Genomic DNA, 129,859 nt, shown 5'->3' on the forward strand with positions numbered 1-129,859 from the left:
TGAAGAACGGTTGCAGGAACTGGGTATGTTTAGTTTAATGAAAAGAAGGACTTGGGGAGACAGGATAGCAGTGTTCCAATATCTCAAGGGCTGCCACAAAGAAGAGGGAGTCAAACTATTCTCCAAAGCACCTGAGGGTAGGACAAGAAGCAATGGGTGGAAACTAATCAAGGAGCAAAGCAACTTAGAACTAAGGAGAAATTTCCCAACAGTTAGAACCAGTGGTGGGATTCTGCCAGTTCTAGGCGGTTCAGCTGAACCGTTTGTTAAATTGCTGGCTCGCCCATCCCTTGCCCCACCCCTCCGCACCACTGGGCGAGGGGTGGGCGAGCCAGCAATTTAACAAACAGTTCGGTGTTTTTTTATAATTTGATTGGCCTCACAGCTGCTGCGGGGCTTCAAAGAGCCTCCCTACAGCTGATCAGTGTTAAAAGAAAAGAAATGAGTAGACCGACGCCTGCAAAAATAAATGGGTAGACCCAGTGGTGGGATTCTACTTCGGTAGAACCGGTTGTTAAGTAGTTAAGCCAGTGGTTGCCAAAGTGGGCGGTACCGCCCCCTGGGGGGGTGGTAGAATGCCTTAGGGGGCTGTAAGAGGCAAGGGGGGGCGGCAGGAGGGGCTAAATGGCAAGGAGGGTGCCCCCCCGTGCCTCGCAGCACTTACCTCCTTGCAAGCAAACAGCAAGAAAAAACAGCCCCTTCAGCTTCAGCATTTGTTAATTAGCACAAGTTGATTAGATCGGCCTCCCGCCTCTCAGCTGATTTGCTCTCAGCTGTTTTGCCAGGGCTCTATTGCTCTCTGCAAAGAGTGCTCGGGCAGATTTTTTTTCCCCTAGCCTAGCTATGCTGAAAAAGCGAAACCGAAAATAAAGCAGGGTCTTTGCTGCAACGTGACAAAATGAGGCAGAGAGAGATTTCTTTTTCTTTCTCCTCACCAAAAAAGGTAGGGGCAAACAATGGGAAATTTAGGGCAAAAGAGGAGAGTTCAAGATTTTAAAACACAAAAGAAAAAAAGCTCTATTTAACTAGGGAATTGTAATAATTGAGATACTATTAATTGTATATTGTGTTGAAAGCAGAAATGGTTAAGTTGTGGTTTGTAGGAATATATGGGGGAAATTATTTGGTTTATTATTATTGGTAAATATAATTAATTGATTTGTAAGAAATTAGATTGCATGAAAATAATTGGAATATTCATGTTCATATTGATTAATATACAAAAAAGGTAGTTATATAACTAATTGATTTATATTAAAATGTTGAATTTATATTAAACAACTGTAATATTACATAATTAACCAATGTGAGGATGGATATAAAAATAGATGACAATGGGAAGGGGTATAATATAGAATAGAAGGGAAAAATTGAATTTGATTAAGATTAGAGATAAGGATGAACGGTAATATTAGTTTTTTTAAAAAATAGATGAGGAATAAATATGGCAAAAAGGAAATATAGAAATTGTAAATTTAATTGAAATGACTAAACACTGTTTAAATTTGTGAACCGGCCAAATACTCTATTCAAAGAAAATATATTGTATGTTTGTATGTGTGTTTCTAATTATTGCTATTTATTCATATTTGTTCTCTTTTATTCTTTAAAGTTTAACAATTCATTCTTTATTTTAATATCTTTATATTTGTTTGGGGTTGGCTTTCTTCCCTTTCATCTTTTTTATTGTACAGCAATCTTTCTCCTCAAACCTACCACCCCTCTCTTTTCTTTCCTTCTTACTTTCTCTTCCTCCCCATCTTCTTCTCCTCCCTACTTCCTCTTCCTTTCTCCTTCTCCTCCTCTCTTCCTCCCTCTCTTACCCTCACTCCTACTCTAATTTCCCTTCCCTTCCTCCATCCCTCTCTATTGCTGTATCCTTTTATGCATATGGACTACTCAGAGCGCTGAAAAAGTTATTTTTGACTGGTCCTCGCACTTTTGACCAGTCCTTGAACTTACGACTGTCCTTACATTTTATGTTTTTGCCCTATCTTGTCACCATGGTGAAGAGAAGCAGTTGTGAAATGAGCGACATGGTTGTTAAGAATGCTACAATGGGCATAAATGATGACCAGTCATAAGTGCGAAGACCGGTCAAAAGTGCGAGGACCTGTCAGAAATCACTTTTTTCAGCCCTCTGGGTAGTCCTTTTGTGCATATGGACTACTCAGAGGGCTGAAAAAGTTATTTTTGATTGGTCCTCGCACTTTTGACCAGTCCTCGAACTTAGGACTGCCGTCACATTTTACGTTTTTGCTCTATCTTGTCACTATGATGAAGAGAAGCAGTTGTGAAATGAGTGACACGGTTGTTAAGAATGCCGCAACGGGCATAAATGTGAGGATGGTCATAAGTTGGAGGACCGGTCAAAAGTGTGAGGACCAGTCAGAAATGACTTTTTTTAGCCCTGAGTAGTCCCTATGCAGATAGCCACGCCCACCCCGGTCACATGACCAGCTAGCCACGCCCACCCGGTCACATGACCAGCTAGACATGCCCACCTGGTCACATGACCACCAAGCCACACCCCCAACTAAGCCACGCCCACAGAACCGGTTGTTAAAAAAATTGAATCCCACCACTGGTTAGAACTATTAATCAGTGAAACAACTTGCCTCTAGAAATTGTGAATGCTCCAACACTGGAAGTTTTTAAGAAGATGTTGGAGAACCATTTGTCTGAAGTGGTGTAGGTTTCCTACCTAAGCAGGGGGTTGGACTAGAAAACCTCCAAGGTCCCTTCCAACTATGTTATTCTATTCTATTCTATTCTATTCTATTCTATTCTATTCTATTCTATTCTATTCTATTCTATTCTAATCTATTCTATTCTATTCTATTCTATTCTACTCTACTCTACTCTACTCTACTCTACTCTACTCTACTCTATTCTATTCTATTCTATTCTACTCTACTCTACTCTACTCTACTCTACTCTACTCTACTCTTTTTTTTTTTAAAAAAATATTTTTTTAAAACACACACAATACATCTTTTCGGAAGAGAGCATTGATCTGGTCATAAATTTGTTTAACTTTTTGTTCATCTTTAACAAAATTTTATATATTCTATTTTTGCCATAATACTTATCACATATCTCAAATATTACCATCTTATAAAAAGCTAACTCATATTAACTTGATCAAAGCAATTACCCTTCTATTAATCCTCCTTAAATCTTGATTCAATTAATACCTCATAATTATTTCACAATAATTACCCTAAATACTCACTATTAACAATACAATTCAAACATGTTTATCTTTCTAAATCTTATTTCCCTTTCTAAAACTTCCTTACATTTTATTATTACTTCATATAATATTCATTAAATCCTTATTTAATTCTTACTTCATCAAATTTAAATCTTATCTTTAATCTTGAAAATATACCAATTTAACATTTAAACAGAGTTCTTAGTTCAAATAACACAACATAATATTCACAATTATTTCCCTAAATTCTATCTATTTAACAGTACCATTTATATAAAGGCCAGTTAAATGAGTCTTATTTAGCAAATCATAATCCTATATCATTTCAATTTTCTTTTCTTTTGGCTTAAATTAATGTATTATTGAAAATATTCAAATTATTACAATTGTTATAGGTATTTAAACAATATCCCAATTATTATAGCCATCAATTTTCTCAAATAATATCATCCAACATCTCAATAAAAATTAATTCATTATGTTCATTGATATATTTTCTTTACATAATCTAATTTTCATATATTTTAGCTTCAAACTATATTTCAATTTTAGGTATCTATAACATATTCTTCTCTCATTTCTATCTTCCTTTCTCTCTCCCCTATTTTGCCCTATCTATCCTGTTGTTTCCCCTCTCTTTTCTCTTTCTCTTATTTCACCATTGTTAATATCAATATAATCATTAGGTCAAGGTCCTGGACTCTTCTATTTTGCTTTATATTCTCTAGTATTTTCCAACCTTTTTCTTTTATCATTCCACTGTTAATCCCAGTGTAATCATCTTTATTTTTTTTCACTGTTAATCCCAGTGTAATCTCTAAAAACTCCTTTCATTCCACTGTTAATCCCAGCATAATCATCTTTATTTTTTCATTGTTAATCCCAATGTGATCTCTAAAAACTTCCTTTTTATTATTACTATCCACAAGTTCAGTCACTTCTTCATATTTAATCATATTGTCTTTTTCTTCTTTATTTTCAGTCTCTATGCTCCATCTTCATTTTCTTGTCTGCTTGCATATGCTCCATTTCAGCTTTTGTGTCCTCAAATTTTAGTCCTCAGTGTAATATTATAATTATTTCTCTTATTTCCATTTTCCGTGGCAAGTACATCAATTTAATCATTTCTCTAATTTCCTGCACCATTTTATTCTTTTTGAGTTAACATTATTCCCATTATAAAAGTTCCATAGTATTCCCCTTTCCCCCCCAAAAAAGTTGAGCCGCTTGCAGACAAAGAAATCGTCCCCCAAAAGTTCTCACAGCTTTTATCTGTAAAGTTCACAATTTTCCAAAACAAAGAGCAAGTTGCAATTATTCCTTTTTACTCATGAAGGTGTCTCTCTGCAATCCACAATTACCAATTGTCAAACAAGTATCCATTTTGTTTCAATCTACATCAACAATCTTATTTAGCTTCTCTTTTTCTTTTTTTTCTTTTTTTTTCTTTCTTTTTTTGCCTGTTTCTCTTAGTCTTCTGATGTGCCTCTCCTTCTTCCCCGTCCCTACAGGACGGTTCTGGTCCGAAGACCCATCGGCAGTGGTTCATCAGTCCGGGTTTTCGCAGAGCTCATCAGAGCCTGCTAATTCCCTGACTGTCTCGCCGTGACGCCAAACCGGAAGTTTCTATTCTATTCTATTCTATTCTATTCTATTCTATTCTATTCTATTCATATATTATATGAGGAAAAAATTATGCTGAATGAAATAAATCAGAACATTCCATCAACTCCTTAATTCCTTTTGTTCCAGGCCTGGAATTGATGTTTGTCATTATTATTTTTGTGGGTTTTGTTACTATATTTTAGTCTGGACTGCCTGTTGATCAACTGGTCCTAACCATTGTTCTGTTGCTTTTCTTTTTTAGTTTATAATATAAAATACAAATGAAAATACAAATGAAAATAATGGGAAAGTAAGGGAGTGGGGAGGAAAGGGAAAAGTGTAGAGCAAAGGAAAAAAGAAAGAAAAGATATTGACTTCTGACTCCCTTTGGTGCAGGAGAACAAGATGATAGCATCAAACCTCAACTTTTTACTTTTAGATAATAATATAAACCAGCCATTTCTACCTATCTACCGGCAATTGGTAAAAATCCAAAATCAAAGTTTCATTTTTTTTCACCTCAAGCACAAGGTCCAGAAGTGGTTTCCAAGCAGAAAGAAAAGTAATTGTGATTTTTTTTGGGGGTGGTGGTGGTAATCAAAGCAGTCAATTTAGCCATCTCTGCTAACTCCATCAACTTTTGCAGCTATTCATCCATTGGGGGAATAAAAGTATCCTTCCATTTTTGTGCATAATTTTGCTGCCATCAATATATATATATATATATATATATATATATATATATATATATATATATATATATATATATATATATATATATAAAACATCAAAGTTGCAAATTTTTTTACAAGTTTTTATCCATTAAACCCAAAGAAAACATTTTTGGTTTATCTTTATGTTCACTTTGAGAATCTCAAAAGATGTGAATCCTATTTCAATGTTTCTTTGTTTTGTCACATGTCCACCATAAGTGATAAAAGGTTCCTTCTTTACATTTGCATTTCCAACATTCATTTGAAATACTGTATTTTTCGGGGTATAAGAAGCACTTTTTCCCCCCTAAAAGGGGGTGAAAATTTGGGTGTGTCTTATACACCGAATGTAGCCCTGCCCACCCACCAGCCCCCACCTTTTGGCCTCTGCCTCCCAGCAGTTTACCTCCTTGCAGCAAGCAGCAAGCAGCAAACAGCCCGTTTCAGCTTTAACACAGTCTGATTAGCACAAGTAGCTGATTGTTGGTTGGATCGGCCTCCCGATCCTCAGCTGTTTCAGGCTGCAGGGATTGCCTATTGCCACGCGGGCCTCTGCTGTTTGCTACAAGAAGGCAAATTGCTGGGAGGCAGATTTTTTTTCTTGTTTTCCTCTCCAAAAAAGGTAGATGCGTCTTATAGTCTGGAGTGTCGTATACTCGGAAAAATACGGTACCTTAATACATTCTTGGCAACTTATCTGGTCTTAAATACCAACAATACAGAACCTTAATACATTCTTGGCAACTTATCTGGTCTTAAATACCAACAATATATCATCTTATAAAAATTTTCTTTTAAATTATAATTTAGTGTAAGTTTTATAATTTTTGTTCCCATGTTCTCCATCATTCAAGCATTACATTACATCCAAAATTCCTTGCCCACTGAACCTTGCAATCCAATATTGCAATGTTGCAACATTCATTCTCCAAATTCAAATTCAATAACACCTTATAGATCTTAGCAATAATATGTTCATCACCACCACACAGTAGGATTTCCAATTCATTTTTCACAAAGTCAAACCTATAACGTTTTTTGTCTGATTTAACTGGTGGACACATCCTTCTGATTCTAACTGCTCTTTAGATTTGAGGATAGGCTCACCAAATTTAAAAGATATTAATTGATCATCAGTCCACCAGTCTGGCTTTGCCATAATTTTTTTCCTAAAAAAAAAAAAAGCTTCTGGGATGGGGGTCAGGGACATCCAAAGAGGCATCTTCACAGAGAACCTTGTTTTATTCCAAACTCTTAGGAAGGCTGTTGATTAACTGGTCCTAACCATTATTCTGCTGCTGTTTGTAAATTCTGTACATTGCCTACAGTCCACTGGAGTTGGGTGGGCAATCAATTCAAATAAATATATATATTTGCCACTCTATCCAATTTGTATAACACTATATAAAAACTTTGTATCCTTTCTTCTAAATCAATACAATGAATAAACATTCTGTCCTTCAATGAAATTGTGAGCTGGTCTTCAATTTAAATATATCCATGTGAAAATTTGTGAGAGGAATTTCTTCTTCAGAATGTATTCCCATGGTGTATTTTAAAAACGTTACAGTTAGATGATATGCCTGAGATAGATATTCACAGAAGGGAAGAAATTCATTTTCCAGCCATTAGTCTGCATGGATATTTTTTTTTAAAAAAAGAATTATGCTATTACCCATCTTTTCCATATCACAATATGAGATTACTATGGCTTCTTATACTGCTGTAATTTAATCTGATGAATTTTACATTGAATTATAACAATTACAATATTGACTAGTCTAATTGTTCAGCAGTTTGAATATTTAATAAATTAATAAAGGGGGGGAGTAAACATAAATTTGACTTGAGTCTAATTCTATCCACATTCATTGACTATATTACAGAAGTGATTTATTAGTGTTTACAGTCTAGCAACAGGTCTGTAACTACCAGGCAGCCTCCCTTTGAAGCATTAAGGCTCACTGTGCTAAAATTCTTACTTAAGTGAGTATTAACCATGTCTTCATTAATGCACAATCTTCCACACAGTAATAATAACATTTTCTTTTGCAGACATGGATGATTGTTTACCATGCCCAGAAGGACAATATCCAAATAGTAACCATAACTCGTGCCTTCCAAAACATATAACTTTCCTGTCTTATGAAGACACATTAGGGACCAGTTTGGCCATTACGGCAATTGTCTTCGCCTGTATTGCCACTGTGGTGCTTGGGATCTTCATCAAATACCAGGACACTCCCATAGTCAAGGCCAACAACCGGAATATCACCTACCTTCTCCTCATCTCCCTTGTGCTCTCATTCCTTTGTAGTTTGTTATTCATTGGACAACCTGAATTGGTGACCTGCCTTTTCCGACAAGCTGCTTTTGGGATTGTCTTCTCAGTAGCCATTTCTTGTATATTGGCCAAAACCATCATTGTGATTTTAGCTTTCATGGCTTCAATGCCAGGATCCAAGATGAGGAGATGGCTGGGCAAAAGATTAGATAATTACATTGTTGTTTCTTGCTCCTTTGTTCAAGTCATTCTTTGCACTGCATGGCTTGTAACCTCAGCCCCACACCCAGAAGCTGATATGAACCTAGTGGCAGATGAAATCATTCTGGGATGTAATGAAGGATCTACTCTCATGTTTTACTGTGTCTTGCTCTACCTGCTTTTCCTTGCCATTGTTGGTTTCAGTGTGGCTTTCCAAGCACGGCATTTACCAGACAGTTTTAATGAGACCAAGTTCATCTCCTTCAGCCTGTTGTGTTTTTGCAGTGTCTGGTTGTCCTTTTTTCCAACTTATCTGAGCACCAAGGGGAAATACATGGTGGCTGTGGAGATCTTTTCCATATTATCCTCCAGTGCAGGGCTACTGGGTTGCATCTTTTTCCCCAAATGCTTTGTTATTCTAGTAAGGCCTGATCTGAATAATAAAAAGCAGTTAATGAGAGGCAAGAGAGAAGGAATATAATTCCATAATATTGTTTCAGTGAAAGATACATATATTGAAGACCAATAAAAAATTAATATACTTAGAAATGTGTTGCTGAGGGTTTGGAAGAAGTATCAATATAAGCTAAATTATAAGATACCCATATGGGCAAATCCTAGACATGCAATAGAAAATATAAGTATAGAACAAAAAACAGAGGTGATTACTTATAAAGAGCTTCTTTTTTTGGAAAGGGGTAAGTTGCAATTGAAATCCTTAGATGTATTAAAAGAAGAAGGGATAATTTATACTTGGTTTCAGTATGGTCAGCTTCAAGCTAGATGGAGGGAAGATCAAAAAATTGGTGTCATGCAAAATGAGGAAAATCTGATGAAACAGATTAGAGATCAAAGTCAGATGCATATTAAAAGGTTGTATAATGCTTTATTGGAAATAGATTCAGAAACAGAATTGGTTAAGGATTGCATGATAAAATGGGCACAAAATTTCCAGGAACCAGTGATGATGGAAACATGGGAAAAGATTTGGGTCAGAAATGTTAAATTTACTCAAGCACAAAATTTGAGAGTGAATTTTTATAAAATGTTTTATAGATGGCACTTAGATCCTAAAAAATTATCATGTATGTACTCAAATTTGCAAGCTAAATGTTGGAGATGTGAATGTGATGATGCAACCTATTATCATATATGGTGGACCTGTAAGAAGGCATTTTGGATAAAAATTTGGTGGGTGATGCAGAATATCCTGAAAAAAAGGTTGAAATTTACTCCTCAATTGTTTCTACTGGGTATAACGACTGATTGCACAGTATTAGAGACTAAATTGATCTTGAACTTAATATCAGCAGCTAGGCTGTTGGTAGCGCAATACCGGAAGAAGGATTCTTTGCTTACTATTGAAGAGTGGATACTGAAAGTAATGAATTTAGCAGAAATGGCGAAAATCTCAGTGTATTTGAAGGACTATAAACAAGAAAGATATGTATCGGAATGGAGAAGATGGATTGATTATATTCAAAATAAGTATCAGACAAGAAAATATCAAATAGCTTATGAATGAAAGTTAAGTATTAGAAGTATTATGTTATCTGTAGTGGAGTTAAGGTTTCAGGGGGGGATTGTTAACTGAAATACCTTGTATTTTGCTCTGGGAAGTCTGGGGGGGGTGGGATGAGGGGAGGGAAAGGGTGGGGGGGATTGGGGGGAAAATCTTTTTTTCTGTAAAACTTTTCAATAAAAAAAAATTTGAACTTTACATATAATAGTGGGCCTACCATTTTTCTGTCATTTCTCATAACTCCATTGGTTTATCCTGTTTTCCGTTTGGCTTCTGGGTGGAATTAAATTTTACTACATTTAAAGGCTTCAAGGACATAAGACCACCCAATTTATATTAATATTCAATTTAAATGAATTACAATATATCTTTTTTTCATATAGAATAAGATATATGTAATTACTTCATGATATTTTTCAACGTGGTAAACTCAGTGTTATAAGTTTATTGTATACTGATTTACTCTATACATTACATTTTGAGGTGCTGCTTTGTGCAATGTTGTTATTTTATTAGTAGAATTTGGAGTTGCTTGTTTAAGAAATTATGTTCATTAGATTAATCTCTTTCTGATTATAGATACTTACAGCAACAGAATAAGAAGCAGTAAACAAAAGAAATTAAAAAGATAAGCAAAAATAAAATTCAATCTAAATGTCTATGGGGATTCTCAATTATCCAGGTCATGGTTGTCCAGAAAGTTCTTTTTCAAAAGGCAACTGGACTTCCTTTGTTTTTCCTTGAAGACATTCTGCTTCTCATCCAAGAAGCTTCTTTAGTTCTGAGTGAATCATGGAGAATGAAAGGATTTATATTCCTTCCTATCATCTGTTTGTTAGGACTCTTTCTGAGAGTTGTTGAGGCCAGTTGGAGGTTTATTTGTGCCCTCAGAGTCACCTGAATAGTGCAAATGGAACTGTTGAAAGGACTGTCTTGTAAACAGAAGATAGATAGTGTCATATCCCTCCCCATTGGTGAAATTCAGCTGGATCTATCCAGATAATATGATCCAGTAGTGCCAGTGGTGGGAGGCTCCGCCCACCCACCAGGATGTCATCACGTCCCGTTTTTGACCTTCTGTGCATGCCCAGAAGGTTCTGTGCATGTGTGGAGGAGGTGCACAGGGGGCTCACATTTGCGAGCCGGTAGGGAAAGGTAAGTAAATTTCACCCCTGTCCCTCCCCCTCTGTTGAAAGGGGAAGTTCAATTTTAGTGTAGATGGCCTCTTTGCCTCCTTTCAAACAAATGACCAGATGACTGCAAGGAATATAAATCCTTCTATTCTCCACCATTCAATCCGAACTAAAGAAGCTTCCTGGATGAGAAGCGAAATATCTTCAAGGAAAAACAAAGGAAGTCCAGTTGCCTCTTTAAAAAGCACCTTTGGGATAATTCAATCTACTTTGCATCAACCCACTTACTGTCCTTCTACCTAACATCTGCTTCTTATAAACCACCCCTGCTTTCACCACAACCATATAGTACCCTGATTATATTATTTCTGATCATTATTCCCAAAATTTCTATGAACTTGAACATAAGATAATTCCCTGTTACCTCCCTCCTACTTCCAATTGCATTTCAGAGTTTAGTCTGGCTGTCAAATCTGCAACTAAGGCTACCCAGGAAAGAACTCAAACTTTTTACCAGTTTAAAACAAAAAGTTATAAAAGGAGATGAAGATAGAAGCTGCAGAACCTGCTACATCAATTTGGGGGTTTTGTTTTGTTTTGTTTTCCTTTTGTCAAACAAATTGAAAAGAGCAAAATTTTTCACATTGCTGCGCTAGGCAAATGCATTTTTCTTTCTCCAACTATATGAAAGGTTTTACGATCTACTAGTTTTTATTGCTTGGTGTCTTCAATGCACGTAGTTGCAAGCCTCACAAGTTTGGCTGTAAGCCCAACCAGGTTTTTGAGAACTCTTACAAAACATCTGCTGCATTCAGCCTGATTTTTTTTTTTTTACAATAGCAGAAACAAAGATAATAGTAGATTTAACAGATACAGCCAGTTTTAGTGTGAATTTTAAATTTACTTAAATTTTAAATTTAAATTACTAACTTGATCACAGAGGGGGAAGGAAATGCAAGGTGCTAGGTGGGATATGTGGGAACGGAACATTTTTCAAGTTGAAGAATTAAACAAGCAAGATCACAAAAGAACTGTCAGGGTGGCAATTAATCCCGTTCCCCCCTGGGGTAATTGCAGTTAATTAGAGATGGACCGTGGCTTTTCCTTGAAGTATACTTTAAGAAAATAAACCCGAGATACATTCTAATAAAACACATTTTATTATAAAGAAGTAAAAAAAAACCAAACTTACTAGCTATTAATTACATCTTGGCAGCGTTTCTGCCTTACCTCTTGGCAAACTTCCCTGCCTTGCTGGTAGAAGTTCTGGCAGACGAACAAAAAAGTTAGAAAAGAAAAGAATGTGGACATGTGCAGTAGCTTAGAGATAAGGTACTCAGCATCTACCGTAACTCTTAGAATTCAAGCACAGCTGGCAAACAAACAAAAAAAAAAACAGTGACAAGAACAGAAGCAGTAAACCAGAGTAGCACTCTAAGGCGGGAATGTCAAACTTGATTTCATTGATTCCAACTCTGTAGACCAGTAGTGTTGACAGTGGGGGGAAGGGAAAGAGGATGGTTTCATGTGTGTGTACGCCACTTGCACTTATGCAACTTTGCATACTCATGTGCTTGCCTGCTGCTTACACAGTCCTGTTCCCAATGGGCCATGGCCTGGCACCAGGCTGTGGACCAGGGGTTGGGGACCCCTAGTTTAAGGGAAGAAGACTTAGGCCACATCCCTACCAACTGTCTAGAGTGTGATACACTTTCCAGTTGATACAAATTGACTCTGTTGATGTGCCCCAAACTTCCCATGACACTCCATCAAAAACCAATCTTTAAAGAAACTAAAAACATGTCTCCCTATGAAATTATATATGGACAACCAATGAAATAATTCCTATCCCAGAAGCTTTTCAACTTGATACTTGATCAGATTACTTATATGCTCTATATTCTTTTCAACCCTAATGTCTATGGTAAAACAACTGATATGTTTCTTTTTACTAAAACAACTAACTGATAACCCGGCATTGCCCTGGTATTTATTTATCACTGGCTTCCCCCTCTCTGTGTGTCTCTCTCTTTTCTCTCTCTCCCCATCTCTCTCCCCCTTTCTCTCTCTCTCTCTCTCTCTCCCTCTCTCTCCCTCCTCTGTATCTCTCTCTGTGTCTCTGTCTCTCTCCCCACTCTCTCTCCCTCCTCTGTATCTCTTTCTGTCTCTCTCTGTCCCTCTCTATCTACCCCCTCTGTATCTCTCTCTCTCTCTCTCTGTTCTCTCCCCCTCTCTCCCCCTCTCTGTATCTCTCTATGTGTGTGTGTCTCTCTCTCTCCCATCTCTCTGTGTGTCTCTCTCTGCCCCCTCTCGTATCTCTCTTTCTCTGTGTCTCTCTCTCTCCCTCTCTCCCCCTCTCTGTATCTCCCCCTCTCCCCCTCTCACTGTATCTCTCTCTCCATTGTATCTCTCTCTCTGTCTGTCCCTCTTTATTGCTCTCCCCCCTCTCTAATTCTAATAGAGGTGTCAGACAGGCCATGAGGACTCTCACAGTGCCTTGCACAACACAGTGAACTTTAGCATACTTCACAATGCAGATGGGGTCCCCTCCTCCTCCTGGAGCCCATTAAGATGTGGTGGCCCTCCTCCTTCCCCATCTCCTCTTGTGACCCCTGGCCAGCTGTGGCAGGGCCAGGAGGGTACGCCATTACCATGGCAACTCCACTGTGCTGTACAGTAGAAGCCATTTTAAGGCAGTCCAGTAGAAGTCTTTTAAGGCACAACAGGCTATATCTTAAGATAACACCACCCGAGGGGTGTAATGGGTACCTTACCTCCACAGTATTTCTTTACAGGGAGTAAGTCATCTGTGTACCAAGTTTGGTTGAAATTGCTCAAGGCGTTCCAGAGTTATGCTTGCTGTATCTTTGCCCGGGTATTTATAGACGTTGAAGCTTTTGTCTGACAGAGAGCCATTGGGAGGGCCTTTCTTCCTCCTACTCCCATGCCCATCATCTCTGCCCTATCCCTTCCCCCTCCATGTGCTCCTCTTTCCTGCCCTGTCTACTATCCTGGCACTTTGCCCCAAATCCTTCAGGCTCTTCCCCATTGGTCCACTGGAGGGTGAATGTCACAGCTGGCTTTTCCAGAGGATGCTAAGAAGGAACTGACATCACAAACAATTGCCACTCTAGGACACCACACTCACTCTCCTTAATTGACCAGGCATTCCAGAGTTATGCTGGAACACACACACACACACACACACACACACACACACACACACACACACCAGGGGTGTCTTAGCCCCCAGTATTTGTTTCTAGAGGTTAAGTCATCTGTATACCAAGTTTGGTTGAAATTGCTGGAGGCATTCCAGAGTTAAGGTGGAACACACACACACACACACACACACACACACACCTAGGGGTGCTAGGGGTGTCTTACCCCCACAGTGTTTGTTCACAGAAAGTAAGTCATCTGTGTACCCAGGTTTGGTCGAAATTGCTCAAGGCGTTCCACAGTTATGCTAGAACATACATACATAGATACAGCCTTTTTTATGAGAGAGAGATTTATCTTTTTTTTTTAGAAACAACTCAAGGCAGTAAACATATCTAATACTATTTCCTCCTTCTATTTTCCATCCCACAACAACAACCCTGTGAGCTGAGTTGGGCTCAGAGAGTTGGCCCAAAGTCATCCTGCTGGCTTTCATGCCTAAGACAGGAATAGAGCTCACAGTCTTCCTGTTTCTAGCCTAGTGCCTTAACCACTAGCTCAAACTGGCTTAACCACTACAATCGTCACTACTGTAGCTAGTGAAAAAAGCCATTTGGTTTCCTGTTTTAATATTCATAAAGAATTCCATCTATGACTGTTCATTGAGAAGCTTCCTTCTTCCTCCATTCTTATCACTATTTTGTCTACTATCAAAACATAGATACATACATATCATGAATGTCACTTGTCATTGCATGAAAAGCATTATAGATCCAGAATCCATTTCTGACATCTCTTTTCCAATGCAGTTTCCTTTCATTTTGACATTGAGATTAAAGAAAGAGCACTGAAATGCCTCTTCCCAAAAATCCCAGGGGGGGTGGGCAACAACTTTTTCTGGTGTAAGGTTTCAGAATTGAAATAATTAATGGACTCCTGCTATTCAATATACTGATGGTCAATATATGGGTATAATTGATCAAGGAAAACCTCTTGGGATCTGGGATTCAGTACCAAAACTGAACCCTATGCAAATTAAAGTAATAAAAAAATGACTTTTTCAGTGGACACATGTTGAAAATATTTCAACAATTTAAGATATGCTTATAAAGAACAGTGTAAACTCCAATTCTGTCCAAAAGGAGGACATCTGATAAATTAGTTTGCACAAAATAGAAATCCAAAATGGAAACACAATCCCATATCCAACCTTTTCAAGAAGTAACTTGTCATCAATTTAAAAAAAAGTCTATATAATATTAGAGTTTATTAAGAATTTTTTTTATTTATTTTTTTTTAAAGGATGGTAATTGAAGCTAAGGAAAATGTTAGGCTTTAAAACAGTAAGCACCTCCAAAAACATTGCGTAGCTTCAGTTAAGATTATTATGAAACCTTGGGTAAAAGCTAGTTTGAAAGAAATCAGGGCCTTTCCTTAGCAAATACAATATTGTATTTAGATAACAGAGTAGGTAAGATTCCTCCTTGTGTCCTGGAAAATTTCAATTGATTGTTCCATACAGCCAGATATTATTCTTTACATTGATTGATTGACTGTCTGTCTGACTGATTGATTGATTGATTGATTGATTGATTGATTGATGGCAAAGGGATATACTTCTTAGTGCTTTTGTATGGCTAAATTTTAAAAAAGGCAATGAAGTTCTAGATATTTTAGGTGTTTCTTTGTCTCAGTTGCTGCTTGCTATTCAGTTCGGGCCTCAGTATGATGATAAAGCATTTAGGGAAGAAGATGCATACAAGAAGCCCTCCACTGGATGTCATGATTGAGAAGATCTCCACAGCCACCATATGTTTGCCTCTTGTGGTCAGATAACTAGGAACAAAGGAAAGCCAAACACTGCAGAAAATCAACATGCTGAAGGTGATAAATTTGGCTTCGTTAAAAGAGTCTGGTAATTTCCTAGCAAAGAAAGCTACAGTAAAGCTGACAAGGGCTAAGAGGAACATGAAGCCCAAGACACAGTAGAACATGACAAAAGAGTTTTCATTACATTCCAGAATAATTTCTTCTGCCTTTGAGTGCATGTTGAAATCAGGGAATGGAGGAAAAGTCAACAGCCATACAGTACAAAGAACTACTTGAATGAAAGAGCAGAAAAATACAATGGAAATGGCCAATCTTTTCCCCACCCATTTCCTCATAGTAGACTTTGGTTGGGTGGCCATGAAAGCTAAAACCACCACAATAGTTTTTGCTAACACGCATGATACAGCTACAGTAAAAATGACACCAAAAGCACTTTGTCGAAGGACACAAGTAATTTTGTGAGGTTTGCCAATAAATAGTAAAGCACAAAGGAACGAAAGCAGGAGAGAAATGAGAAGGATGTAGGTGAGGTTTCGGTTGTTGGCCTTGACGATGGGCGTATCCTGGTACTTAATGAAGATACCCAGAACCAGTAATATGATAATGGATGAAGAAAGAGAACAAATGGCCAAGATGGACCCCAAAGTTTCCTCATATGACAGAAATGTTAGAGTTTTTGGAAGACATGAATTCTTTTCCTTGTTTGGATACTGATCTTCTGGGCATGGAAAACAGTCGTCCATATCTGGGGGGGGGGAGGGAGGAGAATCAGATTGGAAACATAGTTGTTCTGAAATTAAACTGAAAGGATTAGAATGTAACATTACAGGGTCATGAAGTTTTGATAAAAATAGGAAATATTTTCAGGAGCGATTCAGTCAAAATCCTCATAATTTATTAACATTAATAAATGTTAATAGGCAGCATGACTATACACCGAGGTGCACAGGACACTGCTACCTTCCCACTGAAGTGGTAGCTATTTATCTACTCACATTTGCATTCTTTTGAACTACTCCAGAATGTTAAGCAAATAATGTTAATATTAATAAATTACCTATCATTTGTCAATTGTTTTTGTCTTAGTTTTTTTTCCTACTATTCAGTCCTGGTCTACAAACAATAATGTAGCATTTGGGTAAAAAGATGCAGGCCAATAAGCCAGCACTGGAGGCCAAAATGGAAGAAATCTCTACAGCCACCATGTATTTCTAAATTCATACCATTTAGGTTAGAAATTTTCCCTTCTGGGCATGGGTGACAATCGTAACAGCAAAATGGTTTTCCTTCAATTTTGGTCCTACTGTATCCAGAACGACAATTTGCATTGCAAACGGAAAAGGGTCGCCCCTGTACAGAAATAGTATATGAGGTTAGTGTACAATTCAACGTGGTGGTCTGGCAACATACACATTGCAATTTTCTCGAAGGTCTAATTATATTAATGTGCTTATTCAGTAATTTTAATGCCCTCACTGCCAGGGATGGCTTCTAAGAATACATGCATCCCATTTACAATTCTATAGCCACTTCAAATTAGAAAAGATCTCTTGATTTTTTAGAATTTGAAGATCAAAACTAAACACTTTCAAATCTAAAATTCTAACAGACCAGGGAAAGATGTTTATACCCTTTACAAAAATTGTGCACTTTTACAAAGTTTAACTTACTAATTATTCATTAATAAATGTTTAATTATCTGATAAATAATGATTAAAATTATCTGTGGTATAATATTTGTTTTGACTTTATACAAATTTGGGATTATATATTTCCCCAAAATATATCATTATCGGTTGAATTAAATATGTTTAAGTATTTAAATGATTGCAATGGACACAAATTGGTCTATATCTATATGGGTATTCCAATTTAATTCCTATTAGATGTTTTATCAAGCCAGACAAATTATTGAATTTTGGGGGCAAAAATTAATAACAATAGGAATAGCACTTAAACTTATATACCACTCTATAGTGCTTTACCACACTTTCTGAGCAGCTTACAACATCATCATATTGGCCCCAACAATCTGGGTCTTGGTTTTACCAACCTCAGAAAAATGGAAGGCTGAGTCAACTTGAGTCCCAACAGCATTGAACTCCAGGTTGTAGTCAGAGTTAGCCTGTTATACTGCATTCTAACCACTGAGTTACCATGACTCCTCTTTCTGGGCAAAGGGAATTTATGTCTTCAATCTAACAAATTTTACATTTTCAGTTACATTATTTTATAACAAGCTACATTTAAGTAAAAAAGAAATTAATTACTTGATTGGCCCAATGGGACTTTTTAGACAGCTCCATATATAATTTCTTTAAAATCTTGGCAAGTTCTTGGGTTCATTTACTAAAAGCTAAGATGGACTGCAATGAAAGCTGCTAGACATAACTGGGTATTAAGAAGGAAGGACTTTTGATCCACAATCATGTCGAAATTGACATTACAGCATGAACTTTACTCCAAAATGTTTTTTGAAACTCCTGTGCTAGAAAATGGATCAACATTTTTTTTTTTTAATTTGATTTATATGCCGCCTTTCTCCGGAGACTCAGGGCGGCTTACAATGGGCTAAGCAACATTTTCAAACAGTTGATATGTACTGGGGGCTTTTAAGAAGTTTTAGAGGTTGAATTTCAAATATGATACACAAATCATCTGGCAATTTTACATCAATTCAGTTGAGCAGTTGGTATGGCTTAGATCAGAGGTGTCAAACTCAAGGCCCGGGGGCTGGATCCGGCCCATGGGATGCTTAGATCTGGTCCATGAGGCCACCCTGGAAACAACAAAAGACTCTCGCTGCCTCTGCCAGTGAAAACTGAGCTCGGGAGGGCAGCAGAGGGTTGCAGGAGGCCGTCACAGCTGAAAACAGAGCTCAGGAGCCCATTTTCACTGACAGAATGCTCAGGCCACCACAGGTACCCTTGACATAATGTCAAGCTGGCCATGCCCACCCCAGCCTCCCAAGGTCAAACACAACCCTGGTGCGACCCTCAATGAAATCGACTTTGACACCACTGGCTGGTGCTTCAGAGATATCTACAATTCTTGGATATTTAGCAGATAACTATTTTAAAATAGAATCATAAATCCTTTTTATTGAAAACAAAAGCACAAGCTGAATGTAAACACTGATAATATATATGAAATGTGGAAAAAAAACTTTAAAATATCCAGATTTGGGGAAAAAGATGAGTGTGATATTATTATTTTGTTTGTTAAATTTCACCAATGATAATAAATTAATAAAAACTATGAATTTTACATTCGGAAGTGCTTATTCTTAAAGTTCAGTATGGAAAGTTTCTATGAACTGTACCTCAGCAAGGTCTCTTGGCCATTGAATAGTATTCTCAGATATGGTGAATATTTTGCCAGGAAAATGTTGTGATTCCATTCTTCCAACTTTTACTCTAAAAAAGGACTGATTTGGAAATGTGACCCAATTTATAATATCAAATCCAGCTATTAATTTGCCATTTGACTCAAATGAAATTGTTTCACCGACACTGTTATTAAATGAGATACCTCTCAGATAGTGGAGAAGCTAAATTTAAATTAGGAAAAGAAGTAATATCAATAATAATAATCATTTTTATTTAAGATCATATTAATAAATTATATTATGAAAATGGTAATGACTGACTAAATCTTGAATGAATGTGATAATAACGGTTGACTATCTATTAATATATACACAATAGATGGCTGTTTCTTATACATGCAGTAGATATTACAATTATATACCTAATATATATTTTAGACCCACCTTTGTTATTTTTATAAATAACATTAGGTGGTGAGTATATCTAATACTGCTTCCACCTTTTTTCCTCACAACCATAACCCTAAGAAGTGAGTTGAACTAAGAGAGAGTGACTGTCCCAAAGTCACCCAGCTGGCTTTCTAAGATGGGACCACAATTGAGACAGTCTTACTTTCTGGCCTGGAGCCAGGGGTGAAATGCTCCCAGTTTCTACAACCTCTTAAGGTTGTAGAAAAAATGCTTTTAAAAGTAAAAAAAAAAAAAATGTTGGCCACGCCCACCCAGTCACATTACCCCCACCACCAAACCACACCCACAGAACCGGTAGTAACAAATTTTAGCTTTCACCCTGCCTGGAGCCTTTAGTACAATATGTAGTAGGCTTTAGTACAACATGTAATATAATAAATAATTATGTAATATGTAATATACAACACAATGCAATACAATACAGTATAATACAATAGATTATATAATCAATATAATAATATAATAATCAAGATCATATGAAGTACTAGTACCACTTTATAAAGCCTTAGTAGGACCACACCTGGAATACTACATTCATTTTTGATCACCATATTATAAAAAAGTTGTTGAGATACAGTAGTGCAGAGAAGAGCCACAAAGATGATTAGGGGACTGGAGGCTAAAACATGGAAGTATGGTTGCAGGAAGTGAGTATGACTAATCTAGTGAAAAGAAGGACGAGGGGTTGACACGATAACAGTGTTACAATTTTTGCCGCAAAGAAGAGGGGGTCAACCTATTTGCCAAAGCATCAGAAACAATGAATGGATACTAATCAAGGAAAGAAGGAATGGTTGTCCACCAGAAGTTGTGGGTGCTCCATCACTGGAGGCTTTTAAGAAGTGATTAGATAGCTGCTTGTCTGGAAAAGTATACGGTTACCTGCTTGAGCAGGGGGTTGGACTAGAAGACCACCAAGGTCCCTTCCAACTCTGTTATTATGTTAGATTACTATCAGAGCCAGATTAGTATAGTGGTTAAGGTATCAGGATCAGGATAGAAACTGGGAGACAATGAGTTTGTTTGTTTGTTTGTTTGTTTTTGGCTGTCCACTATGTGGCATGATCTCAATAATCCCATAAGGTCAATTGGATTTAAAGGCCTATTACATGATCAGCCAGGACTTCAGCAGTGAGTTTTCTTATGGAACTCCTTGTCTAGACAGAGAAAAATAATGTCGTCATGCAATAATTTTATTCTGCAGTTACCTGCCATGGCTCTCGATAGACCGTCTCATGCCACCCTTTATCCCTTATTGTTCTTTTCATTGACGTAGAGTGCATAGCATGCAAACCCTCTGCTATGGCATGGACAGCATTATAGATGCTGTAGCTATGACCAGTCATGCTCATTTCAAAAACTGACTCAGGAAGTTTCTCCAGACTTTCCTCTCCACTACAGAGTCCACCTGGTTCTGTTTGTGAGGTGGCATTGGAGAAAGAACACTGAAAGGCCACTTCCCAAAAATCCTTGAGAAAGCCATCTTCCTTTTCTGATGTAAGCTTTCGGAACTGAAGGAACGGATGAAATCCTAACACCTCTTCACTGTGAACTGCAAAAGAGAGTGCACCATGGATGAAGTCCATGTTCCAGCTACGTTGAATAGGAAGAGATGTAAAATCCATCTGGGCTGTGAAAATCCATATTTTGGGTTTCATTGGTATTTCCTGAAATCTAGAGAACTCAAGTAGGATCCTTAAAACCATGATTGTTTGAATTTCACCATGTACCATTATTACATTGGCAGTTCCTTGCATAACAATGCTAATTAATTTCAGACTTTGTAATGATACCTTAGTGAGTTCATTTGAAAAATTTATTGTTGGCAATATTTTCACAAAATCAAAGCAGATCCCTGCTTGGGCAAACATAGGCAGCACTTTTTCTACAAATCTCTCCCCACTATGGTCATTAATGAACATCACTCCAATCCATGTCCACTGGAAATGCAGCAATAGCTGGAGAATCCCCTTATATTGTTGGTCAATTTCTGGAAATACGTGACAAACAAAATTGCCTTGGTCTTTGGCACTTACCACTGCAGCTGAACTGTACACAAACTAATGGGGAAAAAGTGAGAGAGGTTTGTAAATACAATATTTGATTTTTTTTAAAAGTAATATTCTTTATTGGTCAAGTGTCATTGGACACACAAGGAATTTGTCTCCAGTGCATATGCTCTCGGTATACATACAAGCAACAAAGTGGTAAATCATAGATCATAAGTCATAAGACACCAATAGGAGAAAGTAATAGGAAAAATGAGATGAGAAAGGTGAGACGATGAGAAGGATAATAGCAATTAAGCTCTTCTACATGGGTAAATATCTTTAGACATAAGACAATGCTGTGGAATTAGGTGTTTAGCAGAGTGATGGCACAATTGTCTTTGTGTCTAGTTGTTTTGGCATTAATAGCTTGCTCCTGTGGAGGAAAGCTATGGCAAATCTAGATAGCTTACTAAAAAGACATCACCCTGCCAACAAAAGTGTGTATAGTCAAGGCTATGGTTTTCCCAGTTGCAATGTATGGCTGTGAAAGTTGGACCATAAGAAAGGTTGAGCACCAAAGAATTGAGGCCTTTGAACTATGGTGCTTGAGAAGAGTCCTGTGAGTCCCTTGGACTGCAAGGTGATCAAATTGGTCAGTCCTAGACAAGATCCTGACAGCTCTTTAGAAGGAGAGATCCTGAAGATGAAACTCAAATACTTTGGCCACCTAATGAGAAGGAAGGACTCACTGGAGAAGAGCCTAATGCTGGGAAAGATTTAGGGCAAAAGAAGAAGGGGACAACAGATAACGAGCTGGCTGGCTGGAGTCACTGAAGCAGTAGGCGTGAGCTTAAATAGATTCCAGAGGACGGTAGAGGACAGGAAGTCCTGGAGGAATGTTGTCCATAGGATCGCAATGGGTCAGACATGACATTGCAACTAACAACAATGTCAGACATAATATAACATTATGTTAACATAATGGAGAGAAGAAACCAGGGGTGAAATGCTCCCAGTTCGGATCGGCTCGGGCGAATAGGTAGCGATGATGGCTGGTGGTTCGGAGAACCGGTAGCAATGGCAACCCAAGGCTCCGCCCACCCACCCAGTTATCGTTACTTCCTGCTTTTACTTCCAGAGAGCCGGTAGTAAAAAAATACTCAGTAAAAATCAGCTGAGCGATGCATGATCATGGGAACTTTTTTTTAAAAAAAACCATTTTTTTCTACCAGTTCTGGAGAAACAAAGCGCTCGGCTGCTCCTTCTTTTCATTCACCCCGAGCTTCCTGCTGTGGATTTTCATGCCTTGCTTCACACACCCGGGATTGTCGCCCTCATCTTCTTCTTCCTCCTCCTCCTCTCCAAGTGGAAAAATGCCAGGAGCGCAAAAAGAAGCGCTTGCTTGCTCCTGACATTTTTGCATTTGTAAGGAAGCTTTCGTGAAGGCAAGTCTGGCTTCCTGTGCTGCTCGCTAAAAACTTCACCAGTGCTGCTATGCACAGCAGCCTGTGCCTTCTGTCCCATCCCCAGCTGGCTGAACCAGAGTTGGGGAATTCACCCCTTCAATCCACCCCCACCTTCATTCCTCTTTTCTTTGGAGGCCAACCTGAAGGAGCCTCAAGTCATTCAAAAGGTCTTTTAAAGCCTCTCTCTCTCTCTGTGTGTGTGTGTGTGTGTGTGTGTGTGTGTGTGTGTGTGCGCGTGCACGCGTGCTGCACTGAATGTTGGTGCGGAGGCAGGGAGGGGGAGGGAAATGACCCCTCCAATCCACGCCTGCCTTCATTCAAAGGTCTTTTAAAGCCTCTCTCTCTCTCTGTGTGTGTGTGTACAGCGGTACTGGTGAGATTTTTAGCGCAGGAAGCCAGGCTTGCCTTCACAAGGTACGAAAGGTTCCTTACAAATGCAAAAACAGCGCTTCTGGCATTTTTCCACTTGGAGAGGAGGAGGAAGAAGAAGACGAGGGTGACAATCCCGGGTGTGTGAAGCAAGACGTGAAAATCCGCAACAGGAAGCTCGGGCTGAGTGAAAAGGGGGAGCAGCCGAGCAGTTTGTTTCTCTCCCCCCCCCCCGTCATCTCCCTGACTGGGTGGCCGAGGTAGAAAGGCTTGCAATCTTTGGGGCTAGGAGGTGTTGGATCAGGCTTGGCGAGGAGGGTCAGGCTGGTCAGGTGCTGATCATCATAAACTTTTTTTTTTACTTTTTAAAGCATTTTTACTAGTTAAAAATGCTTTAAAAAGTGAAAAAAAATGGCCACGCCCACCCAGTCACATGACCACTGCCAGGCCACGCCCCCCCAAGCCACACCCACAGAACTGGTGGCAAAAAAAATAGATTTTACCCCTGGAAGAAACCCCTATGACGTGAGACATTACCTTCCATGGATGAAGTTGGAGAAGTTAAATAACTCCTACTTTACCTACTCTTGCTCTGTTTCTGAAGGTAGTTGAATAAGCAACATGTAATGCTTGTGCCAAAATGTAGACTGCATTGTAGATTGGACATTATGGAGTTGCTCTTCTCACCAACCATAGAGCCTGAGAACACGCATCCAAATGCCTCCTTCCAAAAAACCCTAATAAGGACAGGAGGACAGGAAAGCCTGGAGGAACGCTGTCCATAAGGTCGCGATGGGTCAGACACGACTTCGCAATTAACAACAACAACAACAGTCCTATCAAATTCCTTGACTTGTCCCAATTCATTATTCAATGGACTATGGATATTTATATTTTATTAGACTTGTTGGATGCTGTGAGAGTAGCATAATGAGGAAATACCTTTTCGTATATCTAAGAATCATAAGTCTGATTGACCTAATGGCCTATATCACACTAATGCAACAAATAGAATGTATTAAACATATTAGAATTTGTTTGCAAGAACCAACACAGGTAGTGATTATTAATTCTCTTGCACTTGTCCAGGTATGTCTTTTGTGTGTTTTCCCAGGAATTTCACTTTATAAGAAACCACTTGCAATATTTTAACATTCAGTTATGATAAGAAGATTTGAAGATAAGTCATGATCAGAATACTCATCATCGATTAGGCAAAATTATTGCAAATGAAAAAAACTTCAAATCAATAAGAAACAAATTTGAAGGTGATATCTTTCATAACTCTGAGAAGTAAGATTAAAAGGCTTTTGCATGATCAAGAGATGATCTTCAATAAGATCAAATTACACAACACAATGAAACCAACACTAAAAATTCAGCTATGTTCCTTAGGACAACTCACTTGTGGAAACTTGTAGATGTACATAAAGTTTGCCATGAAGAGAGATACATCAGCATTAGGTCCTCCAATAACAGCTACTGTTGCTTCCATGTCACACTTGTAATTTGGTAAAATCTTGTCCCGTGTGGAAAGAAGTTCCACTGAGGCACGGAAAATCCACCGTGCATGGAAATTGCCATTCAGAACATGGAATCCCAGTGTGATGTTAGGTAAAATCTTTGGATTTTCATTAATCATCTTCACAGCAAATTGCAAAGAGAGGATATGCTGATAGCATTGAGTTATTACACTGCAAAAGAAAAGAAAAATTAATGAATCATTTATCTCCTTCAAGCTATTTTATGCACACCACTTCACGAGATGAATAAATCATATTTACTGCTTTAAGATGGATTGTATTCTCCATAGACGAAGAAAATGAGGAAAAGGTTGAAGAAATTACTGTAGTTTTAATTATTACTTAGTGGTCATTCTGTTTTCAAATAACGTGTGACCATTATTACAGGAACATGATGAATATATCAAGTACTTTTGCTTGTTTTAAAGTTATGTGTAAAGTCTCATTTATTTGGAGAAATATGCCTCCACATATGATGATTTAAACATGATTTAAAATGCAGAATTAGGACGTAAGTGGAGGATTCTTTTGTCAGAGTTTATTCCACGATTTATGGTGATTTACACTACATATTACCAAACTACAGCCCTTTTGCAGTATGGAAAAATCCTACTATTTATGCAGAATTTGAAAATGTATCTTTCATATAGGAATAAGGTTTAACAAATATTTTCTCATAAAATCGTAACGTTCTTTTGATGTACATCACCATCCTGACCTAAGGATATCACTAATGGTTGATACCCTTCAATTCTAATAAGCAATCAGGATTTTTTAAAGTATCTATAAATATAACACTTTGGACATCCTATGAAATGAACTTTTGAAAACACAACCTTCTTCATGTGAAGCAATAAAATAAAAAAGAATACACAGAGATTCACAAACACTATATACAGGGAAATAAATCCTTATTAAAAATTAGCTTAGTGATTAAATGTTGAGACTCTAGAAAGAGTGCAGAGAAGAGCAACAAAGAAGATTAGGGGACTGGAGGCTAAAACATATGAAGAATGGTTGCAGGAACTGGGTATGTCTAGTTTAATGAAAAGAAGGACTAGGGGAGACATGATAGCAGTGTTCCAATATCTCAGGGGTTGCCACAAAGAAGAGGGAGTCAAACTATTCTCCAAAGCATCTGCAGATAGAACAAGAAGCAACTGGTGGAAACTAATCAAGGAGAGAAGCAACTTAGAACTAAGGAGAAATTTCCTAACAGTTAGAACAATTAATCAGTGGAACAACTTGCCTGCAAAAGTTGTGAATGCTCCAATATTGGAATTTTTTAAGAAGATGTTGGATAACCATTTGTCTAATTCCTGCTGGGCAAGGGGTTGGACTAGAAGACCTCCAAGGTCCCTTCCAACTCTGTTATTCTATTCTATTCTATTCTATTCTATTCTATTCTATTCTATTCTATTCTATTCTATTCTATTCTATTCTATTCTATTCTATTCTATTCTATTCTAAATCTGTGTTCAGGAGCAGCACTAAAATATTTTAAATATTTTTTAAAAAAGGCACTGTATGCAATTGTCCCAAATTTAATGAAACTTTATTACAACAATATTCGTTAATGGGGCTTTATGCACCAGCTTTTTTTTTTTTTTCATTTAATGCAACATTCATTTGATGTGATGGTTATATGAAAGAAGATGGTTGAGACCTGAGATCATCCTAGATATCCTAACAGGGAGTAAGGCGTGAATAGCATCTTCATCCACTGATACATATCTTCACTTTGGAAAAGGGGAGTAACTTTGAAGAGAGAGGAGTACCCTTTTCCCCTGAAAATTGATGCTACAATGATAATCTCGTAGAGATTTAAATTAGCTATTAAATTAAGTCTTACCTGGGGATGCAATACAGTTAGAAAGCAAAGTAAAACATAGAACACTTACATAGTAGTATCAAATACATCATGAGAAGGATCTCTTTGAAAAGTGATTTGATTGGATAATACATAGAATTGAGAAAGAATGCCACCAATGATAAAATCTCCGGGATAATAATACTGATGTGGAATTGAAAGAGGGAGACTCACTGGACATTTCAAAGGAAGACAATTACCAATCACCTGAAGCTCTATAATCACTAAAATCAAGGTCGCAAACATTTTGTCTACTATTCTCCCTTCAGGATCAATCTACCTGGGCATTTAAGTCAGACATATTGACAATACCCCAATTTTGGAAGGCTGTGGACCAGTCATTTGAATAGACAGGTGAAAATGTGCTTGACTTTATCCTCTCCCTTCCAAGTGTTTGTCTTGATTCCTTGCTTTGTTACTGCAGATAGTATTCTCTAGTGGGTTGATGATGAAATAGAAGTAACAAGGGTTGATTTGATAATTGCGTAGAATAAATTTTCTTTAGTATAGAATAGGGACACAGTGACTCAGTGTCTAAGATGCTGAGCTTGTCAACCAGAAGTTTGACAGTTCAATGGTTCGAATCCCTAGTGCATCATAATGGAGTGAGCTCCCGTTACTTGTCCCAGCTTCTGTCAACCTAGCAGTTCAAAAGCACATTAAAAAATGCAAGTAGAAAAATAGGGACCATCTTTGGTGGAAGTTAAAAGCATTTTGTGTGCCTTTGGTGTTTAGTCATGCCAGCCACATAACCACAGAGATTTCTTCAGACAGCGCTGGCTCTTTGGTTTTGAAATGGAGATCAGCACTACCCCTTAGAGTTGGGAATGACTAGCACATATCTGCAAGGGGAACTTTTACCTTTACCTTTAATATAAAATATGGGATTTAAAAGAATGCACTGTTTAGTAGATAGTCACAAACTACCCTCACCTCAGTGGGGCAATCTTACTGCTAGGTAGCCATGGGAGTAACAAATAAGAAAAAAGTAGTCTTCCAAATATAAGAGTTAAATTCAGCAACCAGTTTTCAAAAGAAGATCCAGAAGTGCCTTATGTTAGCTAAAATTTTGTTGGAACACAAGCCAAGTCCAGAGAGGGTTGGCTTTATCCTAGAACAGTGTCAGAAATGGGGCTCAATTTGCAGAGAAGGAATGTCTAAGAATAAATAGTGTTCTGGACTCACTAATCTGTAACCCTGTGGCTCTATGGAAAGCCAGTTAACCTTTCTTGCCAGGAGGCAGAATTTCACCATTTGATCTTTATTAAAAGCTGCAAATTCAGGTAAAACTGTAAAAAAATAAGCAATGACATAGGATTAAATATACATGTGTTATGTACATATACATAACAACCAGCAGCAATGTTCTCTAAAAGGTATCATGTCCTCCTAGTTATAACATAGTCTACTTACTCTCTAGGCCAGGGGCGTCAAACTTGATTTCATGGAGGGCCACATCAGAGTTATGCTTGACCTCAGTGGGCTGGGGTGGGCATGGCCAGCTTGACATCACTCGTGTCTTTGGCGTTTGTGGTGGCCCGAACACTCTGCCAGCGAAAACGGGCTCCCAAGTTCCGTTTTCATCTGCAATGGCCTCCTACAGCCCTCTGCCAGCAAAAATGGAGGTTGGGGGGACTGCCTGCATCTCTTTTGGGCTCTGTTTTTGGCTGTAATGGCCTCCTGCCATCCTTTGCCAGCAAAAATGGAGCTCTTTTTTTGCTGACGGAGGGCAACAGGAGGGTGTCATGGCTGAAAACAGAGCCTGGGAGGGCTGTATGCTGCCCTCCCAAGCTCTGTTTTCACTGGTAGAGGCCTCATGGGCTGGTCCTTTGCTGTTTGTGGGGTGGCGTCAAGGCCAGATCTAAGCACGCCATGGGCCGAATCTGGCCATAGGGCCTTGAGTTTGATGCCCCTGGTCTAGGCTAAATATCTCCAGGTGGGTCAAGATTGCAGCTAAAGAACCATGAGTTCTCTAAATGGAAGATGGAGGTTGGGATGGGCTCACTTCCCTTCCCTTCCCCCCCCATCAATGCTTTATAATAGAAAGTGACGAGAGAGGAAAGGGCAAGTATATAATAATCCCTGCACACTGCCTTATGAAGGGAACATGCTGTGCCTATTTTGGCCAATAAGGTCAGTGTTGCTAAACTTTACCTACAAGCTAGCTAAACAGAAAGAAATTAACCCCATCCTGCCAGAGCAGCAAATGTTCTGGGGACAGAACAAATAGTAAACACTGAACTATGTACAAACCAGTTATATACCCCACAACAACAAGGAAAAGAAATGTTTGATCCCACTGTCTAAGGTGAAACAAGTTGAAATAATAATACTTATCTACTAATTGTTGGTTTCTACACATATATTGGACAGTTATAAGTAATGTACAAGCTAACCTAGTTCAACATAATTTGGAGTAATACCATGAATTGAATGGGAAATGAGAACTATGATGCTCCCAGTGGTGGGATTCAAATTTTTTTACTACCGGTTCTATGGGTGTGGCTTGCTGGGCATGGCTTGGTGGGCATGGCAGGGGAAGGATACCATAAAATCTCCATTCCCACCCCACTCCAGGGAAAGATTACTGCAAAATCCCCATTTCCTCCTGATCAGCTGGGACTCGAGAGGCAGATGGGGGTGGGGCCAGTCAGAGGTGGTATTTACCAGTTCTCTGAACTACTCAAAATTTTTGCTACCAGTTCTGCAGAATTGGTCAGAACCTGCTGAAACCCACCTCTGGATGCTCCTATTTCTTGGATGTCCAAAATCCTCCCTTGACATCAATGCTCCCACATGTGCTGATTTTACAATTTTAAACACCCAGTGTTTGAAGAAGCAGGAGTCTCCATGAGTATGAGTTCCTAAAACCATCTTGCTGTCAGGGTTCCAAGTAACACCCCCAATGAAAGAAGACTCAGAGGCTTAAGTTACCTCAAACTTCCATTTTATTAGAGATGTCATATTGGTACATCTGGGAAAACCTGAATCAGAAAGTTTCCAGGTGTTCCCCACCCAAAAGAAAGTTCAAGTCCCTGCCCAACACCAACATATCCATCACATGATCCAATCAGGCACCATCCAAAACTGGAGATGCCTCCCAGTCATTTCATTGCAGTTGCAGGGCAAGGTGGCCTTGACTCTCTGAGAAAAAATGTTATTTTGACTATATATCACCCATACTCTATGCAATCCCCACTCCCCATTTTCCCACAGTAGAAAACTGTGCCACAACATATTTTTCTAGTCCAACTTCATGGGGTTTAGACTCAGACTGTGAGCACTGTCTAAGCATTCATTTATTATTTTTATTTATTCATTAAGATGGTATAGTCACATTGCATGTGGTAAAGAAGACTCGGTGGTGAGGACAGCCTGGACCCTGATGGCTGGCGACCCTGTGGCAGACCCAAGAAATGGTAGATGGATTGCATCAAGGACGACATGAAATGTGTGGGCATCACCCCTGAAGATGCCCTGGACAGAGCCAACTGTAAATGGCTTTGCTGACAAACAGACCCTACCATACCATGGGAATAATGCTAGGAAGAGGAATTTATTTATCAACTATTTATTATTATTTTTAGAAACAACTCAAGGCAGTAAAAGTAATACTATTTTCTACTCCTATTTTCCACCCCACAACAACAACCTTGTGAGCTGAGTAGGGCTCAGACAGTTGGCCCAAAGTCATCCTGCTGGCTTTCATGCCTATGGCAGGAATAGAGCTCACAATCTCCCTGTTTCTAGCCTAGTGCCTTAACCACTAGATCAAACTGGCTCTACTACTACAGTAGTCCAGTGGTGGGTTGCCCCCGCTTTGCACCGGTTCGCAAGAACAGGTAGTAAAACTAAGCGAGCTGCACTGGCTCCCGGTGGTCTTCCAGGTGCGCTTCAAGGTATTGGTCATCACCTTTAAAGCGCTCCATGGCATAGGGCCTAGCTATCTTCAAGACCGCCTGCTGCTACCGACGACCTCCCATCGACCCATGCGCTCCCACAGAGAGGGCCTCCTCAGGGTGCCATCAGCCAAACAATGTAGGCTGGTGACCCCCAGGGGGAGGGCCTTCTCTGTGGGGGCACCTACCCTCTGGAATCAGTTGGCCCCAGAGATAAGGAGAATCCAAGACCTCAGCGCCTTCCGCCGTGCCCTTAAAATCCACTTTTTCAAGCAAGTCGGGCTGGCTTAAGAAGTAATTTTTATAAGTTTTAAATTGGTTTGTGATTTTTAATTTTTGGGCCAAATTTATATAATTAATTGTTTTTTAATATTTGTATTTCATGTTCTTAATTTTGGCTGTACACTGCCCTGAGTCCTCAGGGAGAAGGGCGGTATATAAATTGGAAATAAAAATAAAATAAAATAAAAATAAAAAACTGGCAGGAGGCTCTGCCCACTGACCCGGACATCGTCAGGAAGCTTCTGCGCATGCGTGTGGTCCCATTGCAAACCGGTAGTAAAGGTAAGTAGAACCCACCTCTGCAGTAGTCACTATTGTAGCTAGTGAAAAAGGCCATTTGGTTTCCTGTTTTAATATTCATAAAGAATTGCCATCTATGACTATTGATTGAGAAGTTTCCTTCTTCTTCCATTCTTATCACTCTTTTGTCTACATACGTACGTACATACATACATACATATCATGAAAGTTTTCTGTCACTGCATGAAAAGCATCTTTCCATACCGCCGGATCTTATTCTTTAGATTGATTGATGGCAAAGGGCTATACTTCTTAGTCCTTTTGTATGGCTAAATTTTTAAAAAGGCAATAAGGTTCTAGATATTTTAGGTGTTTCTTTGTCTCAGTTGCTGCTTGCTATTCAGTTCTGGCCTCAGTATGATGATAAAGCATTTAGGGAAGAAGATGCATACAAGAAGCCCTCCACTGGATGTCATGATTGAGAAGATCTCCACAGCCACCATATGTTTGCCTCTTGTGGTCAGATAACTAGGAACAAAGGAGAGCCAAACACTGCAGAAAATCAACATGCTGAAGGTGATAAATTTGGCTTCGTTAAAAGAATCTGGTAATTTCCTGGCAAAGAAAGCTACAGTAAAGCTGACAAGGGCTAGGAGGAACATGAAGCCCAAGACACAGTAGAACATGACAAAAGAGTTTTCATTACATTCCAGAATAATTTCTTCTGCCATTAAGTGCATGTTGAAATCAGGGAATGGAGGAAAAGTCAACAGCCATACAGTACAAAGAACTACTTGAATGAAAGAGCAGAAAAATACAATGGAAATGGCCAATCTTTTCCCCACCCATTTCCTCATTGTAGATTTTGGTTGGGTGGCCATGAAAGCTAAAATCACCACAATAGTTTTTGCTAACACGCATGATACAGCTACAGTAAAAATGACACCAAAAGCACTTTGTCGAAGGACACAAGTCATTTTGTGAGGTTTGCCAATAAATAGTAAAGCACAAAGGAACGAAAGCAGGAGAGAAATGAGAAGGATGTAGGTGAGGTTTCGGTTGTTGGCCTTGACGATGGGCGTATCCTTGTACTTAATGAAGATACCCAGAACCAATAATAAGATAATTGATGAAGAAAGAGAACAAATGGCCAAGATGGACCCCAAAGTTTCTTCATATGACAGAAATGTTAGAGTTTTTGAAAGACATGAATTCTGTTCCTTGTTTGGATACTGATCTTCTGGGCATGGAAAACAGTCATCCATGTCTAGAGGGAAAAAAGAATCAGGTTGGAAACATAGTTGTTCTGAAATTAAACTGAAAGGATTAGATTGTAACATTACAGAGTCATGAAGTTTTGATAAAAATAGGAAATATTTTCAGGAGTGATTCAGTCAAAATCCTCATAATTTATTAACTTTAATATTTTTTTTTATTATTATTATTATTATTTATTATAACATAAAACAACAATACAAGACATATAACATATATATGAATACTCTTTTTACAGCTATTTTGTGATGGTCTTTCTTTGTTATTCACAATTTCCCCTTATTTCTCTTTGTATTATTCCAAATTTACTACTTGTCCCGTTCATTTTATTTACAATATATTTCCCGTCATTCATAACAATTTCTTAATTCTGATGCTTAAACAATTCTTTCTTTAGTTCTTAACGTTTCTATCATTTCCCCCTATTTTTCTTCCTCGTTTTTCCTTTCCTCCAACCATTTGTACCATTTATGCCAAATCATGTAATATTCTGTGTCCTCCTTTTCTTTAAATTCTTTTGTTAATCTATCCATCTCGGGACATTCCAATACTTTTTTTAATTAACTCTTCATCTGTTGGTATTATTTCTTTTTTCCAATTCTGGGCATAAACCATGCGAGCGGCTGTTAAAATATATAGTATCAAAATTTTATATCCTTCATATATTTTTCTGTTAATATCCCTAACAGGAATATCTCTGGTTTTCCCTTCACATGGCCATTAAGTTTTGATAAAAATAGGAAATATTTTCAGGAGCGATTCAGTCAAAATCCTCATAATTTATTAACTTTAATGAATATTAATAGCCAGCATGACTATACACCGAGGTGCACAGGACACTGCTACCTTCCCACTGAAGTGGTAGCTATTTATCTACTCACGTTTGCATTCTTTTGAATTACTCCAGAATGTTAAACAAATAATGATAATATTAATAAATTATCTATCATTTGTCAATTGTTTTTGTCTTAATTTTTTCCCTACTATTCAGTTCAGGCCTACAAACAATAATGTAGCATTTTGGGGGAAAAGATGCAAGCCAATAAGCCATCTTTTTCCAAGATGGAAAAAATCTCTACAGCTACCATGTATTTCTAAATTCATACCATTTAGGTTAGAAATTTTCCCTTCTGGGCATGGATGACAATCGTAACAGCAAAATGGTTTTCCTTCAATTTTGGTCCTACTGTATCCAGAACGACAATTTGCATTGCAAACAGAAAAGGGTCGCCCCTGTACAGAAATAGTATATGAGGTTAGTTTACAATTCAAAATTCAATCTGAAAACGTGTTGGTCTGGCAACATACACATTGCAATTTTCTTGAAGGTCTAATTATATTAATGTGCCTATTTAGAAATTTTAATGCCATCATGCCAAAGATGGCTTCTAAGAATACATGCATCCCATTTACAATTCTATAGCCACTTCAAATTAGAAAAGATCTTTTGATTTTTTAGAATTTGAAGATCAAAACTAAACACTTTCAAATCTAAAATTCTAACAGACCAGGGAAAGATGTTTATACCCTTTACAAAAATTGTGCATTTTTACAAAGTTTAACTTACTAATTATTTATTAATAAATGTTTAATTATCTGATAAATAATGATTAACATTATCTGTGGTATAATATTTGTTTTGATTGTATACAATATTTGGGATTATATATTTCCCCAAAATATATCATTATCTGTTACATTAAATATGTTTAAGTATATAAATGATTGCAATGGACACAAATTGGTCTATATCTATATGAGTATTCCAATTTAATTCCTATTAGACGTTTTATCAAGCCAGACAAATTATGAATTTTTGGAGCAAAAATTAATAACAATAGAAATAGCACTTAGACTTATATACTACTCTATTGTGCTTTACAGCACTTTCTGAGCAGTTTAAAGCATCAGTGTCAACTCGCAAAGCATCCCTGGTCTGCTCTCAAGTTGCCATAAGAAAGGTGGGATGGGAAACTGATGAAACAGCATGGCAGCCAAAGACAGATGCACATTCCAGACTTATCTTTCTCAAGGCTGTATCTCAGGATTACCCACAGTGGCTGGGGGGAGTGGTCTCTACAACCCATGGAATTGCTGTATTAGTGAATGTGATTGATGACACACTCTGGGGGGAGGGGGGAAACAGGGTCATGTTTGGGGAGTAAATTACGTAGGGTCAGAGCTGGCTTCACTTGGGAATGTGTCAACATGAAGCTCCTAATAAATAACTGGATTTCTTTTGAAGCTTGGCTCAAGGCTCATTATTTAATTAGGGCATCCATCTGAACCCTGACAATCCGAATGATTAAAAAAATTCTTAGAAAATTTTATCTACTCTGATCAAAATGGCTTTCTGCCCATATTCTGTTATATAGAAGAAATAACATTAGGGTTATATTAGATATCATAGAATACTATGAGCTTCACAATGAAAAACAGATGGTACTAATATTCGCTGATGCACAGAAAGCATTTGATAACATTAGATAGGAATTCATTTTAAATCAACTAAAGTAAATGGAATTTGGGGAAAATTTATAAGGATGTGCAGAGCAATTTACTCGAAACAAGAAGCAAAAGTGGTAATTAATGGGGAGACAACAAAGAACTTCCAAATTCAGAAAGATACAAGACAGGGCTGTCCACTATCACCACTACTGTTTATTTTATCATTAGAAGCATTGAATAGAGTAATTCGAGAAGATATCCAAATTAAAGGTTTGGAGATCAGAAATGAAATTTTTAAATTACAAGCATTTTCAGACAACCTCGTCTTTATCATTGAAGAGCCAATGCAATCTGGACGAATATGGGGAGGTAGCTGGTTTAAAGATACATAAGGATAAAACAAAAATGTCAGTAAAAAGTGTGATAGAGGAGCAAAAAAGAGCAAAAAAGAGACATATGGGAATGCTATATGATGTGTGATGCTTAAAGAGGAGAATTATGATAGACTAATTGAGCAAATTAAAATTGATTTAGAAAGATGGGGAAGACTGCAACTCTCCTTTATGGGAAGGATCACTACGATTAAGATGAACGTGCTACCTAAAATTTTATATTTATTTCAATGTATACCAATCCGGCTCAAAAAATATTTCTTTATAAATTTGAAAGAATTATAGCAAAATTTATATGGCAGGGCAAAAAGCCAAGAATTAAATTAAAATTATTACAGGATGCAAACGAAAGAGGAGGATTTGGCTTTCCAAATTGGGGAAAATATCGGCAAGCTGCAACTCTGGTTTGGGTAAGTGATTGGCTACAAGTCAAAAATAGAAGACTGTTGACACTAGAAGGACATGACCTTCAAATAGGGTGGCACACTATTATCTGGGAAGAGAAGCATAAGGTCCACCAGTACTTCCAAATGCATTACATTACGAACTTTACTCCAAAATGTTTTTTGAAACTCCCGTGCTAAATGTTTTCAAACAGTTGATATGTACTGGTGGTTTTTAAGAAGTTTTAGTGGTCGAATTTCAAATATGATACACAAATCATCTGGCAACTTTACATCAGTCTGTTCGAGCAGTCGATATAGCTTAGATCAGTGGTTCTCAACCTTCCTAATGCTGCGACCCCTTAATACAGTTCCTCATGTTGTGGTGACCCCCAACCATAAAATTATTCCTAAAACTATTGAAAATATATGTTTTCCGATGGTCTTAGGCGACCCCTGTGAAAGGGTCGTTCGACCCCCAAAGGGGTCCCGACCCACAGGTTGAGAACCACTGGCTTAGATGCTTCAGATTTACCTAAATTTCTTGGCTATTTAGCAGATAACTATATTTAAATATAGAATCATAAATCCTGTTTTATGCAAAACAAAAGCTATTATTATACAGAAATGGACAAAATGAAGATTAAACAGAAAGAAGATACAGAATATTATCAAACATGGAATTTATTCTACCAGTGGTTGGAATAAAGGGATGGAGATTAAGAATATAATCTGTAATGCTAAGGTTATAAAATAACCCAGACAACACGATGTTTATTAAGCACTAACAAAATGTAAACAATAGAAAAATAATAAAAATTTTATCAAAAAAACTATGAATTTTAAATTCTGAAGTGAATGTTCTTAAAGCTCAGTATGGAAAAGGTTTCTATGAACTGTACCTCAGTAAGGTTTCTCGGCCATTGAATAGTATCCTCAGAAATAGTGAATATTTTGCCAGGAAAATGCTGTGATTCCATTCTTCCAACCTTCACTCTAAAAAAGGACTGATTTGGAAATGTGACCCAGTTTATAATATCAAATCCAGCTATTAATTTGCCATTTGACTCAAATGAAATTGTTTCGCCGACATTGTTGTTAAATGAGATACTTCTCAGATAGTGGAGAAGCTAAATTTAAATTAGAAAGAGAAGTAATATCAATAATAATAATATTTTTTATTTAAAGATCATTTTAATAAATTATATTATGAAAATGGTAATGACTGACTAAATCGTGAATGAATGGGATAATGGTTGACTATCTATTAATATATTCACAATAGATGACTGTTTCTTATACATGCACTAGATATTACAAATAGATACTAATATATTTTTTAGACCCACCTTTATTACTTTTATAAATAACATTAGGTGGTGAGTATATCTAATACTGCTTCCACCTCTTTTTTTCCTCACAACAATAACCCTAAGAAGTGAGTTGAACTAAGAGAGAGTGACTGTCCCAAAGTCACCCAGCTGGCTTTCTAAGATGGGACCAGAACTGAGACAGTCTTACTTTCTAGCCTGGAGCCTTTACTACAATATGTATTCTGATTTAGGCTCCCTTAAAAAGCAGTAAGCAGAGTCTTGGTCCCAGCAAAACCTCTTTGATTTACACAACTGTGAATTCCTTTCATTCACAGTCAACAAGGTCTGTCCAAACAGTTTTTCAAAGGAATATTTATCAACACACCTTATCTCTCTTGGCAAGCTGCCAGATAACTAGTTTCCAAATGCAGGGTAAGGCAAAACTTGGCACAGAGTCTCTTAGAATCACGAACAGAACTTTCCACTCTTGAAATGACCGAATGAACGAATTGTTTCCTGCAAAAGCCCACTCCCCGTTTGCTCCTCTTTTGTTTCCTATAGGAGGGGTCAATCATCTCCAAGGTATGGCTTTACTCCCAAGTTGGCCCTGCTTTCTTAGTTGTTCTTGTCTTCAGGCAGTTCTGCGCACACACACACTGGGAACGGGCTCCAGTTGTTCCTCTGCCTCACTGCTGTCTAGCTCCCTCTCTGCCTTTTATGCAGAGCCCTCGTCCAAGCTTTCCCCAGCCCCCAGGACTGGCCCATGTTCTTCCCCAACCTCCTCACTGTCTGACTCTCCTGCCAGCTCCACTGGCCACGGTGGGCCACAACAATATGTAGTAGGCTTTACTACAACATGTAATATAATAAATAATTATATAATATGTAATATACAACAGAATGCAATACAATACAATACCGTATAATATAATAGATTATATAATCAATATAATAATCAAGATCACATGAAGTACTAGTACCACTTTATAAAGCCTTAGTAAGACCACACCTGGAATACTACATCCATTTTTGGTCACCATATTTTAAAAAAGATGTTGGGATAGTTCAGAGAAGAGCCACAAAGATGATTAGGGGACTGGAAGCTAAAACATGGAAGAATGGTTGCAGGAAGTGAGTATGACTAATCTAGTGAAAAGAAGGACTAGGGGTTGACATGATAGCAGTGTTCCAATTTTTGAGGGGCTGCCACAGAGAAGAGGGGGTCAACCTATTTGCCAAAGCACCAGAAGGTGAAACAATGAATGGAAACTAATAAAGGAAAGAAGGAACCTAGAACCAAGGAGATATTTTCTGAATGTGAGACCAATTAATCAATGGAACGGTTGGCCACCAGAGGTTGTGGGTGCTCCATCACTGGAGGCTTTTAAGAAGTGATTAGACAGCCGCTTGTCTGGAAAGGTATAGGGTTTTGGACTAGAAAACCTCCAAGGTCCCTTACAACTCTGTTATTATGTTAGATTACTATCAGAGCCAGATTAGTATAGTGGTTAAGGCATCAGGATCAAGCTAGAAACTGGGAGGCCATGAGTTTTGTTTTATTTTTGGCTGTCCACTATGTGGCATGATCTCAATAGTCCCATAAGGTCAATTGGTTTTAAAAGCCTATTACATGATCAGCCAGGACTTCAGCAGTGAGCTTCCTTATGGAATTCCTTGTTCTAGATGGAGAAAAAGAAAATATACAGTCATGCAATAATTTTATTTTGAAGTTACCTGCCATGGCTCTCGATAGACCGTCTCATGCCACCCTTTATCCCTTATTGTTCTTTTCATTGATGTAGAGTGCATAGCATGCAAACCTTCTGCTATGGCATGGACAGCATTATAGATGCTGTAGCTATGACCAGTCATGCTCATTTCAAAAACTGACTCAGGAAGATTCTCCAGACTTTCCTCTCCACTACAGAGTCCACCTGGTTCTGTTTGTGAGCTGGCATTGGAGAAAGAACACTGAAAGGCCACTTCCCAAAAATCCTTGAGAAAGCCGTCTTCCTTTTCTGATGTAAGCTTTCGGAACTGAAGGAATGGATGAAATCCTAACACCTCCTCAGTGTGAACTGCAAAAGAGAGTGCACCATGGATGAAGTCCATGTTCCAGCTACGTTGAACAGGGAGAGATGTAAAATCCATCTGGGCTGTGAAAATCCATACTTTCGGTTTCATTGGTATTTCATGAAATCTAGATAACTCAAGTAGTATCCTTAAAACCATGATTGTCTGAATTTCACCATGTACAATTATTACATTGGTAGTCCCTCCCATAATAATGCTAATTAAGTTCAGACTTTGTGCTGCTACCTCAGTGAGTTTGTTGGAAACATTTATTGTTGGCAATATTTTCACAAAATCAAAGCAGATCCTTCCTTGGGCAAACATGGGCAGCACTTTTTCTACAAATCTCTCCCCGTTATCATCATTAATGAAAATCACTCCAATCCATGTCCACTGGAAATGCAGCAATAGCTGGAGAATCCCCTTATATTGTTGGTGAATTTCTGGAAATACCTGGGAAATGAAAAAGCCTTGGTATTTGGCACTCACCACTGCAGCTGAAGTGTACACAAACTAATGGGGGGGGGGGGGGAATAAGAGAAATTTGTAAATTCAATGTTTGATTAATAGCAGTCCTATCAAATTCCTTGCCTTGTCCCAATGCATTACTCAATGAACTATGAATATTTATATTTTATTAGAGTTGTTGAATGCTGCAAGAATAGCGTAAGAGAAGAAATACTTGTTGGTGTCTCTAGGAATCATAAGTATGGTTTTCCTAATGACTGAAGTGACACTGATGCAGCAATTGGAATGTATTAACATACTCAAATTTGTTTGCAAGAAACAACATTGGTTGATTAAAATCAAGTGATGAAGCTTCTTAACATTAGATCCCTATAGAGAGAATGTAGGAATTCTCTTACACTTGTCCATGTATGTCTTTTGTATGTTTGCACAGGAATTTCACTTTATATGCAATATTTTGTGGGACGCGGTATATTTTGGTGATCAGAAAGGTCAGCAGTTCAAATCCCTAATGCCGCATAATGGGGTGAGCTCCTGTTACTTGTCCCAGCTTCTGCCAACCTAGCAGTTTGAAAGCATGTAATAATGCAAGTAGAAAAATAGGGACCACCTTGGGTGGGAAGGTAACAGTGTTCTGTGCACCTTTGGTGTTCCATGCACCTTCAGCATTTAGTCATGCCAGCCACATGACCAAGGAGATGTCTTCAGACAGTGCTGGCTCTTTGGCTTAATAATGGAGATGAGCACCGCCCTGTAGAATCAGGAATGACTAACACATATGTGCAAGGGGAAACTTTACCTTTACCTTTATGCAGTATTTTAACATTCATTTATGATCTGAAGACTCAGCATACTCAATAAACATTTGGCAAAATCATTGCCAAAAAAACCCCAAACTACTTCAAATCATTAAGGAAAAAATTTGAAAATGATAAATGATTTCAGTCAGAACTCTGAGAAGTAAGATTAAAAGATTTTTACATGATCATGAGTTGATCTTCAATGAGGTCAAATTACACAACACAATGAAACAAACACTAAAAATTCAACTGTGTTTCTGAGGACAACTCACTTGTGGAAATTTGTAGATGTGCATAAAGGTTGCCATGAAGAGACATACATCAGCATTAGGTCCTCCAATAACAGCTACTGTTGCTTGTGCATCACACTTGTAATTTGGAAAAACCCTGCCCCGTGTGGAGAGAAGTTCCACCGAGGCACACAAAATCCACCTTGGCTGGAAATTGCTGTTCAGAACATGGAACCCTAGTGTGATGTTAGGCAAGATCCTTGGATTTTCATTAATTATCTTTACAGCAAATTGCAAAGCTAGGATATGCTGATAGCTTTGCGTTATTACACTGCGAAAGAAAGAAAGAAAGAAAGAAAGAAAGAAAGAAAGAAAGAAAGAAAGAAAGAAAGAAAGAAAGAAAGAAAGAAAGAAAGAAAAGTTAATGAATCTTTTATCTTTTTTAAAGTATTGTATGCACACCATTTCACAAGATGAATAAAATATATTTACTGCTTTAAAATGGATTGTATTCTCCATAGACCAAGAAAGTGGGGAAAAGGTTTCAAAAATTACTATTATTTTAATTATTACTTAGTGGTCATTCTGTTTTCAAATAATAAGTGATTACAGGAAGGAATACACCAAGCAGTGCGCAACTGTTTATATTTCAATGGTACATCCTTTATAAATATGCCTTTTTCTTGTTTTAAAGTTATGTGTAAAGCCTCATTTATTTAGAGAAACATGCCTCCAAATATGATAATTTAAACATGATTTAAAATGCAGAATTTTGATTTAGGACATAAGTAAAGGATTCTTTGGTCAGGGATCATTCCACATTTCATGGGGATTTACAGTACGTTTTACCAATCTGCAGTCCTTTCCCAGTACGGAAAAATCCTACTACTTATGCAGAATTTGAAAAGGCAGGCATGTGTCTTTTATATCGGTACAAGGTTTAACAAATATTTTCTCATAAAATCATAAAGTTCTTTGGATGTAAATCATCCTGACCTTTAGTGATTAAAATCTGTGCTCAAGAACAGCACTAAAGTATTTAAAATATTCCCAAAACAAGGCACTGAATGCAATTGTCCCAAATTTAATGAAACTTTATCAAAACAACATTCATTAGTGGGGCTTTATGCATCAGGTTTTTTTTTTTCATTTAAGGCAACATTCATTTGATGTGATGGTTATATAAAAGAAAATGGTTGAGACCTGAGATCATCATAGATATCCTAACAGGGAGTAAGGCTCAAATAGCATCTTCATCCACTGATACATAACTTCACTTTGGGAAAAAGGGGTAACTTTGAAGAGAGAGGAGTACCCTTTTCCCCTGAAAATTGATGCTGCAATGATAATCTCGTAGATAATTAAATTAGCTATTAAATTAAGGTGTACCTGGGTATGTGATACAGTTAGAAAGCAAAGTAAAACATACAGTAGAACACTTACACAGTAGTATCAAATACATCATGAGAAGGATCTCTTTGAAAAGTGATTTGATTGGATAATACATAGAATTGAGAAAGAATGCCACCAATGATAAAATCTCCGGGATAATAATACTGATGTGGAATTGAAAGAGGGAGACTCATTGGACATTTCAAAGGAAGACAATTACCAATCACCTGAAGCTCTATCATCACTAAAATCAAGGTCGCCAACATTTTGCCTACTATTCTCCCTTCAGGATCAATCTACCTGGGCATTTAAGTCAGACATATTGACGATAAGCCAATTTTGGAAGGCTGTGGACCAATCATTTGAATAGACAGGTGAAAATGTGCTTGACTTTATCCTTTCAAGTATTTGTCTTGATGCCTTGTTTTGTTATTGCAGATAGTATTCTCTAGGGTGTTGATGATGAAATAGAAGTAACAACGGTTGATTTGATAATTACATAGAATAAATTTTCTGTAATATAGAATAGGGACACAGTGGCTCAGTGTCTAAGATGCTGAGCTTGTCAATCAGAAGGTTGGCAGTTCAGTGGTTCAAATCCCTAGCGCAGCATAATGGAGTGAGCTCCCGTTACTTGTCCCAGCTTCTGTCAACCTAACAGTTTGAAAGCATATTAAAAAATGCAAGTAGAAAACTAGGGACCACCTTTGGTGGGAAGGTAACAGCGTTCTGTGTGTCTTTGGTATTTAGTCATGCCAGTCACATGACCATGGAGACGTCTTCGGATAGCACTGGCTCTTTGGCTTTGAAATGTAGAAGAGCACTGCCTCCTAGAGTCGGGAACGACTAACAAATTAAAAAAAAATAGATCCAGAAGTGCTTTATGTTGACTAAATTTTTGTTGGAACACAAGCCAAGTCTAGAGAGGGTTGGCTTTATCCTAGAACAGTGTCAGAAATGGGGTTCAATTTGGAGAGGAAGAACGTCTAAGAATAAATAGTGTTCTGGACTCACTAATCTGTAACCCTGTGGCTCTATGGAAAGCTATCCAGCCAGTTAGGCTTTCTTGCCAAGAGGCAGAATTTCACCATTTGATCTTTATTAAAAGTTCAGATAAAACTGTAAAAAATAAGCAATGACATATGATTAAATATACATAACAACTAGCAGCAATGTTCTATAAAAGGTACCAGGTCCTCCTTGTCAGGGGTGAAATCTACATACCTTCCTTACTGGTTTGGAAGCGCAGGCACCATGCGTGTGCGCTCGCTTCGCGCTCTCCGAATTTTTTCTTTTAAAAGCCTCTGATGATCCAAGCTGAGTTGCCTGATCGTCAGAGGCATTTAAAAGAAAAAAAGCCTCTGCAGATCAGGCAACTCTGAAGAGGTTGTAGAAAAAATGCTTTTAAAAGCCTTTGACGTTTCCAGCTGAGCTGCACAATCATCAGAGGCTTTTTTTTTTTACTTTTAAAAGCATTTTTTTGGCCAAAGAGGTTGTAGGAAAAATGCTTTTAAAAGTAAAAAAAAAAAAAAAGCCTCTGATGATTGTGCGGCTCAGCTGGGCATGGGGGGGAGGGGGCAGGGATTTTTGCTACCGGTTCTCCGAACCACCCGCCTCCATCGCTACTGGATCCGAACCTCTGATTCTATTCTATTCTATTCTATTCTATTCTATTCTATTCTATTCTATTCTATTCTATTCTATTCTATTCTGATTCTGATTCTGATTCTGATTCTGATTCTGATTCTGATTCTGGTCATGCTTATTTAAAACACAGATCCAGAACCCACTTCTGACATCTCTTTTCCAGTGCAGTTTCCTTTCATTTCTACATTGGGATTAAAGAAAGAGTACTAAAATGCCTCTCCCCAAAAATCCAGGGAGGGGGGGGAGGGAACAGTGGGGGGGGGCGGTGAACAAGATCTTTTTCTGATGTAAGGTTTCTGAATTGAAATATACTGATGGGTACAGTTGATGAAGGAAAATTTCTTGGGATTTGGGATTCAGTACTAAAGCTGAACCATATGCAAATAAACTTAAAAAATGACTTCTGCAATGGACACATGTTGAAAATGTTTCAACAATTTAAGGTATGCTTATAAAGAGCAGTGTAAACCCCAAATCTGCCCAACAGAACCGCATGTGATAAATGAGTTTGCACAAAATAGACCTTCGGGGCACAAGGCCATTTCTAACCTTTTCAAGAAATAACTTGTCACGAATGAAAAAAAGTCTATATAATATTAGAGTTTATTAAGAATTTTTTTAAAAAAAGGTTTTTAAAGGATGGGAATTGAGGCTAAGGAAAATATTAGGCTTTAAAATGGTAGGCGTCTCCAAAAAAAACATTAAGCAGGTTTAGTTAAGATGATTTTGAAGCTTCAGGTAAAAGCTAGTTTAAAAGAAATCAGGGCGTTTCCTTAGCAAATACAATATTGCATTTAGATAACAGAATAGGTAAGTTTTCTCTTTGTGTCCTGGAAGATTTCAATTGATCCTTCCATAGCACCAGATCTTATTCTTTCGATTGATTGATTGATTGATTGATTGATTGATTGATTGATTGATGGCAAAGGGCTATACTTCTTAGTGCTAAATTTTTAAAAAGGCAAAGTTCTAGATATTTTAGGTGTTTCTTTCTCTCAGTTGCGTGCTATTCAGTTCTGGCCTCGGTATGATGATAAAGCATTTAGGGAAAAAGATGCACACCAGGAGCCCCCCACTGGATGTTATGATTGAGAAGACCATATGTTTGCCCCTTGTAGTAAGATATCTAGGAACAAAGGAGAGCCAAACACTGCAGAAAATCAACATGCTGAAGGTGATAAATTTGGCTTCGTTAAAAGAGTCTGGTAATTTCCTGGCAAAGAAAGCTACAGTAAAGCTGACAAGGGCTAAGAGGAACATGAAGCCCAAGACAAAATAGAACATGACAAAGGAGTTTTCATTACATTCCAGAACAATTTCTTCCGCCATTAAGTGCATATTGAAATCAGGGAATGGAGGAAAAGTCAACAGCCAGACAGTACAAAGAACTACTTGAATGAAAGAGCAGAAAAATACAATGGAAATGGCCAATCTTTTCCCCACCCATTTCCTCATAGTAGACTTTGGTTGGGTGGCCATGAAAGCTAAAACCACCACAATAGTTTTTGCTAACACATGATAAATCTACAGTAAAAATAACACCAAAAGCACTTTGTCGAAGGACACAAGTAATTTTGTGAGGTTTGCCAATAAATAGTAAAGAACAAAGGAATGAAAGCAGGAGAGAAAGGAGAAGGATGTAGGTGAGGTTTCAGTTGTTGGCCTTGAAGATGGGCGTATCCTGGTACTTAATGAAGATACCCAGAACTGATAATACAATTGTCAGGGGAAAAATAGAAACAGTATATAAAAAAAGCATGCTAATTTATGCATTGCAACACTGGACCAGCCTTTCTTCTGAGTCTGACATAATGGAAAGAAAAAAGCCATATCACTTGAGACATTACTTTCCATGATGAAGTTTGAGAAGTTCAATAAATCCTACTTTGCCTGTTCTTCTTCTATGATGGAAGGTTGTTGAAAGAGCAACACATAATGCTTGTGCCAAAATATAGATGGCATTGTAGATGGTAGAGCTGTGGCCAGTTATGTCCATTTCAAAAACAGATACGGGGAGGGTCTCTATCTTTTCCTTCCCAGTGCAAATTGGTTGACTGTCTATATTGTTGGTTTTCTCATTAGCCATGGAGCCCGAGAACACACATCCAAATGCCTCCTTCCAAAAAACCCTAATAAAGTCATCTTCTTCATTAAAGTTTGGTTTTCTTGTCTGAAGAAATTCCCGAAACCCTAGGACCTCTCTTCAATGAACTGCAAAGGATAGAGCACCATGGAGAAAATCTGGATCTTCCCATCTCTGAAAGGGAAGAGATGTGAAATCCATCTGCGCTGTCATAATCCAGATTTTACTATTTCCTTGTAATGACATCTCTCCCTATTTTGCTATAGTGGGAAACATTCTCAAAACTACCATTACCTCAATTTCCCCTTGAATTAGCACTGAATTGACAGTGCTATTCATGACAATGCTGTACATTTGCATCCCTTCTTTCACTGTACAAAGAATGTCAGTCAAATAAGAAACAAAAGGGAATCTTTCAACGAAATCAAAGCAGATTCCACTCTGGGAAAACATGGGTATCACATTTTGTACGAATTTCTCCCCATTGTCATTATTTACAGATATGACCCCAATCCATGTCCATTTAAAATGCTGCAATAGTTGGAGAATTCCCTTACCTGTAGATAATGTGCAGGGGTGAAGTCTACTTACTTTCCCTACTGGTTCGGAAGTGCATGCGCCGTACATCACGTGCACGCGCGGACACTCTGTGCATGCACAAACCCTTCTGTGCATGCACAGAGGGTAAAAAAAACAAGTTACTTCCTGGTTAAAACCAGGAAGTAACGACGATCGGGCGGGTGGGCAGAGCCTTGCACTGCCGTCGCTACCAGTTCTCTGAACCACCCGCTGCCATCGCTATCAATTCGGCTGAACCGGTCCAAACCGGTAGCATTTCACCCCTGATAATGTGGTTTTCTAACTGCTTTTAGACTATTGCAAATGTGTCTGACTCTTTGCAACTCCATTGACTATAGCACACCAGGCCCCACTCATCTCCACAGTCTTCCAAAATTTGCCCAAATTCGGGTTCATTAAATCAATGACACTATCTAACTATCTCATCTTCTGCTGCTTCTCTGTTTGCCTTCAATCTTTCCCAATGTCCTTTCAATGTGTCCTCTCTTTTCATTAAGTAGCCAAAGTATTTGATGACATTTACCTATATGCAAGAGTTAATGGAAGATTATGCAAACCTTTCCATTCTAGTTTTAATTTTTATATGGGAAAAATCATGGGATTGTAGTTGGGAAGTACAACACTGGGGCAGGGGGTTCACAAGGGTTCAAGAATTGTACTGTATACATGGGATACATGAATATCTCTAAACTCCATGAAGCATCTTTAATTCTGAAATGTGCCAAAGCCTTAATAATGATTACTCATTTTAGTCTTATATTTAGAGACATAAGCTGGCTTTGTGGATCATACATGGTTCTTTCCCCATTGGGTAACTTGACAAAGTGGCCAACTTGACAAAGTGACAACTATCCTTCACCAAATTGCTTGGAAGTAATCTTCTCAATGGCCATTTCTTATCTTTGTAGTCATACTTTTCATGGCCACCAGCCTATTATCCAAGATGACCAAGAGGAAAAGACTTGACATGACCATGGTATCTTTTCTTGCTGTTGTTAGTTGAGAAGTTGTGTCTGACCCGTGACGACCCCATGGACAGCGTTCCTTCAGGCCTTCCTGTCCTCTACCATCCCCCGGAGACTATTTAAGCTCAGGCTGACTGCTTCAGTGACTTCATCCTGTCACCTTATTCTCTGTCATCCCCTTCTTCTTTTGCCCTCAATCGTTCCCAGCATTAGGCTCTTCTCCAATGATGCCTTCCTTCTCATTAAGTGGTCAAAGTATTTGAATGTTATCTTACTATGTCTTTATTTAGAGTGATATTTGCATTATATGGCTTTTCATCTCCTGTCAGCCCTAGAAACCATCTTTACCATTGGACCTTCAGGGCTGCCACATTTATTGCCTGGGAAAATGAGAGGGGGGATTGCATGGAGTGGTGGAGGATTAGCCATAACAACATTCCTCTCTCTGGGAGTCAAGGGCATTTGGCCTGCACCTGGATGGGAGTGACTGAGGGTTGGGACAGTGAATTGATTGGACCATGTGATGGACTTGTGGGTGCAGGGGATGGATCTTTGACTTTAGAAGTAGTTTGTCATGTACCACTGAATCAAAGGCTTTACAGAAGTCTATGTTAATTGCATCTATTGCTTTGCCCTGATCAAGATTTGTAGTCAATTTCAAACCCTTGGTGGAAAATATGTGGCACACACTATTCTGCAATATCTCCCATCATTCTTCACTATCAGTTGTACCCAGTACATTTTTGTGGATTTCAGCAACATCTCAATAAATCATTTTGTGAAATCATATTTAAGGTGATATTGTAAGAAACTTGTAATGTACTGTCATTCTTTAATAATGCAATAAATAAACAGAAGATATGGATATGGGAGAGGAATCAAAATGGCCCCTGTACACAAGAAGAAGGGCAAAATGGGAAGATGTGGAGAAATCTGTCCCATAGAATAACCAAGACTCAGATACAACTGAATGGATAACAATATCATCATCAAATGGCAAAAGGTTACAGGTCTTCACTTTGGGGTCTTACTGATTTCTCATGGGTAAAATAATAGAAGGTAATACAGTTGTAGATCTCTCAGTTATTTCTCTGTTTTATATACTGCTTGCTATTCAGTTCTGGCCTCAGTATGATGATAAAGCATTTAGGGAAAAAGATGCACACAAGGAGGCCCCCACTGGATGTTATAATGGAGAAGATCTCCACAGCCACCATATGTTTGCCCCCTGTAGTCAGATAACTAGGAACAAAGGAGAGCCAAACACTGCAGAAAATCAACATGCTGAAGGTGATAAATTTGGCTTCGTTAAAAGAGTCTGGTAATTTCCTGGCAAAGAAAGCTACAGTAAAGCTGACAAGGGCTAAGAGGAACATGAAGCCCAAGACACAGTAGAACATGACAAAGGAGTTTTCATTACATTCCAGAACAATTTCTTCCGCCATTAAGTGCATGTTGAAATCAGGGAATGGAGGAAAAGTTAACAGCCAGACAGTACAAAGAACTACTTGAATGAAAGAGCAGAAAAATACAATGGAAATGGCCAATCTTTTCCCCACCCATTTCCTCATAGTAGACTTTGGTTGGGTGGCCATGAAAGCTAAAACCACCACAATAGTTTTTGCTAACACGCAGGATACAGCTACAGTAAAAATGACACCAAAAGCACTTTGCCGAAGGAGACAGGTCACTTTATGAGGTTTGCCAATAAATAGTAAAGCGCAAAGGAATGAAAAGAGGAGAGAAATGAGAAGGATGTAGGTGAGGTTTCGGTTGTTGGCCTTGACGATGGGCGTATCCTGGTACTTAATGAAGATACCCAGAACCAACACTATGATAAAAGAGGAAGAAAGAGAACAAATGGCCAAGATGAACCCCAACGTTTCCTCATATGTCAGAAATGTTACAGTTTTTGGAAGACATGAATTCTGTTCCTTGTTTGGATACTGATCTTCTGGACATGGAAAACAGTCATCCATATCTAGGAAAAAAATCAGGTTAGAAACATAATTGTTCTAAAATTAAACTGAAAGAATATGAATGCATTGCTCAGAGGATAGCATGAAGTTTTTTTATCTCAGTCTGATCTCTTGAACCCTGTAACTGCTGGCACAATAAGCATATGAGCTTTTGTTTTAAGTTAAATTTTATTAGGAATAAAACCGGAAAACAGATTCTAATGATATGACCAGCATTAGAAAACATGATTGAAATATTTTCAAGTATTTGTTTTTAAGCCAGACTTTGAAAATCGATGAAGATACTTGAAAAATTTTTTGCAAATTGTTTAATATGACCATTTTATTAAATCTTAGTGGGATTGACCAGTAAAAGGTCACCAGGATCTGCTAAGACAAGACTGGAACTTAGGTTTGCCACTCCAACTTCCGTAACTTAACCACTATACCAAATTGTTTGTCATTACTGAGGCAACATGAAGTAAAAATGTGGGTGATGAAGAAATAAAGAAATGGATGTAAGAGTTAGAGCACCTTTATTTGTATCATTAAGTGTAAAATAGACAAGTTGTGCAGTTGGAAGTATGGTAAGAAAGTTTGCAGCAGATTGAAAAGCCAGCTGTTCTCTTTCAGGACTCCACCTACATTGTAGGAAGTAGATCCTTTCAATGACATTGCAAATACAAAGGGGAAGGATGCATGAAAAAGGAAGACTTGTTCATGACCCTGTTTTTCCTCACAGAAAAAGTTATCAAAGAACTCTGAGAAATAAGGATTATTTCCCTCCAATTTATTGCCATGTCCTTGTACAAGGAAGTGACATTACTTACTGATTATGTGCAGTCAACCTGGTGTCAACTCTTAGGACACATAAATAGACATTCTCCATGGAACATGTCCTTAATCTGGTCTTTTTGTCTTCCATCGGTGTGCTCATCACCACTCTAAATACAGCTATTCACTTTGCTGCTAGTTCTGCATTTCTCCTCTGTGCTTCTTCCTCTACCCGCATTAGAAGGACTTCCTCTACCCGCATTAGAAGGACTTCCTCTACCCGCATTAGAAGGACTTCCATAAATATTTCTCTCTAATTCCATTGTGCCATTTTTTTACGATCAATCACATTGTTTAATTCAACATAGAAATGCCAAATAAAGCTGTGGAGAGCATAGGATTTTATCTCCAAACATGGCTTCTGGTTTGCAGGAGCACAAAATTATATCCCCTCTACATCATCCAAACAAACATAGCCTTTTCATGGAATGACATGACAGCTTGAACTGTTGAAGATGGTCTTCTGAAGTAGTTAATATGGATTTGATCTCAATCTCTGCACAGCCTGAATATCAACTATCTCAGCATCCCACCACTGCCAATATGTGAGCTGCCCAGAGAAAATAGGGATTTATCTACTGTAGGACAAAATGGTGTTAAGATCTGTATTCATATCATATTATACATTTACACTGCATCTATAATCTTCTCTGCATCTAGAAAGAGTGCAGAAAAGAGCAATAAAGATGATTAGGGGACTGGAGGCTAAAACATATGAAGAACAGTTGCAGGCAGGGCCGGATTTTCCTATAGGCTAACTAGGCTTCAGCCTAGGGCCTCAAGATCAAGAGGGGCCTACACAGTGGGGGATTCTGGGGGTTCTAGGGGGTTCGGCTGAGCCCTTTGTTAAATTGCTGGCTCGCCTGCCCCTCGCCTCCCACCCGCGCGGCGCCAGCCTACCGTAGCCAGGGGTGGGCAATTGTGGCTCTTTTACAACCTGTGGACTTCACCTTCCAGAATTCCTGAGACAGCTTGGCTGTCTGAGGAATTCTGGGAGTTGAAGGCCACAGGTTGTAAAAGAGCCACAATTGCCCACCCCTTCTCTAGCCTGAGTTCCGCTGCCTGGGATCCACGTGGGCTGCCACGTGATTCCCCACCGGCTCCGGACGCAAGAGAGCAGGATGGAGAAAGCCGCTTCCATGCCTTCACTCACCCTCACTCTCTGCTCTGTTGGATCGTCGGCCGTTCGCTTACCCCGCTCACTCCCAATCTATTGCTGCCTCCGATGGCTAGAGGGAAAAAAAACTTCAAATTCTTGCCGTGGGGCTTCAAAGGGCCGCCCTAGAGCCAGTGCTGCAGCCGAACCCTTTGTTAAATTGCTGGCTTGCCCCACCCCTCCGCACCACTATTTATTGCCAATAAATAGTGGTGGGCGAGGGACGGGGGAGCCAGCAATTTAACAAAGGGTTCGGTGTTTTTTTTGTAATTTTATTGGCCTCCGGAGCTTCAGCATAGGCTAATTAGCCCTTGCTTAGATCGGCTCCCGACCCCCAGCTGATTTGCTCTCAGCTGTTTTGCTCACGGATCTGCTCCTTGCTTGCAAAGAGTGCTGATTTTCCCCCCCTAGCTATACTGAAAAACGAAAGAGAAAGTAAAGCAGGCTGTTGGCTTTGCACGTTGGAAAATTAGGCAGGCAGATTTCTTTTTCCTCACCAAAAAAGGTAGGTGCAAACAACAGGAAATTTAGGGAAAAAGAGATTTTAAAACACAAAAGAAAAAAAGCTCTATTTAACTAGGGAATTGTAATAATTGAGATACTATTAATTGTATATTGTGTTGAGAGCAGAAATGGTTAAGTTGTGGTTTGGAGGAATATATGGGGGAAATTATTTGGTTTATTATTATTGGTAAATATAATTAATTGATTTGTAAGAAATTGGATTGCATGGAAATAATTGGAATATTCATGTTCATATTGATTAATATACAGAAAAAGGTAGTTATATAACTAATTGATTTATATTAAAATGTTGAATTCATATTAAACAACTGTAATATTACATAATTAACCAATGTGAGGATGGATATAAAAATAGATGACAATGGGAAGGGGTATAATATAGAATAGAAGGGAAAAATTAAATTTGATTAATATTAGAAATGAGGATGAGGGTAATATTGGTTTTTTACAAAAATAGATGAGGAATAAATATGGCAAAAAGGAAATATAGAAATTGTAAATTTAATTGAAATGACTAAACACTGTTTAAATTTGTGAACCGGCCAAATACTCTGTTCAAAGAAAATACATTGTATGTTTGTATGTGTGTTTCTAATTATTGTTATTTATTCATATTTGTTCTCTTTTATTCTTTAAAGTTTAACAATTCATTCTTTATCTTAATATTTTTATATTTGTTTGGGGTTGGCTTTCTTCCCTTTCATCTTTTTTATTGTACAGCAATCTTTCTCCTCAAACCTACCACCTCTCTTTTCTTTCCTTCTTACTTTCTCTTCCTCCCCCTCTTCTTCTCCTCCCTACTTCCTCTTCCTTTCTCCTTCTCCTCCTCTCTTCCTCCCTCTCTTACCGTCACTCCTACTCTAATTTCCCTTCCCTTCCTTCATCCCTCTCTGTTGCTGTATCCTTTTATGCATATGGACTACTCAGAGGGCTGAAAAAGTTATTTCTGACTGGTCCTCACACTTTTGATCAGTCCTCGAACTTACGACTGTCCTCACATTTTACATTTTTGCCCTATCTTATCACCATGGTGAAGAGAAGCAGTTGTGAAATGAGTGACATGGTTGTTAAGAAAGCTGCACGGGCATAAATGTGAGGATGGTCATAAGTGTGAAGACCGGTTAAAAGTGCGAGGCCCAGTCAGAAATCACTTTTTTCAGCCCTCTGGGTAGTCTTTTTGTGCATATGGACTACTCAGAGGGCTGAAAAAGTTATTTTTGACTGGTCCTCGCACTTTTGACCAGTCCTCGAACTTACGACTGTCCTCACATTTTACGTTTTTGCCCTATCTTGTCACCATGGTGAAGAGAAGCAGTTGTGAAATGAGTGACATGGTTGTTAAGAAAGCTGCACGGGCATAAATGTGAGGATGGTCATAAGTGTGAGGACCGGTCAAAAGTGCGAGGCCCAGTCAGAAATGACTTTTTTCAGCCCTCTGAAAAAAGTCTATGCACATAGCCATGCCCACCCGGTCACATGACGAGCTACCCACGCCTACACAGTCACGTGACCAGCTAGCCACGCCCACCCAGTCACATGATTGCCAAGCCACACCTCCAACTAAGCCACGCCCACAAAACCTGTTGTTAAAAAATTGAATCCCACCACTGGTGAAAGGGCCTCATAAGTGGAATAGCCTAGGACCTCTTTCAATCTAAATCCGGCCCTGGTTGCAGGAACTGGATATGTCTAGTTTAATGAAAAGAAGGACTAGGGGAGACATGATAGCAGTGTTCCAATATCTCAGGGGTTGTCACAAAGAAGAGGGAGTCAAACTATTCTCCAAACCACCTGAGGGTAGAATAAGAAGCAACGGGTGGAAACTAATCAAGGAGAGAAACAACTTAGAACTAAAGAGAAATTACTTGACAGTTAGAACAATTAATCAGTGGAACAACTTGCTAGCAGAAGTTGTGAATGCTCCAAAACTGGAAATTTTTAAGAAGATGATGGATAACCATTTGTCTGAAGCGATGTAGGATTTCCTGCCTGGGCAGGGGATTGGACTAGAAGACCTCCAAAGCCCCTTGCAACTCTATTATTCTGTTCTGTTCTGTTCTGTTCTGTTCTGTTCTGTTCTGTTCTGTTCTGTTCTGTTCTGTTCTGTTCTGTTCTGTTCTGTTCTGTTCTACTCTAGTCGATTCTAGTCGATTCGATTCTAAACTGTGAAAATGTTTCATCTGCACAAAAATGAATATTTACGGTACCTAATATCAATACATCTGTAAAATCTGCATCACTCATTGTTCATCACTCACCTATTCCATTTGAAATCTTTCCTTCTGGACAGTGAAGACAGTCATAACAACAAAATGGCTTCCCTTCTATTTTGTTCTTAGCATAACCCAAAGGGCAATAGTTATTACATAGAGAAAGTGGCCGGACCTGTTCATAAAGGATAGAAGAGAATTGTTTGCATATTGCAAGACTGTTCTGGTCTACAAAGCTACCACTGTGTATCAGGTTTGGTGGAAATCCTTGTGAGTGGTCAGTGAAAAAAAAAAGGGAAGAAAATGCCATGGTATTTACAGAGTTTCCACAAATAGTCTTTGTTGTGGCTCTGTGATTAGAATGTAGTCTTGCAGGCTAACTCTACCCACAGCCTGATGAATTCAAGGTTGACTCAGCCTTCCATCTTTCCATTTCGGTAAAATGAGGACCCAGATTGTTGGGAGCAATAAGCTGAAATTGCACAGAAACTGCTGTAAGGCAATATGAAGCAGTTTATAAGTCTATGTGCTATTGCTATTCCTATTGCTAATATAGTTTACTTTGTCTCCTTTGTATTTTGTCAGCTTCCTACAGCCTTTTCTAGTATTCTGGTAAATTACTACTAAAAGAAATCACATGGTTTAGTTTCTATACCATCAATTCCTGCTGTGATTTAAGATGATATGTTTTGCATAATGATATGGATTACATATGTAGAAAGTTCGCACCCACCCATCTCCTAGAAGAATGAAGTATTTTGAGAAATATTTAAAAAGGCAGGATAAAATATATCTCCCAAGAGAGAAGTAGAAATCTTAAGGGAGACAGAAACTCAGCCCAAACTCCCTCCCCCCAGCAGATATTTTGTGCCCATTAAGAGAGACTGGGCCATCCTATCTACAAAACAAAAGACTTTCAGCTTCAGGGTGAGGGGATTAAGACATGACCCTCCAGGACACAATAAGATTAACCCACTAGCAGCACCACATTGCAGAATCTCCTAAGAACTTTATATCACCCAGAAAACTTCAAGAAAACCTGAGACAACCTACAGAGCTATGTCCCCTACAACAGCCAATAGAATGCATGTTCTTGCACAGGAACAGGAAGTTCAAGTTCAAAGCCCAAGAGAAGGTATAAATACCCCTCACTCTCAACTCCATGTGTTCAGCTGCACCAGAGAACCATGTGCTTGGTAGTTCTGCGTCATCATTAAACCATCTTTCCAATCAGCATCCATGTTTCCAGTGTCTTTCTCTCAGCTTGGAACAGAAACAAATGGATATTTCTTCCAACACATAATGAAGAGGTTCTTATAGAATAAATATTTCTCCTAATTTTTAGGGGATTTATTTTGGTTACATTTAAAATATTCACCTTTTCTGCTCTGTCTAAATGTGTAAAAGCTTTGTTCACCTGGTTATTACATCACTTCTAAAGTCATTTTTTCTTCTTCTAACTTGCAGGAGTACTGTATGGCAATTAAACCTCCCTTCCTATAACATCAATCCTTATAAGTTTTCCCAGGCACATCTTTTAGTATTTCAGACATAGGTATCACAGGAATTATCCCACAGGTCACATCTATTCACTTAAAACATTAGTAACCTCATCCTAGATTATCCAAACCTGGTTAAACCTGCTTGGCCAAATGATCAATTTTTCATCCATTTTTAACCTGTCCTCTTGGGAAGTCACAGATCCTATTCCACCAACTTTGACTTTCAAAAAGGATTTATTTGGGAATGTAACCCAATTGATGACATCAAACCCAGCCTTTAGTTCTCCGTTTTGGTTGAAAGATAATGTTTCTCCTGCAGTATTATTGAAAGAGAGCCTTCTTACTATTTGATTGAGCTGCAAAACAGAAACAAAGAATAAAGGGAGGGGACAAACAATTCATCAGGATCTGTTAAATGATGAAAGCCTACCTCCATTTCAGAAACATGGAAAAGAAAGTATATTACATGTAGGTTATATCTTAATGGAAGGGACTTGTCTCCATTTTGTGATGAATTCTCAAAGTCATGCAAGCATATTTGAACCTCATAATCTGAGTCAGAGAAAGTGCTTTAAGAAATTTGTTTATTTTTCCACACAAAATTTGTTGACCTATTATTGGGATTTGCAATGAGGAAGCAAGTAGCTATTAGAAGTTGCCAGGTTAGCTTAATTGAACCCCTTGATATATTGAGTTAATATAAATTTTAAGATGCATATGGAAATTACGTTACATTACGATGAAATGTAAAAAAAGAATCAATCTAACCTGCATAGAAAAATAACACTGTCTGACTGGTTGCGTCCCTTTCTGGATCGGGACTCGTTACGCACGGTCACTCATGCCCTCGTCACCTCCCGCCTGGACTATTGTAATGCTCTCTACATGGGGCTCCCCTTGAGGAGCACCCGGAGGCTCCAACTGGCGCAGAGTGCGGCCGTGCGGGTGGTAATGGGAGCGACATGGCGCTCCCATGTAACACCTCTCCTGCGCGAGCTGCACTGGCTCCCGGTGGTCTTCCAGGTGCGCTTCAAGGTTTTGGTTACCACCTTTAAAGCGCTCCATGGCTTAGGGCCTGGTTATTTACGGGACCGCCTACTACCACCAATAGCCTCCCACCGGCCAGTACGCTCTCATAGAGAGGGACTCCTCCGGGTGCCGTCAGCCAAACAGTGTCGACTGGCGGCCCCTAGGGGGAGAGCCTTCTCTGTGGGGGCACCTACCATCTGGAATGAGCTCCCCCCGGAGATACGGAGGATCCCGGATCTGCGCTCCTTCCGCCGTGCTGTGAAGACCTTTTTATTCCATCAAGCGGGCTTGGCCTGATCTCTTCCCTTTTTAAATATGTAAATTTTAATCTGTTTTTAAATTATGGGTGTATTTTAATTTGTCTGGGCCAAAAAGTTTAATTTGATTTTATCGGGTTTTTAAATTTTGTGTAATTATGTATTTTATTGTTGGCTGTTCACCGCCCTGAGTCCTTCGGGAGTAGGGCAGTATACAAATCAAATAAAAAAAAAAAGAAAAATTTTTAAAAAGAAAAGAAATTGAATTGATTCATCATATAGTACTTGCATGCTGTCATTTGATCAATTCAGCAAATTCCCACTTTCCTCATAACAAAGTTAAAAGGGAGATGATAATAATAAGTGCTAAAATGCTTTTAAGTATAGTCCTTTTCAGAATGGTAGTAATCATTCAAGTTAAATTTAAGGGTTAAGGTTTTCTGGTATGGTTGAAAGATTGGATAACTTTAAAAAATCCAAGGTTGTTAGACCTTGAAGGTTTTGATTAGGGTGGCATGCCTATCCGTGGTCTGACAAAGTAAAAGTTAATCCTGGTTTTAGGATTCATGCTATTAGAAACTTGATTGCACATGGAAGTATAAAAAAAGATTAGCTGAAAAAGTGCCACTATTGCCTTATTTATTTATTTTAATTTTATTTATTAGAATTTGTCAGACAAAGACGAGAGCAAGAATAAAAGAATAGAAATACAATGACAGGAATGATAGGCACGTTAGTGCACTTAAGCACACCCTTTCTACTGACCACTTAAGTATGTTTAAGTTGTCATACTTAATACAGAAGTCAATTTGTCACTGAAACTATGAAAATCTGTAGCTGAAACAATTAGGTAGAGCATTCCAGACTTATCATATTTTTTACAGTCAAGTTTAGAACGATTTCATTGAGTTTTAAGTGGTTGTTGGCACGTATGTAATTACAATTAAAACAGAAAAAATCATTTGCAGATAAAACATTACTATGTATAATTTTGTATGCAATACCTAGGTCTGACCACAAGCGACACAGTTCTAAGTTATCCAAACCAAGAATTCCGAGCCTAGTAGCATAGGGAATTCTGTGGTATACCGAAGAGTGCAAAACTTTTCTCGTGAAATACTTCTGAACCCGCTCAATTGTGCTGATGTCAGATATATAGTGGGGATTCCAAACACTTGAACAATACTCTAAGATTGGTCTAGAATAAGTTTTATAAGCTCTAATTAGCAATACGATGTTTCCAGAAAAAAACTGCTTAAAATTAAATTTACAACTCTTAATCCTTTTGTAGCGACACTGTTACAGTGGACTTTAGAGCATAGATCATCAGAGATAAGTACATCTAGGTCCTTGACATGTGGCCCATGATGCTACAATAACCATAAATGCAGGCTGATTGGTGAGCACCTGATATGCTGTGAGGATGGGGAGTGGCCCGCAGAGCTTTGGAAGTGCTCATGAAGCACTACATAGAACAGAGATGATATTGGATTTATTGAGGGATTTAAGATAAAGAGAACAATTGGTAAGCGAAGGGTTTGCTTGTGATTAGTTTAATTATTATAGAATTTTTGAAAGATTTAGATTTGTCTAAAAAAAATTTTTCACAGGAACTAAATCTGAACTGGACATTAATTTATGTTCACTTGATTTCTAAAGTATATCAAATGTTACTGCAGATGAACCTAGAAGATGAATATGTTAAAGAGTGTATGGTAAAATGAACAAAAAGAATGGATATAATATAATGCTAGATAAATGGGAAAATGTATGGACGAATAGGCTTTAGCCTATTCTTTTTTTTCTTTTTTTCTTTTTTTAAAATCTTATTGCATTGGATAGGAAATGTACTATAACCAAAAGCAACATGATATTGAACAAGGTATTTATCTGGCCATTCGATGATATGGAGATAAATTTATACAATTGTATGCCATTGTTAACACAATGGATAGAAGACACCAGTGGTGGGTTTCAAAATATTTTACTACTGGTTCTGTGGGTGTGGCTTGGTGGGCGTGGCATGGCATGGCATGGCTTGGTGGGCGTGGCTTGGTGGGCATGACAGGGGAAGGATACTTTAAAATCTCCATTTCCTCCCCACTCCAGGGGAAGGATACTGCAAAATCCCCATTTCCTCCCGAGCAGCTGGGACTTGGGAGGCAGAGAATAGATGGGGGCAGGGCCAGTCAGAATTTTTACTACCAGTTCTCCAAACCACTCAAAATTTCTGCTACTGGTTCTCCAGAACTGGTCAGAACCTGCTGAAACCCACCTCTGTAAGAAACCCTTATGATGGGAGTCATTACCTTCCATGGATGAAGTTGGAGAAGTTCAGTAACTCCTACTGTGCCTACTCTTGCTCTGTTTCTGAAGGTAGTTGAATAAGCAACATGTAAGGCTTGTGCCAAAATGTAGACTGTATTGTAGATGCTGTAGCTGTGGCCAGTCATGTCCATTTCAAAAACAGATACAGGAAGGGTCTCTATCTTCTCCTCCCCAGTGCATATCAATGGACTGTCCATTATGGAGTTGCTCTTCTCACCAACCATGGAGCCTGAGAACACACATCCAAATGCCTCCTCCCAAAAAACCCTAATAAAGTCATCTTCTTCATTAAAGTTTGGTTTTCTTGTCTGAATAAATTTCCGAAATCCTATGACCTCTCTTGAATGAACTGCAAAGGATAGAGCACCATGGAGAAAATCTAGGTCTTCCCATCTCTGAAAAGGAAGAGATGTGAAATCCATTTGGGCTGTCATAATCCAGATTTTACTATTTCCTTGTACTGGTATCTCTTCAAATTTTAACACTGAAGGAAACATTCTCAAAACTATCATTACTTCAATTTCACCTTGAATCAACACCGAATTGGCGGTGCTATTCATCATAATGCTGTACATTTCCATCCCTTCTTTCACCGTATCAGCAATGTCAGTAGAATAAGAAGCCAATGGGAATCTTTCAATGAAGTCAAAGCAGATTCCATTTTGGGCAAATATTGGTATCACATTTTGTACAAATTTCCTCCCATTCTCGTTATTCACAGATACGACCCCGATCCACGTCCATTTAAAATGCTGCAATAGCTGAAGAATTCCCTCATACTGAAGGTCCATATTTGGAAACATTTGGTGATAAAAACCAGCCTGTTTGTCCTTATTTGTCACTGGAGCAGAGCCATACATAAACTATAAAAAATATAGAAGGATTCAGAAAGGAGACAATAGGCTTTGATTTTTTTAAAAGTGCATTAATGTATTTTTTTCATTATAGTACACAAAGCAAAAATTTAGTTCCATAACATATTAACACGCTTAGATTTGGCATTTGACTCTTCCAACACTTTCAAGCATAATCCATAATATTTTAAGACTAAGACCCAATTTACCATATATATATTGCCTCAATTTTGTTTTGATTTCTTCGGGGCTTCCTTTCCTGTAAAAATCTTCACATTTACTGCATTCTATTGTTTAAGCTCTGGATAGAAATTTATTTATTAAATTAAGTTTGTGAATTCAGTCAAGAACATTTGGTGCACCAGGAACTTTCTCGTCCAGTTAACATGGATGAGGTTCGCCATCCTCACATGGAACATCCAACTATTAACAAGAGTGTTTCTTAGATTTGAAAATAAATTTGAAAGAAAAATGTTCCTCTTGATTTCCGTCAGTGTTTACTGTATACCAGCGATCAAGTCTAATTTATATAAAATGAGAAATTTAACTGGATTGTATCCATACTACACATACATGGTTACCTGAGGAAATTTGTAGATGTGTAGAATGATGGCCACATGAAGACATACGTCACTGTCAGGTCCTCCAATTATTGCTACTGGATGTTTCTGAATGTCACAGTTGTAATTAGGAATTAATCTGCCTTTAGAGGAAAGGAGTTCCATTGTAGCATGGTACATCCATTTTGGATTAAAATGGCTGTTATAGATTTGAAAGCCCAGGGTAACATTGGGTAAAATATGGGGATTAATATTGATTTCCTTAACAGCAAATACTAAAGCCAGGATATGTTGGTAAATCTGTGTTATGACCCTGAAGGGAGAGGAACATGATTTGATGTAACTCATTTCTTGCAGAATATGATATCTATTTTGCCTCTCCTTTCAAATATACTGTAATATAAGGAGTTGACCCAGTCTATATATGTAAGAAGCAATAAGTTTCATTCATTGCACTTATTTAAGCTAATAAAATAATCAAAGCACTTTATTTGAAATATATAGTGGCCATCAGATTTACCAAGTTACTTCCTCTTTGGCCAGGTATCTCAATATTTTTATTACAGGACAGTATTATTAGCATGTCAGTGATGCCTTCACTATTGACCCAGGAAGCAACAGTAAACATCAATCTCTTAGGCATTTTTTTATGAGTGTTGCTGATGGGATCTATAATGGAGTTCTTTTTCCACTTTTTCTTCAATTCCATCTTTTCTCTGGAAATACACGGCAAGACTAATACAGTGCTACATGTTAGATTAGATTAGGATGCTCATCAAAAGAAGTGACTAGGGAAGGAACCTTGGCTCTCAACTCCCCCCATGGAGCTTTGTCGTTGTGAAAGAAGCAGTACCATTTGCATAAATATTAATATTCAAAAATATAATTAAAGAAATTATATTGTACATTATCTCCAAAGAAAAGAACCTGGGTTCCATAGACCAGCCCTAATATTGGTGAAATTTAGGGGACAATGACAAAGACTTAACTAGACAGAAATAAACATCCATTCTCTAACATTCTTTGCTTGGAATTTGATGATCCAATGTCAATCAAGCAGATAAAGGCACCAAATATGCAAAGTACATAAAATGATTATGCATATGCAGGGATACTGTAAATGTACAGATATAACACATATAGCCAGCAATTATTTCATGCGCTACAGATGACTCAAGACTACATGGTGAATTTGATGCAAACTATCAGTACACCTGTAGCTATATCATATGAATAATACAATTCATACAATGCCCTTTCACTTACTCACCTTCAGGTCTATTTGACATATATTTCTCTGACCATAACTGAATACTTACATGAATTTGATGCAAAACATCAGCATACATGTTGTTGTGTTATATTCATAACACAATTCAAATAATGCACTTTCACTCACTCATTTCACTCATTCATCTTCAGGTTTATTTGACATATCTCTCTCTGGCCATAACTCAATACTTACATACTTTCTTCAAAGAGGTTTCTAGAAGGAGGTGCCTTAAAGTCCATCATGGTATAAAACAGGAAGATCTGAGAAATGATGCTAGCAAAGTGGATATCCCCTGACTGGTATTGCTTGTGGAGAAGAGGCAGAGGATCTGCAGTGCTGCATTTACTAAGAGAAAGGTGACACATTCCTTGTGGACCAAGCATTAATAGCAATGTTATAGACCTAATACATAGAAGAAAACAATTCATTCTTCAATGTGTGTCACCTTGCTCCAGCTCGTCTTGTCCTTCTAGATTTTTAATTTATGTCCAAAAGAAATAGTTGCTGCCTGTTTCTGTACTTGTCTTTATATTTTATTTCTGTGCTTATGGAGAAATTGGAAAGCTCAGACTTGGAGATAAAAATCACATGCGGTCAAGCAGTAGCTAACTGGAATTGCAGATGGGGATGTTCCAGGGGCAGTTATTAACAGGTTTTGATCTATTTGAGGTTTCTCCCTGTCTTCTGATTATAGGTTTTGTCATGTCTTCATGTTTATACTTGTTATTACTATTGAGATAACCACCAACTCCCAGGCCCTGAGGGACCTTGAACAAGAAGGAACAGTTTGTTTGTCATGTCTCAAAAAAAAAATATCTCTACTTGACACCAAGCAATAATGGGATTTGACAACAAGACTCAAAGCAGCAAGGATGAAAAAGATAATTAAATGCAGGCATGAAAGTCCCAGTTATTTGCAATGTTGTATTTATAACAGTGAAGGGGGAGTCTCTGTGAAGTCCATAGAAAATAAATGCTACACATGGATGGATGGAAGAATGAATGAATTAATTAAAAAGGTCCTGGCAAAATAATATCATTTGTGCTACCTCCATAATTGATCCCATGGTATGGTTCCTTGAAACTGGGTTTACATGACTTTTTTTTAACAGTTTGACTTATTGATTTTGCAAATCATATGCAATGATTCATATGCAATGATCAATTCCTGATTTCATACAGTGATCAAACACTGATTTCAGAAGCCACTTCCCTTCCACAAAACAAGAAAACAGCAAGAACAACAACAATTTTGGGCCAAATTATCTAAATGGGTTTTTATATTGTCTTTTAAATTTTGTAGTTTGTGTGTTTTATCTTTTTGGCTGTTCACCGCTCTGAGTTCTTCGGGAGTAGGGCGGTATATAAATCCAATAAAATAAAATAAAATAAAATAAAATAAAATAAAATAAAATAAAATAAAATAAAATAAAATAAAATAAAATAAAATAATAAATAAAATAAAATAAAATAAAATAAAATAAAATAAAATAAAATAAAATAAAATAAAATAAAATAAAATAAAATAAAGAAAAAACACCACACCTCTCTGTTGTTTTGCTCATCCCGAGGACAAACCCCATTGAAGCCAAGCTGCCCCTCCCCCCATTGGAGACTATCCATTGTGATTTCCTATCTTTCAAATGAATTCCAGCTTTCTTAGTGGAAATCAGGCACATTCTTAAAATGCAAAAGAATACTATGTAATATACATACATACATACATACATACATACATACATATATATATATATATATATATATATATATATATATATGAAAAAATATGAAAATAAACATTTAAAAGGTGGCTTCCCATCTTCATTTCAGTAGTTATTCATTTTGCAGCAATACTTCCTTAATAGTGACAATTTTAATTCCTCCCATTTTAACATCACCTTCTTAATATGTTTATTCTTTCAATAAGAAATCATATATATTTGTATGCATGTAGATATGTGTGTGTATGAAAGAGATAATGTGGAGTTTCTGTCAGAAAATGGAGTTATAAAGGTTATAATAGAAAGGACTGGAATCTTGGCTGGAATCTTTGGTTCTTTCAAATCACCGAGACAACTTTGCTCTGCAACAGCTGTGTTATATTTCCTTTCCAACATTGCAGATGGCATGGCATTAAAGCAGGTCAAAGAGAGAGGTCTGCATGGTGTTCCACAGGTGGAGAATTTCAGGAAGATTTTGCAATGAAGATGGTCTAGGAGATTCTTGTAGGAAGTTGTTTTCTCCTGTTAGTCATTTGAAAATACAGCACTGTCATGTTTGGGCATTTTTTGATCAACAGAAGGCCATACTTCTTATATTTATACTTATGTAAAACAAACATCACAAAATTAGAGGAGTCCCATAGAGAAGCATTAAATAGACCAATTACGATGTCTGAGCTGGTGGAAGCAAGGAAAAAGCAAAAAAACAACAAGGTTCCAGGCCCGGACGGAATACCAACGGAGTTTTATAAAAACTGTCAAAATGCAATGGATGAACTGTTACTCCAAGTCCTCAATGATGCATTATTAGAAGCAGAAATTCCCAAATCCTGGACTGAAACCATTATTACACTCATCCCCAAAGAAGACACGGACCCCACACAAGTTAAAAATTATAGGCCGATCTCATTGCTCAATGTAGATTATAAACTCTTCATGTTGGTTATAACGCAAAGACTGAAAACAATTATTTATAAATACATACATACAGATCAAAACGGTTTTGTCCCAAGAAGACAGATCAAAAACAACATAAGAACAATTATCAACATCCTGGAATATTACGAGAAAAGAGTTGATAAACAAGTAGCCTTAATCTTTTTAGACACACAAAAGGCTTTTGACAATCTAAATTGGAATTTCCTCATATTGCAACTAGAAACCATGGATTTTGGTGTCAAATTTTTACATATGATTAGAAAAGTATATTCCCTCCAAACGGCCAAAATTATGATTAATGGAGATATGACTGAAAATCTGGATATACAAAAGGGTGTGAGACAGGGTTGCCCTTTATCCCCACTACTGTTCATAATTTCATTGGAAATATTACTAAATGAAGTTAGGAAAGATGCGGAAATAAAAGGTTTGAGAACACGGAAAGAAGAGTACAAATTGCAAGCCTTCGCTGATGATGTGGTATTTATAATGGAGCAACCGGAAATAACAGGAACCAAACTTTTAGCGAAGATAGAGGAATATGGAAGAGTCGCAGGGCTTAAAATTAACAAACAAAAAACTAAAGCATTAACAAAGAATTTGACAAAGGTACAGGAGACAAAACTAGAAGACAAATTAGGAATACAAATTGTAAAGAGAATAAAGTATCTAGGAATCTGGCTTACTGCTAAAGCAATAACAATTAGAGAAGACAATTATAACAAATTAATGAAACAAATTAGAAAAGATCTGGAAACGTGGAACAAATTACAACTGTCATTTCTAGGGAAAATTGCATCCATAAAAATGAATATACTGCCTAGATTACTCTATCTTTTTCAAGTAACCCCAATCTGGCCAGGAAAGAACTTTTTTAAGGACCTTAATAAAATAATAACAAAATTTATTTGGAATGGGAAAAGGGCCAGAATCAAAATAAAGTGTATGCAAGATACTCGGGAAAAAGGAGGTTTAGGCCTACCGGACTGGGAACTATATTACAAAGCAGCATCGCTAAATTGGATAAGGGACTGGATAGACCTCAAGAATAAAAGAATGCTATCACTAGAGGGCTTTGAATTACAACGCGGATGGCACGCCTTTTTGTGGGAGGGAAAGGACAAACACCATGGATATTTCCAGCAACATATTATCAGAGAATCATTGTACAAATCATGGCAAGATTCCACGATGGCTATCGACAATGGAAGCACTAATATATCCCAATGCCATGGATATAGAGAAAATGAGGACTTATAAAGAACTACTGAACAGTGAAGGAGAATTACAAACAAGACAAGAATTACAAAATCAGGGTATAGACATTGATTGGTGGCCATACATGCAAATAGAATCAAGATACAAAACTGATCGGGCACAATTCGGATTTCAAAGTGAACCAAATGAATTGGATAAAATATTACAAAGTACAGATGAGAAAATGACTTCCAAAATTTATAAGTACCTACTAAAATACAAATTAGAAGAGGAGGTTGTCAAAGAGAACATGATAACATGGGCCAAAAATATAGGATATACTATTGAATTGGATAAGTGGGAAAATTTGTGGAAGATAAATTATAAGATGACATTATCTATACCCTATAAGGAAAACCTTTACAAAATGTTCTACCGATGGCACTTCCCACCGGCGCGCCTAGCCAAGATGTTCCCAAATACATCTCCAATGTGCTGGAAATGTAAATCACAGAAAGGGACATATTATCATCTCTGGTGGTTATGCCGAAGGGCAAAACAATACTGGCAACAAATTAAAACAATGATTGAAGAAATCACGAAACAAAAACTGGAAATGTGGCCGGAAATCTTTTTATTGGGAATAATCACAGCACAATATACCAAAGAAATAAAATATCTGATCATCCATATCCTCACAGCAGCACGTATACTCTTTGCCCAACATTGGAAATCTGAACAGTTACCCACAGAAGACAAAATAATAGCCAAAATTACAGAATGTGCAGAATTGGATAAGCTCACAAAAGAAATACAAGAGAAAGACGATACTGATTACTATTTAGTATGGCAAAGATGGTACAGCTGGCTGGAGGCAAAAATAGGAATATAAAGATAATTTTCGACTATTCAACAGAAATGCATAGAAGTAAACAAGGAGTCAATTATATATATACATATATAACCATGTAAACATGTGACTGTAGATATAGATACAAATAGAAATATGAAAATAACCCACCATTGTAGTAACTTCTAAGAGTCAGTCATTGGACTGAATTGATGTTTGTTCGTTTTGTATGTTGTTTCAATGTATTTATGTTGGTTTGTTTTTTCTTTTTATTATCAATAAAAAAAAAGTATATATATAAAAAAAATACAGCACTGTCATGTTTTGGCATTTTTTGATCAACAGAAGGCCAAAAGAGTCTTCATTCTGTCTTTTATTTATTCTACATAGTTTAATTTGTAAATAATCAATAATATTCTAGCATTGCCTTTTTATTTGTCTCAGAATACTAAAAGACAACAACCTCATCCCATATGAATGTATAACAATGTAAATTGTTGATATTAAATCCTCTGTCCTTTTATCTCTTTGCTACTCTTCATTTTTCTTCCTTGTTTCCCTCTATTTTTTTGTCCTAATTTGGCCGTCACCTGTTTCTGATGAATGTTTCTGATGATGTTTAATAAAGGTATGCTGTATTGTTTGTTAGTTCAAATGATTGGCAAGGTCAGTGTCTTAGCCACTGAGCCACCGAGCCATGCGTCCCTCTTTTGAGACATTAGACAAGGGCTAATTCCAACTCTTTCAAGAAACAAGTTGTTTCACAGACAAAGAAAACTATATAACATGCTGATAAAAGTGTTGTTAAGAATTTTAAAACATTCTTAAAAGAAGAAAGTTAAAGCAAAGAAAAATATAGGCTTTAAGACAGTACATTTATCCCCAAAATAGTAAGTAGGCTCAGTTAAGATGATTATTGTTCCTCAGGTAAAAATGGGAAAGGGTTGTATATCTTCACTTTGGGGCCTTCCTGCTTTTGTATTGCTATATTAAAAACAGGAAATAGAATTGTTTAATTATTTCTTTGTCTTAGATGTTGATTGCTATTCAAATCAGGCTTCAGTGTAATGATATAGCATTTAGGGAAAAATATGTACACAAGGAAACCTCCCCCCCCACTGCATGTTATAATGCATTATATTTTAAGTTTTGTACAATGTCACAATACCCAAAATCTTCATTTCAAACCCTTGGTGGAAAATATGTGGCACACACAATTCTGCAGAACAATATCTCCCATCGTTTTTCAAAATCATTTATCCCCAGCAACATCTCAATAAATCATTTTGTGAAATCATATTTAAGGTGATATAGTAAGAAACTTCTAATGTCCTGTCATTCTTTAATAATGCAATAAATAAACAGAAGATATGGATATGGGAGAGGAATCAAAATGGCCTCTGTACACAAGAAGAAGGGCAAAATGGGAAGATGTGGAGAAATTTTTCCCATAGAATAACCAAGACTCAGCTACAACTGAATGGATAACAACATCATCATCAAATGGCAAAAGGTTACAGGTCTTCACTTTGAGGTCTTACTGATTTCTCATGGGTAAAATAATAGAAGGTAATACAGTCATAGATCTCTCAGTTATTTCTCTGTTTTATATACTGCTTGCTATTCAGTTCTGGCCTCAGAATGATGATAAAGCATTTAGGGAAAAAGATGCACACCAGGAGCCCCGCACTGGATGTTATAATGGAGAAGATCTCCACAGCCACCATATGTTTGCCCCCTGTAGTCAGATAACTAGGAACAAAGGAGAGCCAAACACTGCAGAAAATCAACATGCTGAAGGTAATAAATTTGGCTTCATTAAAAGAGTCTGGTAATTTCCTGGCAAAGAAAGCTACAGTAAAGCTGACAAGGGCTAAGAGGAACATGAAGCCCAAGACACAGTAGAACATGACAAAGGAGTTTTCATTACATTCCAGAACAATTTCTTCCGCCATTAAGTGCATGTTGAAATCAGGGAATGGAGGAAAAGTTAACAGCCAGACAGTACAAAGAACTACTTGAATGAAAGAACAGAAAAATACAATGGAAATAGCCAGTCTTTTCCCCACCCATTTCCTCATAGTAGACTTTGGTTGGGTGGCCATGAAAGCTAAAATCACCACAATAGTTTTTGCTAACACACAGGATACAGCTACAGTAAAAATGACACCAAAAGCACTTTGCCGAAGGAGACAGGTTAATTTATGAGGTTTGCCAATAAATAGTAAAGCGCAAAGAAATGAAAAGAGGAGAGAAATGAGAAGGATGTAGGTGAGGTTTCGGTTGTTGGCCTTGACGATGGGCGTATCCTGGTACTTAATGAAGATACCCAGAACCAACACTATGATAAAAGAGGAAGAAAGAGAACAAATGGCCGAAATGGACCCCAAAGTTTCCTCATATGTCAGAAATGTTACAGTTTTTGGAAGACATGAATTCTGTTCCTTGTTTGGATACTGATCTTCTGGGCATGGAAAACAGTCATCCATATCTAGGAAAAAAATCAGGTTAGAAACATAATTGTTTTAAAATTAAACTGAAAGAATATGAATGCACTGCTCTGAGGATAGCCTGAAGTTTTGGTATCTCAGTCTGAGCTCTTTAGCCTTGTAACTGCTGGCACAATAAGCATATGAACTTTTCTTTTAAGTTAAATTTTATTAGGAGTAAAACTGGAAAACAGATTCTAACTATAAGACCAGCATTGGAAAACATTATTGAAATATTTACACGTATTTTTAAGTCAGACTTTAGAAATCGATGAAGCTTCTTGATTTTTTTTTTTTTTTGCAAATTGTTTATTATGATCATTTTATTAAATCTCAGAAGGATTGACCAGTGAAAGGTCACCAGAATCTGCCAAGACAAGACTGGAACTTAGGTTTGCCTCCAGCTTCCATAACTTAAGCACTATACCAAATTGTTTTCAATGACTGAAGCAACATGAAGTAAAAATGTGGGTGATGAAGAAATGAAGAAATGGATAAAAGAGTCAGAGCGACTTTATTTGTGTCATTAAGTATGAAATAGACAAGTTGTGCATTGGAAGTATGGTAAGAAAGTTTACAGTGGATTGAAAAGCCACCTGTTCTCTTTCAGGACTCCACCTACATTGTATGAAGTAGAACCTTCCAATGGCATTGCAAATACAAAGGGGAAGGATGCATGAGAAAGGAAGGCTTGTTCATGACTCTGGTTTTCCTCCACAGAAAATGTTATCAAAGAGCTCTGAGAAATAAGGATTATTTCCCTCTGATTTATTGTGAAATGAAGTGACATTACTTATTATGTGCAGTCAAACTGGTGTTTATTCTTAGGGACCCATAGATATTCTCCATTGAACATGTCCCTAATCTGGTCTTTCAGTCTTCCAACAGTGCACTCATTACCACTCTAAATGCAGCTACTAACTTTGGTAGTTCCCCAGATCTCCTCTACCCACATTAGAAAGCTTTCTATAAATATTTCTTTCTAATTCCATTGTGTCTTTTTTTTTTTTACAATCAATCAGATTGTTTAATTCAACATAGAAATGCCAAATAAAGCTGTGGAGAGCATAGGATTGTATCTCCAAATGCGACTTGTGGTTTGCAGAAGCACAAAATTATATCCTCTCTACATCATGAAAACACACAGCTTTTTCATGGAATGACTCGACAGTTTGAACTGCTGAAGATGGTTTTTATGCTGATGGTCTTCTGAAGCTGTTAATATAGATTTGATCTCAGTCTCTGCACAGGCTGAATATCAACTGTTGCAGCATACCACCACTGCCATTGTGTGAGCTACCCAGAGAAAAGAAATAGAGATCTTTCCACTACTGTAGGTGACAAAATAGTGTTAAGATGCATATTCACATAATAATATAGTTACACTACATCTATAAACTGTGAGAAAGTTTTGGCTGCATAGAAGTAAATATCAACTGTACTCAATATCAATACATTGTCCAAATCTGCATCGCTTATCTTTCGTCACTCACCTATCAGACTGGAAATTTTCCCTTCTGGACAGTGAAGGCAATCGTAACAGCAAAATGGCCTCCCTTCTATTTTGGTCTTAGCATAACCCACAGGGCAATAGTTATTACACAGACAAAGTGGCCGGATCTGTTCATAAAGGATAGAAGAGAATGCTTTGCATTTTTCAAGTTTGTGCAGTATTTGTATTATTTACAAAGCACCCACTTTGTATCAGGTTTGTGGGGGGGGAGCCTTGTGAGTGATGTCAATGAAAAGAAACAAGAGGAGGAAAATACCATGGCATTTACAGAGTTCCCACACATAATCTTTACTGTGTATTTTTATTGATGCTAAGGTAAAAACCTCCTTGAGTCAAGGTCATCTTCTACAAACATAAAAATACATCCATATAGCTCCCTTGACCATGGAACACAGGTAATTTACCTTGTCTTCTTTGTGTTTTTTTCAACTTTCTAGGGCCTTGGAATTTTCTAGTGTTCTGGTTAATAACTACCAACACAAATCACATTATTTAGTTTCTATCACCATCAACAAGATTTGTTAGATCAGGGGTGTCAAATTTGCATTGTCATGGCATCGTCACGTGACATATCGTGACTTTTTTCCCCTTCACTAAACTGGGTGTAGGCATGGCCAAAGCATGACGCATCTGGCCCACGAACTGCGAGTTTCACAGCTTTGTGTTAGATGCTGATTCCTGCTGTGATTTAAGAATATATATTATATAATAATATGGGTTATATAATTCAGAGGGTTTTATGGAATAGATTCAGAGAGTTATACTAATTTGTGGAATTATTTTGGTTAGAATTCAATTATTCCACTTTTCAATACTGTGAGTCTGTCAGTGTGTGTGTGTGTGTGTGTGTGTGTGTGTGTGTGTATACACACAAAAGGTTTATTTACATATTTATATTATTGCATCTCTTCTGAATGTGTTTTTCTTTTTCTTTTTTAATGTGGTGGGAGTATTGTCAATTAAACAACCCATCCGTTAAAATTCATCATTTCAAGTATTATTCCCTGCCATATCTTTTAGTATTTCAGTCAAGAGAAAGCAAGAAAAAAAATCACTGGAACAGGTCATGTATATTCAGTCAAACATTGATAACCTCATTCCGGATTATCCAAACCTGGTTGAATCTGCTTGGCCAAATGATGGCATCTTCGTCAATTTTTAATATATCCTCTTGGGAAGTCACAGATCCTATTCCACCAACTTTGACTTTCAAGAAGGATTTGTTTGGGAATGTGACCCAATTGATGACATCAAATCCAGCCTCTAGTTCTCCATTTTGATTGAAAGACAGTGCTTCTCCTGCAGTATTATTGAATGAGATGCTTCTTACAATTTGATTGAACTACAAAACAAAAAAACAGAGACTAAAGGGAGGTGACAAACCATTCATCAGGATCTGTAAAGTGATGAAATATGGGAAAGAAAATATATTTTTACATGTAAGCTATATTTTAATGGAAGGGACAGTGTCTACCATCGTATGACATGTTCTCAATATATACAGTACAAGCATCCTTAAATCTTATAATCTGTGTCTTGGAAACCACTAGAAAGAAGATTTTTTCACTCACACAGTTTGTGAGACATTCATTGGAGTTGTGGTGTGGAAGAAAGCAGCCAAGACAAATAGAATAGAATAGAATAGAATAGAATAGAATAGAATAGAATAGAATAGAATAGAATAGAATAGAATAGAATAGAATAGAATAGAATAGAATAGAATAACAGAGTTGGAAATGACCTTGGAGGTTTTCTAGTCCAACCTCCATCTTAGGCAGAAAGCCCTACACCACTTCAGACAAATGGTTATCTAATCTCTTCTTAAAAACGTCAGATGTTCAGGAGAAATTCAGGAGTGTTGATTTTCTTTAGAAGTATGTTGTTTGGAAAACTTTTTAGCTGAAAGAGTCAAAAATATACAAACCAGGGATTCTCCAATTAATTAAATGTTACAGCCAAATGCAGAAGAACAAAATTTAATTGATTCACCATATTGTATTTGCATGCTGTCATTCAATGAATTTAGGAAATTCCCACTAGTCTCATAACAAACTTAAAAGAAAGATAATAAGAAGTATTTAAATATTTTTAGGTACAATTTTTTTAACAATGATGATTATCACTCTACTTAAATTTACAGGAAAATGTCATCTAATAATTAAATTCAGTTAATTATTCTGAAACATATAATAAAAAATAGAAGCAGTAAAAAAAAGCAGGGTCATTAATGCATTGCAATACTTGAATATTGTTTTTGTTTGTCTAAGATATATTAACATAAATACAAAGCAGACAGGAATATAGCTAAAGGTACTCAGTATGAATTCTGTGTGTTCATGGAAAGGCATTTTGCTTCTTTTCCTGACCCTATCTGTTTTTTAGAATCTTATTTTATTGGAGGGGAAATAAACTGTAACCAAAGGAAAATGGTTTTTTTTTTTAAATTTGATTTATATGCTGCCCTTCTCCGGAGACTCAGGGCGGCTTACAATGCGTTAAGCAATAGCCTTCATACTTTTGTATATTTTATACAAAGTCAGTTTATTGCCCCCACAATCCGGGTCCTCATTTTACCTACCTTAGAAAGGATGGAATGCTGAATCAACCTTGAGCCTGGTGAGATTTGAACTTGCAGTAATTGCAGGCAGCTGATGTTAATAACAGTGCTTTAGACTGCTGTGCCACCAGGGCTCCTTTTTATTGAAGCAGATATTTAATACGGCCATTGTATGATGTAGATACAAATGTACACATTTGTGTGTCTGTGATATATGAAGAAAATGGAGAGAAAAAAGCCCTATGACTTGAGACATTACCTTCCATGGATGTAGTTTGAGAAGTTCAATAAGTCTTACATTGCCTAATCTTGCTCTATTTTTGAAGGTTGTTGAAGAAGCAACATGTAATGCTTGTGCCAAAATATAGACTGCATTGTAGATGCTATAGCTGTGGCCAGTCATCTCTGTTTCAAAAACGGATATAGGGAGGGTCTCTACCTTCTCATCACCAGTGCAAATTGGTTGACTGTCTATCCTGGAGTTGGTTTTCTCATCAACTAAGGTGCCTGAGAACACACATCCAAATGCCTCTTCCCAAAAAACCCTAATAAAATCATCTTCTTGTTTGAGGTTTGGTTTTATTGTCCGAAGAAATTCCTGAAACCCTAGGACATCTCTTGAATGAACTGCAAAGGATAGAGCACCATGGAGAAAATCTAGGTCTTCCCATCTCTGGAAGGGAAGAGACGTGAAATCCATCTGAGCTGTCATAATCCAGATTTTACTCTTTAGTTGTAATGGTATCTCTTCAAATTTGGACATAGAGGGAAACATTCTCAAAATTATCATTATTTCAATTTCACCTTGAATTAAAACTGCATTGACGGTGCTGTTCATGACAATGCTGTACATTTGTATCCCTTCTTTCACTGTATCGACAATGTCAGTAGAATAAGAAGCAAATGGGAATCTTTCAATGAAGTCAAAGCAGATTCCATTTTGGGCAAATATTGGTATCACATTTTGTACAAATTTCTCCCCATTCTCATTAATCACAGATACGACCCCAATCCACGTCCATTTAAAATGCTGCAGTAGCTGAAGAATTCCCTTATACTGAAGGTCCATATTTGGAAACATTTGGTGATAGAAACCAGCCTGTTTGTCCTTATTTGTCACTGGAGCAGAGCCATACATCAACTGTAGAAAAAAACAGAAGAATTAAGAAAGGAAACAATAGGCTTTGATTTTTTACAAGTGTGTCAATAGATTTTTTTTCTCTTTATAATAGACAAGGAAAAAGTATGCATCTTAATAATTTTAGATTTGGCAGTTGTGTTCCTCCAACACTTTCAAGCACAAAATTTTAAGACTAGTTGTGCACAATCTATCAATCTTTGTTTATCTTAATCTTGCTTTGATTACTTTGTGGCTTCCTTTCCTGTATAAACCAGGACACTTAGTGTAATCAATTGTTTAAACTCAGAATAGGAGCTGATTTATTTATTAAGAATGTTCTGTGAATGCAGCAAGTAACATTTGGTGCACCAGGAATTTTCTACTCCATTTAATTTGAATATGATTCTCCATCCTTACCTTAATAACCATGCAATTGAAGAAGGAGCGAGTTCTAACTTATGTTTCTTAGATTTCAAAATAAAGTTGAAAGAAAACTGTTCTTCTTGACTTCAGTCAGTGTTTACTGTATGCCAGCGATCAAGTCTTATTTAAATAAATTGAGAAAGTTAACTGGATTGCATCCACACGCCACATACATAGTTACCTGAGGAAATTTGTAGATGTGTAGAATGATGGCCACATGAAGACATATGTCAGTGTCAGGTCCTCCAATTATTGCTACTGGATACTTCTGGATATCACAGTTGTAATTAGGAATTAATCTGTCTTTAGAGGAAAGGAGTTCCATTGAGGCATGGTACATCCATTTTGGAGTAAAATGGCTGTTATAGATTTGAAAGCCCAGGGTAACATTGGGTAAAATATGGGGATTAGTATTGATCTCCTTAACAGCAAATACTAAAGCCAGGATATGTTGGTAAATCTGGGTTATGACCCTGAAGAGAGAGGTACATTATCTGCTGTAACTCATTTCTTGCAGAATATGATATCGATGAGCTGGATGACCATGCTTCGCTACAAAACTATGTGCTCAGACTTGATAATTTGACACTTACAGCCTGAAACTTTATGTACAATTTGTAACTCATAGCATCAGAATGGGTTAATATAATGCAACTGGCAGTTGGAACAGAGAGGGTGCAGGACTGGAATGTCCAGGCCATAGCATCAATCGGTATTTTTCTGGCTAGCATCCTGTTAGTGTGTGAGAGAGTGGAGGGGTGTTTGGAAATTTATTTTCGGGTGGGGAGGGGGAGTAGAACTCCTTAGCATCAGAGCATGTTAATAATAATATAGAAAATACTAACACTCTGATGGTCATTTTGAAAAATCCTTTCTTAGTGAGCACCTAGAAGCCAAGAGGAACATACATGGCAAATTTCAAGTTTGTAGGGTTTACGGTTCTGGAGTTTTTGTGATTATGGCATGAGTGGTTTTCACTTATATATATACAGATTTTGCCTCTAATTTCAAATATAACATAAGGAGTTTATCCCGTTTATATATGTAAGAAGCAATAAGTTTCATTCATTGCACTTATTTAAGCTAATAAAATAATCAAAGCACTTTATTTGAAATATATAGTGGCCATCAGATTTACCAAGTTACTTCCTCTTTGGCCAGGTATCTCAAGATTTTTATTCTAGGACAGTATTATTAGCATGTCTGTGATGCCTTCACTATTGACCAAGGAAGCAACAGTGAACATCAATCTCTTGAGCTTTTATTTAATGAGTGTTGCTGATGAGATCTATAATGGAGTTCTTTTTTTGAAATGAACCTGGGTTCCACGGACCAAACCTAATCTTGGTGAAATTTAGGGGAGTGGGGGGAACGACAAAGACTTAACTGGAAAGAAATAAATGTTGATCCTCTAACATTCTTTGCTTGGCATCAACATCAATCCAACAGATAAAGGCACCAAATATAGAGAAAATGCAAAGTCCATAAAATCATTAAGCATATGTAGGTGCACTGTAAAAATACATCTATAACACATATAACCGGCAATTATTTCATGCTCTACACATGACTCAAGACTACATGGTGAATTTGAAGCAAACTATCAGCACACATGTAACTATATCATATGCATAATACAATTCATACAATGCCCTTTCACTTACTCACCTTCAGGTCTATTTGACATATATCTCTCTGTCCATAACTGAATACTTACATGAATTTGATACAAGACATCAGCATCTATGTAAGTCTATTATATTCATAACACAATTCAACTCACTCATTTCACTTATTCATCTTCTGGTCTATTTGACATATATCTCTCTGGCCATAACTCAATACTTACATACTTTCCTCAAAGAGATTGTTAGAAGGAGGTATCTTAAAGTCCATCATTGTATAAAACAGGAAGATCTGAGAAATGATGCTAGCAAAGTGGATGTCCCCTGACTGGTATTGCTTGTGGAGAATAGGCAGAGGACCTGCAGTGCTGCATTTACTATGAGAAAGGTGACACATTCCTTGTGGACAAAGCATTGATAGGAATGTTATGGACATAATACATAGAAGAAAACAATTCATTTTCGAATGCATGTCACGTTTCTCCACCTTTTTTTGTCCTTCTAGATTCTTAACTTATGTCCAAAAGAAAGACTTGCTGTATGTTTCTGTATTTGTCTTTGTATTTTGTTTCTGTTTATACAGAGAAGTTGGAAAGCTCAGACTTTGAGATAAAAACCATGTGTGGTCAAGCAATGGCTAACTGGAATTGCAGATGAGAATGTTGCAGAGGCAGGAATTAACAGATTTTGATCTATTTGAGGTTTCTCCCTGTCTTCTGATTATAAGTTTTTTCATGCTTATACTGGTTATTACGTTTGAGATAACCATCAACTCCCAGGCCCTGAGGGACTTTGAACAAGAAGGAACAGTTAGTTTGTCATGTCTGAAAACAAAATCTCTACCTGACAGAAAGCGATAATGAGATTTTAAAGCAAGCCTCAAAGCAGCAAGGATGAGAAAGATAAATTAATGCAGGCATGAAAGTCCAAGTTATTTGCAATATTGTATTCATAACAATAAAGGGGAGTCCCAGAGATGGATGAATGGATGAATGAATGAATGAATGAATGAATTTATTAATTTAAAAAATCCTGGCAAATTGCTATCATTTATACTACCACCATAATTGATCAAATGGTATTGTTCCTAGAAACTGGGTTTACATGATTTGTTTTTTAATAGTTTGACTTATTGATTTTGCAAAGTTCATATACAATGATCAACTCCTGATTTCATACGGTGACCAAACATTGATTTCAGAAGCCACTTCCCTTCCACAAAACAAGAAGAAAAAAGACCACACCTCTCAGTTATTTTGCTCATCCCTAGGACAAACCCCATTGAAGCTAAGCTGGTCACATCTGCCTCACCCAATTGGAGACTCTCCAGTGTGATTTCCTATCTTTCAAATGAATTCCAGCTTTCTTAGTGGAAATCAGGCACATTCTTAAAATGCAAAAGAACACTATGTTGAAAAAATATATATGAAAAAAATATGAAAATAAACATTTAAAAGGTGGCTTCCCATCTTCATTTCAGTAGTTATTCATTTTGCAGCAATATCTCCCCAATAGTGACAATTTTAATTCCTTCCATTTTAACATCACCTTCTTAATATGTTTACTCTTTCAATAAGAAATCATATATATTTGTATGCATGTAGATATGTGTGTGTATGAAAGAGATAATGTGGAGTTTCTGTCAGAAAATGGAGTTATAAAGGTTATAATAGAAAGGACTGGAATCTTGGCTGGAATCTTTGGTTCTTTCAAATCACCGAGACAACTTTGCTCTGCAACAGCTGTGTTATATTTCCTTTCCAACATTGCAGATGGCATGGCATTAAAGCAGGTCAAAGAGAGAGGTCTGCATGGTGTTCCACAGGTGGAGAATTTCAGGAAGATTTTGCAATGAAGATGGTCTAGGAGATTCTTGTAGGGAGTTGTTTTCTCCTGTTAGTCATTTGAAAATATAGCACTGTCATGTTTGGGCATTTTTGATCAACAGAAGGCCAAAAGAGTCTTCATTCTGTCTTTTATTTATTCTACATAGTTTAATTTTTAAATAATCAGTAATATTCTAGCATTGGCTTTTTATTTGTCTCAGAATACTAAAAGACAACAACCTCATCCCATATGAATGTATAACAATGTAAATTGTTGATATTAAATCCTCTGTCCTTTTATCTCTTTGCTACTCTTCATTTTTCCTCCTTGTTTCCCTATATTTTTTGTCCTAATTTGGCCATCACCTGTTTCTGATGAATGTTTCTGATGATGTTTAATAAAGGTATGCTGTATTGTTTGTTAGTTCAAATGATTGGCAAGGTCAGTGTCTTAGCCACTGAGCCATCGAGCCATGCGTCCCTCTTTTGAGACATTAGACACCGGCTAATTCCAACTCTTTCAAGAAACAAGTTGTTTCACAGACAAAGAAAACTATATAACATGCTGATAAAAGTGTTGTTAAGAATTTTAAAACATTCTTAAAAGAAGAAAGTTAAAGCAAAGAAAAATATAGGCTTTAAGACAGTACATTTACCCCCAAAATAGTAAGTAGGCTCAGTTAAGATGATTATTGTTCCTCAGGTAAAAATGGGAAAGGGTTGTATATCTTCACTTTGGGGCCTTCCTGCTTTTGTATTGCTATATTAAAAACAGGAAATAGAATTGTTTAATTATTTCTTTTCTTAGATGTTGCTTGCTATTCAATTCAGGCTTCAGTGTGATGATATCCCATTTAGGGAAAAAGATGCACACAAGGAGCCCCCCTCCCGCATGTTATAATGCATTATATTTGAAGTTTTGTATAATGTCACAATACCCAAAATCTTCATTTCAAACCCTTGGTGGAAAATATGTGGCACACACTATTCTGCAGAACAATATGCATGGCTTAGGCCCGGGGTACTTGCAGGAGCATCTTCTGCCATCCTCCCATAGTCTCGTACGCTCTCACAGAGCGGGCCTCCTCCGGCTAGACAATGTCAGCAGGCAGCCCCCAGGGGGAGAGCGTTCTCTGTGGGAGTGCTGACCCTCTGGAATGGTTTGCCCACCGGGCTTAGGACAGACCCCAACCGCCATGAACTGAAGACGTAGCTCTTTCTTCAAATGGACTGACCCCTCTAGGGGCTTTTACATTGTAATAATTTTAATTAATTTTAACTGGATTTTAATTTACATTTAAATTTAAATTGTTGAATTTTATTCTTTGTAAGCCACCCTGAGTCCTTCGGGAGAAGGGCGGCATATAAATTGCATAAATAAAGAAATAAATAAATAATATATCTCCCATCGTTTTTCAAAATCAGTTATCCCCAGCAACATCTCAATAAATCATTTTGTGAAATCATATTTAAGGTGATATAGTAAGAAACTTCTAATGTCCTGTCATTCTTTAATAATGCAATAAATAAACAGAAGATATGGATATGGGAGAGGAATCAAAATGGCCTCTGTACACAAGAAGAAGGGCAAAATGGGAAGATGTGGAGAAATCTGTCCCATAGAATCACCAAGACTCAGCTACAACTGAATGGATAACAACATCATCATCAAATGGCAAAAGGTTACAGGTCTTCACTTCGAGGTCTTACTGATTTCTCATGGGTTAAATAATAGAAGGTAATACAGTCATAGATCTCTCAGTTATTTCTCTGTTTTATATACTGCTTGCTATTCAGTTCTGGCCTCAGAATGATGATAAAGCATTTAGGGAAAAAGATGCACACCAGGAGCCCCCCACTGGATGCTATAATGGAGAAGATCTCCACAGCCACCATATATTTGCCCCCTGTAGTCAGATAACTAGGAACAAAGGAGAGCCAAACACTGCAGAAAATCAACATGCTGAAGGTAATAAATTTGGCTTCATTAAAAGAGTCTGGTAATTTCCTGGCAAAGAAAGCTACAGTAAAGCTGACAAGGGCTAACAGGAACATGAAGCCCAAGACAAAATAGAACATGACAAAGGAGTTTTCATTACATTCCAGAACAATTTCTTCCGCCATTAAGTGCATGTTAAAATCAGGGAATGGAGGAAAGGTCAACAGCCAGACAGTACAAAGAACTACTTGAATGAAAAAACAGAAACATACAATGGAAATGGCCAATCTTTTCCCCACCCATTTCCTCATTGTAGACTTTGGTTGGGTGGCCATGAAAGCTAAAACCACCACAATAGTTTTTGCTAACACACAGGATACAGCTACTGTAAAAATGACACCAAAAGCACTTTGTCGAAGGAGACAGGTCACTTTGTGAGGTTTGCCAATAAATAGTAAAGTGCAAAGGAACGAAAACAGGAGAGAAATGAGAAGGATGTAGGTGAGGTTTCTGTTGTTGGCCTTGACGATAGGCGTATTCTGGTACTTAATGAAGATACCCAGAACCAACAATATGATAAAAGAGGAAGAAAGAGAACAAATGGCCAAGATGGACCCCAAAGTTTCCTCATATGTCAGAAATGTTACAGTTTTTGGAAGACATGAATTCTGTTCCTTGTTTGGATACTGATCTTCTCGACATGGAAAACAGTCATCCATATCTAGGAAAAAAATCAGGTTAGAAACATAATTGTTTTAAAATTAAACTCAAAGAATATGAATGCACTGTTCTGAGGATAGCCTGAAGTTTTGTTATCTCAGTCTGAGCTCTTCATCCCTTTAACTGCTGGCACAATAAGCATATGAGCTTTTCTTTTAAGTTAAATTTTATTAGGAGTAAAACTGGAAAAAAGATTCTAATGATAAGACCAGCATTAGAAAACATTTTTGAAATATTTACACGTATTTTTAAGTCGGACATTAGAAATCGATGAAGCTTCTTGATTTTTTTACATTTACATGTATTTATTTTTAAGTCAGATTTTAGAAATCTACCAGGGGTGAAATCCAAAATTTTTCCCTACCAGTTCTGTGGGTGTGGCATGGTGGGTGTGGCAGGGGAAGGATATTGCAAAATCTCCATTCCCACCCCACTCCAGAGGAAGGATACTATAAAATCCGCATTCTCTCCCCACTCCTGGGGAAAGGATATAGCAAAATCTCCATTCCCACCCCACTCTGGGACCAGCCAGAGGTGGTATTTGCCGGTTCTCTGAACTACTCAAAATTTCTGCTACCGGTTCTCCAGAACCTGTTAGAACCTGCCGAATTTCACCCCTGAAATCTACCCATATTAGAAGTATTTCCATAAATATTTCTTTCTAATTCCATTGTAATTATATAATTTTATCTCCAAAAGTGACTTCTGGTTTGCAGAAGCACAAAATTATATCCCCTCTACATCATCCAAACAAGCATAGCCTTTTCATGGAATGACATGACAGCTTGAACTGTTTTTTTTTTTTGATAATTTTTTTATTTTTTTTTTAAAACATAAACATAAAATACATCTTTTAGAATGAAGCATTGATCCGGTTATAAATTGGTACAATCAGTAATTCATCTTTAACAATATTTCATCTCCACTAATTATCATCTTGTAAAAATAATCATAATAAAAAGAAATAAAACAGAGAAAGAACCAGCTCACAGTTCACTTAAAAATAACTACCCTTCTATTTTTCCACCTCAAATCTTAATTTCCAAATAACACAACTTAATGTTTTAAACAATTGTTTCCCTAAATTTTATCTATTTTATAATCCCATTATCCAAAAACCTGTTACTTAAATCTTTAAATCCTAACTCAATATCTTTTCATTATCTTTTTATTTTACTATTATCTTAAACAGTATCTTAACAATTACTCACAACAAATCATCTTCATTATTATTTATCTCGATATAATCATCCTAATTTAACCAATAATCCCAACATATTTGTCTTTAATTATTTATCCCAGCACATCATCTTGATTTTAGATCATTTATTTTTACTGTAATTTCCAGCAAAATCATCCTTATTTTTACTATTAAACCCAGTATAATCATATTTATTTTTCTGTTACTCCCAACTTCAGCATCTGAGTCTTACTATCACACCCAGTATGGTCATTCTTGTTTTTGCTGTCAAACCCAGCATAATCCTCTGAATTTTACTGTTAAACCCAGTAGAATCATTTTATTTTTTGCTGTCAATCCCAGCAGAATCATCAAAGTTTTACTGTTAAACCCAGTAGAATCGTTCTTGTTTTGCTGTACATCCCAGCATAATCTTCTGAATTTAACTGTTAAACCCAGTGTGGTCATTTTTAATCTCAACATAAATTTCTTTAATTTTACTGTTATACCCAATATAATCACTTTATTTTGTAAACATTACTTATTCATATTCATTCACATTCTCTAATTCAGTATATCTAATCTTGTTTTCATTCTCAGCTTTGTTTACAATTTAACATTGAGGCTTAATTCTTACCTCTAGCATATCCACATATAAAGTCAATAAAGTTTCTTGGATTCTTCTCATAATCATATATTTTCTTATTCATCTATAGAAAGCTCCTTTTTATCAAAACTATCCATCTTTACTTCATTTTTTATTTTAGTCACATTATTTTATTTCCCATACAAACACCTCTTTTTTAATGTACATCTAAACAATACAATTTCATTTTTTAATCAGACTATTTTTTATTTTATTTTATTTTATTTTATTTTATTTTATTTTATTTTATTTTATTTTATTTTATTGTTTTGTTTTGTTTTGTTTTGTTTTGTTTTGTTTTGTTTTGTTTTGTTTTGTTTTGTTTTGTTTTGTTTTGTTTTGTTTTGTTTTGTTTTGTTTTGTTTTATTTTATTTTATTTTATTTTATTTTATTTTATTTTATTTATTTTATTATTTTATTTTATTTATATACCGCCCTTGTCCCGAAGGATTCAGGGCGGTGAACAGCCATATTAAAACAATGTACAAAATAGAATTTAAAAGCAGATTAAAATAATTAAATCATGGGTCGAATTTAAAACTCTCATTTTAAAACCAATTTTAAAACCCCATTAAAACCAAATTAAAATCATTTATCCCATCAGAGTGGCTTGCTGGAACAACAAGGTCTTCACTGCATGATGGAAGGCGCGGAGGTCAGGGATCCTTCGTATGTCTGGGGGTAATTCATTCCAGAGGGCAGGGGCCCCCACAGAGAAGGCTCTCCCCCTGAGGGTCGCCAGTCTACATTGTTTGGCTGATGGCACCCTGAGGAGGCCCTCTCTGTGTGAGCGTACCAGTCGGTGGGTGGGAGGCAATCGGTGGCAGAATGAGGTCTTGTAGATAGCCAGGTCTTAAGCCATGGAGCACTTTAAAGATGGTCACCAACAACTTGAAGCGCACCCAGAAGACCACCAGGAGCCAGTGCAGCTCGCGCAAGAGGGGTGTTACATGGGAGCAACGGGTCGCCCCCATTATTACTCGCGCGGCTGCATTCTGGACCAGTTGGAGCCTCAGGGTGTTCCTCAAGGGGAGCCCCATGTAGAGAGCATTACAATAGTCCAGACAGGAAGTGATGAGGGCATGAGTGACTGTGCGCAAGGCATCCCAATCCAGAAAGGGGCACAACTGGGAAATCAGGCGAACCTGATAAAAAGCCCCCCTGGCCACGGCTGTCATATGATCATCCAAAGACAGCCATGAGTCCAGGAGGACGCCCAAGTTGCAAGCCCTCTCTGAGGGGGGTAAGATCTCATCCCCAATAGTCAGAGATGGTGTGAACTGGCTATATCGGGATGCTGGAAACCACAGCCACTCAGTCTTGGAGGGGTTGAGTCTTAGCCTGTTCCTCCCCATCCAGATCTGCACGGCCTCCAGGCAATGGGACATCACATCAAGGGCATCATTGGGGTGGCCTGGGGTTGAAATGTACAACTGTGTGTCATCGGCATACAGTTGACACTTCACCCCAAAGCCACGGATGATCTCGCCCAGCGGCTTAACATAAATGTTAAACAGGAGGGGCGAGAGAACCGATCCCTGCAGCACCCCACAAGTGAGGAACCTCGAGGTCGACACAGACTGTGTACGGTCAGAGAGGAAGGAGGAGAACCACCGTAAAATGGTGCCCCCCACTCCCAACCCCTCTAGCCAATGCAGCATGATACCATGATCGATGGTATCAAAAGCCACTGAGAGGTCTCGGAGGACCAGAACAGAGGAGCAACCCCTGTCCCGAGCCCTCCAGAGATCATCAACCAATGCGATCAATGCCGTTTCCATGCTGTAACCCACCCTGAAGCCCGACTGGCACAGATCTTCTTTCCAGCCGTGGATATTTTATTTCTTCATTTCTTTGTCTATTCAATTATAATCCATTTCGAATTCAGTGTTCCCAATATTAATCCTTTATATATCATTTTAATTTTTTTTGTTCCTTATATTTCCTGCAAAGTACATCGTCTTCCTTCTTTATTTCTATGCCATCTTGCTTCTTTTGTTCCTACGCCAAATAATACCAATTATAAAGTTTCCGTTGTATTTCCTCTTTTTTTTCCCATCAAAAAAGCCATCTGTAGACAAAGAGAAAACTTCTAGTCCCAACCACTCACGACTGTTTCTCCGTAGTTTCACCGTGCTCCACGACAAACGGCATGTTACAATGTTTCTTTTTAAAATAGAAGGTGTTACTCTGCAATCCGTATTTCCCTTTCATCAGATCCGTCTCCATTTTATTGTAGTTATATAACAGTCCAATTCAGTCCATTTCTTCTTTTAAATTTTAAAAGTATTGAGTCTCTTCTTTTTTTCCAAATCCAAATCTAATTTACACAAATTCTTTCCAGGATTTGCAATATGCCTCAATGTTTATTTATTCTAATTAGTTCAAAACCAAAGTAGTTTGCCTCCGAGTCTTTTCCTTCTAAAGTCACTTTTCAAAATCTTCTATGCCCCTGTAATCCACAACCGCTCTTTTTAGGCTAGGGGTCTTTCAAATGTTAATTACTGCTCTTGCGTTGTTTCAAGCCTAGGTTGGTGTCACTCACCCGGATTCAAAGAGCTCCGTTCTTTTCACTTTCCTCCTGCACGTCTCTTGTTTTGGTTTGTCCCAGCTTCATGGCAGCTGCCATGGCTGCCGCCCCCCACCGCCGATGCAGAGAGTTCCCTCCGACCTCCGAGGAACTTGCCTGTTCTTTTTGGTCGTCCGAGGCTCCTCTCTTTCACACCCATCCCTGCAGGACAGTTTGGGTCCAGAGACCCACTGGCGGCAGTTTGGCAGCCGGGGTTTTCGTGGGACTCATCAGAGCCCGCTATTTCCCCGACTGATGACAGCTTGAACTGTTGAAGACGGTCTTCTGAAGTAGTTAATATGGATTTGATCTCAATCTCTGCACAGCCTGAATGTCAACTATCACAGTATCCCACCATTGCCAATATGTGAGCTGCCAAGAGAGAATAGGGATTTTTCCACTGTGTGACAAAATGGTGTTAAAATCTTTATTCGTATCATATTATACACTTACACTTTATCTATAAACTTCTCTGCATCTCGAAAGAGTGCAGAGAAGAGCAACAAAGATGATTAGGGGACTGGAGACTAAAACATATGAAGAACAGTTGCAGGAAATGGGTATGTCTAGTTTAATGAACAGAAGGACTAGGGGAGACATGATAGCAGTATTCCAATATCTCAGGGGTTGCCACAAAGAAGAGGGAGCCAAGCTATTCTCCAAAGCACCTGAGGGTAGAACAAGAAGCAATGGGTGGAAACTAATCAAGGAGAGAAACAACTTAGAACTAAAGAGAAATTTCCTAACAGTTAGAACAATTAATCAGCGGAACAACTTGCTAGCAAAAGTTGTGAATGCTCCAACACTGGAAATTTTTAAGAAGATGTTAGATAACCATTTGTCTGAAGTGGTGTAGGATTTCCTGCCTGGGCAGGGGATTGGACTAGAAGACCTCCAAGGCCCCTTGCAACACTGTTATTGTATTGTGTTGTGTTGTGTTGTGTTGTGTTGTGTTGTGTTGTATTGTATTGTATTGTATTGTATTGTATTGTATTGTATTGTATTGTATTGGAAACTGTGAGAATGTTTCATCTGCACAAAAATGAATATTTACGGTACCTAATATCAATACATCTGTAAAATCTGCATCACTCATTGTTCATCACTCACCTATTACATTTGAAATCTTCCCTTCTGGACAGTGAAGACAGTCGTAACAACAAAATGGCTTCCCTTCTATTCTCTTCTTAGCATAACCCAAAGGGCAATAGTTATTACATAGAGAAAGTGGCCGGACCTGTTCATAAAGGATAGAAAAGAATGCTTTGCATTTTTCAAGACTGTGTAATAATAGTTTTGGTCTACAAAGCTCCCACTTTGTATCAGGTTTGGTGGAAAGGCGTGTGAGTGATGTCAGTGAAAAAAAATAAAAGGAAGAAAATGCCATGGGATTTACAGAGTTTCCACAAATAGTCTTTGTTGTGGCTCTGTGATTAGAATGTAGTGTTGCAGGCTAACTCTACCCATACCCTGATGGATTCAAGGTTGACTCAGCCTTCCATCTTTCCATGTTTGGTAAAATGAGGGCCCAGATTGCTGGGAGCAATATGCTGAAATTGTACAGAGAGTGCTGCAAAGTAATATGGAGCAGTCCTATTGCTAATATAGCCATATAGTTTACCTTGTCTTCTTTGTATTTTGTCAGCTTCCTACAGCCTTTTCTAGTATTCTGATAAATCACTACTAAAAGAAATCACATGATTTAGTTTCTATACCATCAACAAAGAACTATTCAATGCCAATTCCTCCTGTGATTTAAGATGATATATTTTGCATAATGATATGGATTACGTATGTAGAAAGTTCGCACCCACCCATCTCCTAGAAGAATAAAATATTTTGAGGAATATTTAAAAAGCCAGGATAAAATATATCTCCTAAGAGAGAAATAGAAATCTTAAAGGAGACAGAAACTCAGCCCAAACTCCCTTCCCCCCAGCAGATACTTTGTGCCCATTAAGAGAGACTGGGTCATCCTATCTACGAAACAAAAGACTTTCAGCTTCAGGGTGAGGGGATTAAGACATGACCCTTCAGGACATAATAGGATTAACCCACTAGCAGCACCACATTGCAGAATCTCCTAAGGACTTTATATCACCCAGAAAACTTCAAGAAAACCTGAGACGACCTACAGAGCTATGTCCCCTACAACAGCCAATAGAATGCATGTTCTTGCACAGGAACAGGGAGTTCAAGTTCAAAGCCCAAGAGAAGGTATAAATACCCCTCACTCTCAACTCCATGTGTTCAGCTGCACCAGAGAACCATGTGTTTGGTGGTTCTGCTTCATCATTAAACCATCTCTCCAATCAGCCTCCATGTTTCCAGTGACTTTCTCTCAGCTTGGAACGGAAACAAATGGATATTTCTTCCAACACATAATGAAGAGGTTCTTATAGAATAAATATTTCTCCTAATTTTTAGGGGATTTATTTTGGTTACATTTAAAATATTCACCTTTTCTGCTCTGTCTAAATGTGTAAAAGCTTTGTTCACCTGGTTATTACATCACTTCTAAAGGCATTTTTTCTTCTTCTAACTTGCAGGAGTACTGTATGGTAATTAAACCTCCCTTCCTATAACATCAATCCTTATAAGTTTTCCCAGGCACATCTTTTAGTATTTCAGACATAGGTATCACAGGAATTATCCCACAGCTCACATCTATTCAGTTAAAACGTTAGTAACCTCATCCTAGATTATCCAAACCTGGTTAAACCTGCTTGGCCAAATGATCAATTTTTCATCCATTTTTAACCTGTCCTCTTGGGAAGTCACAGAACCTATTCCACCAACTTTGACTTTCAAAAAGGATTTATTTGGGAATGTAACCCAATTGATGACATCAAACCCAGCCTTTAGTTCTCCGTTTTGGTTGAAAGATAGTGTTTCTCCTGCAGTATTATTGAAAGAGAGCCTTCTTACTATTTGATTGAGCTGCAAAACAGAAACAAAGAATAAAGGGAGGGGACAAACAATTCATCAGAATCTGTAAAATGATGAAAGCCTACCTCCATTTCACAAAGTATATTTCCAAAGTATGGAAAAGAAAGGACAGTTTTTACATGTAGGTTATATATTAATGGAAGGGACCTTTTATTGGGATTTGCAATGAGGAAGCAAGTAGCTATTAGAAGTTGCCAGGTTAGCTTAATTGAACCCCTTGATATATTGAGTTAATATAAATTTTAAGATGCATATGGAAATTACGTTACATTACGATGAAATGTAAAAAAAGAATCAATCTAACCTGCATAGAAAAATAACACTGTCTGACTGGTTGTATTGTATTGTATTGTATTATAATAAATTTCAATAAAATTTTTTAAAAAGAAAAGAAATTGAATTGATTCATCATATAGTACTTGCATGCTGTCATTTGATCAATTCAGCAAATTCCCACTTCCCTCATAACAAAGTTAAAAGGGAGATGATAATAATAAGTGCTAAAATGCTTTTAAGTATAGTCCTTTTCAGAATGGTAGTAATCATTCAAGTTAAATTTAAGGGTTAAGGTTTTCTGGTATGGTTGAAAGATTGGATAACTTTAAAAAATCCAAGGTTGTTAGACCTTGAAGGTTTTGATTAGGGTGGCATGCCTATCCGTGGTCTGACAAAGTAAAAGTTAATCCTGGTTTTAGGATTCATGCTATTAGAAACTTGATTGCATATGGAAGTATAAAAAAAGATTAGCTGAAAAAGTGCCACTGTGGCTATCGCCTTATTTATTTATTTTTATTTTATTTAGAATTTGTCAAACAAAGATGAGAGCAAGAATAAAAGAATAAAAATACAATGACAGGAATGATAGGCACGTTAGTGCACTTAAGCACACCCTCTCTACTGACCACTTAAGTATGATTAAGTGGTCATACTTAATACAGAAGTCAATTTGTGACTGAAACTATGGAAATCTGTAACTGAAACAATTGAATCAGGTAGAGCATTCCAGACTTATCATATTTTTTACAGTCAAGTTTAGAACGATTTACATTGAGTTTAAAGCTATTGTTAGCACGGATATAATTGCAATTAAAACAGAAAAAATCATTTGCAGGTAAAACATTACTACGTATAATTTTGTATGCAATACCTAGGTCTGACCGCAAGCGACACAGTTCTAAGTTATCCAAACCGAGAATTCTGAGTCTAGTAGCATAGGGAATTCTGTTGTATACTGAAGAGTACAAATTTTTTCTTGTGAAATACATCTGAACCCGCTCAATTGTGCTGATGTCAGATATACAGTGGGGATTCCAAACACTTGAACAATACTCTAAGATTGGTCTAGAATAAGTTTTATAAGCTCTAATTAGCAATACGATGTTTCCAGAAAAAACTGCTTAAAATTAAATTTACAACTCTTAATCCTTTTGTAGCGACACTGTTACAGTGGACTTTAGAGCATAGATCATCAGAGATAAGTACATCTAGGTCCTTGACATGTGGCCCATGTGGCTACAGGATGCTACATTAACCATAAATGCAGGCTGATTGTTGAGCACCTGATATGCTGTGAGAATGGGGAGTGGCCCGCAGAGCTTTGGAAGTGTTCATGAAGCACTACATAGAACAGAGATGATATTGGAATGTAAATGGATGACTTATCGAGATTTCTTGAGGGATTTAAGATTAAGAGAACAATTGGTAAGTGAAGGATTTGCTTGTGATTGGTTTAATTATTATAGAATTTTTGAAAGATTTAGATTTGTTTTAAAAAATTTTTTCACAGGAACTAAATCTGAACTGGACATTAATTTATGTTCACTTGATTTCTAAAGTATATCAAATGTTACTGCAGATGAACCTAGAAGATGAATATGTTAAAGAGTGTAAGGTAAAATGAACAAAAAATGGGTATAATATCATGCTAGATAAATAGGAGAATGTATGGACGAATGGACTAAAATTTACATTAAGTTAACTGCTTTGGTTAGAGATAATGGACTAGGCAGTTTTATAAGAGACTGTAAACCGTTTGTGGACTTTTTGCATGTTAAATATAATAACAGATGGTTAACAGAGGGATTTGAAGATTAGTGTAATGATTAGTTCATCCTGTTGACTGCTTTTTCTTCTTTCTTCTTATATTTGTAAGGGGGAAGATTTACTGCTTTTTCTTTTCTCCACCAAGCCAGGGTGGATCCTACATGTTAAATAAGTGATGTGATTCAAGTAATTTAACAATTGGTTCTCCCTAATGAAAGGGATGAGTAGGCATGCTGGAGGGGGGGTCATGTGACTGAGTGTGTGTGGCCAACTTGATGTCACAGCAAGTTGGGACAGCGCATGTAGGTCAAAGTGGCAGTGGTGATGGCCGGAGCCTTAGTGCGGGAGTGAAGCACCCCAGTACTTGCCTTTGCACAGCAACACCATTCCGCCTTTATTGGGGTACATTTGCACTCAAGATGGGTCTCACCTCCTGCTGGTTTGGGCTCGGAGCTGTAAGCCATATCTGGGAAGCACTGCAGCAGAGAGAAGCAGCTGGGTCTGATTCTCTGGCACCTCATCTCTTGCTGGGTCTCACTGCCTGACAGTCATCTTGTTTTTTTTAAAAATTTGCAGCAGGGAACAGTGGGCCTTCTGGCCTTTGTTGGTGCAGCTGGGCATACCTCGGTCGCTCGGGGAGATGTGCAACCTGCTCTCCATCCCGAGACACTGGCCTGCTGCATTTGCCACTGCCACCTCATGGCCTGCCCACTGACCCGACCTGTGCCACTGCCGCTGTTGACACCGCCGCTGTTGCCAACTCATGGCTGAAGTGGCCTGTCCACTGCTCTTGCAGCTCCTTGTGCAGCACAATGAAATTTAGTGCACTTCACAATGGGGCAGATCGGGTCATTTTCTCCTCCTGGAGCCCATTATGATACAGAACCACAATGGGACCCTGCCCCACTCATCCATGGGAGCAGCAGTGGCAGCTGTCTCTTTGAGCGTTGGGTCTCTCTCCCTTTTTTTTTTACCCTATTCTTTTTTTCTTTTTTTAAAATCTTATTTCATCGGAGAATGAACTATAACCAAAAGCAACATGATATTGAACAAGATATTTATCTGGCCATTCGATTATATGGAGACAAATTTATACAATTGTATGCCATTGTTAATACAATGGATAGAAGACACCAGTGGTGGGTTTCAAAATATTTTACTACCAGTTCTGTGGGTGTGGCTTGGTGGGCGTGGCATGGCATGGCATGGCTTGGTGGGTGTGGCTTGGTGGGCATGGCAGGGGAAGGATACTTTAAAATCTCCATTTCCTCCCCACTCCAGGGGAAGGATACTGCAAAATCCCCATTTCCTCCCGAGCAGCTGGGACTTGGGAGGCAGAGAATAGATGGGGGCAGGGCCAGTCAGAATTTTTACTACCAGTTCTCCAAACCACTCAAAATTTCTGCTACCAGTTCTCCAGAACTGGTCAGAACCTGCTGAAACCCACCTCTGTAAGAAACCCCTATGATGGGAGACATTACCTTCCATGGATGAAGTTGGAGAAGTTCAATAAGTCCTACTTTGCTTATTTTTGCTCTATTTTTGAAGTTTGTTGAAGAAGCAACATTTAATGCTTGTGCCAAAATGTAGACTGTATTGTAGATGCTATAGCTGTGGCCAGTCATGTGCATTTCAAAAACAGATTCAGGGAGGGTCCCTATCTTCTCCTCCCCAGTGCATATCAATGGACTGTCCATTATGGAGTTGCTCTTCTCACCAACCATGGAGCCTGAGAACACACATCCAAATGCCTCCTTCCAAAAAACCCTAATAAAGTCATCTTCTTCATTAATGTTTGGTTTTCTTGTCTGAAGAAATTCCTGAAACCCTAGGACCTCTCTTGAATGAACTGCAAAGGATAGAGCACCATGGAGAAAATCTAGGTCTTCCCATCTCTGAAAAGGAAGAGATGTGAAATCCATTTGTGCTGTCATAATCCAGATTTTACTATTTCCTTGTAATGGTATCTCTTCAAATTTTAATATTGTGGGAAAAATTCTCAAAATTATCATTATTTCAATTTCACCTTGAATTAACACTGAACTGACAGTGCTGTTCAGGACAACACTGAATATTTGCATCCCTTCTTTCACCATATCAACAATGTTACTAGAATAAGAAACAAATGGGAATCTTTCAATGAAATCAAAGCAGATCCCATTTCGGACAAATATGGGTATCACATTTTGTACAAATTTCTCCCCATTCTCATTATTCACAGATAGTACCCCAATCCATGTCCATTTAAAATGCTGCAGTAGTTGAAGAATTCCCTTATACTGAAGGTCCATATTTGGAAACATTTGGTGATAGAAACCAGCCTGTTTCTCCTTATTTGTCACTGGAGCAGAGCCATACATAAACTATAGAAAAAGCAGAAGAATTAAGAAAAGAAACAATAGGCTTTGATTTTTTACAAGTGTGTCAATATATTTTTTTTCTCTTTATAGTAGACAAAGCAAAATTTACCTCCATTGCATCTTAATAGTTTTAGATTTGGCAGTTGTGTTCCTCCAACACTTTCAAGCACAAAATTTTAGGAGTAATTGCACACAATCTATCAATCTTTGTTTGTCTTAATCTTGCTTTGATTACTCTGTGGCTTCCTTTCCTGTATAAACCAGGACATTTACCACAATCTATTGTTTAAACTCAGAATAGGAGCTGATTTATTTATTAAGAATGTTTTGTGAATTCAGCAAGTAATATTTGGTGCACCCGGAATTTTCTAGTCCATTTAATTTGAATATGGTTCTCCATCCTCATAACCATGCAATTGAAGAAGGAGTGACTGTTAATATATGTTTCTTTGATTTCAAAATAAAGTTGAAAGAAAAGTGTTCCTCTTTTTTTTCCCGTGGATTTTTTTTTAAAAAAAATTATATATTATTTATATATACGTATAGTGAACACAGTGTGACTATCCTGGTGACTCATCTGCCATAAAAAACAAGGTGAAAGACAAATAACATATATACTACTTACACAGTGCTAGTTTTGTACAATTATTTTTGACCCGCTTAGTCATTCTGGTACATATATAATTTCTCATTCTGGGTCTACTTAACGTAATTGTTTCGTGTTCCGACTACCACCTTGTATTTCCCGCCATTGATCAAATCTGTTCCATGAGTCCTAATATTCTATCTCTCCTTTGTTTTTTTAATTCTAATGTTAATCTATCCATTTCTGTGCATATTAATATCTTCCTTATTATCTTCTTTTCCCAAGGGGTGTTTTTACTTTTCCATTGCTGAGCATATACCATTCTCGCTGCCGTCAGGATGTGTAGTATTAGATATATTGACCTTTTACTGTAGCCATCTATTGTAGTGCCTAATAGAAATAGTTCTGGTTTGAATTCTATACATTGTCCAACCATTCTTTCTAGCCACATCTCAATTTTTAACCAAAATTTACTAGCTTTTTTACAGGACCACCACATGTGATAGCATGTACCAGGTGATTGTTTACATTTCCAACATTTCAGGGATGTGTTGCTAAACATTTTAGCCAATCTTGCCGGGGGGAGATGCCACCCGTAGAACATTTTACAAAGATTCTCTTTATATGATGTGGCCAATGTCAGTTTCCAGTTCCTTTACCAAAGTTTTTGCCACTTATCCAAATCAACGTTATATCCAATATTTTAGCCCATACAACCATTGTCTCTTTAAATTGGTCTTCCTCCCTTTTAGAGTCTAATAAATATTTATATGTTGTCTTTATTAATCAATGTTATATTTTGACAATTGATATTGTCATCAATCCCCACTAATAGTTTATCTAATATCGCTAATTCTCTATAAATACCCCATACTTTCACATCCTTCATGTAGCATGACTGTATTTGCATATATGACCATCACTCCAGTTCCACCCCTTGTTCTTTTAATTCTAGTCTTGCTTTCAATTCACCCTTCTCGTTTAGTATATCCTTATATGTAACATATATATATAGGAATGTGGTGGCTCAATGGCTAAGATATTGAGCTTGTCGATCGAAAGGTCGGCAGTTCAGCAGTTCGAATCCCTAGTGCCACGTAATGCGGTGAGCTCCTGTTTCTTGTTGCAGCTTCTGCCAACCTAGCAGTTAGAAAGCACGTAAAAAATGCAAGTAGAAAAATAGGGACCACCTTTGGTGGGAAGGTAAAGTGTTCTGTGTGCCTTGCATCCATACGCCACATACATAGTTACCTGAGGAAACTTGTAGATATGCAGAATGGTGACCACATGAAGACATACATCACTGTCAGGTCCTCCAATGATTGCTACTGGATATTTCTGAATGTCACAGTTGTAATTAGGAATTAATCTGCCTTTAGAGGAAAGGAGTTCCATTGAGGCATGGTACATCCATTTTGGATTAAAATGGCTGTTATAGATTTGAAAGCCCAGGGTAACATTGGGTAAAATATGGGGATTAGTATTGATCTCCTTAACAGCAAATACTAAAGCCAGGATATGTTGGTAAATCTGTGTTATGACCCTGAAGAGAAAGGAACACGATCTACTGTAACTCATTTCTTGCAGAATATGATATCTATTTTGCCTCTCCTTTCAAATATACTGTAATATAAGGAGTTGACCCAGTCCATATATGTAAGAAGCAATAAGTTTCATTCATTGCACTTATTTAAGCCAATAAAATAATCAAAGCACTTTATTTCAAATATATAATGGCCATCAGATTTACCTCTTTGGCCAGGTATCTCAAGATTTTTATTCTAGGAGAGTATTATTAGCATGTCAGTGATGCTTTCACTATTGACCCAGGACGCAACAGTGAACATCTTGGGCATTTTTTTTATGAGTATTGCTGATGATATTTATAATGGAGTTCTTTTTCCACCTTTTCTTCAATTCCATCTTTTCTCTGGAAATACTTACATGGCAACACTAGGACAGTGATACTTCTTAGATTAGGTTAGGATGCTCATCAAAAGAAGTGACTAGGGAAGGAACCTTGGGTCTCAACTCCCTCCATGGAGGTTTGTCGTTGTGAAAGAAGAAGTACCATTTGCATAAATATGAACATTCAAAAGTATATTGTACATTATCTCCAAAGAAAAGACCCTGGGTTCCACAGATAAAACCTAATCTTGGTGAAATTTAGGGGAGGAGGGAACAACAAAGACTTAACTGGGCAGAAATAAACATCCATTCTCTAACATTCTTTACTTGGCATCAACATCTATTAAGCAGATAAAGGCACCAAATATAGAGAAAGTGCAAAGTCCATGAAATCATTTTGCATATGCAGGGACACTGTAAATATACAAATATAACACATATAGCTAGCAATTATTTCATGCTCTACAGATGACTCAAGACTAAATGGTGAATTGAATGCATATGCATAATACAATTCATACAATGCCCTTTCACTCACTTACCTTCAAGTCTACATATCTCTCTCTCTCTCGCCATAACTGAATACTTACATGAATTTGATGCAAGACATTAGCAATTATGTAAGTACAAGTGAAGCTCGAAAAATTAGAATATCATGCAAAAGTTCATTTATTTCAGTAATGCAACTTAAAAGGTGAAACTAATATATGAGATAGACTCATTACATGCAAAGCGAGATAGTTCAAGCCTTGATTTGTCATAATTTTGATGATTATGGCTTACAGCTCATGAAAACCCCAAATTCACAATCTGAAAAAATTAGAATATTACATGAAATCAATAAAACAAGGATTGTACATAGAACAATATTGGACCTCTGAAAAGTATAAGCATCCATATGTACTCAGTACTTGGTTTGAGCCCCTTTAGCATCAATTACTGCCTCAATGCGGCGTGGCATGGATGCTATCAGCCTCTGGCACTGCTGAGGTCTTATGGAAAACCAGGATGCTTCAATAGCGGCCTTCAGCTCTTTTGCATTATTCGGTCTCATGTCTCTCATCTTTCTCTTGCAATGTCCCATAGATTCTCTATGGGGTTCAGGTCAGGTAAGTTTGCTGCCCAATCAAGCACAGTAATCCCATGGTCATTGAACCAGGTTTTGGTACTTTTGGCAGTGTGGGCAAGTGCAAAGTCCTGCTGGAAAATGAAGTCAGCATCCCCATAAAGCTCGTCTGCAGAAGGAAGCATGAAGTGCTCCATAATCTCCTGGTAGATGGCTGCATTGACCCTGGACTTAATGAAGCACAGTGGACCAACACCAGCAGATAACATGGCTCCCTAAATCAACACAGACTGTGGAAACTTCACACTGGACTTCAAGCATCTTGCAGTGTGTGCCTCTCCATTCTTCCTCCAGACTCTGGGTCCTTGGTTTCCAAATGAGATGCTAAAGTTGCTCTCATCAGAAAAGAGGACTTTGGACCACTGAGCAACAGACCAGTTCTTTTTTTCTTTAGCCCTGATAAGACACTTCTGACGTTGTTTGTTGTTCAAGAGCGGCTTGACAATGGATCTGTGAATGGTGGCTCTTGATGCACTGACTCCAGCCTTAGTCCACTCCTTCTGAAAGTCCCAAAACTTTTGAATGGCCTTTTCCTGTCAATCCTCTCCAGGCTGCAGTCATCCCTGCTGCATGTGCACCTTTTTCTTCCACACTTTTCTCTTCCACATAACTTTCTATCAAGGTGCTTTGATACAGCATTATGGCTTAATTAGCTGATTAGAGTGGGACACTTTGAGCCTAGAATATTGAATCTTTTAACAATATTCTAATTTTCTGAGATTGTGAATTTGGGGTTTACATGAGCTGTAAGCCACAATCATCAAAAGTATGACAAATCAAGGCTTGAACTATCTCGCTTTGCATGTAATGAGTCTATCTGATATATTAGTTTCACCTTTCAAGTTGCATTACTGAAATAAATGAACTTTTGCACGATATTCTAATTTTTCGAGTTTCACCTAAATATTACAAGCAAAACACAATTCAAATAATGCACTTTCAGTCACTCATTTCACTCATTCATCTTCTGGTCTATTTGACATATATCTCTCAATATATAACTCAATACTTACATACTTTCCTCAAAGAGGTTGCTAGAAGGAGGTGTCTTAAAGTCCATCATCACATAAAACAGAAAGATCTGAGAAATGATGCTAGCAAAGTGGATGTCCCCTGACTGGTATTGCTTGTGGAGAATAGGAAGAGGATTTGTAGTGCTGCATTTACTATGAGAAAGGTGACACATTCCTTGTGGACAAAGCATTGTTAGGAATGTTATGGACATAATACATAGAAGAAAACAAATCATTTTTGAATGCATGTCACCTTTCTCCACCTTTTCTTGTCCTTCTAGAGTCTTAATTTATGTCCAAAACATAGATTGTCCCAAATAGATTTTGATCTATTTGAGGTTTCTCCCTATCTTCTGATTATAGGTTTTTCCATGTCTTCATGCTTATACTGGTAATTACTTTTGAGGAAACCACAAACTCCCAGGCCCTGAGGGACCTTGAACAAGAAGAAACAGTTAATTTATCATGTCTCCAAAAAAATATCTCTACTTGATACCAAGCAATAATGGGATTTGATAGCAAGCCTCAAAGCTGCAAGGATGAAAAAGACAAATTAATGCAGGCATGAAAGTTATTTGCAATATTGTATTTATAACATTGAAGGGGGAGTTCCTATGAAGTCCATAGAAAATAAATGTTACCCATTAATGGATGGATGGATGGATGGATGGATGAATTTAAAAAGTCCCGGCAAAGTGATATAATTTGTGCTACCTCCATAATTGATCCCATGGTATTGTTCCTTGAAACTGGGTTTACATGATTTTTTTTAACAGTTTGACTTATTGATTTTGCAAAGTTCATATACAATGATCAATTCCTGATTTCATACAGTGAAATCAGACACATTCTTAAAATGCAAAACAACACTATGTTAAAAAAATATTTAAAAATATGAAAATAAACTTTTAAAAGGTGGCTTTCCATCTTCATTTCAGTAGTTATTCATTTTGCAGCAATACCTCCTTAATAGTGACAATTTTATTTTTTAATTTTTTTATTAAAAAAATTATTAGAAAGTACAAACAAACAAACAACAAAACATACGAATACAAACAAGTAAACAAAAATTCTCTTTTCAAATTTGTCACATCGGTAATCTATATTTTTGTTTATACCTTTACTTTTTCTTATTTTAACCTATTTCTTATATCTATATTCCTAATACATCATTTCATATCTTCTCTTAATCAATATTTTTAATTAACTATTAACCTAAATTGGTACTTAATGTTCATATCTATAATTTATATCTTCTCGTTTATTTCTTTATTTTTTTTCTTTTCTTTCCTCCAACCACCATTTCTCCCATACTAAATAATAATCATTTTCCTCTTTTCCTTGTATTTCCTTTGTGAGTTTGTCCATTTCTGCACATTCCATAATTTTACTGATTACTCTGTCTTCTGTTGGTATATCATTATTCTTCCAATTTTGGGCATAGATTATTCGTGCTGCTGTTAAAATGTGGATGATTAAATATTTTACTTCCTTTTCATATTGTCTTATAATTATTCCTAATAAAAAAGTTTCTGGCCTTATTTCTATTTTTTGGTGTATGATTCCTTCTATTTGTTTTCTAATCATTTGCCAATATTCTTTTGCTTTCTGACAGGACCACCACATATGGTAATAGGTTCCTTTTTGGAGCTTGCATTTCCAGCATGTTGGGGAGGTATTTGGGAACATCCTTGCCAATCTTCCTGGTGGGAGGTGCCACCTATAGAACATTTTGTACATGTTTTCTTTATAGGGTGTAGACATTGTTAGTTTATAATTTATTGTCCATAATTTTCCCATTTTTCCAATTCAATGTTATATCCAAAATTTCTCGCCCAAATTATCATATTTTCTTTAACCACTTCTTCTTCTAATTTGTATCTTAATAGGTAATTGTAAGGTTTTTTTTTATCTATTTATCATCTGTCCCTTGTAAAATTTTATCTAATTCATATTGACCTTTTTGGAATCCAAATTGTGCTGAATCTGTCTTATATCTAGATTTTATTTGCAAGTATGGCCACCAATCAATGTCTGTACCCATTTCTTTCAGTTCTTGTCTCGATCTTAATTCCCCTTAGTAATTTAGCAGTTTTTCGTAGGTTTTCATTTTGGCAGTGTCCATGGCATTTGGATAAATCTGTGCCTTCATAGTCGATAGCCATTCCGGAATTTTATCGTAGTGTGTCTACGATAAAAGACAATGCTTGTCTAATGATGTGTTTTTGAAAATATCCATGTTGCTTGTCTTTTCCCTCCCACAAGAATGTGTGCCATCCTCTTTGTAGATCAAATCCTTCTACTGTCAGTATTCTTTTATTTTTGAGTTCTATCCAGTCTTTAATCCAAATCAGTGATGATGCTTTATAGTATGTCTCCCAGTACGGTAGTGCTAGTCCTCCTCTCTCCCTTGTGTCTTGTAGGTGTTTTATTTTAATCCTTACTTTCTTCCCCCACCAGATGTAGTTTGCAACTAATTTATTGAAATCTTTAAAGAAATTCTTCCCCGGTTTTATTGGAATCACTTGGAATAGATATAAGATTCTGGGTAGTATGTTCATTTTAATTGAAGCAATCTTTCCAAGGAATGATAGTTGTAGTTTATTCCAAATTTCTAAAAAAAATTTTATTTGTCTTATCAATTTATTGTAGTTATCTTCCCTAATCGATAATCCTTTGTTGGTAAGCCATATTCCTAGATATTTTACCTTTTTTGTCGTCTGAATACCCATTTTGTCTTCTAATTCCTTCTCTTGTTGATTAGTAAGTTACTGCCTTTGTTTTTTGCTTGTTTATTTTAAGTCTGGCTACCCTCCCATATTTTTCTATTTTTGCTAATAGTTTAGTTCCTGTTACTATTGGTTGTTCTACTATAAAAACCATGTCATCGGCGAAGGCTTGAAGTTTGTACTCCTCCTTTTTGACTCTCAGACCTTTTATTTCTTTATCTCTTCTAATTTCATTTAATAATGTTTCTAGGGATAATAAATTAAATTTAAAGGTGGCTTATTTATTTATTATTTATTTATTAGTTTAATTTATATGCCGCCTTTCTCCGGAGATTCAGGGCGGCTTACAATACATTTAAAAAAAAAAACCATTATAAAAACATTTAAAAATTAAAATATTAAAACCCATTCATACCATTTATGGCCAGATCTCACAAGATCGCAACAGAGAGATCAATGGCCCCAGGCCTGCCAGAAAAGCCAGGTCTTCACTGCTTTTTGGAAGGCCAATAGGGTGGGGGTGGTCTGGACCTTAAAGGTAATAACCAACACCTTGAATTGTGCCTGGAGACCAATAGGGAGCTAGTGCAGCTCACGGAGAATTGGTGTAATGTGGGTGTATCTAGATGCGGCTGCATTCTGGACCAACTGTAGTCTCCGAACACTTTTCAAGGGTAGCCCCATGTAGAGTGCATTGAAATAATCTAATTGTGAGGTGACAAGGGCATGAGTGACTGTGAGGAGTGCCTCCCAATCCAAGTAGGGTTGCAATTGGTACACCAGGAGAACTTGTGCACCACTAGCCACAGGTGTCAGATGTTGCTCTAATCTTAGCTGTGAGTCTAGGAGGACACCCAAATTGCGAGCCCGTTCTGAGGGGGACAATTTCTCCCCCCCCCCCAGAATCAAGGATGGACAATCAACATAGTCTTTAGGAGGCAATACCCACAGCCGCTCGGTTTTGTCTGGGTTAAGTCTGAGCCTGTTGACTCCCATCCAGACCCTCACAGCCTCCAGGCACTGGCACATCACATCCACTGCATCACTGAATTGACGCAGGGTAGAGATATACAGCTGGGTATCACCAGCGTACTGCTGATATCTCACCCGTATCATCGGATGATCTCACCCAGCAGCTTCATGTAGATGTTGAATAGGACGGGAGAGAGGACCGAGCCCTGAGGCACCCCAGAAATGAGGGTCCTCCTACCAACACCGACTGTGACCGACCAGAGAGATAGGAGGAGAACCACTGTAACACAGTGCCTCCCACTCATAACTCCCTTAGTTGTCCCAGAAGGATACCATGGTCAATGGTATCGAAAGCTGCTGAGAGGTCAAGTAGCACCAAGATGGAGGAATGATCCCCATCTCGGGTTCGCCAGAGATCATCCATCAGTATGACCAAAGCAGTTTCCATGCTGTAGCCAGGCCTGAAGCCAGACTGAAAAGGGTCCAGTTAATCCATTTCATCCAATGACCACAGGAGCTGAAGTGTCACCACTTTCTCTACAACCTTTCCCACAAAGGGTAGGTTGGAGACTGGATGAAAGCTCTTCAATTCTGCTGGATCCAGGGAAGGTTTCTTGAGGAGGATCCTTACGACCACTTCCTTCAATGGTTGCGAGAAGGACCCCTCCCTCAGGACGTGTTAACTAAAGCCTGGAGCCATCCTCATGTCACCTCCCTGCTGGCTGAGACCAGCCAGGAGGGGCACGGGTCCAACGAACAAGTGGAGGAACTCATTGCCCCTGCAGCCTGTCCACTTCCTCAGGAATCACAGGCTCAAACTCATCCCACACAATAGGACTAGGACCTGCCCCCAATCAGAGGAATGGGGTATAAAAACAGAATTAACAGAACTGGACAAAATTCTACTAGGTACGGGGGACAAGGCCATAAGGAAGCTATATCACTATTTATTAGAACAGGAAATGTTAAAAGAGCAAGTGAAGGACACCATGATAATTTGGAGCAAATATTTCAGCTATAGTATTGATTTGGAAAATTGGCAGAACTTATGGGAAAAAAACCATAAAAATGACTTTAGCAACATCATACAAAGAAAAGTTATATAAGATGTTTTACAGGTGGCATTTCCAATCTAAAGATTAGCAAGAATAAATAAAAAATAGTCTTCAATGTGTTGGAAATGTGAGGTAGTCCCAGGAACCTTTTACCATATGTGGTGGGAATGCCCAAAGGCCAAAAAATTTTGGCATCAAATAAGGTGTTGGTTAGAAGAGATCTTAACATTAAAAATAGAAGTTAAACTGGAATTTTTCTTGTTAGGCATTATAGAGAGCAAATATAATAAGAATACAACTTATTTAATATTACATATTAAATACATATATTAACAGCAGAAAGAATAGTTTTTGCCCAATAATGGAAGAGCAAAGAAACCCCCTTGGAAGATGAAGTGCTAACTAAAATCTTTAATTGTGTAGAAATGGAGAGACTTGGAGCTCAAGGATAAAACTGAATCAGTGTATTATGAAATCTGGATTAAGTTTTATGAATGGTTGGACAGGAAGAGGAATGCTAAGATGAAGTAATGAATGTTTAGAAGTGGATAGGTCAATGTATGTTAAACTTATATGAGGGATATGATTATATTGAATATGGATGTAGGAATCAACTACTAAGAGGAATCAACCTACATACTAGACATGTAAGAAGTAATGAAAATTTGTACAAAGATAAAGAAATATATCATTTATTAGCTTAAATTTGACAACAATGTTTAAAACCAGTGACGTTAAACCATGTCCATTGTTTTTAATTTGAATTATTAATAAAAAACTTTTTTAAAAAATAAAATAAAAATAAAAATGCTGCTTATTGCTACAGGATCTTGAGAAAAAGAGATAGCAGAAGGAGCACTCAGAAAATGCTCCTCTACTTTTTCATGAACCATACATCTGCCATAAAAGGCTCAACTCCCATCCCAGAGCCTCATTTCTGATGCACTACATCTTTCACAGTCCAAGATGATGTCTTTTTAGAGCCTGAATAATGATTATAGTACACTTTTTCAAGGTAGATCATTTATTTATTTATTTATTTATTTATTTATTTATTTATTTATTTATTTATTCATTTATTCATTTATTCATTCGTTCATTAATTTCACACTTCTTTACTTCCTATCACCTTCAGAGAGCACTTCTGAGTAGTGTACAGTTTCATCAATAAAATGAAGCTTTAAAACCAGAACAATTTAAGATTGTTTTTTTAAAAACCAAAGTGTTGTACTCAGCAAAGTGTTAATATCAAAATTATTGAGAAAAATTACCCCAACAGAATTATTTCCATTATTTTCTTTTCTATAGTTCTATTTTGTTTTCTTCTCAGCACTTGAACTCTCATACCCCCATTTTTATTTCACGTCTTCCAAAAGTTCATAGCAGTGCAGGAGTTTCTAATGAGATATGATAAACATGTTTCTTTCTGATATTTCTCAAAACACCATTGCAAAGAATGGTAGCGATTAGAAATTAAGCATAATTATTGTCCCTTCTTCTCCAACTCTTAAGGGAACTCCAGCAAACACTGTAAAAACTAGACCTTGGATTAAGATATTGCATTCTATTAATATCTGCTTAGAAATACAGACATGTATGTAGGGAAAAAAGGATTTGTTTTTCATCTGGGATATTTCAGTAGAAGATCTTCCAGCTCTGTTATTCTGTTAACTTTAGATAAAGTTCATTATCTTAACTTTAGATACAGTTAATGAGTTAGTTGAATGGTAACATAGGAGATACTGTTTGATGTGTACAATGACTACATATTACAAAGAATTTATATAAATTTGTATATTTTGAACATTAATTTTACTTTTTTCCCCAACTATGATAACCATTTCTCCACCCTACACCTGCAAACTTAGTAGTCCTTCTCCAATTGTTCATAAATATTATCAGTCTGGAGATTTAATCATTGCTGCTATTATTTTTCAGGTGTTCTTTCTTACAAATGAGATCACTTTTCAAAGCCTTCCTTCTTATGACGTCCTTGATCAATACCTGTAAGTATCCTACTACTTCTCCTCCTACTTATAACACATCTCCTCTTCCCCCACATTGCCACCTGAAGGTGCATTTTCTTTCACTTTTATGCTTAATGCTATTGGTTGCTAGTCAGTTGTTATGACCTGTTCCAGTGATCGTATTTAGTCATTTTTTAACTCTAGACCTACCCTAATACTGATGTTGAAATTGAGATGAATATTATTATTTTAACCATAAAGTATATGAATTTCATTCCCTTCAGGAAACTTCATTCATTCAACAAAGTCCCTTGTTGAAAGTAAAAATTTTGACTAATCAAAATATTGCAGAAGCTATCTAGTTAATCTTGAGCTTTTTTGCCTTTCATTTCATCCAGATATAAAATAGAAACCCTCTAGGGCATATTTTAGGCTATTATATATCTAGGGTGTGAAAAGAGAACTGGCTTAATTCTCTCAGAAAATATAGATAAGATGGAGATAATGCTGAAATCAAATAGAGACATAGGAAACTGATGACAGAATCTTTTTGTCTGGTGTCATATATTTCTCCTCAGCAAGTTTTAACTCACTTATTGATGACTGAACCACTAGCTCCTCTGGAAGTTTGTTATGGTTCCAGAACTCTTTCTGGAAATAATAAAATTAGTTCTGAACTTCCCTCCTGTCACTGTGAGATTATGCCCCCATGTTCTTATGTTGTAATTAATATTGAGAATACTGCCTTCTAGAACTTATTCATACTCTCTAATTCATTTAAAGGTTTCAGTCATGTACCCCATTTCCTTCTGCCCTCTAGGATTAATATATTCGCTTCCTCTAATATTTTCTAATATATTTTCTCTCTGCTCTTGTACCATTTTTGTTGCCCATCTCTGGACTCACTCAATCTTATTGATACATTTTTTAAAGTGACGTCTCCAGAAGTGAACACAATATTTCAAATATGGTCTGACTAAATGCTACCTTAGCTCAACATCAAGTAGTCACAACTGGGTCAGTGTTTCCTAGTTGATACAATCTAAGGCTATTTCTTAGTAAGCAAATTGCAGTTGTCCAGAAGAAACAATAAGCACTAATTTATATTTTTATGTATGTATTGCTCTGTAGGGCAACCCGGGGGTCAGTAACTGAGGCGAAACCAGGTAAAGTCAAACAGGAACGTTTATTACTAACAGAACAGCTAGAGAGAAACAGAGCAAAGAGCTAGGCATTTGACAGCTATTTATACCATAGCTGTCAAACCAACAACCAATAAGGATTTAGTATTCTCCCGCCGGCTGGATGGTGCGTCTTAGCCAATCAAGGCCGCACGTCGTAAGTGCGAGGACCTCATTGTAAGTGCGAGGACCTCGTCGTACGTGCGAGGACCTCGTTGTAAGGGTGAGGACCTCGTCGTAAGAGCAAGGACTCAACACCCCTTTCCCCTTGGATGGAGCAGGTGTAGTCGGCCAGGTAGGCAGGGTGCCTGTATGGCCGGGTAGATCTGCGCAGTTCGGGTTCAGTGGCGGCAGGAGCTGGAGGTGTCTCTGCTATCGGTGGAACTCCCTGCGACTCGTCTGGCACCCTGGCGTCGACTTCTTCGGTGGGCGGCTGGAATGGTAAGACTGGTTCCGGAGGCGGGTTTGAGTCAGGGAATGTGGGTAAGTAGTCAGGGACTGGATTTGTTGTGCTGTCTTGCAGGTCGGCTGGGTTTTCCGGCCTGGGCATTAAGCAAGCTCTTAGTTGGTTAATATGGCGATTCCATAGCCGGCCATCGGGCAGCCGGACCTGGTAAGAGTAGGTGCCAGTGACTTGTTTGATGGTCCCGGAGAGCCACCTTGGCTCGCCCCCAAAGTTCTGGGCATAGACAGGGTCGCCCACGACGAAGCTGCAGTGCCGGCCAGTGGAGTCTGGAGGCTTTTCTGGGGCGTAGGAAGGGTGAAGACGGTCAAGGTCAGTGCGGAGGCATCGGCCCATCAAAAGTTGTGCGGGGCTCCTGTTGGTCGAGGGGCATGGAGTTACATGTTGTGCCAACAGGTAGCGGGTCAGTTTCTCTTGCCATTCCCCATGGCCGTAACATGACAGGGTTTCTTTGGCGGACCTCATGGCCCTCTCTGCCAGCCCATTACTGGCAGGGCAAAAGGGTGCCACCCTGGCATGGTGAGTCCTGTGGCTTGCCAATTACACTTGGAAGGCTGCAGAGGATAGCTGGGGGCCATTGTCCGAGACAATGACATCTGGCAGCCCATGGGTGGCAAAGAGTCTTTGTAGGGCTCTTATGAGTGCAGCAGACATGGTAGATGCCATGGTGACTATCTCTACCCACTTAGTATAGGCATCTACCACCACTAGAGACGTTTGCCCATGGAAGGGCCCAGCAAAATCCACATGGATCCTTGACCAGGGCGACTTGGGCATTTCCCATTCTTTAACAGGGACAGCGGGGGCCACTGGTCTAGAGAGTTGGCAGGGTTGGCACTCCACAACCCACTGGGTGGCTGCGTGGTTGAAGTTCGGCCACCAGACGTAGCTGCGTCCTAGGGACTTCATTCTCCCTATGCCCGGGTGTCTTTTGTGCAGGGCTTCTAGGACTGGCTGTTGTAGTTTGGCCGGCACTACAACCCTATCGCCCCATAGCAGGCACTCTTGCAGCACAGATAGCTCGTGCTGCCTAATTTAGTAGGGTTTGAACTCAGGTCCCACATTCCCAGGTGGCCATCCCCTGCGCACCCAGTCTAAAACTCTGTGGACAGTAGGGTCCTTGGCAGAGTGGGCTGCGATATTGGCAGCGGTGATTGGCAGGTGTAAAGAGTCAATGAGAAGGACAGGAGAGATAGGAGAGGGCTCATATACAGAGATGGGAAGGGGGCAGCGGCTGAGAGCATCAGCATGGGCAAGGTGCTTGCCAGGGTGGTGTATGAGGGTGTAAGAATAGGCAGCCAGGAATTCAACCCAGTGTGACATGCGGGGGGAGAGAACCTGGAGTGTTGCAACGTTGCCAGCTAGTATGCCTAGGAGGGGCTTGTGATCCATCACAAGAGTGAACGGATGGCCATATAAGTATTCGTGGAAGTGCTTGACGGCCGCCACGGCGGCCAGCACTTCCTTGTCAATTTGCCCGTAATTGCACTCCATGGAGGAGAGAGTGCGTGAATAAAAAGCAATAGGGCTTCAGTGCCATCATGAAGGATGTGGCTGAGGACTGCCCCAATACCAAAGGGGGAGGCGTTGGCTACTAAGATTAAGGTGAGGCTGTCCATGTACTGGACGAGGACTGCCTCAGATGTCAAAAGAGATTTGACTGCTGAGAAGGACGTGGCTTCTCAGGTGCCCCAATGCCAAGGGGTCTTCTTGTGTAAGAAGCGGGGAAGGGGTTCAGCTACAGTGGCCTTGTGAGGGAGGAAAGAGCTATAGAAATTTAAGAGGCCAAGGAAGGCTTGCAGGCCTGTTTTATTAGTGGGTGTGGGGGCCCTTCTGATGGCAGCTACCTTAGATGGTGTGGGGTGTATGCCGGAGGCATTAATTAGATAGCCTAGAAATTCTACCTGGGATACCCCAATCCTGCATTTCTCTTTCTTGAGCCTGAGGCCAGCCATTTGGAAATGGCGCAGGACGGTCCTTAGCTTCCCCTTAAGGTCTGCTGGGCTAGAAGCTGCGATGATGACATCATCGAAGTATGGAATGACTCCAGACAGCCCCTGCAGGAGTCGCTCCATAAGGCCCTGAAAGATGCCCGGGGCAACGCTTATGCCAAACTGGAGATGATGGCAAAGGAATGCTCCCCTGTGTGTAACAATTGTTTGGGCTGCAGCCATGGCCGAATCAACGGGGAGCTGTTGGTAAGCCTGTGCCATGTCCAGTTTGGCAAAAATGGAGCCCTTGCCCAGGGAGTGCAACAAGTGTTGCACCACGGGCACTGGATATGGGTTGGCCTGGAGCGCCTTATTGACGGAATTTTTGTAATCCGTGCAGATGCGGATTGACCAGTCAGGTTTGATGGGTATGACAATAGGGGTCTCCCAGGGGGCGTGGTCTGTGGGCTCTAGGATGCCCTGGGCTATGAGTTTGTCTAACTCCTGGGTGAACACTTATATTTACCCAACTCTTCGTTAAAGATGTCTGCGAATTCTGCCAGGATGCCTTCAAAATCATGCGGGGTGGTGGAATGGATGTCTGTGATGCCTAGCCCCAGAGCGCCAAACCAGTCAAGTCCAAGCAGGCTGGGCAGAGGGTCTCTCATGATGAGCAGGGGTAGCTTGCCTGTGAAGGTTCTGTGTTCCACCAAGAGATTGGCGCCACCTAGAATGGGAATGTTGTTGCCTTGGTAGTCTCTGAGGTGAACTTGGCTTGGCAGGAGAGTGCTTTTGTGTATCTTTGGGGCCAGCCGCTTCAGGGTGTCCCAGGAGACTAGAGATTTGGATGACCCTGTGTCCAGCTCCATCTGGCAAGGGGTTCCTTCAATGGTCCCTGTGAGGTAGATTTTTTTGTTGGGACTGATTTTAGCTTTGCGAGGACCAACCTCTCAGGGGCATTGTTGGCCCTGGAAATGGCAAAACAGTCACCGCCTGGCTTCGGCCCTTTCTGGAATGGTCTGCTAGTGGGCTTGGATGGTGTGCCAGGTAGAATGGCCCGGCAGACCCGTGCCAAGTGTCCTTTTTTACCACATCTGCGGCAGATGGTGGTCTTAAAGCAACAAGCCATTCTAGGGTGCAATTCTCCGCACCCTTGACAGGGAGACCTCATGAAGGCTTTGTTTGGGGGGTTTCCCTGTCCTTTGACAGTTCTGAGGTGGCTAACTTCGTCGTCCTCTTCTTCAGCTACCTCAGGGTCTAGTTCTTCTGAGTGGACGGTGCTGGGCTTGTGGATAGGGGCGCTGGTGTGCAATTTGCGGATCTCTAAAGTGGACTTGCTTGATAATTCGCAAGCCTGCGCCTCTTCAATGGCAGTTGTGAGGGTGATCTCTTTTCTCTCGAGCAAGTGACGTTGCACCCTCAGGTCCCTCACATCGCACACGAACTGCTCCAGTAGAGAGTCTTCTAGGTCAGCAAATTCGCAATTTAAGGCAGCAGTTCTGAAGGAGGCGATGTAATGGTTAATGGACTCTCCCTCTGCTTGCAAAATTTGCCTGAAAGCATACCGGCGGGCGATGCGCGATGGGGTGGGCTCATAGTGGTGCTTGAGCTTTTCCCTCAGGACCTCCCATGGCACCGACTGTACTGGAACCGGGGCTAGCAGGGCCATGGCGACAGAGAACATCTCAGACCACAGGCATTTAAGAAGTGCGCTCTTTTCCGGCTGCTGGTCAGCCCCGTGTAGTCAGCCCCGTGTAGTCAGCCTCCAAGAAACATTCAAACCGTGCCTCATACGATTTCCAGGTTTCTGTAGCCTGGTTGAAGGGGGTGAATGTTGGAGGTGCCATCCTTTAGATGGATGAGCTCTGTTTCTGAGGGAATTTTCCTCTAACACGACGTCTCATCGTTTAGTGACTCAGCTGAGCGCTTTGGCTTAGCGCTAGTGACTTCAGCTGTTGACCACCTGTCTCTGTCCTCAGGATCCCACCTTCGTCGCCAGAGCTCTGTAGGGCAACCCGGGGGTCAGTAACTGAGGCGAAACCAGGTAAAGTCAAACAGGGACGTTTATTACTAACAGAACAGCTAGAGAGAAACAGAGCAAAGAGCTAGGCATTTGACAGCTATTTATACCATAGCTGTCAAACCAACAACCAATAAGGATTTAGTATTCTCCCGCCGGCTGGATGGTGCGTCTTAGCCAATCAGGGCCGTGTGTCGTAAGTGTGAGGACCTCATCATAAGTGCGAGGACCTCATCGTAAGTGCGAGGACCTCATTGTAAGAGCGAGGACTCAACATGTATAATATGTATATGTATACATTAAAACAGCTGTCAAATTATGAAACAGAAATATATTGACAGATTCTAACTCTCGCTGAAGGTTCGTCACTCAAAATTACCAGCACACTTTGGCTCTGGCATTTGCTGTAAAGGAGATCAATGAACATTCTGGGATTTTACCCAATGTAAGCCTTGGTTTCCATATCGCTACTCACTATACTGTGGAAAGTACAACTTATCATTTGACAATGGAATTTCTATCTACAAAGGATAAATTTATACCCAACTACAAATGCAATGACCAGACCAACACAGTAGCTGTCATTGGAGGACCCCATATTAGCAACTGTCTCAACATGGCAATCACTCTATGCAACTACAAATTTCCCCAGGTGAGACAAAAAATGGATCAATATGAGTTGCTCACCAGCTATTTATTATATTCAAAAGGTGGGTCATTGAAATGGAAATTTGAGCAAAACCATGAATAAGAACATCTTGAAAGGACTGTCCCTTTTTGCTTGATGAGCAATATTGCAGATATCATGTAAAACTAATTTTTAAGTGTAGATATTTGTTTAAGAGATTTGTGTATCTCACTCAAACCCAGAAATTGGATTAAATAAATAGGCATGCATTAGTTTTTATTTTTATTTTTATTTTGGAAGAGATCCTTCATTCCTATGTTCTTCTGACTTTCTCCATTTAGATCTCATATGGATCCGCTCCATTGGTAAATACTGAAACAGCAATGTTTGTCAAATGGATGTTCCCAGAGGAAACCCATCAATTTAAAGCAATACTTCACTTATTGTTACATTTTGGATGGACCTGGGTTGGGTTTCTTTCTCTACTTGAGGAAGAAAGAGAAAGATTCATTCAGAAGAGACTTTCCATGTTTTCAGAGAAAGGAATCTGCTTTGACTTTATAGAATGTATTCCCCAGATTATATATGGTAATGCAGCTGCTGAGTGGATAGAAAATGCAGGTAAAATATTCAAAGTGATCATGGATAGTACAGCCATTGCAGTTGTCTTGAGTGCTGAAATTGCAGGCTTGGTGCCTTTGAGAGTAATGATGTATTTTTTCAATTATGATAATAATCCAAAGGAGAGAAAGGACAAAGTTTGGATCATGACAGCCCAGATGGAGTTCACATCCATTCTAATGCAAAGACCATTGCCCATTGATTTTCTCCACGGTGCACTTTCTTTTGCCATTCACTCAAAGGAGCTGATCGGATTCCAACAATTTATGCAGAAGAGAAACCCAAACTTAGAAAAAGACGATGGGTTTATTAGGGATTTCTGGAAAGATGCATTTGAATGCTCCTTCTCCAGGGATATTACAGATGGGAATGCTGAAAGGATCTGCACTGGAGAAGAGAAGCTGGAGACTCTTCCTAATTCTGTCTTTGAGACCACCATGAATGGACATAGTTACAGCGTCTACAATGCAGGCTATGCTGTAGCACATGCTCTGAAGGCCATGCGCTCTTCCAAACTCAAAGGGGGTCGAAAAATGGATGAGAGGAGATGGAAGCTCTTCCTCCGATCACCTTGGCAAGTAATGTTGTGTAATGAAAAATTTGGGGAAAAACAATTATAATATGAAATTTGGGTTTTTTTTGTTTTGTCATGTTTTGCTTTAACAATTATAATGCTTTACAGATATTTTTGAAACCTATATACAAGTACTTGATATTTTTGTATCAAAGAAAGTAAAAAAAATAGATATAAATCTAATTATCAAGTAAAAGTTGTCAATGGATCACATGAAGAAAATTTCAAGTTTAGTTTGTTTTATTATTTTTTTTCAAAAGCAACACCTGGAATCATCTCTGTATGGAATTAAAAGACATCTTGTCCAAGAATTGTTTATCTCAGTGAATTATATCTTGCTTATTCTTTATGGCAGAAAACTGATTTCACAATTTCTGAAATGCTCAATCAAAGCAAAATGATTTCTCAGATCTATCACTTTCTTCATTTTTCTCTTGGAATTCTCATTTGACAGTTTTTCATTTCTAAATAGAAAATACATTTCATGAAAAATATTTTTTTGGAGGCGGAAATTTTGTGGACTGATGCAAAATTGAACAGCTTACTTTTCATTAAGCCTAGGGCAAATTGAAGGAAACAAATTGAAATTTTCACATTCCCTTCAAAGAATCCTGATAACTTTTCTGTTTTTTTCTCCTTCCGTTAGCTCCACCATTTTTTGCAACAAGTCTCCTTTAACAACAGTGCTGGAGAACAGGTTTCATTTGGCCCAAATGGGGAATTAGAAACTGGATTTGATATTTTCAATTGGGTCACATTTCCAAACAAGTCCTTTCTGAAAGTCCAAATTGGAAAGATCGACCCTCAGGCTCCCCCAGAAAAGCTACTCACCATTTCTGCCAAGGAAGCTGTTTGGCCTCTCATGTTTAACCAGGTATGTCTCATTTTTCCCTTTTCATGGCCTAATAATTTTGCTATGTTAAACTATCCATTTTCAAGCACTCTCTTTTTTTTAATCAAGCCTGTTCAAAGACCATAATATAGATATTTGATTTGATTTGACACCACAACAAAAAGGAACCTCAAGGAGGGCATACTCAGAGGGGAGCCAGATTTAAAGATTTTCCCAAATCAGCTTCTGGTATATTGCCCCAAACTGATGTTTAGAATACAATTATTGGGAATGATTAATCAATTGGTTAATGTAATAGGTTTGAAATAAGCAGTTAAAGATACAGCAGGGAGTTTACCTCAGGGAGAAAACTGCAAATTGCAACATGGATGTTTGGATTAAATAGGAAGAGTTTGTGTGTGAAAAGAACAATCACAAAAAAGAAATTCTGTGTAAATTCTGGTTTTATTTATGAGCAGGCATTACCTCTTTCCATCTGTAACAAGGAATGTCCTCTTGGCCATAGCAAGATAAAAGTGGAAGGAAAATTATCCTGCTGCTATGACTGTAAACCATGTCCAGAAGGGAAGATAGCTGACCAATTGGGTAAGCAAAGAAATCCTAGAGTTATGACTACAATTGATCTCAAAACATCTGTTGCTAAGTGAGATGTTTGCTAAGTGAGTTTTGCCCTATTTTAAAACCTCTCTTGCCACAGCTGTTAAGGAAATCACTGCAATTGTTAAGATTGTAACCAGTTGTTAAGTGAATCTGGATTGACTTTGTTTGCCAGGAGGTCTCACAAAGTGATCACATGATCCCAGGACACTGTAAATATAAAAAAACAAGTCAGTTCTGAATTTTGACATGTGATTATGGGGCTGCTGCAATGATCGTAAGTGTGAAAAACAGTCATAAGTCACTTTTTTTTAGAGCCATTGTAATGTCCAACAGTTACTAAATAAACTGCTCTAAGTCATATATTAAATGTAACAATGATACAATAAACATAAATGGGGGCTGAGCTTTACAACATATTGACACCAATGAAACGTTTGAAATTCTTTCCATATTTCAATGAGCTACTTAATGATAAAACGAATCACTTCATTCTAACTTGGAGTATTGGTAGATGTCTCAGATTTCAATTATTCCTTTTTACATTTTACTCAAAAATTAAAAACAGTTTTTTCCAGAAACCTTTGTTCCTTATTATTGGAAATAGAGGTAATTTTGAATTGGTAGGTTTTTTCAATGTTTTCTATTAGTTTTTACCTCCTATTCTACCCAGATTATTCATTAATTTACTGATTGACTTCTGCAATGTATATGGTTGCCTATCTCACATAATAAACCTATGTGGCTTACCACAATAGTTAGAAACACAATCATTTAAAAAACCACTCTTGCCACCAGGTATCAGAGAAATCAGACTCCTGAGTCAACCCCCATTGTAGTCTAATACTTTAGGGGTACAATATGGTTTTCCAAACCTGCTATGAGGATAAAAGGTTAGGGATAATTTAGATGGAAAAGTATTGGAAAAGACTGGATACTACAGACCAGATACAACACTGAACTCTCAGATGACAACATTTAACACAAAAGATCTGAAGCATACATACCTATCAGACTTATTGAGAAAGCCAGATCCATTGAAGAAAGGTGATCTCACCTCTAATTTGGCCCAGTGACATTCAGGGATTTAATGGTGATAATCAGAAAATTGAATTGTATAGAGCCATGATGGTGAACCTATGGCACACATGCCACAAGTGGCATGCAGAGCCCTCTCTGTGGGCACGCCAGCTGTCTCCCCAACCCAGCTCCAGCTGGTCTTTGGGTCTCTGCTGCACATGCAGGGAGGTGCAGGTTGGTGCAGGAAGCTTTCCAAGCCCAAAATGGGCCTCTTGCACCAACCTGGAAGCCAAAACGGGGTTCAGCTGGGGCTCATGCGTGAGGGACATGCGTATATGCATGGGGGCAGGGCGCATGCATGGATGGGGCGCTTGTGCAGGGGGGTGCTCACATTACATTTTGGGGGTTTGGGCACACGCTCATGCATTCACACATGCGTGTACGCACTTTGGGCACTCAGCACCAAAAAGGTTAACCATCACTGGTATAGAGTAAGCAACTAGGACCCAGTACAGCTCAAGCAGAGTAATTGAACTAGGTGAGTTGAGTGCATATCCACTGCATTGCAAACCACTTATGCTTTTGAAATGGTCTTCAAGGGCAGCACCACATAAAGGGCATACCAGTAATCAAATTGGGATCACATTAAGTCTACATAATGCTGTAAAATTGGAGCACCCTGAAAATGAAATGATGACATAATGTTTCTATGAATGGTTTCTTTTTCAGACTTGGATGACTGTTTCCCTTGTCCAGAGGATCAATATCCAAACAAGGATAAGGATAGTTGCCTTCCAAAACATATAATTTACTTAACTTATCAAGAACCTTTGGGGATTTCTTTGGTGGTGATTGCAGTCTCCTTTTCTGTCATCTCAGCTGTGGTGCTCGAAATATTTATTAAACATCAGGACACACCTATTGTGAAAGCCAATAATAGGAACCTCACTTACAGCCTTCTTGCTGCTCTCCTGCTCTCTTTCCTTTGCAGTTTGCTCTTCATTGGGCAACCTGACCAAGTCAAATGTCTCTTGAGACAAACTGTTTTTGGAGTCATCTTCTCTGTAGCTCTTTCTTGTATATTGGGGAAAACAATCATAGTGGTCCTTGCTTTCATGGCCACCAAACCCGGATCAAAAATGAGAAAATGGGTGGGGAAAAGGCTGGCTATCTCTATTGTCCTATCTTGCTCTCTGACACAATTCTGCATTTGTGTAGTGTGGCTCACAATTTCTCCTCCATTCCCAGATTCAGACATGCACTCCATGGCTGAAGAAATTGTTCTACAATGTAACGAAGGTACAACCACTATGTTTTATACAGTGCTTGGCTTTCTGGGGTTCTTGACTGCTGTCAGTTTCACTGTGGCCTTCCTAGCCAGAAATTTGCCTGACACCTTTAATGAAGCCAAATTTATCACCTTCAGCATGTTGGTCTTTTGCAGTGTCTGGGTGTCATTTGTTCCCACCTATTTGAGTACCAAGGGAAAATACATGGTGGCTGTGGAGATCTTCTCCATTTTGGCTTCAGCAGCTGGATTACTGGGGTGCATATTTTCCCCCAAATGCTTTATCATTGTTCTGAGACCTAATCTGAATAAGAAGGAGCAACTAATGAAAAAATGAAACTGATTATAACACCATATCCTTGAATGAAACCTAATTGGTACATACAAAGCAATAATTGTAAATTCACTTCAGAACCTAAAAATGTTCCCTTAATCTATTTTTTAATGCTAGATAATGATTCTGAGCCCTAATCAGAATAGTAGGCAATAACTAATCAAGAACAAGATAAAATATGCATGAATTGATTTAAATCCTGCAGCCTGTGAGCTTTTGTTGCCATTCCTTTTAAAAGTTCAAAAGACAGTTTTTTATATTTATTTGTTGAGGTCTAATCTTTATCTACTCCCACCATGATCCACAGTTAACGTTTATCATTATAATTTTAAATTGCAGCAACAGACATGAAAAATTCTTGAACGCCTGGAATGCTCTACCCAACTCCGTTGTTACATCCTCAAACTCTCACAGCTTCAACCTTAAAGTGTCTACCATGGACCTCACCCCATTCCTAAGAGGTCCGTAAGGTGGGTTTGCATAAGCCCACCAACGTGCCTACCATCCCTGACCTACTGTCCCCATTTATTTGTATTCATTTCCTTCGTTCATGTCCATGTTCATATTTATACCTTTTTTAAAAATATCAACTTTTGGTGACATTTTTGTGCTCCTCCTCTTTTCACAGTATCACTAAACATCTCAACTTATTTCCATATACCTTTTTTCACTTATTTTATCTCAGCTTCCACTTATTTAAAATTATTAATAATTTCATAATTATCTCCAAGTTCTGTTGTCCATCCATTGATAAAATAAGTCTCATATCAAATAGTATTGCTTAACTTCCTGTTCTCTTATTTCTAATGTCAATGTGCTCATTTCAGCACATTCATCATTTTCTTAATAATTTCTTCATCAATAGGTATCTTTTCTCCTTTCCAATTTTTGGCAAATACAATTCTAGCTGCTGTTAAAAGGTTCACAATTAAATATTGCAAGTCTTTGTTATATGTCTCTGGTAAGATCCCTAATAAAAATATCTCTGGTTTCAAGTCAATATGTCTCTTTATCATTTTTTCCAACCATGTGTGTATCTTAGTCCAATATCTCTTTGCTTCTGGGCATGTCCACCTCATGTGGTAATAGGATCCTGGAGTCTGGTGACTGTCAGCGTTGCAATGCTGGCATAGACAGAGAGAGCAGAGGACAGTGAAAGATAAACTCTGAAACTTTTGCCTGCAAAATCCCTTTGAAGCCTTGTTGTCGTGGAGATCAATGGGGGGGCACATTCCTGAGAAATGATGGGGAAAAGAAGTCTGAAGAATGACTTGGAAGACAGCCAATGATAAGCAGAGACTTGGGGGTCAGAAAGGGAGGGATTGGGAGGCAAAAGGTCAGTCTTGTCCGCGCGGAGTCATGATCCGGTGGCTGAGGTCAATTAAAGAAAGATTTTCTTAAAGATTGGCAGTTTGGAGATTCCTTTAATCTTGAGACAGTACCGCAGTCTGACAGACGGACAAGACTCGGTATTTAGGTTACCGAGTGTCAAACGAGGGGATAGAGATGGACCTGGCTAAAGTACAATCAGTCCTAGACTGGCGACCCCCATGCACCCGCAGGCAACTACAAAGCTTCCTGGGGTTTGCGAACTTCTACAGGCAATTCATCCCCTCCTTTGCAAGAATTGCCAAACCTCTGATGGACCTCCGAAAGACAGGAAGTCCGACAACGAAACCCCACCTGGGACAGCCTCTACAATGGGACTATGCCTGCCAACAGGCGTTCGAGACACTAAAACAAATGTTTGCAAAAGAACCGGTCTTGAAGCATCCTGACCCCGAACAACCCTTCGTCATCCAAGCAGATGCCAGCGATGTAGCAGTAGGGGCAGTCCTACTCCAAAAGAACAGCCAGGGAGACCTGCAACCTTGCGCCTACACATCCCGCAAACTCACCGACACAGAAAGACGATGGGTGGCATGGGAGAAGGAAGCATTCATGGTGAGATGGGCACTATTAACCTGGCGATACCTGCTAGAAGGAGGCCAGACACCGTTTGAGGTCTGCACCGACCACAAAAACCTACAGGCCCTCAAGACCCCATGGAAGTTATCGCCCAGGCAACTCCGATGGGCCCAATACTTCAATCGTTTCAACTTCGAGCTGAAGCACATCCCAGGGGGGAAGAACTTTCTGGCCGATGGCCTCTCCCGAATGCCTCAATACAACAGTGAACGTGAGCAGATAGTGAATCCCATCATCCCTTCTGCCCAAGGAGTGGTCCAAGTAACCACTAGATGGCAGCATCAAGACCAGCAGGGCCAGCCCGCGAGTGACCTAACGACGAGGCTCAAGGCAGAAACATTGGCGGACCCCTGGTTCTGAGACAATCAACATCTCTTGACAAAGAGAGATGGCCTAGCATGGAGAGGGACGAAACTTTATGTCCCGGCCACCTTGCGCACCTTAATCCTTAAGAGAAGTCATGACGTCAAACCAGCGGGACATTTCGGCTTCCTAAAGACTCTACACTTAGCTCGGAGACAATTTTGGTGGCCCCACATGAGAAAAGACGTGGACAGCTATGTAAAAATTGTACCATCTGTGCCACGATGAAAACCCGACCAGGAAGGCCCCCGGGGCTGCTGCAGCCGGTAGCTGAACCATCAAGGCCATGGGAGGAAATTGCTATGGACTTCATAGTCGAACTGCCGAGGAGCAGCGGAAACACAGTGATCTGGACTGTAATAGACCTGTTCTCCAAAGAGGTGCATTTCATACCCTGCAGCGGACTACCCTCAGCCCGCCAATTGGCCAAACTGTTTGTAAAACACATCTACCGCCTGCATGGAGTACCCAGAAGAATCATCTCTGATCGAGGGGTCCAGTTTACAGCGAAGTTCTGGAAGGAATTCCTTCAATCCATAGGATCATCCCAGGGCCTCAGCTCAGCGTTTCACCCGAGCACCAATGGGGGGGGCGGAGAGATTGAATGCCATGATAGAGCAGTACCTGAGGTGCTACGTTGACTACCAATGATCAAACTGGGCGGACCTCTTATTGTTTGCTGAGGTCACATATAACAATGCTGTCCACAGTAGTACAGGACTAACCCCATTTAAGATAGTGAGCAGCATCGATTTCGTCCCCATGCCAGAGTACCCAAGGGAGCCTTCTTCCTCAGTTACCTTGACCGAATGGATGGCAATGCTAAGAAAAACCTGGGAGAATGTCAAGAGGGTGTTAGACAAGGCAGCACGGTCTTATAAGAAACAAGGAGATAAGCACCGAGACCCCCAGAGACCGTTCCAAGTGGGGGAAAAGGTCTATCTCTCCACCAAGTACTTGAGACTCAGACTCCCGACCAGAAAACTGGGGCCGAAATTCATAGGGCCATTTCCAATAGTAAAAGTAATCAACCCGGTTACAGTACAATTGCAGTTGCCCCGGTTACTAGGGAGGATACACCCCATTTTTCACAGTACCTCCTGAAGCCTGTAGTAGGGTTAAGGCCGGTGCCCCGTGATCCCCCAGGGCCCTTAATTGTTGGAGGCCAAACCCACTATGAAGTACAGCAAGTTCTCGATTCGAGGTGGCACAGGGGCCGCCTCCAGTACTTAATTAAGTGGAAGGGCTACCCCTTTTCAGAAGCTTCCTGGGTGAAGAGCACAAACATCCAAGCTGACCACCTCATAGCTAAATTCCATGCAGATCACCCGGACAAGCCAAGAGGGGGTGGGGTAACCCCTCTGAGGGGGTGAGGTACTAAACTTGTTATTTATTTCATGCAGGCCCAGCGGGGAGAGTGAAGGGAGAGGGGCCGGATGTTAGCGTTGCAACGCTGGCATAGACAGAGAGAGCAGAGGACAGTGAAAGATAAACTCTGAAACTTTTGTCTGCAAAATCCCTTTGAAGCCTGGTTGTCGTGGAGATCAATGGGGGGGGCACATTCCTGAGAAATGATGGGGAAAAGAAGTCTGAAGAATGACTTGGAAGACAGCCAATGATAAGCAGAGACTTGGGGGTCGGAAAGGGAGGAATTGGGAGGCAAAAGGTCAGTCTTGTCCACGTGGAGTCATGATCCGGTGGCTGAGGTCAATTAAAGAAAGATTTCCTTAAAGATTGGCAGTTTGGAGATTCCTTTAATCTTGAGACAGTACCGCAGTCTGACAGAGACATTTCCAACACTTCTCCAATTTATTCTGGAACATCCTGGCTATCCTCGTCTGGGGTAGATGCCACCTGTAAAACATCTTATACAAATTCTCCTTATAGGCAGCAGACATTATCATTTTATAGTTATGTGACTGCAATTTTTTCCATTTCTCTAAATCAATACCAAAGCCAAAATTGTTCCCCCAAGCTATCATTGATTCTTTAACTTGTTCATCTTCCAATTTTACCTCCAACAAGTATCCATATAACTTTTTAATTACATGATCATCAGAACCAAATAAGATCTTATCCAAATTAGTCAAATCATTATAAAAACCTTCTTGTTTGAGATCTTCTCGATATCTAGAAAATATTTGCATATATGAAAACCAATCCATCTTACATCCTTGTTCTTCTATTTCCTGCTTTAATTTGAGTTCACCCTTTTCATCCAATAATTCCCTATATCGAATAATTTGTTCCCTTCTAAATGTCACTGGATATAAAAAAGCTTCAATTGTAGATACCCAGACTGGAATCTTCAAATAGTGATATTTTTTGATCTTCTCCCAATTCAACCATAAGGCTTCCCGTAACTGATATCTTCGAAAATATCCCTGTGCTTTATACCATAAAAAGGCATGCCATCCCAACAATAAATTATGTCCCTCCAAGTTCAATAGTCTAGTATTTTTCAAAGATATCCATTCTTTAATCTACATTAAACTAGCTGCTTGATCATAAAGTTCAAAATTAGGTAGGCCAAAACCACCTCTCATTTTAGCATCTTTTAGCAGCTTAAGTTTTATTCTAGCTTTCTTTCCCTGCCAAATGTATTTCAAAATCATTTTATTCAAATCTGCAAAAAAACCTTATCCAATTTAACTGGAATTGTCTGAAATAAATGCAGAATTCTAGGCAAAATATTCATCTTGATAGTTTCAATGCTACCAATCAAAGATAACTGCATATTTCCCCATTTCACCAAATCCTCTCCTATCTGTTGCTTAAGCTTATTATAATAATTTTCTTTAAGTGAGCTACACCTTGCTCTCAATTGTATCCCCAAATATTTTATCTTGTTTCTGACCTGCAACTTTGAGATCTCCATCAATTCTTCTTTCTGCTTTTTCAGCATATTTTTAGTCATTAACTTTGTCTTATCTTTATTAATTTTCAAATCAGCTATCTTCCCAAACTCTCCAATAATTTCTATCAGCTTACTTATCGATAGTAGTGGTTCTTCAATAATAAAGACCAGGTCGTCTGCAAAAGCTTGCAATTTATATTCTTCTTTTCATATTTTCATACCTTTTATCTCTTTATCTTCTCTAATATTTCTATTTAAAATTCCAGCGTTAATATAAACGACAAAGGGGATAGTGGGCAGCCTTGTCTAGTGCCTTTTTCTATCTCAATAAAGTCAGTCAATTCTCCATTAATCATTACCTTTGCCATCTGTTTAGAATATATGGCTTCAATTGCCTGAAGAAATTTCCTGCCAAAGCCCATCTCTTCCATTTGAAGCATCATAAATCACCAGTTCACATTGTCAAAGGCTTTTTTGCGTCTAGGAATACCAGGGCCATCTGTTTTTCAGGGTGTGCTTCATAATATTCTAAAGTATCCAAAATTGTTCTTATATTGTCTCTAATTTGTCTTTTTGGCAGGAATCCATTTTGATCTGAGTGCATAAAATTATTCAAATATCTCTTGAGTCTTTCTGCTAGTATTGAAGCAAAAATTTTATAGTCTGAATTAATGATATAGGCCTATAATTTTTTATTTGTTGTGGGTCTGTGTCTTCTTTGTGGATCAGTGTAATATAAGCCTCAGTCCATGATTTAGGTATTTCCTTTTTTGTCATTACTTCATTCATAACGTCCAGTAGCGGGAGACTTAGGGATTCTTGTAGCGTCCTATAGTATTCGACCAGCAGAATCCTGGTGCCTTCCCATTTTTCTGCTTCTTTTTTTTTTAATTGAAAAAGTTTTTCAAATACAATTTTTCCCCCTTTCCCCCCCCTCCTCCCTAACCCCCCCCTCCCCTCCCCCTGTGACTTCTTCATAATAAAACCCAAATTCATAACAGATTATATAATACTTTACCATCCCCTTACTCCATCCCCATATACTGACCCTTTATTTCTAATAAAATTATCATATCCCCCTTATACTATACATTTCAAAATGACATTCTACTATAGCATTATATAATAACTCCTAATTTAGCATAATAATAAATCAAATCTTTTATGTATATTAATCTAACATTTCAAAACAACCTTCCGCTATAAAACTATATAATAAATCCTAATTTAACATTTATTCAGTTCATAGTCTACCCATTTCCTTCACCTTCATCATTATATCTCTTAACTCAAATCTTTTACATATATTCATATCTAAACATAATATACCTTTTCTTAAACTAAACAATCAATAAACTAACCTGTCTCCACCCACTTTCCTACAAGACTACCATACTTAATAAATCTTAATATCTTTATTCTTCTGCCCACTCCCCTAAAAAATATTCCCTTATGTAAATAAAATCCTCTTAAAAAGACTTTAGGCTTGTAATCCATATAATATCTTCTGTAATGTCTTTCAGCTGGATTGTAAACTCCATCACCCATGTTAGGGTAACATCACATCCTAATTCCAACAGTATGTTCGGTATCTTCAATTACCATCTGCCCCCATCAATAGCAAATATCTTCATAAAAAAAAAAACAAAAAAACAACCACCCGAGTGACTTTATATTTGTATTCCATATAGTGTCTGTAGAGGTGTCTTTTATCCAAATTATTAATTCCAACCACCGTAATAGGGTAACATTTTTCTGCTTCTTGATTGCTTCTGTTAGTTCCATCATCATTATAGGCCCTTCCAACATTCCCCAACAGCTTTGGAAATCTGTGGCAATTTTGCATTATGTAGATACTTTGCCACTTTTTCCTCCTCTATTATCTCTTTCTTATAAAGTTGTGTATAATATTCTTGTATTATTTTCCCCATCTCTTTATTTCCAAATTTACTTTGTCCTTGATCATCAATCAGTTGTATTATTTTTCTTGACTCTCTTTCCTTTTTCAGTTTATATACTAACCATCTTCCTGGTTTATTTGCATTTTCAAAGTAATTCTGTTTGACGTTTCTTATTTTTTGGGCTAATTCTTCCTTCTCCAGTAGGTCCATTTTATGCTTTATTATATCCATTTTAATTTTTACATCTTTCTTATTTGGATCTTTCTGGAGTTCCTTTTCATGTCCTTTTTAATCATCAGTTAATATTTTAAAGGCTTGTCGCTTCTTCACATTTCTTTTCCTTGTATAATCTATGATTAATCCTCTGGCATAGGCCTTCATTGTATCCCAACAATTTTGTGTCGATGTTTCTTCTTTCTTATTTTCTTTAAAGAAAAAGTCCAACTCTCTTTCCATTTTCTGTACAAAGTCTTTCTCTTTTAATATTGTATTATTTAAGGTCCATCTAGATCTTACTTTCCACCCTTTCCAAATGGCAGTCATGGGATTATGGTCCGCCCATAGATTTGTTTCTATTTTCGTTTGTTCTATATTCAAAGTCAAGTCCATTGTTGTCCATATCATATCTAATCTTGACCAAGATGAATGTCTATCGGAATAAAAAGTATATTGTCTATTTTTCCCAATTCTCTCCCTCCAAATATCTTTTAAGTTTATTTCTTCTATCATTTTGAAAAAGAATCTCGGTAATATCTTTCTATTATGTTTTTTTGTTTTGTACGTTTTGTAATCCAACTTTTCATCCACAATTCCATTAAAATCTCCCATCATACAAATATTGTCGTAGGCCATTTCAATTATTTTTGTTATGTAGTTTTCTATAAAAGTCATTTTGATGGTTCTTTGGAGCATATATTGCTACCAAAAGTAATTTTGTATTATTATCAATTATTTCCACCATCAAAATTCTACCTTCTGGATCTACATATTTCTGCTTTGCTGCTATTACATTTTTAATATATAAAGTGACTCCTCTTTTTTTATTTTGTGACAAGGATAAAAAAGTTTCTCTGAGTTTTGATTGAATCAATAATTGCTCATGTTGTTTTTTAATATTTACTTCCTGTAAACAAATTATATCAAATTTTAATTTTTCTAGTTTATGAAATACTTTCTTTCTTTTATTGGCCGAATTAAGTCCATTTACATTTATTGAAATTAATTTTCTTTCTTCCATATTCATACTTTATACGTAGGCTTTGTTGTTCTAATTGATCTAACTTCACGCTGCTCCTTATATTCCACAACCCCGCCAACAGCACCTTCTGTTGATTTAAGTATTACCAATTCTTCTTCTGTAAATTTTATTGGAGCTACTGTAGGTTGAGTTTCTACTTCCATTTCTGCTTCTTTCCCTTTAAGGAATTCATCATAAAAAGCTCTCGCTTTATCAATCATGTTCAGCCTATATCTTTGAAGTCGCCATGTTAAACCTAATCCTTCTGGAATTAACCATCTATAGTTAACTCCTTTTTGCCTCAAGTTTTTAGTCAGGAATTGATAACCTCTTCTCAAATCTCTCACTTTTCTTGGAATTTGTTTCAGAACTGTCACTTCTTTCCCCTATATTTCAGAGTCTTTTCTCGGGCTGCCTGGAGAATTTGTGCTTTAATCAATTTCTTAGTAAATCTTATATGTACTTCTCTTGGCAGTTTATTATGCACTGCGTATCTTGTGTAGACTCAATAAATCTCAGTGACCCCCTCTATCATCTTCTCTTTAGTGACTTCTAATGCCTCAGCCAAAATTCCATTCATAATATCCGCTAGATTTTCCCCTTTTTCTTCTTCAACATTTTGGAATCTTAAATAAAATTCTGCTTTGTCCATTTCCCATCCAATTAAGCCAGTTGTTTCTAGTTCAACCTCTCCCAGTCTATTCTCTATTTCCTTCATTTTTTCTTCTTTTTGGTCATCTTTTTCTTCTAATTTTGCCAATCTTTCTTCATATTTTGACATTGTTGTTGAATATTAACCACCTTTTCATCTGTCTTGAGCAGTTGTTGTTCCATTCTCTGAACTTTTTCATCTGTCTTCAATAATTGTTGTTCCATCCTTTGAAGCGTTTGTATGATCGTTTGTGTCGATGATTATTTCTCTTTCTCTTGCTGTTTCATTGCCTGGATAGTACGTTGGCCTCCAGATGGTGACGAAGATAGTGTAGTCGCTGCAGCTCCCACTGTCGCTACTTTTCTGCTCATTTTGTTCAATTTTCAACCAAAACCACTTTCAAAAGACAAAAAAAGGTATACATTTAAAAAGGCCAAGTAGAAAAAGGGAGATAATCCAAGATGGGTAAAAATAAAAGGAAAAAAATAAAAGTAACAAGTAAAAAAAGAAATATATTTCTTCAGGTTCTTCCAAAACCCTAAGTCTTAGGATATTAACAAAAGGGGAAATATAAAAAGCAAAAAAAAAAAAAAAAGCAAAAAAAAAAACCCAAACAAAAGAGAAGTCTTCAGGCTCTTGAGTGCCTTAATCCAATGGTATTATGTAAAGGTCTCAAATCTAAAAAGTTAAGTTAAAAGGAAAATGCAAGGGAAAAAAGAAAAAGAAAGAAAAAATATAAGTAATCCTTCAAACTCCTTTAAATCCAGAGAGCATACAGAGAGTGATTTTTTCCTTTATTCAAACCACAAAGAGAGAGAGAGAGAGAGAGAGAGAGAGAGAGAAAAGAAATGGCTGCTCAAAAAAGATCAAAAGCCTTCTAGTATATTTCCCAGCTCCTTCTTCAATTGAATCTAACAAGAGCACCTGTGTAAACAACTTCAGTTGCTCTCCACTCTTATCACTCAGTCCAGAGCCTCTTTGTTTATTATAGCTACAAGTCTCTTTTTTCTGCTACTTAAACATAGAAACAAAGTTTCTTCTCCAGCAGATGGCAGCAAATGTTAGCAATACACACTCTCCTGTCTCTCCTATTCTTTTAAAAATTCTTTTCATTTAAAATTAATCAAAAATTGCCTAAAAAAGAAAGGCTCCACTCCAGATAGTCCAATCAATATCAATCTTAAAAAAGACAAATTTTAAACAGTTCCATGTTCTCTTTTCTTCTTCGGTCCAGTTTAAATCAGTAATAAAAGTAAAGCAATTTCCAACCTTTTAAATTATATATTTGGGTAAAAAAAATTAATCCCACTTAAAGTTCGCCGCTTCTCATCATTTGCTCTCAATCTCCATATCATTTATTACTTAGGGTGCTCTTTGTATTGTTTTTAAAAAAGTAAGATCTCTCACCGATCTGTTCTTGTCATTCCTCTTTCCTCCTTCCTGAAACTGTCACAGCCTCAGCAGTTTAATGGCTGCTGCCCCATCACTGGAAAAAGGGCTTTCCTGGATCGACCAGGGATTTTGCGGTGTCCCTGGGATTGACAGGATGTGCCCTCCACTACCAAGTCAAAACAAGACTGTGAGGTCTGGGATGGACCGTCCAATGGGGGGGCTTTTGGCGGAATTTCTGGAGCACCAGAAATTCTTGCTCGTATCGCTGCGACATCAGCTTCCGGTTCCCCACCTGCTATCTTGTACATGTTTGACAAACTAATAAAATAGTTATTGTTACTATTGAAAAAAATATATCCCAAGAACCATTTCTTATATTAATCAGATAGTATTACAAGAGGAAACAGCATCCGAACTTCAAAGGTTTATGGGAACAGCCAAGAATTCATGGCTTTCCTGAATTCCAAAAGGGTTGGGGCCATAAAATCTCCAGGCAATGTTGTTCCATACATGGAAGAAAATATTTGGAAAAGCCTATCCTTTGCATCCTGGTTAATACATTCCCTAAGAAAAGGTGCACACAAGAAACATATTCCTCCAGATCTCATAGGCAAGGCAGACATAATTAGAAAAAGGGGGTCCATAGTTACCATATTCTGTGCCCTGCTTAGCTTGAAGGGCGTGTTCTGTCCCTGTCCCCACACACACACAAACAGCCAGCCAGTGGTTAAAGAAGTACTCACACAAGGTTCCTTATCAGGAATTTGGCAGCAATACGATAACCGTCTGCCAAGTGCTTTACTACAAGAAGAGGGAGTGTTCCTCCACCAGATAACACTAACGAATACACACAGTTTTCAAAACAGTGCAGCTCAAACATGAAACCTTCAGCAGATCAGGCGTTGTACAAAGTGACTAGCCAGAAGTTAGCTTTGTCCGTCACAGAGTCTAAATGACCACCACACTCTCTTATATAGCCTGTGGCATGTGGTCCAGTGACTCAGCTTAATCCCTGGCATGCCTCCTCATCTGCTACAAATGTTTATCTCGCCTTCGTTGGCGTGGATCCAGGAATGACTTATCACCCCCATCGCTGTCATCGGAGACACCTGGCTCCTGGTCAATCTCCTCTCCCTCAGCAGACACCTGAGGCATTGCCAGAGAGGAAGGGCCTGGAGAGGGAGGCCTGGCCGGCTCCTCTCCTTCATGTTCGGAGCCTTCTTCCTCTGATAAGATAGGCTCGGAGGACAGAGCCACAACAGAGCGACATCCAACTTGAATTACAACTATTGTATTAGACATAACCCATGTACCATACTTTTCAGAGTATAAGACACACTCCCCCCCCAAAAAAAGAGGGTGGAAATATTGGTGCATCTTATACACTGAATACAGCCAATTTTGGTCTCCCAAAACCCTGCCCCGCGTGTCCCGTTTTAGCCAAAAAAGGCCCATTTTTTCCCCAAAAAATAGGGCCTGCAGAGGGTTTGGGTGACCTGCAGAGTGCTCACGGGGGCTGGGAAGGGCACAAACACAACACGAGGTTTTGGGAGGTTAAAAACGGGTCAGTTTTTTTAAAAAATTGGGCATTTTTGCTCTCCCCAGTCCCCAGGAGCACTCTGCAGGCCTCCCAAAGCCTCCACAGGCCGCATTTTTGTGAAAAACTGGGATGCACAGAAGGTTTGGGAGGCCTGCAGAGTGCTCCTGGGGCCGAGGAGAGCAAAAACTTTTTTTTTCTTGTTTACCTCTTCAAAATCATGATGTGTCTTATACTCTGATGCATCTTATAGTGCGAAAAATACGGTAGCTCTTGAAATAGTTCTGTTATATTAATTAAAAACATGAGATTGTTTAGCAATTCTGTATTTCTGTATCCTTATTTCTTCTCTTTTTACCCTAATCCAAATGGACAATGATACCTTATTAAGGACATGCAACTGTTCATGTAATTTTTACCTCAATAGTTGTTACCTCACATCTCTCTCTGTCTCTGTCTCTGTCTCTGTCTCTGTCTCTCTCTGTCTCTGTCTCTCTCTCTGTCTCTCTCTCTCTCTCTCTCTCTCTCTCTCTCTCTCTCTCTGTCTCTCTCTCACACACACATACACACACATTTTTTGAAAGAAGACACAACAATCCTTCAGTCCTATACAAATAGATACTTGGAGGGAAGGAACAATCCCTATGATATCATATGGCCATTGGGTATGTCATGACATCATTCTGCAAATACTGCAAACTTTGGTAAGTTTGATTTATGATATGATGGACAATGATTTTGGTGCATAATTTACTCTTGCTTTATGACACCATAGCAGATAAAGTGGTATATCTCTTTTGCTTTGCACAAAGATTCCCTTGAAAGGAAGACAAGTCAGGAAGCTAGACAGTACTGAGAAAGTAAATAATAATAATAATAATAATAATAATAATAATAATAATAATAATAATAATAATAATAATAATACAGACAAACCTTGTGGCTGAAGGGTGGTTTCAATGTCCAGGAAATTTTATTCTCCATAAACTTTCCTTTCTTGATGATCACAACATATAGATAGGTTTTTTTCCCCCCCATGTCAGAAGCACTGAACTGCTTCCATGGTGAAAGGATCAGCCGGCAATATCGCCATTGTCTGGGGAACACTCAGTTGGGGGCCCCTTTCAAGTCCTCAATAGGTTTCCCACTGAAATGGTACTCATCTATCTATTCATGGTCATCTGCTTTCAAACTGTTGTGTCAGCAGGAGATGGAAGAAGTGATGAGAGCCCATCTCCTCTGCAACATGTGGCAGTAACCTGATCTTGAATGTGAGTTTGCTGATCATCAAACTAGCACCCTAACCAAGCTCAATGGTGATCGAAGATTTAGATGATTAGATTAGATTAGATTAGATTAGATTAGATTAGATTAGATTAGATTAGATTAGATTAGATTAGATTAGATTAGATTAGATTAGATTAGATTCCTGCTCTTTTTGGAAAGCCTAAATACATCTTAACTCATTGACTAATATAATCACTTCAGCTTTTACTACCTTCTTTCAAGCTCTTGGGGCAGCTGTGTACTGGAGTGATATTTTTCAAATGAGTAGTCAGCAAACATATTTTAGTTTCTTTATAACAAATGTAAGAGATTCAAGTACTTGGGATGTATTATCTTGAGCTATGAATTTTGGGATAAAGAAATTGAATCCAGGATTAGCAAGACTAGCTAAACTCTGGGCGAGCTGTGTACCATAGTGATACAATAACCATATTTTCACAAAACTGAAAAAGATTTGTGGTTATCCCTTCTCTCTTGTAATGATGTGAGTCCCAGGCTCTATATTAAAAACCAATCAAACAATTAGAAAGAAAAAGAAAGAAGAGAGAAGAGAAGAGGAGAGGAGAGGAGAGGAGAGGAGAGGAGAGGAGAGGAGAGAAGAGAAGAGAAAAAGAAAACTCCCAAAAGTTATTTTGATATTTGGATGTTCTCAAAAATGCTGCTGATTGCTTTATCCATAGTGACCAAAAAGGTTTCTTGCCCAGAAGGCATATAAGGAATAATATTAGAACTATACTAGATATTATAGAATATTATGAGATACATAACGAGAAACAGATGGTATTAATATTTGCCTATGCGCAGAAAACCTTTGATAATGTTAAATGGGAATTTATTCTAAATCAATTAAGTTATATGGAATTTGGGGAATGTGAGGAGCAATTTATTCCAAACAAGAGGCAAAAGTTGTAATTAATGGGGAAACAACAAAAAATTTTCAAATCCAAAAGGGTACAATATAAGGTTGTCCACTATCACTGCTACTGTTATATTATCATTAGAGATCTTGACTAGAATAATACGAGAAGATAAACAAATTAGAGGCTTAAAAATTAGGAAAGAAACTTTTAAGGTACAGGCTTTTGTACCTTTTCTGGATGATCTTGTCTTTATCATTGAAGAGGGAAAATGGGAAAGGGTTGTATTTCTTCACTTTGGGGCCTTCCTGCTTTTGTATTGCTTTATTAAAAACAGGAAATAGAGTTGTTTAATTATTTTTTTTGTTTTAGATGTTGCTTGCTATTCAATTCAGGCCTCAGTATGATGATATAGCATTTAGGGAAAAAGATGCACACAAGGAGCCCCACACTGGATTATATAATGCATTATATTTGAAGTTTTGTACAATGTCACAATATCCAAAATCTTCATTTCAAACCCTTGGTGGAGAATATGTGGCACACACTATTCTGCAGAACAATATCTCCCATCGTTTTTCAAAATCATTTATCCCCAGCAACATCTCAATAAATCATTTAAGAAACTTCTGATG

At 38.1% G+C, this 129,859-nt stretch overlaps 6 protein-coding genes across 6 annotated transcripts; 1 reads left to right on the forward strand and 5 right to left on the reverse strand.

Moving 5' to 3' along the window:
* Positions 1–15,510: 15,510 nt before the first annotated feature.
* LOC139324457 (vomeronasal type-2 receptor 26-like) lies at positions 15,511–21,091 on the reverse strand. Its single transcript, XM_070954168.1, has 4 exons — positions 20,675–21,091; positions 18,990–19,217; positions 16,891–17,017; positions 15,511–16,412 (listed from the first exon to the last, which is right to left on the reverse strand). The coding sequence occupies exons 1-4, from the start codon at positions 21,089–21,091 to the stop codon at positions 15,511–15,513; spliced, it is 1,674 nt and encodes a 557-aa protein (XP_070810269.1).
* A 10,380-nt stretch (positions 21,092–31,471) lies between these two features.
* Positions 31,472–39,068, reverse strand: LOC139324459 (vomeronasal type-2 receptor 26-like). Its single transcript, XM_070954169.1, has 4 exons — positions 38,652–39,068; positions 36,507–36,734; positions 33,488–33,614; positions 31,472–32,373 (listed from the first exon to the last, which is right to left on the reverse strand). Exons 1-4 carry the CDS (start codon positions 39,066–39,068, stop codon positions 31,472–31,474), a joined length of 1,674 nt encoding a protein of 557 aa, XP_070810270.1.
* A 9,165-nt stretch (positions 39,069–48,233) lies between these two features.
* Positions 48,234–62,005, reverse strand: LOC139324460 (vomeronasal type-2 receptor 26-like). Its single transcript, XM_070954170.1, has 6 exons — positions 61,833–62,005; positions 60,389–60,680; positions 58,935–59,816; positions 55,468–55,695; positions 53,886–54,012; positions 48,234–49,135 (listed from the first exon to the last, which is right to left on the reverse strand). Exons 1-6 carry the CDS (start codon positions 62,003–62,005, stop codon positions 48,234–48,236), a joined length of 2,604 nt encoding a protein of 867 aa, XP_070810271.1.
* Positions 62,006–67,936: 5,931 nt separating this feature from the next.
* Positions 67,937–74,774, reverse strand: LOC139324461 (vomeronasal type-2 receptor 26-like). The gene is made up of 5 exons (XM_070954171.1): positions 74,631–74,774; positions 73,166–74,047; positions 71,464–71,691; positions 70,330–70,456; positions 67,937–68,838 (listed from the first exon to the last, which is right to left on the reverse strand). The coding sequence occupies exons 1-5, from the start codon at positions 74,772–74,774 to the stop codon at positions 67,937–67,939; spliced, it is 2,283 nt and encodes a 760-aa protein (XP_070810272.1).
* A 4,884-nt stretch (positions 74,775–79,658) lies between these two features.
* Positions 79,659–99,105, reverse strand: LOC139324462 (vomeronasal type-2 receptor 26-like). The gene is made up of 5 exons (XM_070954173.1): positions 98,981–99,105; positions 94,145–94,436; positions 91,429–92,310; positions 86,066–86,192; positions 79,659–80,560 (listed from the first exon to the last, which is right to left on the reverse strand). The coding sequence occupies exons 1-5, from the start codon at positions 99,103–99,105 to the stop codon at positions 79,659–79,661; spliced, it is 2,328 nt and encodes a 775-aa protein (XP_070810274.1).
* A 9,800-nt stretch (positions 99,106–108,905) lies between these two features.
* Positions 108,906–115,176, forward strand: LOC139324463 (vomeronasal type-2 receptor 26-like). The gene is made up of 6 exons (XM_070954174.1): positions 108,906–108,967; positions 109,619–109,910; positions 110,228–111,085; positions 111,728–111,955; positions 112,393–112,519; positions 114,281–115,176. The coding sequence occupies exons 1-6, from the start codon at positions 108,906–108,908 to the stop codon at positions 115,174–115,176; spliced, it is 2,463 nt and encodes an 820-aa protein (XP_070810275.1).
* The last annotated feature ends 14,683 nt before the right edge of the window (positions 115,177–129,859 follow it).

Source organism: Pituophis catenifer, unplaced genomic scaffold, assembly GCF_029215685.1.
Source record: "Pituophis catenifer annectens isolate HBS135680 unplaced genomic scaffold, rPitCat1.0.hap2 SCAF_15, whole genome shotgun sequence".
Lineage (NCBI taxonomy): Eukaryota > Metazoa > Chordata > Lepidosauria > Squamata > Colubridae > Pituophis > Pituophis catenifer.

What these genes read in the sequence shown, in the direction of transcription:
- LOC139324457 (XM_070954168.1), bottom strand. Translation starts at nt 21,091, where the DNA reads ATGGATTTTACATCTCTTCCTATTCAACGTAGCTGGAACATGGACTTC. An exon ending in GGCCAAGAGACCTTGCTGAG is followed by an intron (nt 17,018 to 18,989) that starts GTACAGTTCATA and finishes ATTTCTGTACAG; the next exon opens with GGGCGACCCTTTTCCGTTTG. An exon ending in GAAAATTTCTAACCTAAATG is followed by an intron (nt 16,413 to 16,890) that starts GTATGAATTTAG and finishes CCCCCCCCCCAG; the next exon opens with ATATGGACGACTGTTTTCCA.
- LOC139324459 (XM_070954169.1), bottom strand. Translation starts at nt 39,068, where the DNA reads ATGGATTTTACATCTCTCCCTGTTCAACGTAGCTGGAACATGGACTTC. An exon ending in GGCCGAGAAACCTTACTGAG is followed by an intron (nt 33,615 to 36,506) that starts GTACAGTTCATA and finishes ATTTCTGTACAG; the next exon opens with GGGCGACCCTTTTCTGTTTG. An exon ending in GAAAATTTCTAACCTAAATG is followed by an intron (nt 32,374 to 33,487) that starts GTATGAATTTAG and finishes TTTTCCCTCTAG; the next exon opens with ACATGGATGACTGTTTTCCA.
- LOC139324460 (XM_070954170.1), bottom strand. Translation starts at nt 62,005, where the DNA reads ATGTGTCACCTTTCTCTTAGTAAATGCAGCACTGCAGATCCTCTGCCT. An exon ending in AACCTCTTTGAAGAAAGTAT is followed by an intron (nt 60,681 to 61,832) that starts GTAAGTATTGAG and finishes CTCTCCCTTCAG; the next exon opens with GGTCATAACACAGATTTACC. An exon ending in TCCAACTTCATCCATGGAAG is followed by an intron (nt 55,696 to 58,934) that starts GTAATGACTCCC and finishes TCTGTTTTGCAG; the next exon opens with CTCAATCAAATAGTAAGAAG.
- LOC139324461 (XM_070954171.1), bottom strand. Translation starts at nt 74,774, where the DNA reads ATGGAACTCCTTTCCTCTAAAGACAGATTAATTCCTAATTACAACTGT. An exon ending in ACATCTACAAATTTCCTCAG is followed by an intron (nt 74,048 to 74,630) that starts GTAACTATGTAT and finishes TTTTTTCTACAG; the next exon opens with TTGATGTATGGCTCTGCTCC. An exon ending in GAAAATTTCCAGTCTGATAG is followed by an intron (nt 68,839 to 70,329) that starts GTGAGTGACGAA and finishes TTTTTTTCCTAG; the next exon opens with ATATGGATGACTGTTTTCCA.
- LOC139324462 (XM_070954173.1), bottom strand. Translation starts at nt 99,105, where the DNA reads ATGGCTATCGACTATGAAGGCACAGATTTATCCAAATGCCATGGACAC. An exon ending in ACAAGAACTGAAAGAAATGG is followed by an intron (nt 94,437 to 98,980) that starts GTACAGACATTG and finishes CTTTCTCTTCAG; the next exon opens with GGTCATAACACAGATTTACC. An exon ending in ATATCTACAAGTTTCCTCAG is followed by an intron (nt 92,311 to 94,144) that starts GTAACTATGTAT and finishes CTTTTTCTATAG; the next exon opens with TTTATGTATGGCTCTGCTCC.
- LOC139324463 (XM_070954174.1), top strand. Translation starts at nt 108,906, where the DNA reads ATGGCGACAGAGAACATCTCAGACCACAGGCATTTAAGAAGTGCGCTC. An exon ending in TCCTCCGATCACCTTGGCAA is followed by an intron (nt 111,086 to 111,727) that starts GTAATGTTGTGT and finishes TCCTTCCGTTAG; the next exon opens with CTCCACCATTTTTTGCAACA. An exon ending in GGCCTCTCATGTTTAACCAG is followed by an intron (nt 111,956 to 112,392) that starts GTATGTCTCATT and finishes ATTTATGAGCAG; the next exon opens with GCATTACCTCTTTCCATCTG.